Source organism: Seriola aureovittata, chromosome 21, assembly GCF_021018895.1.
Source record: "Seriola aureovittata isolate HTS-2021-v1 ecotype China chromosome 21, ASM2101889v1, whole genome shotgun sequence".
NCBI classification, from domain to species: domain Eukaryota; kingdom Metazoa; phylum Chordata; class Actinopteri; order Carangiformes; family Carangidae; genus Seriola; species Seriola aureovittata.
This window is the reverse complement of record NC_079384.1, coordinates 9367187-9511365: the sequence shown is the minus strand read 5'-3', so window position 1 is coordinate 9511365 and position 144179 is coordinate 9367187. Positions and strand designations below refer to the sequence as shown.

The following is a 144179-nucleotide window of genomic DNA, read 5'->3' as shown; positions in this document are numbered from 1 at the left end:
CGCGGCTGCTACGTCGCAATCCGCAATCTTTGATCAATCTCTGTGCCCGTGCATCAAAGTAAATGATTGTTTCACAGGGATTGCCACCACAATGGGAACTATAGAAACATGTGGATGATGATAGAGAAGGAAATATTTTGTGCAATGTAAAATGCCAGCGGTGCCAAACAACATCTCAGATCTCGCAGCAGAACATTTGCCATAGCAAAATTTGAAATTTTGAAAGACGATATATGGAGAGAGAAATGCATTAAGCTGGTATGTGTGTATGTGAGCTGCTTTGATTAAAATCAATTACGTTTTACAGGGAACAAATGTACAGCTGAAGGGAAAATAAAAGGTTTCTTCAAAGGTCTCAGGCAAAGCAACATTTGTTTACTGTCTGAGTCTGCATGTGTAGGTATCTATAAATTGCTTTTTGATTGCTTTGTGGTAAACTGAGGATGGTTGTTTTGTTTTTTTTTTCCTCTGCATCACATTCATTCTGCTCCACACAGGTGCGAAAGCCATTATTTACATGGCTCCACAGCTCGAAGTTGGAGAGCATAAATTGTCCAATGTGTATACTTAAGAAAATTAGAATGACATATATTGTATTGATCAAGCTGTATTATTGCAAGCAATTGACTCTCTGCTCCTTCACAGCAATTGCCCACTCATAGTTTGGCAACGGTAACTTATCTTCTCTAACTAATAAGAGAAATACTTGGTACCTCAAAAGCTTGGAGGATAGTGTGTAAAATTTCAAAACACCCTCCAAACTCTTGGAGAAAAACACCACAAGAACAAAAGTAGAAGTAAGGAGTTAAATTGTCTCCCTGCTCAAAATTAAATGGCAAACGTTAGCATGCTAACTAGATTATTACCTGTAGTAGTAAACTAGTATCATTTCCAAAGGCGAGGGGGATTTCATTAGTTAACTACATTATTTTGAGGGTTTACAAGTTACATGAGAAAAATACCTGTTCAGGAATAGAACATCCAGCCCATGCGAAACAAGTTTAAACTAAAAATAGCGGCTCTATCCTTGTCTTTCTTTGGTTTGGGGAAGTTTACACTCTCGTAACTCCAGCCAAACTTTGGTTAGATAGTGCTACATTTGGCATCTCAGATTTTTCTCAAATCCTTTGTCTTTTAAAAGTGAAGGCATACGGTTTGAAAACATGAACAATAGAGCATAAATTCAACCACTGCTTTGCTGGTTTAACTCAATAGTGAGCATTAAAACCATCTAACGTTATGTTAGAACAAATAATATTAATTAGGGTTTCATTTATAATACTGTACTATAGCTAAACTATAAATAAAAAAGTCCTTTATTTCCATGTCTTCTAGATGGATCATCAACTGGCGAGGTTGCTTTCCTTTTGCTTCCAACATGTAACTTTAGCCTCAAGATTTTAGCATGACATGATGTATTTAGCAGTTGTGCATTTTTAAACCGTTTTACAAAATTCTCAATCTAATCAACGCGATTAACTTAAGACAAAATTCTCAATCAACTGATTTTAGTGGTTGCATATCGGCAAGAACTGATAAAAATCTGCAGGCAACAGTTGCTGTTATAGATGGCAAAATCCTCATTTGTCAACAAGCAATGAGAACGTTACTTTTGTTAACTTCTGTGTGAAGTTGAAGACCAATAGTGTTACAAGCATACCAGTGCCCTTATACAAACTGGAATATGTTATTCTGTATTCAAATTTGAATCACAGCCTGTTCAAAATAACCCATAGAAAGTCTGATTCCAATCATAGTAAGATTTAATTTATCTTCATTAGTCAAGATATAGCACCATGGTATACAAACACCTTAATCTCTTTAGCATTGTGTTGTTCAAGTGTCCATTAGCTCATTTCTATGGTAACAATTTGGCATTGTATGGTAACACTATTTTAAAGAAAGAGATTATCCTGAGTAGGACCTTTAACTGAGACTAAACTCAGCAGAACAACATTAACTGCTTCCCGTCATGCAAAATCTGCCGCCTGTTTAATTAGAACTGATTTATGAAGTTCCCACGGCGGAGATTACTGTGACAGAGTCAGATTACTATTGCCCTACCCTCTGAATGGAGATAGAGTCGGCTGGCGGCAAAAACGTAATTGTGATATTCTACCAAACCCCAGAGGTGAAATCCAGCAGTCACGGCGGCTTGAACCAGGAGCAGCTTCATTTGAAGGACACACTTTACACTCACGATGCCACCGTGTTGCTCTTAACCGCTCTTAATTGAGTTTACCATATTAAACTTGGGTGCTTCAATCTATCCATAATGGCTTGCAGGTGTGGTGGACTGTGATCAAGATGTAACACAGTGTCGGGGAAAGCCTGCAGAGGAAACTGATAACACCTCTGACACCATGGAGGAGCAGATGGTGGGTTTTTTTTTTCCATGCTTCTAAATGGTAAATGGACTGTACTTATATAGTGCTTTTCTAGTCTTCTCAACCCACTCAAAGCGCTTTACACTACAAGCCACATTCACACACACATTCATACTGCTTTTTCTATGCATTCAGCAGTGTCCTATCACACACACAGTCACACACTGATGATATATTGGGGTCAATTTGGGGGTTCAGTATCTTGCCCAAGGACATTTCCACATGCAGACTGGAGGAGCCGGGGATCGACGACCCGCTGTACCTCCTGAGCCACAGCCACTCCATCTGTGGCACTGATTTTTAAGAACCGCCAGGGATACTAGATATTTATGAATTCAAAGCGACTCTGAGTCCCAAATGAATCCCAATGTCATGCTGGCCCTGTTGATCATTAAATAATTCTACAAGTTTTTTAATAAGGTCCCCAAACGACTAATCTCTGGTTGTCCCTGATGGTCATGTTGCAATATTAGCCAGACACTAATCACATGAGGGTGAGCTTGCATCATGAGCATTTCTGCTGGCATATTTAGAATTACAAAAGAAGCACAAAACAGTAACAGTAACACTAACGCCATTTTAAAACTCCAAAATAAAACCTTGTTTAGCACTGCAGGAATTCTACTACAGGGTGACAGCCTAACCATCTGTTAAGTATGGTGTGCACACTACGTGAAATGTTTTTAATTGCTGCACAGACATCGCCTAGCTACACCTTCCATTGATGCCTAGTGACCCACACTGTGAAACACTCTCGAGACTTGACCCAACAAAACAATGACTACAAATGGACTTGTTTGATGCAATATACTCTCACAGGAGCTCAGCTGCCTATTCTCACAAGGCTACACAAAGCTAAATTGATTTTTAACAGTGATAAATAGGAGAAAAGCTTGTGCAGTCCTGCTTACAATTGACAACATATGAGAAATCAAAATCTCCTTATTTCACTTTTATACAAAAATATACACATGCTTTTGTTCTATTTGTGTTAGACTACTACAGTTCCTGTTATTTCCAACTTACAGGAAAGGCTCATTGTAAATGGGTTAACAAAGAGGCATTTATCCCCCCATAGCATAGCCTAGCTAAACAATGGCTAGGTCTGGCCAAAAGATACACTAATAAAGAACTTAAATTCACAGTAGACCTGGTGACTCAGTCTGAACTCTAAAATTAATATGAATGCAAACATGAGAGGATCTATGAAGAGACTCCCTGATGGAAAGCTTGCCTCAGTAAATTTATATTGCACGGGCTGGACTTTGCTGCTGCTCTTTCCATTATATTGTCATGAGCTGCATACAGGCAATTGGACCCCAGATAACTGATTTCCCTTATTAATTCTGCACCAATGACAGAGGAGAAGATCAAGATAAAGAGAAGAAGACAAGTTAAAATGATGAAGCTTGAGAAAAATTGAGGGGTGGAAAACAGGGCTGTACTATAAGGAAATGTCCTGATAATGTTGATTATTATTCATTATATTGCGTATATTCAGACTTCTACTTTGAGGGATGTAAATGTGTGTTTATTGGCAGCGCCTGTACAGCTGCGAGCAACAATGAGCAACATTTGCTCTTACATGAGTTTTTACTAGTGTTAGTTAATTCAGGAGCATTGAAACTTCAACATTGGAATTGTTCATTAAAGTATTAAAAATTCATTTAAGTGTTTGTGCAAAATAATATGTCAATATAATACTAGTTTGTGGCGCTTTACCGACCTTGTCATTTTGGCTAATTCTGAATTTGAGGCATATCTTCTTTTCGGTCATTTTGTAAACACTACACAGGCCAGAAGTACAGCAGATGAAAGAGTAAAATCTCTGTTTTAATGGCAGAGGAGTTTCACACTCAGTGGAATCAGCTGCTAACCATGAGGACATTTGTATTTGTTGGACCTGCTAGCAGAATATGTGGTACCAAGACTTTTCAGGACATTAAAAACTCAATTTTGGTATCATCCTCCATGACTGTCATATAAAATGCAGTTATTGGAAGTATTTTTGTATCATGATTGCATTTCACCATAAACTTATTTTAACATTTTAAAAGGCTTAGCCAAGCTTGTAAGTGCTAGTGCTAGCGCTAGCAGTCCACCATACATACTCTAAGCACTACACATGCTTTGACATGTGTCACTGGGCAACAGATTTTTAAAAAAAAGCATACGTATAAAATGTGTTTCATGGCGATGCAAACATTTCACACTAAGCAGTGGAATCTATGCAGCTGCTGGCAACAAGATTTTTTTTTAAATGTTTGAAGCAGCTAGAATTAGCTAATCCCGAGACACTGAAACTTCTGACGACTAGAAACACTCATGTTTTGTGTCATTGTGTGTGCCTGTCAGACAGACGTAAGTATTTAAAGTATTTTTGCATCATGATTGCATACTGTAACAACATTGTGAGATTTTTGCTGAGCTAAGCCACAATTGTAAGTGCTAGTGCTGCAGTCCACTATAGAAAACACTATACTTGCATTAAAACAAGCTTAACTTGTGCTATAGATAAATGTTAAAAATGTTATAAATGTTATAAATGTTAAAATGTATTGTTTATTTAAAAGGAAATGTGCCATTGCACCTTATACCTAAAAACTCATTTTTATCTGTGGTCCCTTAGCAGCGGCTGCCAGGGATATGCAAGTTGATGCAATAAAAGATTAAACTGTAACAGACAGTTTCACTGAATTAAGCCATTACAGCTCAAAACAAACATTATTAAAGCCTAAATACATACTAGTCACCAGATAACTAGTCACCATATCATTGGTTATCAAAAGCATAATGAAAATCAAACAGTTTAATAGATTCAGCATAAGCAAAAGATAAATCAGCTACGGAATATACAGCTTTGAAAAAAGTATATTAATAAAGATGGTTCTTTATCAATCCCTGATTGTTAACTGGTCTCAGTCCGACCCACAACAAGTGTGAGTCTGTGTGTGTGTTGGACAGAGTTGCTGCCTTATGTTTAATTCTCTGGTAAAGTTAACAGAGCGCTATGGCAGACAATAGTAGGACATGCTGTAAGCGTCAGTAACCAGGATGAAGTGTATTAGGGCTGAAGACGCTTCTCCTCTGGTAGAACTTCAAAAAGTTTTATTCCTCCAGAGAGGAGGGAAGATGCACCCGACAGAAAGAGAGAGGGAGGATCTCACAAAGGAAATGAGGAGGAGAGAATAATAGAAATGTAGAGATGCAGTGGAAACAGAGGAAGGGAGGGAGAGAACAAGAGAAGGTAAAAAAAATAGTAAGAAAAGGAGACTACATTAGAGAAGAGGAGGAGAAACCAAAGATGGAGACTTTGTTCCAGACAGATAGACAGACAAAGAAAGAAAAGATTGTGACCTGTGCTTTGAAAGCCACTGGTTTCATTGAATATCATCAACCTCTAATTGATGTTTAATGATCACAGGAGGAAAGAAGAAGGCCATAGCTAGGATAGGATAGGATGGAAATGAGGATAGGAGAAATAATGTCAATCTGCGAGAGAGAGAGAGAAAGGTTGAAAAGAAAGGGGGGGGCACCAGAAACAAATTAAAAAAGAAACTTTAGAAAGAAAAGAACTTTTGACCTTAAAACTAGGGAGATATTGACAGAGAATATGTGTCTCTGTGTGTGTGTTAAAAATAGTGAAATGAAGCAGCTTAACAACAAAATAGAGACTTAACCCAAAACAATAAGTGAGACTGAGAGATGTTGACATGCTGTTTTAAGTTGTTCACTTCCTTGGTGTTTGTGATCAGCCTCCTGTCATTGCAGGTGACTGATGAGACCTTGTTACTGTAACTCGTAACAGACTGCGTACGCATGTGTGCAGAAAAAGACAGCAAATAAGAATATTTCCCTTGTACTGTCACGGGCGACGTCTGTCTATTTCTTTTTCTGTCAGTCAGTCTGCCTGTTTGTCAGTGTCTGTCTGCTTTGTAGGACGGCGTCTTTCACAGCTCCTCTGCTGCCAAAACAAGACTAGGAATTTCTTTTTTTCCTTTTTCAGATGGATGGCAGCCTTATGCAGAGTGACTTGCTATGAGAGGTTCATTGTCATTGCTCGAGGGTGTTTTGCCAGGACACGGAACATGTGAACTGCGACTCTCGGGTTACAGGACAGTGTGTAATGGAGCCACGCTGGTGTACAGCATGAACCGAGAGAGACAAAACTTAATTCCATTGTCTCCCAGTTCCCGTACACTCACTTTTTTTTTTTTTCATTTTTGCGTAAATACAAGATGAGAAGGTTTCGAAACACAGGATGAGCCACCGGGTGCAGACAAGAGTGTCAAGTAACATTTTAAATCAGTTTTGTGTGCCTTAATGTGATAAACAGCTTGCATAACACTGTCAAAATGAAGTAGATGATGCATGTAGGAACCAACAATGTTTGCAAATACACATACCACTGCACACCTGCATTTGGAATTAGATAAACTTTCTATATGAAGAGCCATTAAACCAGGTTTGCAACATGCTACCTAAATCTAAACCTAAATCTACCCCATTTGGCAGTATCAGAGAGAAAAAACACACACACACACTCACACACACACTGTTGTGTTGACCAGGCTGTCCAATAAGCTAATGGTGGGGCACTTTGCTTGTCTTGTTCTGCCAATCTCACTGAGTGTCCCAGAGACAGTCAGCACCTGTGAGTGTTAAACAACGGCATCCAAAACACCACAATTTCCCTGATTGCACACAAGCACCAAACAGAAGAATAACACAGAGGAGAGAGAGAGAGAAAGAAAGAGAGAGAGAGAGAGAGAGAGAGAGAGAGCGAGAGAGAGACAGTAAGTGAGAGATTGGAAGTCAGCATAAATTATAAAAGAGTCTTTTAAAGCCTCAGGTCTTAATGCTCAAGTTCTGGATTTTTATAAGACTGCAAATGCTTCAGTGAGAAAGAGCGAGACACAGCAAAGCAGGATCTGGAGTCAAATTTTCAGCCAAACAAAGAGAACCGATTGTAAAGGAGTAACAGAGCAGTAACGCCAGCCCAGGCCACAACAACTGACCTGATATCCACCTCTCACTCCGCAACCTGTAACATGAACCCCTGATCCTACAGCCAGATACAGAGCCTATGTTGACATAATGTGTAATGAATTCCAAATTGTGCATATTGTGCATCAAGATTTAGAGATTGACAGGCTGACCACGCTGCCCTCAAATGCCCGCACTAAGATCCTAATGTGCACCCGAATGACCCGCCTGGCCGTCGCTGCATCGAGCCAATAGTAGGCTGGTTGGCGTGTGAGGACCACCATCAGTTACTCAAACTAGAAAAACAGAAGAAAAAGTAAGAGAGGGAACATGCTAACATTGTTTAAATATTGATTAAAAAATATATATCACTTTTCCAATTACAATATCTACATCATTAAGTTCCCAGGTTTCTTTTTTTTTTTTCTCATACTACATCGCAAGGTCATCGATTTGCACTCAGGTTGTAATTTGAATATTTTTCAGCAGCACTTGAACGCCTCAATAAAACTAGAACGCTGAGTGGAAACATTACACTGCTACACGTCCATGTCAACAAAACTGACACTGACGCAGTTATGTTACCTCAAGTGCTACCGGATAAATGAAGCAATTTGTGGGATTTGTTCGCATCAGCCTCAAAGGACTTTTCCTTTTCTAAAAGTGATCACTCTGTTATGAGTTTAAGGAAAGTACAACAAACAAAAATTTGGCTGCGAAAATAGATGTATTGATCATTTTTGCCACAGCAGAAGCACAAAGAAGGATATGAGTAATGTAGGGCGAATTTTGTTAATACAGACCAAATTGCCAAAACCATAGAGCAAGAAGGGAGGCAGGGATGGCAACGAGATGAAGAGGGAAATGAAAAGAGAACGAGGAATCAAAGCAAACTGGAGAAAGAAAAGCAGACGAACGACAAAATAAAATTGGGAACATATAAAATGAATAAAATGAAAAATGGCTGTAGAACAGACACACAGAGAAAGAGAGTTATGGTAAAGGAGAGCGAGAGAGAGAACATAAATATCACAGCGCATTACATATCCACTATTCTAAGTGATAATGCAATAAAGCACTAAAAAGCATTGAGGTATAAATATATAACTTTTTGTTTTACTCGCACATTTTTCAAAACTGCCATAACAATACTGCTCTGTTTAACAGTCATGTAAGTAAATAATTTAAATTCAAAGCAAAGAGTGAGAAAACATGAGAGATTTAAATTAACAGAGACACACAAAAAGGGAGGGAGGGGAGAGAGAAGTTGGGTCAGTTGAGGACAATTTAACAGCGTTTCCAATGTATTCGTTCCACTTGGAAGAATTGGCGTCTCGTCCACGGAGCACGCTTTGTCAAATCCTGGAAGGTCTAGCCTCATTTAGGCCTTTTAATCACATGGATCCCTTTCAGCTCAATTTTGTTACTGTTGGAAACGTGATGTAAGGAAAACAGCTCCCGTCCTGCTTGACTGGCTGGTAGCTCTGTGAAAACTTACAGTATATCTCTATTCAAGGTGTCCTTGGTCTCCAAATCAAAATTTTATGGAAAGGACATTCAATGTAAATAAGGTCGAAGTACTGTATCTATTGGTTCTCTCTCGAGAAATACTTTACCTATCTTTATGTACCTATGGTGGTGGGAACTGAGGGTGAGGATGATAGCGTGTTGCCATGATGTCTTCAGTAATATGATATATAATGCATTTAATATATTTCATATAATAAATGCAGGCAGCGCAAGCCATTGTGACGGCTTAGTGTCTTGTATAGTGGGCCATTGTATTTTATGTTTCTTGAGACAGAATGTTGTGGCAGCATGATCAAAATGCAGTTTTACAGTCAAGAAAATAAAATAATTTATAATAATTTAAGCTGTTATAATCAATGTTTTTATATCCAAAATGTTTTTCGTATTGACAAGTCCACACAGAATTACCACACAGACTGTTGGATCTCTTCGGCTCTATGCAGCATTTTAGTGTATCAGCTCCTTGTTTTGTTTTCATTATTTTGCTTCATTTTTCTCCGCTCTCATCAACTTCTCTCCCACATGCAGAAGGCAGCTGCCTCGAAGGAAAAAAACTCCTGTACAATCTACTGTACAATATCTGCACCAGCACCAAATAACGGGGGAACAGGCAAAAGCGACTAGCCGGTGAACAAAGTGAGGAATATTCCGGCCGCAAAGCAGGCCAGAGCTGGAGGGAGAGCGAATATTGGACTTTCATCACAAACAATTCCATACACATGCTGACCTTGTTCTGTATCTGCTGGATGAGTAAACAAGTAACTGTTTGCTAACAAGTTTGGCATATCAAATTAAAGGACAATCATGTGTTGGTGTTTTGTTCACAGCTTATTCTTATTTTTTCAGCTTCGCATAAGTGACCCAAAAAATCTGGAGAAAAACACACACCTCACAAGCAGAGTATCAAAGAAAGAAAGGGGAAGCCTCACAATCAGAATCAAAAATCAATAGATTGATATTTTTGGCACATTTTGCCTTTTTCTGTGTCTTTTCCAAATGTTAACCAGAACTTCACTATACTGTAGATGCCATGCACTGGTATTACAGGATTACTCAAAAGAAAAACATTGATATTTAATGTAATGTGTGGTTTTCATGAGCGTGCTGCATGATGGGTATTAGCAGGAGTCATGGGTTTGTGTGAGACAAGAGGGAAACCAATACTTGATTGAAAGCAAATGTCACCAGCTGTGTGTTGTAAAAAAAAAAAATAAATTAAATTAAATTTTGGGATTTAGCACATGAACACGAATCAGCCAGATTTACAAACAACCAACAAAAGTCTGGGCATAAATTTTCTACAATACACCAAATTTCTGGTCAATTTACAAACAAACACACAAATGAACGCATATTCCATTTCACTCACTCTGCAATTAATGGAGCACGGTAGTACACTTAGGCTTTGGCGATCTATTTCCTGTCCCTCATTAAACCCTGATGACTCATTTCCTGTTCTCCTCCTGAGCAGATCTCTGCTGCCAGGTAACACAACATTAGGAAGGTATTCCATACACAACACAATGGAGTGTTGGTATACATGAGAGTGTGTGTGTGTGTGAACTGTGAGCTGGTGGGTGAACGTGTGCTCGCCCACGTCTATGGTGGTATATTCACATGTTAAAATTCATATGTGAGGGGGTGAATAATGAGGCATGCCCCGCGGTTAACATGGTGTAAGTAGGTGTTAACTATGACAGATTGTGCTGCCATTGGTGACCATGGTTGATCAGTCTGATAGCCTTCACCTCCCTGCTCCTCAATTATTCCACAGTCACGTAATTGTATGGATGGCGATAAATCTCACATCTCATTTTGTGCACTTGATTTCACCTCTAATGTCATGGCAGTTCCAATTTCAATTTGTCTGATCCTTTTTTTTTTTTTCCCTGGAAAAACTCCAGCTAACAATGAGTGAGATTGTAGCTGTCAGCTGTCACTGTTTCACCCAAAGAACAGAACACACACATGGACGCACACTAGCTGTTGTATTGAGTGTTAACTCGGCCTAAAAATGAGATATTCAGCACCACCCCTGTTTCCATAAGAAGTGAAAATATAACAAGCTATTACAGTGTTTGAATCCAAATCTTAAGCAAAGTATGTATCTATGGTATCTGTGGCAGGGGAAATGCATCGCAGATGTTTTTGCTTTCCAAAATGAATAAATTGTGCTTTTTTTTTATCTTTGATTGAGTTTATTTCTAATGAGTCAATTTTAGTAATTTTTGGATTAAATATTAGTAGACCAGTGGCTATGAACTGTGTGTATAATTTGTTTGGGCATTTAAGACGTTATCGATCAATTTGACTTGAAGTCAATTATTAGAAGAGCGACTTTTCTTCTGGGCTTGCAAGACCAGGCTACAACAAAATATACATGTCTAAAAAACATCTCTTGAAAACTAACTGAACCAAACTGATAAGTGTTGATCCATTCAGTGAACTGTGGAGTTTGCTTGGAATCTCGAAACTGCCAAAGTGTGTGAACTATTCATTAAAAGCAAGCCTTCATATAAAGTATGATTCCGCATCATTGGGCCATATACATTGCCTGAAATCTATTCTGAAGTTGATTTTGGTTAAGAGTTCTGGTGGAAATTGACATAAATAGCCAACATATTTTTTCAGCCTGGAAATTGGCAGGAGGCATCCAGCAATGTGTATTTGTCCAATCAGGTGTAATAAGTATTCATACTGATGTCTAAGGAAAAGAAAACTACTGTCAGTCATTTATTGTCAGGCCCACTGGGAATGACATCTGTCCCAAGCAAACGTCTAGAGAGCCATGACAGGCCACAGTGATGGAAAAATATGTGGGCTGGAGTTTTAAGGAAAAGGAAAATTCTCACTGTTTACAATGCAGTTAAATTTCATTACTGAAGTGGCTAATTTCAATGGGGTGTAGGTGTTTTTGACATACCAAGTTTCATGCATTAATTTAATGGAACAGTCCCGCAAGTTCAAACTGAGCTTCAACAAAGTTGAATTAGGGTTACAACCATTGGAGACAGATTTTTAAAAGAATGGTAAAAATTTAAGCAGCAGAGACCAAGATATTCTTAATCTTCCTCACATAAGTCTAGTTCCAAGAATCCTACAATTCCCAAAAAGCAACTCTGTAACACAGAATTTCCTCTGCCTTTTAAACACCTTTTTCCAACACTAGTAGGCTACAGTAATGTGAACATGCTAACATACTCACAATGACAAAGATAACATGTTTAACAGATAAAGTGCATCTTAGTGTAGTGTGTTAGCATGCTAACATTTGCTTATCAGCACTAAACAATAAGCACTAAGCAATATCCAAATCACATGAGCTGCAACTTTGTTGTTAAAGGTTAAATGTGTCACAACAGACCATAAATGAAGCATTATGGTGGACATGCCCATGCCCACAAATCATAATCTCCAGACGTGAGGGAACATGCTTGTTTGGTTCAAGCCGCAACAAAAGTCACATCATCATTATTCTTCAATTTTCTTCACTGAAAATAAAATACAAAAATTACTATTCTGACTGAAATCGGAACTCATATGGCAATATCTGCTTTTTTTTGTATATTGTTGAGCTCTACTGTGTATAAATCTCTGTAACTATTTAGTTGACTTTGTCATGTGGAAAACCTTTTAACAGTAATTTCCCTGCAAATACAATACAATGACACCAAGGTCCCTTTTGGCCAATTTGGTAAGGGCAGGCATTTAAGTAATGGACAAATTTATAACTCATTCCTGAACACGAGTCCAACACTACCACTATTACCAGCACTCTTGATGATGTTTGAAATTCTCACTGTAAAATGTCAGACTCATAAAATCCGCCTCTGTCAGCCTGGTGAACTAATTCTTAGCCTGACTCTCCCAGGCCTGACTTACTGCCCTGGAACAGGCGTCAGGGCTTGCACGCAACTCATGGCTGCCAACACCACTTAAATGATGTTACCTGAGTTTGGCTGCAAAGCTGCTGATCCAATGATCTGCAGGGAGCTGATCAGCACACACAGTGCTAGGTGCACGAAGCTCCTCTTTTAAAGACTTAATTTTATCAATTGATAAACCAATAAGGGAATGAATAAATAAATTAGCAAATGCATGAATTAATGATTTGCTGAACACAACTTAAACCAGCCAGAGACAGAAGCTCCTGTAGTGTTTTGTTGAATCACAACACGTATTATAATGTGTCTGAGAAGATCCAGAAGTAGGTTTTTTTCTAAAAATCAAGATATTAAAGAAAAATTAGAAAGAGAGAATACCCACAAGGTTTTTATTATTAGATACATTTCTTTTCTTGACAAACAAGTCAAAAACAATAAGACAAAGTAGCTGCTGTCTCCCAGAGTATCGACATCCTTTCTGGAATGACTCTCATTCGACCAAAAACATATTTAGAGACAGCCTGATTTAGCTCCTTTCTGATTTAGATCTGCCTCATCAGGTTCATGGGCCTTCTAAGAAATAGCAACAGAAAAACATGTGCCCTCTTCAAAACATGTCTAAACTGACAGCTTTGTTAAACATTAATGACAGGTGGGAGAATGAAGAATGGAAAGAGAGAGAGGACATAGTGGAAGAATAAATGAGGTGGAGTGGAAATAACTGGTCCAAAGTTGTTTTTCTTTGAGTAGTAATGGATTTACATTGTGGGAAAGGAGTGAGAGAAAATTAAGGAGAGAAAGCAGAGAGCAGGAAACACAGGAGGAATAAGAGCAAGAAAAAATGGAAAGGAGGAACCAATGTGACATAACAACAGAGTCCACACGTTTTAACCAACATACAGCAGCTAAAAATTTTGTGTCAAAATTCATCAAAATTAAGCTCTAAGTGCCCTAAAAAGAAAAAAAATGTAGGCTACAATGTCCTAACATTACAAACAACTATTAAATATATAACAATTGCCACTATTGCCATTAAATATAACACAGCTGACAAAACAGTTCAAATAACAGTATACTGATCCCTCTAAAGAGAGGATTTAGCTTGATGTTAGGTTTTGCTGAGGTTATTTTCTTGCAAATAAACATATGAATGAACCCCACTAACTCACTACATATGTAAAGCTAATTAAAATCCTAAATTTCTAGGATGTAAACACCTGCTTTGCGACTAAATAACAAGACTAAAATTCTACAGCTATGCTAGCAGCTCCCTGAGGCTGTACTTAGGCACAATGGTGATGTGAGCTACATGCTAACGTCAGCAGGCTAACAGGCTCGCAAGATATACGAGCATGAAATCCTCCTGAGCTCCTCTAAATGCTATCACATTTCAGTTTTTCAGTATAGCATCTGTTTCATGCACAACTGATGCTTAGGACTGTTTTCTAGTTATGGCTCCATATCGGGTACTGTTTTAATATTTGTGGTTTTTTTATGCCAGTTATAGTGCTAGTATGCTTGACCTATATTATTACGATACATTTATAATACAGTAGTTCTGTGCTTTCATATCAAACAGTACCAAGTCTAGACCTAAAATGAAAACAACAAGGTAGAATTACTATATATATATATATAATATATATAATAGAATGATAACTTACTGGGCCAAGACCATGTCCTCATTACAATTTAGGCTACATTTTTTTCTCCACACAATTGTTAACAGTTTCTTGTTGTGACACATGCAATCGTAACCACAATGAGGTCATTCTTGATGAGTCATTGTTATTATGGAGAAGTAGCACCGTTTTCAAAAATAGCCTCTACTATCAACTTCCATCCCCATGTGTTACCTCACATTATATATTTAAAACTTGTACCTCTGAGCTATTAATAATAAATGAGTTAGGCTAATTTTATTTTAGAAAAAAAAAGCTGCTCAGTTTATGTAACTCCACTTTATTGGGCAAAGGTACATCTACATTTTAATTTTGCACAGTTACCATTTCAAACTTAAATACTTCAGGCTCTAGATTTATATGAAAGTTTTATGATTGGAAACTCAAGCAAGACAAATACATTTTTAGCATCAACAGCTCTGTGGTTTGTGCTGCTGTGAGTGTTGCCATGTCTGGATTTTCTGTGTGGATTTTTAACTGGTTATAACAATTAAACCTTGTATTGTAATGTTTGTGCTTAATCAAACACTTTGGGGTATTACTCCTTGAGCCAATTGTTAAAGGAATAGTTTGACATATTTGGGAAATACGCTGGATCTTCTCTTCTAAAGTGCAATTTCCCAAAATGGTGAACTATTGGTTTAATTGTTACAGAAAAGTACAACTACTTGGTTTACCACCAAGAGGAAAAGAGTTTAAAAACCGCTAGACAGTGAGAAATAATATTGACTCCAGCATGTTTCAGCAGAGATGGCTGGACTGTACAATCTTTCCCAAAAGTACCTGGGAAAGTTAGTAAATATATGAGTGTGAAACTATTTAAAGCCTCCAGTGATCTAGTTTTTAAGTTTTCAGGAACAAATTTTTGTTGCTGAGTAATATTTAGCCGACTGGACAGCTCAGTGTGAGGGTAGTGTGAGTGAAAGAGAGACATGGGGTGAGAGAGAGAGAGAGAGAGAGGGAGAGAAAGAGAGAGAAGGAGATGGTGGAATCAGTTTGATGCCAAGAGCTGTGTGCTGACCCTGATTAAATGCCTCCCCTAACTCACTGGGACCACTGATAAGACCAATGCACTCTGGGCAGCGTGTGCGTGTGATGTGCGTGTATATTCAAGAACCAGAACAGGAGATAAGGTGTGTCTATACATGTGCATGTGCAATGCGTGTGACTATGAGTGTGTATGTGTGTGTCCCAACACCAATTCTCCTGTGTAAACATGCTGACCTGGCACAACACCAGTAGACACTTTGAAGTTGGCAATAGCCACTGTAATCGCCCTCCCTCTCTCCCTCTGTCTCACACGCACGCACGCACGCACGCACGCACGCACGCACGCACGCACGCACACACACACACACACACACACACACAGCCAGAGGTGAGACTTAACACTGGCAACCTTCTGTGGCTAAGCATGTGGCCACTCTCGCGCACAGACACACAAACACACAGACACAGACACACACACAAAAACTCTTCCACTGTCACAGACAGTTGCATCCTGGCTCCCACACAGAGAGATAAAACAATAAACTCTCTCACACACAAATGCAGAAAAATACAGACTGTCACATAACTCTTTATATTTTGCGGACAGTTACGTGTGACTGTGTGTTTGTGTGTGTGTTTTACTAAAAGTGTCCACCACTCTGGAGTCTATCACACTACAGCCTCAGAGCATTTTCAGGTGTTAAATCAGACACGCTGACTTCCTGGCACAATCATCTGCAACTCTCCAAATGCAACAACTTGTCTGCGATAGCCAGACCACTCTAAGACAAATAGCATAATATAGCCTCAAGAAGACACACTGTGTCTTATCAAGAAGTGTAACACACTTGACAAGTTACAGGAATTTTATTTACCTTGTGCCTATAAGGTATAGGGAAGTACTGCTTATGCCTACAGACAACTTTTAAAAAGTTGGTTCACCAAAATTACAAAATTTGAAAAATAAAGTTCCTATAAAATTTGCATGTTTTGTAAATTATCTAGAGGGAATGTCAAATTGTTCTTCCAATCTGAAAAGAGATGTTGTAGTTAAATTCTTCTAAGCATCTATAATTTTTATTTTTAATAACAAAGCTAAAATGACAATGTGACAATGTGAAAGCGCTTTGTCATAGTGATGAACTGCAGCTGCCCTCGGCTTCACAGAACTTTACTCCCACAGCGATGTTTCTGGCCGCAAAAGACAACTGCTTTTAGCAACAACAACAACAAAAAAAGCTGTAAGAACTCACTTTAAACAATCTGCCCAGCATCAAACAGCAGACAGACAGTTAGTGTCTAGATGATCAACATAATGGAGCATTTAGCAGCTAAAGAGCTTGATATGTCCCTCAGAAGTTGGTGGAGGCCAAAAACAGAGCTAAAAGAAAATGAATATTGGTCTTACATTCATCATATGACAGAAACATGACTCCAAATCAACTATAAAGTTAATCTGTTAACTGCTGGATGTGTGTGAATAAAAAACTGACAATTCAACTTCAAAGCTGATGATGTATGATCTTGTTACCAAAGCAACAAGTTAAATACCACAAAAAGTATGAGAATAAATATATTATTTTGTAGTTAAGGTGAGCTCATGATTTAAAATAACCAGGTATAATGTCTGGTCCTTGACAAACCAGAGATTTGGGGAGGGGGGGCTGCACACCCCACTACAGGTTCACTGGATGCTATTGGCCTTGATTCTTCCCCGTCACACTTTGTGTATGTTTAATTGACTTATTTCCTTTGTCATGTTTGTTCTCGTACTGTATGTGGACTATATGTGTGTGGAACATTTGTTTTGTGTTACTTTTTACTGGAACAAATCAATAAAGGAATTCTTAAATTCCTTTACCCCACAGCGCTGTTAATCTAACGTATATTTATGTCAACACAACACCACCAGTTGCAATAAAATTTCCTTCTCTTCCTGACAAAAGGCAATTTTCTGAAACAAGAGCTATCACTGATGCACTCTGTAATATATCATTAATACGTTTTCTATTGTGAAACAACAACATTTTTCTGACCCTATAACCTTTGCGGCTGTGTTGAATGGTTAAAAAAAAAAAATGGAGGCTGCCTTGAATGGCTGCAACATGGGTGCAAACTGGCTACTTCATTACCCATTGCTAATGTCTCAATTTTACATTCCCAGTCACACTGAAGAGACTGCCATTGCATCAACTGTTGCTGGCCATGTGTCATTATGTCAATATGTCAAATTATAAGTCGGCATCCACAGCAGAGATGGTGAATCAAATATTGCATCATGTTACAATATGTCGAAGGTTCACTGACTAATTCTTTCTTTTCTGGGTCCAGGACTGAAGAGGTTTAGGAGCCCCTGATCAGATAGAAAGCTACTTAGGGTATTAAAATGGGGCAAAGGGGGGTTTTCTGAACTTTTACCACACAGGATTAAAATTTAGTTCCTTTAATCTCACCCTGGGACTCAGGCACACTACTAAACTTCTCCTACAGGGACCCATAACAAACAACCAAAAACTAATTTTCGACCCAGTTTTAGAAATTGCAGGTCTAGGGGAAAGGAAATCGAGGGTGGGGTGATACGAATTGGAAAGTTAGCATGTTGCTGAGTTCATGTTGAGCGTTGACTTCAATTTGTAAGCGTAATAACAAGAGAAGTTAAATTACTTTGTTTCCTTTTTTTTTTCAACCATTCACTTTCTTCATCATTTGTTCTAACTTTGCCTCTTACATAAAGTGGTTAGTCACTCTGCACAATAAAGTGTACTGCTCTCCATAAGTAATAATGGGAATAAAAATTTGGTCACAAAGGAAATAAGTTAGGCAGCTCTTGCTGATTTGCCTCTTTGTTTCTCCTGCCTGGGTTGCCAGATATGCAGATTTCAGGCAGTGTTTTGGCCAGCAGGCAGATAATCTTGTTAGGAACAATTAACTTGGTTGTATTGTTGAATGTAAACCCAATCCCTCACACAGAAGCATTCAAAACAGCACCTGGCACCACAACCAATAAATTTCAACAAAATGTCAATGAGGATCAACACTCCTGTCAAAGTCAAAGTCATTCAAAACTTCACCCAGTGCAAACTTGAACAAAGAAAATAAACTAAAGTGAACCCTTCCTCTTCAGCACCAAAGATCATGTAAGGTGTTTCTACTGTGTCGTTATTGCTATGATGAAATAAAACAATCACTGGCTTCCAATACACATTTCATGCTTCACAGCAGCAAACAGGAAGGTTGTTCCTCCAGCACAAATGTTTCTAATGCCCAGGTCTGTAGCTATGATCAATACAGGCAGCTCATGTTTTCAGTATATTCTTTCAGAGAAATTGTAGAGTTTTGTCAATTGTGGGTATTTGAGGCAGATGAGAACGTCATTAGTTTTCAAAGTTATTTACACAGCGTTCATACATATGGATACAGTCTTGGGGCCTCTCATGAATCTGTAACTCTGTAGATGTGTTGTGTTAAGCATGTCATTTACATACTCTACTCCGATTGGACAGTTGTTTTCTGACATGGCTGCGGTACTACACAGGATGAAGCTGTTCATTTCGGGTTTCACAATTGGTTTCCCTGAGTACAGAATAGCTTTGTTTGCATCCTTTTTTTTTTTAAATGACGTTTATGACAGTGATGCCCAAACTGACAAGGCTGATGGGTACTGCGGTTCAGTATCTGTGCTGGAAGCGATCCCCGCTCCACAAGTGGAGCCGAGTAGGAAACAAGTCTGTGCCTCCATTTCTGCGGGCATTAAAACAAGTGCAGCTGGCTCTCGTCTTGTTGTTACCCACATAGCTCCAGAGTATATTTGCATAAAGTTGAATAAATTCTCCAATAAACAGCAGCCTATTGCTGTCCCAGCCCTCCAGTCCGTTCGTATAAACGGCCCGTAAGACAATAAACCAAAGTTCTCAACAAATAATTTGCACTGATGTTGCCACTAGATAAAAAGTTATGGGGTCACCAAAACTATTACAATTCATCCTGAGGGGAACATGAACTTGAACAGGAGAGTCTGAACCAAGTAGGAATTTGGCAATCCACCAAACTGTTGAACCATTTCACTCAAAACCACAAATAGTAAGGGAGAAGGAAATGTCAGGGTATCACCAAGGTCAGTGGGATTCATCCTCTGGGAACCATAAATGTTCCCTCATCTGACAGGGAACATTTAATCTAAGTCCATAAACCCACAGTATATGTCTTTAGTTACAAAGCAGCTAGTGTTGTTCACAGAGGCCTGACTAATTCAACAAGACATGTCTATGACAGCTTGTTGTGAGCATTAAGCCAAATATATACCTCCCAGCATTGGTACAACAACACTGTCTGGAAAAGTGTGAAAGAACTATTCAAAATTATGGGTTTTGCTGAACAAAAAGAAGAAAATTACAAGCCTATGTAATCAGGTAGGGGATGTATTCAGAAATGCATACAGTAGTGTATAGACATGAAGAAATTAATTCCACCTTATTGTAAATGTGCAGGATTTGGGCAGAACATTTGAAAAAAAACAAACAAACAGGAAGAATAAAACCAGGTGAGGAACATATGCTTTTGATATACACAGAGAATTCACCAATACCTGGAGGATTACACTGTCCACTGCTACCCTTAGACAGAAATTGAAGAACTCAGCCATAGGCTGCTTTCTGTCAGGAATAAGAATAGTTAGCCTTGCTCACATAAGTGTGGCTAATTCAATATGACATCTTTCTAATAGGTAGTCTGGCTACTGGGAGGATGGGACCAAATACAGAGAGTACAGATATCACAGGTGGGGACTGTATATGTAAATAAAGCTGTAAAGAGGGCTGTGAATTTTTTAGCAAGTGTAGGGGGATGTGTTGGTAAAATTAAAAGAGGGAGTAAAAGAGGAGGCCCTCTGGCCTTGACCTTCAGCAATTCACTAACATCGCTTATTAGGTTAAAACACCACCACCCCGAAACAATCTGTTTGGAAACAGACTATTACAGCAACACCAAATTGATGCAGTGATGCAGTGACAGCGATTGTCTTACACAACAGTCCTATTTGATTGATTTTGAGAGGGGAATTGAAAACGCATTCATGTATTAATTACCATCTAGGTTGCAGGGAGCTGTGAATCAGATAAAAAAAAATTGAATCATTGACATCGTTTCATGCCATTTCATTTGTCATTAACTCAGTTTGGTGAGGCTTAAATTGTTGGCATATACAAAATTCTAGCTGTTGTGTTACTGGGAAGAGATAAATATAATTCAGAGGCAATGCAGCCAAACCCTTCCGTCTTAAAAAAAAAAAATTGAAACCTGACAAAAACATGCTTTGGATTCACAGAAAAGTTTTCTCCCAGTATAGGCCAGATGAACTCCTTTCCCAGCTGGATTTGACAGTTCACACAGTCAAACTCCAGGCCACTGAACTGTGCATACATCATGCAGGGTAAAAATGTCTCTATACTGAAGCCACTTTGAGAAGATTTTGTCCACAGCTATGGTTGAGTTGTGAATTTCAAACAGCTGCCAGGGGGAAAAATAATTTGTGAATGTGTATGTGGTCATTGTTACAGATATTCCACTACTGTCATTGGGGCAGCTCCAGGTGATTGTAATGAAATCTGAGAGAGGCTCTACCAGCCGTGCCAAGCTCTGGAAACCAGGCTAATCAGTAAACCCTGCCTATGGCTCTGTTTGGTCCCAGTGAGAAAACAACACCACTCCAGCCTCACAAATGTTGTAATAAGAAAATTCAGGACAACATTTGTAAACTAATACATTTTTTTTTTTGTATGGGCTGTTTCAGTCTATTGCTACCTCGTGATAATGTGACGATCAGAGTCCATTGAATGGCCACAAAAATGTCCACACATGGTGTAACATTACTTCAACACCGAAGACTCAAGCATGACCGCATGATCTTAACAATACAATGATGGCATCTGAATTTAGCAATGATTATAGATGGCAACATTCCTGTTGGCTTGTAGCCGTCTACCCAGGCTGAATGGCGCTAACAAACATACTTTGCTTAAAATGTGAAACCTTATACCTTCTTATTCTCCAGATCCATTTGTTTCCAAAACATTTTCCACTGCATCATCTGTGAAATACATCTTGGGAAATATTTGGGTTGCTCTCATAGTCATTTTCTATACACATGTATTTTACTGATTAAAGCAGGGGATCCTAATTGTGAACCTTGGGACCCAGATTAGCAGGGTTTATCCTTCCATGTTGTTATTTTAGCATCCCATGTATATATCAGACAATGAACTGTAATTGAAGACCAACAGGGCTCTGAGCCTCTAGGACTGAGAACCACTGGAAAGAAATCAAAAAGTATCAAATAATTCCTGATAAAATGATGATAATGCCTCACTATTATTGGAAACACAACTCACAACTCAGTGCTTTGTTCTTAGTTAAATCACAAAATAATTTGTACTCCAGATTACTTCAAAACTACAGACAAAACTCCACAGAGCTGTTTGTACAGAAGCAGATTAGAAATGAAGTATGTGTTGTTAGATAACTACCATTTAATTTTTTTGAAGTCGTGAAAATATCTGCACAGCCAATGCAAAACTTACTGTAAGCCAAAAATGTAATTAAAATTATATGTTTTGCTTAATTTACTTGTGCTGTATAGGTGATTTTATCAAGGTATTTGCACTGTACAATCAATGCAAAGGTCAAATAGGGTCACAGTAAACTAATATCTAGGAGTTCAAGCATTAGAGCCAAGATCAGGCAAAGTAAGTAGTTTTTTTTTTAATTGGAAGGAAGGTAAATGCACATTTCTTCTGAACTAATAACCAACTAATTAACCAAATAACTGCATAAATGAATGCTCTACCACAGTAACATCAGCTCACAAACAGTCTCCCATTCAAAAGGCAAAGACTTAGCAGCAGTTATTTTAATCGAAGTCCTGGTGCTTCTGTCATCCAGCATGACTAACAGGATTTGACATGGTGACGAGTGGACGGGTCCCAGGTTCACAAAACACATTCTGTCTGTCTGACCCCACTCTCTCTCCACACACACACACACACACACACACACACACACACACACACACACACACACACACACACACACACACACACACACACACACACACACACACACAGGCGTGCACATAGGCTACATATGCACACAAGCCCACACACAATCCCACCCGCCCACACAGGTAGAAAGCAGTGGCACATAATCCAATGGGCACAGTCACTTGGACACTCAGATCCAAAACACTCTACTTCACCATAACACACAGACACAGCAGCAATATCCACTCATGAGTTTGTCATTACTGGTTGTTTAGCTCTACCTATGTGTACAAGCCACATTCACACATGCCCGAGCCAAGCTTGACATTATGTAAGGGTTTTGTATGTTGACACCCAGAGAATGATTAAGCTCATAATAAAGGTAGGGTATTGAAAGAAAAAAAAGTTAGCCTACTTTATCCCACCCCCCACTTCTACCTCCAGTCACCTTTGACTTTCTCCCCTTAATATCTGCTCTGTATTGAGTAGGCAACAGCTTGCGGTAATTTAAGGTAATCGGATGACTCTCTCTCTCTCCCCCTCTGCCTTTATAATCGGAGACACACAGGCTGCTTGTGAGGTAACCTGCTTTTGACGGGACCACTGCATGACTCTGAGACAGAGCATATACTGTAGTGTAGCAGCTGTCTACTTGTTGAAAATAAACTACCCCCACTGGTTGTTTCAGATGAGGTAGGTGATCCATGACAAGGGGAGGGTGGTGGTAAATTGCTGCTCAATTACAGAAATGACTTATGTCACATTTATATACAGTAATGGATTTGCAATCCCATTATAATAAGACCACCAGCAATGCAACTTAACTCAAAATCACATTAAAAATCCAATATTAACTGTAGGGGATGCACTGTAATAGAGCCAGGGTGGTGCAGGCTACATAAAGAGATGTGAAGTTCACGTTTGATCGACCTGTGTCATTACGATCACAGTGCATCAGTGATAACCAATAAGCTGGAGAAGCTGTGAAATAAATGAAAGCTGCGTGTTGCATGTAAATGTGCTGAGTTGTCTTGAATTAATTCAAGTCGACGCCAATTTACTAAACCAGCAACAATAATCTCCTCAGCCTGTTTCAGCACCACGGACAGCGAATTCTCACATGTATCCCAAAACACACACAGAAAAAACTCCAACTATTCAAACTCACTGTGGTCGATACTGTAATGCAGAAGAGTTTTTCAAAGCATCTGTCAGCAGCTATAGTCTATCATCTCTCGGTCTCGTTTTTTTCCTCCAATTTTATTCACAGGAACAGCGTTTTTTTTTTCTTTCCACACACAAGCAAACTGCTTCATTTCTACCCAAAAGAAAATAAACCCCGCAGAGGAAGATGAAGTGTGGAGCCTATAATATTGTAGAAATAGTGCAAGCGGCCGGAATAAGATAAAAGAAACGCAATAAAATAGGTTGCCTTTAGGTCAGTAAACTCACCACCGAGTAACACGGGCACACTATAAGTCAGAATATAGATGCTTTGTTAAGGGGAACAGGCTCAAAGGAGATTTTAATGTACGACTTACCGCGTTATCCTCGTTGAAGCCATATGTTTAACATTCAAATCTACTTTTCCACACACTGTTGCCGTCTCTGGGCCGCGGTAAGACACAGCCCGAAGAGAAAATCCAGGAAATAACATCCACACAACTCATCCACCCGCCTGGATATACACCGACCACACTTTTTTTTTTCTTTTTTCTTTTTTTTAAGGAGGAGGGGAGAGAATCCCGCTGTCCGCGCCTTCAAGACAATATATATATATTAAAAAATGAGTAGTTTATCTTCAAGTCACAAAAAGGGATGAGACTATTATGGCCTTCATTCAGTGAAAAATAGTCTTCCTCTCCTCTAGTCTTCTTTGAGTTTAAGTCTCCAGTGTGGGACTTAGAGGGTAAGTGCGAGCTGTGTAGGAGAGAGACAGAGTAACAGTGTGTCTCCTCCAGTGTTGCCCCTTTGCTTTCTCAACCGAGAGAGAAGACAGAGAGGGCGGGGGAAACAGAGAGACATGAGCAGGGGCGCGAGAGAGAGAGAGAGAGAGAGAGAGAGAGAGAGAGAGAGAGAGAGAGAGAGATAGAGAGAGAGAGAGAGAGGAGAGAGAGAGAGAGAGAGAGAGAGAGAGAGAGAGAGAGAGAGAGAGAGAGACGATGCGGAGTCAGAAAGGGAGGTTTTGTCTTAAGGTAGCCGAGCATTTACCGCAGGAGCAGCAGCGGCGGCGGCGGCAGCAGCAGAGACGGTGATCGGTGCACCACGGTAATCTAATTATGTCCACGGCAAAAGGCGCACGGATTAGCGGCTGGTTGCTCTGCCCTGGTCTTTGCGCCCCATGGCGGAGAGGGAAGCATAGGAGCACTGCTATTATTTGAACTCGTCAGTATCCACTCACACTGAAGGAAGTATATATATATATATATAATTTTAAAAAACAGCCGACTGAAGTTAGCACCATCAAAGACATGGATCTTCCCGAAAATTAAACATATTTTCTTTTCTTTGCAAGAAAACTTGGAATGCACAATAAACAGCAGTGACAAGGAAAATGGACTTGAATGTCTAACAGTATATTTTCCTCTGCATTGTTGCTGAGACCTTGTTACAGGTGCACGGTGAAGCACAGTAGCACCTGACAGTGTAGTGATCCCCAGGGGACATTGTAGAAAGAAAAAAAAAAGTATACACGTTGCAATTAACACTTGGATTTCATGCTTCTTTGGACCTGTAAAGCAGCTCTATTTATTGGGGATTAACTGTTCCAGCATGCCATTCCGCAGTTCAAGTTCTTGCAAGGTATATTTCCGACAGGAGCACTTATCAGCCTCTTTTCCAGCAACACAAGACATGTCTTGCTCACTTTCTTCAGTGGTAGTCCTGCTGACTTTACATTCCCACTGCCAAACGTGAAAATGCAACTGTAGCACTCCAGGTGTCTTAATAACAACACATAGCAACAGTGATCTTATAAGGAGTTTTAGGTCACTGTCCAAACCTTACATGAATAAGTAAACAATGAACCTAGAGTACTCATGGCTCACTACAAGGAAGAAGTGTTCTTATCCTTTACATAAGTAAAGTTGTAGTTCTGTAAAATTTACTTTATATTACTTAAGTAAAAGTACATATGTATTACCATCTTAATGTATTTCAACTATCAAAAGTAAAAATACAAATTATGCAGAATGAATCTTTAGTCCTTCAGTGGGACTGATGCTCAACTATGGAAGCAGAATTTTAGATTTTGTGGAGGTGGAGCTAAATTTAACTATTTTGTGTACTGTTGGGTAGATGCATATAGTAGTGGATCACATTACACAAAATGATATGTCTTTATGTGCAAATGTGTGTAAATAGTGGAGTGCAGCTTTAATATTTCTCTCTGAAATGTAGTGAAGTTGATGTATAAAGTAGCAGAAAAAGTAAGTACATAGGTTTTTCATTTTAAAACCCGTAGTCTTTTCAGCCCCAATCGGCATCAAAAGGCTTTGCTCATCTGTTTTTACATTTGGAGTAGTTCTCGCCAAGACCTGCAAACACACTGTGAGGTGAGGTTAATTTACGTGCCTTCCACCACTGTTCATGATACATGGATATAAAGTTATTCGCAGTTTAAAACCCCAGAGTTCACCAAACCAGCATGTCTCTGCACACAGGACAAAAAATCGACACAAAAACCCAGGACTTTCTTGCTGTGAAGAGACATTATAACTGTACCACATACCACCCACATCTAAACTTCTTGAGGCATCATTCGGGGTAAAAGTCTCTCACCACTTTCTTAACGGTGGCCAATACATAAAATATATTGTTGTAAAATAATTCTAAGTGTGTAATCAGTTTCTTGTCGCAGGGATGCAGAATACACGCTGGCTAAAGAAGCGGCACACGTTTTAAAATGATTATTCTGAATATGTTGAGTTGAGGAGGAAAACTGAACTCCAGCAAAGGCTCTGTAAAAACTTGATCATACATCTTCAGAGTGGGTTAATGAATCTCTAAAGTCTCTATGGAAAACTTTTATGTAATCCCTCTCTGCAGCTTTTACAATCTTTATGTTATAAAGGTTTTTCTCAGCCTGCTGTTCTGTTCACTGTTTGTTTTGAAAAGAGATTATTTTCTAGGCAGTTGCAAAGGGTTATTTATTTTGTGAGCCGTTGTACTTCCCTAGACTACATACTGGCACCTAAAGGGGCCACTCTGAGGGAAGAGGATCTATAATTGAGTAATCCTTTGCCCAATTTGCTTTGAGTTGAGTCGTCCAGCTTTATGTCCACATCTATTTGGCTACATGGGTAATACAATCAAAAAGTCAAAGTATTTAGAAAGCAGTGGTTTTCTTTGTTGGAATATAGAGTAGTTCACTAAACTACAAAATTGACAGGTATCAGACATTGTTTACGACAAATTTGGTTGCCTACATTTCCAGCAGCTAAATTTATGACCGCAAAAAGGAACTTAAATCAATTAAACCAGGTTAATCCTGTAAACAAACAGCTTTAATGCAGCCCCCTCAGATCTTAATTCCTAATTCACTCAGCAATCTGGGCAAACAGGCTAAGTTTTATGTTGTGTCCCCTACTAGCTATAAAAGTTAAATTTTGTTATCATAGCAAAAAATATAAATAACTGCTCTCTGAGTAGTTTATTAGCAGTCATCAACAGGCTTGGCACCAGTTTGTTATTTTGGTGAAAGGAGGTTACATTTTCGGATCCTAGGAGTTATTTTAAATTGGCAGTAAGTGGTGGTAAGTGGTGCCATTTGCTGCCATTCCATCTTTCCTTCTTTAACTAAGATGTGTTATCTGCAAATTGGAAAAAAAAAAAAAAAAAAAAATGCCCTCATTATTACCGTGAGAAATTCCTACCATTTAGTTCAGAATGATGCACAGTCCCAAAGTGCTTTGCAGCAGTCATGGAGCTGGCTACTGTAGCAATAACAATGCAGCTCACCACAGTTGTCCTCACTCAGGGCTTCAGCGTTTGCTAATAAAATGTGATGTAAGAGTAATAGCTGTAAGATAGCCATCTGCTCTATGATGTTACAGTACATGCGGTAATGACTTTCTCAATTTTTTAATTTGATGACAAAGTTTGGAGATAATGGAGGAGGGCAGAGACCTAGTCTGGTTCACGCTGCTGTGTGACTGTGGACCTACCTGTCTGCCCACCTGCTCAGTGGGATTACAGTACAGAGCTAATGTATCTTCACTCACTGTGTCTGACCCACAATCCAACAATAACCTTAACAGCTACGTCTACTGTACATTGAGCAAAAGGAGTTTTAAATGAAGTGCCCCCGTTGGATGTAAACCGATCTCAGTAAGCAGAACAGTTACAGTTACACTAATTTGGAATCTGATTACGTAATCAAAGGATTGAAATGACTACCAGTAAAAGGGGTTTGCAGGCAGTGGGCCAGGCCAATTATAGCCCCTAGACCACTGTGATCTTACCTGTGTGTCCATCTGCTCTGCTCTGCTCTGTGGGATTACACCAAATCCTATTGAGCTCAGGGAATGGCAGCCAAGATCAGTAGGCCTGAACTAATCATGACAAACCACCAGTACAAGAGAGGTTTGTCTTTTCCAGCAAATCACAAGATGGATAAAAAGGAATTATCATTCACTGGTTATCAATGCTTATCAAAGTCGGTACAATTAGTAGATGGCATACTGAATATCTGGTCATGCTATTGTGGAAATTTAAAAAATGGTGCAGCAGCATGAGGTACAAAGCCAGAGAGTCTGGTAGCTAAAGATACCATCACATAACTGAGGGAACACAGCTACAGCTGATTTTATGTTATTGATCCATAAAGGTGAAATTCTCTTCCCAATTGCTTGACTCTACAAGAGGACAATACACTGCAGTGCAGAACTCTGTGACAGAGGCAGAAAGCAAGTTTTAATGTTTCAATTTATATAAAGTTTCTTTCTCTTTTAATAGGAGCCTACATTTTGCTGTGTTTTTGAGTCTTTGTTTTACTTATTTATATTCTTTTACTTCAAATAAATGTGACATGACAGTAACTTAATCTGTGGCTGGGCTTCCCTCTGCAATAACACCAGTGCAAGACAAAGTTAAAGAAAAACTGTAAACACTGAATGATCTTCAGGCTGAGTCAGTTTCAGCCAACATTTTTGCAATTCTGCAATTTAAAAGGTAACCTACGCGGTTTTTCACCACAAGTAGTGCTGTCCCCGTTTTGCTAGAGTCGTGCATGTATTTGAGGACGCACGTGCAATCATGTGGGTGACACAATACAAAATCCTCTTGCTAATTTCAAGACATTTTGCTGATCAGCAATTATTGGTGGTAACTTGCAAAGAAATTAAGTAATATGCCAACAAAGGTAGTGAAAAAGAAGACTGAAAAGCTTGCAGACAATGATGTAAACAATGCGTGAACTAAAAATAAGAAGAAAATTGGCCTATAATAACCTATAACCTATAATATAAAATGTGTTTTGGAGAGACGCTGAATATACTGTATACAATAAATAACCTTTGTTTTCAGTAAAACTCCACAGGGCACCTTTAAGTTTTTGGGGGTAGAGTCATGCTCTTAAAAGGACACTTTGCTATTTTTCGACTTTGCTCATATTCTCATAGTTGCGTCCAGTCTGACATAGATTCAGGAAGTATGACTATGTATAATGTATATCGGGGTCAGCAGCAGGAGCTTCACAAGGCTGTCCAAATAAACTTCAACTTTACATAAATCATTTCAAATCCTGGCTGGTTGCCCTCTAAGTACTTACAAAACCTAGATAATCCAGCCTAATAATTTCTGTTTACTTTTGGTAGAACTCAGTGTTTGAAATGATTTATGTAACAGTTTCATTCTCAAATCTACAGAAAACAAAATTAGCATGACCCAAGATGAAAAATACAGGAATATTTAGGGTTCCAACCCTGGAGGGGTAGAACCCCTCTGCGTTTGTGCCAGTTTATTATTATTTGTTGTCTTATGCAAGGGCTCAAATTGCCATGAGCTAGAGCTAGTAACACGAAACTTGGCCCAATAACTGGAAATGATGTGAAAATGCTTCCCAAGAAACATGGGCCCAATTGGCCAGATAGTTGTGCTGTAATTGAGACCTAGAAATGCAATTTTGGCAATTTTTACGTTTGCAATCAGAATTCATTACTGACAATAAAAAGAAAAAACACAACTAATAAAAGAAGATACTGTACAGTTAAAACAAGTTAACCAACTTAATTGCTAGTATATTATAGTGGCATGTTGAGAGATAATGATTTGTTGATTTACTATGGCCATAGATTATGCAGACTTAACCTCAAAAAAGAGGTCTGTTTTTTATAGAGCCCAGGTATTGAGGATACCTTGGATCTTGGATTCTGGATTCTGTCCTTGCCAAAGGAGATGGCAAGCCACCATTAGCACTTCATCCAGCCGGAGAAGAAGACGCCTTCCCTTCATCCCCTTATCAGGTCATACCAGTGTGGTAGCGCTGTGTTACAAGCCAAGAACCACAATTATCGGGTGCACGCAGAAGTCTAAGATAAGATAAGATAAGATAAGATGACAATAAATTTGGTTTACAGCAGCAGAAAGAGTCAAAGTAGTACAGATGAATATAGAATATGATAAGTATACAATACAATAAGAACAGCGATAATACGATAAGTATACAATACAATAAGAACAGCAAATGAGAAGACAACTGTACAAAAAAACATGAGGAAAAACAGTGCATGTAGTGCGAAAGAATATAATATTTAAAAGAAAACTTTTAACTTGTATAAACATTTCACTGGACTGAAAATGGATTCAAAACTAACTGAACTGGACCCAGCGCTAAATAGACTGACTACAATTAAAGACTGAGGAAGCCTGAATACACCAAACAACTGAAATTTGACAGAGATCTCAGTGTCAACATGATATTTGGCTCATTTTCACATTAATGTATCTTCTTATCATAATTATTACTAGTAGTAGTATTAGTAGTGGTAAATTAATATTTAATTGAATTTGCCCCACCATGGTGTCACGTCAGCATCCCCAACATATAACTGACACTTGCAACACCGACACACATGCGCGTGCACACACTCATTTATTATACATGGTAGACAAGATATGATGATATTTACTACATGAACACTATTGAATTGAATTTTTTTCCTGCATACATTTGTGATGATGAAACAAGTGAGAGACTGGTCTCAGTCCTTTGAACAGAGTGAAACTAGCTTCAGTAACTTTGCTGAGCTTTGTTAAGCCTGAAACCCACTCCTTGCTTCTGTTGAGTGCAAAAAGGTTAGAACCCACAAATTGCCGCTTGCGGCTATTTTCCTTTAAAAGTTTCTATTGTAATTACATCCCAAAAGCCTTTGAAGAAACATCTTATGACAGCGTGCATGGTCTTTATGTCAATGACTGAATATCAGCCATTTACTTTTTAAAAAAAAGATCTGTAAGAAATACTGATGGAATGATATCCACCATGGTTTCTATAATTTATATCCTGTTTGATAACAGAAGCAGCAGAGGACGCAGTTATTCAACTAAGTCAAACAAAAAAAATGTTACGAGCGAGAGCAGCAGACACTAAGACAATTACAAAGACAGAAAGCGAGAGATAAACAGAGAAAAGGAGAGGCGAGCAGAGAAAATGGAAAAAGGAAAGAACAACATGAAACAGAGCGCTATATTTATTCTGCCTGCCATTGTTAAATCCATCTAGTGCTGGAGCCCTTCCTAGTTCATTTGGTAGAGCAGATGTTAATAGCTTAACAGGGCTAGGCAGTAAGTGTTTAATTAGGTCTGGGGAAAATGATTTATTCAACACATCTGGGCCCATAAAATAATGCTCTCTGGACTCTGTCCTTTATGACAGCCAAGGTGGATTCTCTCCCAAACCTGCAAACATGCAGCAACTGCCTGGTTTAGCATGAGTCTTGACAAGCAGAATCCAGAGCAGAATAAACACCGTCTGCGTCCTGTAGTGATGTCATATCTCCCGAAGGGAGCAGAGAACAACTGCACCTAGTGGGAGGAGAGGAACGGTAGGGGGTGTGTGTCAGTGACGATCAAGCAGTGCAGCAGTACAGTTTTAGAGTTGAGGATTACTGGGATTTGTGCATGTCGCCTGCCTGCTCAGACCACATCAAAGCCACATGGAGCTAGGTGCAGTTCTGCGCTGTCCTTTTGTGGATGACAGCTTTGACTTTGATATTTCCCTCACATGGGAGTAAAGAAGGCCTATTTTTCTGTAACAATATGTATATGTAGCTGTGGTGAGTGACCACAGTGAATGACCACTTAGCTAGGACAATAATGCAGGAGGGTGAATTGTTTCACACACTGGTTTCCTCTTAGACAGGAAGACGACGTGTTAATTTTAATTGAAGATGCCGTGAATTTGTTTGCAGCTCCAGCACAAGGACATCAGTTCTGGGCTCTTATTTTTACCATAAAATTGACATATAGCCGTGGCACACACTGCTGTTTTGAAAGGAAAGGGAAGCAGGTAATTTGATTATCTGTGGTTTATACCAGCTGCCACACACCTACTGATAGTGTGTTTCTAACCCCAGCAGTGCAGTTACACCGTGAGATCTGGCAATCAGTCACCAAGACCTGTGCACTACACACAATTCATTCCTTGAACGTGTATTGCATCATGTGACACTGAGTAAACTGTTGACTCTCTGGTGTCTTAATGCAGTTTTATGACACCTGCCAGCCAATAAGAAACAGATATTTTCCCTGGCAGCATTATAAAGAATAATGGCAGATTCTAACCTCTGTCTGTGCTGCTCATAGATTAAATAAAAGCCTTGTTCCTCAATTAATGTAATGCACACAGTCACCTGAAAGCATTCAGTCCTTTTTAGTGCATTCAACTGGCTGGTTACAAATCATTTTTACTGTTACATTTTAATTTACAATTTTACCATTCAATTTTTATTTTAAAAAAGGGATTATTAATCAGGCACAACATCACAACTTAACTGCTCACAATAAAATAAAAGCACATTATCTGCCTTTGGCTGCATCTTTGTGGTGCAGTATATTTTGTACCTGCCACTCTGTACCTTCAGGATAGCAATATTATTTTATAAGCTGGTCTTGGAGAGTGATTTTCCTCATGCATGACTCAGAAAAGCTGTTTATTAAAAGTTATGGATGGGGAATGTGATTAATAATCTAATGATTAATTACTACACATCACATCTGATATAAATGTCGATTAAATCTATAAAGATATGATCCAGGATTTAAAAATTTTAAGCTTCAGGTATCTCAGGCTGTTTTACCGTTTCTCCTTATGAATAGTTGAAAATTGGCATCTTTCTTTCATTTACCCATTGGCTGCAAAGTGATGGTCCCTCTGTGCCAAATAAAAAAACTGAATTGCTGTTTTGTAAAGACGCTGTTTTTGAAAAAATTTGGAATCTCAGTATAATGAGTGTATTTTTACAGTCAACTAAGGATTGTTAATTCAAATGAAAATTTTATTTATTTGAACTAGTCACTGTAACTAGGTTGTCCATTACAGTATGAATCTACTGTAAAAGATTTCATAGAGCACTCAAACTGTAAATACTGTATATAGTGTGAAATAAAAAGAAATACACGTGGAAAATTTAGAAAATATTATCTTAGTTTTACTATGTCTCATTAAGAACTAGAACATCACTTCACATGGTTGATAAATTACAGTATACTACCTACTGTAATTCACTACAGACCAATCATAAGTCAAAATCTGTAAAGTGCATCTAACTGTTTTCTCATCCACCATACACTCGAAGCGGGCCATCCTGCTGAGAGCAGCTGCCAACCTGACTGAAATAAATTCATTGATATTGGCTTCACTGCACAGATTGAAACACACAGTCTAAATGCTGTTTCAAAGGAACCATGTTAGTAAAAATTTCAAAGGAAACTGAAGTCTAAACACTGTTGTGCAGAAGTACTTTACACAAGTATCAATTTCATTGTTTAGTCCCGCAGGGTCTACATTCAGTTTCAAACAATTTCATTAGTATTGGTTTCAGTGCACAGCTTTTGTGTCACGTGGCCTAAATGCTGATTCAGGAGGATTTCCATCCCACCAATTAAAGATTTTGCGGGGGAAAACACTGATACACGATTCTGCACCAAATAGAGCCTGGAGGACAGCCAGTTAAATCAGCCTCAGGGCTGATTTATGGTCCACATTTCTTCACTAACAAGACCAAACAGCAATAGCAGAGACCCAAAGCTCTTTACAAAGTAAACTGAACGTATTACATTCATATTGCTAGTGTGTGTGTGTGTGTGTGTGTGTGTGTGTGTGTGTGTGTGCATGCGCATGACCCCGCATGCATGTGTATGTCTGTAAATTGGATTCTGATTGCCTTACACTGATGCCAAATCCAAGGTAGAATCCATCCTTACATTACATATACACAAAGTATCACACACACATACACACAGATATTTCAGTCAGTTCAGGTGATCAATAATTGTACTCTCATTGCCACATAATTAGAACTAAAGTTCAAAACAAAACATTGAGGTTGTGTACTGTGAAAAGGGAGTTGGGGTAAAAGTAAATTGAATTCAATCAAAAGAGCAGAATGGTTGGTTTAAATGAACGGCAGTCTATAATGCTGTTACAGACTAGTTCATATTAGTAATATCTGTAAACAGGCAAATATTCTCATATTTTATCACCAGTTCAACAAAATACTTTCTATGGTCAAATATTACTAACTGAGCATCATAGTTGTAATATCATTATGTTGTTCAGTCAATGGCTCTTTCAAAAGAAAGAGCCAGGCAGCCAGAGGTGAGAGTAGATTTCGCTGGTAGCTGGCACTTCAGGGAGCCTCCAGACTCCAAGAACATCACAACATATATCCAGTAATTTCTTTTCAGTGAGCATTAGTGGCATCATTAGTATTAGAGCCAGAATTATATTTTAGGGAAAGAAAACAATAACAGTGATTTTTACAGTCAACTAAGGATTGTTAATTCAAATGAAAAATTTTATGTATTTGAATTAGTCGTGGGAACTCTCCTTTGTGCCTTTGCTTTGGATCTTGCTGTGACGCCAAATACCCGCCATCACTCGTTCGTCACGTGTTACAGCACTGAAGTCCATCATCTTCAACTGAGTCAAGTTGGAAATTACATATCTCCTACAAAAAAAAAACAAACAACATGTACACACTAAATTAGCTTCTACATGGACATTTTGAGCACTTCAATACAATGAATGTGCGTTGAATGTGGAATAAGAAAGATATCTTTAATTCTATGCAAAGTAGACCTTGTCTGTACTTTCCTGCTATTTCACATAAACGATAGTATGAAATGAGATGAAAATTAAATCAAGAGGCTGAATGCATGAGAAATCTACCGAGTTAAGGGCGACCTTCTTTCTGTGTGTGTGTGTGTGTGTGTGTGTATGTGTGTAAGTGTGTATGTGTGTGTGTGTGTGTGTGTGTGTGTGTGTGTGTGTGTGTGTTGATATGCATTGCAATATGAGTAATACTGATCTCAATTTAAGCACCTATTAAAATGTTATCAGCCAACTTGCTTTCACAAACTTCAGATGCACAAACAATGTAACTGCAGACTTCTAGCAGTTGTATCCTCTAGCTGTAACCTTCAAGAATCATCAAGTATATAACTGCAGTGTGAAACACCAACTTTGTGTACAAGGCTGTGTTTCAGATTTGTTCTGCTCCATCACATTTAGCCCGTTATTAACCGGCAAGAATTGGCTGTATCTTACAGCCAAACATCTTTCACCCAAGCAGAATGTGTTTGTAAATGAGCTGTGTAAACTGAAACAAAATCAAAACAGTCTCCACCTGTAGCCTTTTTGGTTTTCGATTTCATTCCCATGTAGCGTGATGGTGCGTAGATGCTGCAGCTCTTTCAGCTTGTCTACCTCTGCAATCTTCGTGATTCTGTTGCCGTGCAAGTACAGCACACGCAGCTCATGCAGCTTGCACAAAACCTGGAATGCAAACACACTCTATCATAATCAGCTTAATTGTAAATTGAAATCAATAACATGTAAATGCATAAATAATATTAGTAGGTGTGAAGTGCCCAGATAAGACAGTGAAGTAGGAAGAGCCACACTGACATTAACAGAGGGTGCAGTGGCTATCCTCAAAAACTGGAAAACTATGACCAGGACAATTATGGACTTGTTTCAGTAGAACACTTTTGGAGTATTTTAAAGTGGAAGGTAAAACAACAAAATCAAGACTGGTATCATCCAGGCCCAGAAGGATCAAATCTGTCTTCCAAAATAAAGGCAGACATACAAGATATAAAAAAAATAAAACAATCTTTCTAAAGAAGGGTGTACTGGCTTTTGTTTCAGCTGGTTCTTAAATGTGGATCTTTCATTAGAGTTTAATTAGTCAAACATTTCTCTTTTTCAATGTAATTGGCTTTGTTCTTCTTGGGCTTTGGATAAAAGCAAATATAATTGTATTCAAATGACATGAGTGGTATTTGTGTGATCCAAGAAAGAAAGAAAGAAAAACTTAAAGAGGCAAACATGCAAATATAAATAAGCTATGAAAAGGCGGAAGGGAGAAATCTCACCGGGTCTATGCTTTTGAGCTTGTTGAAGGACATGTCCAGCCACATGAGCTTCAATGGTTGGTCCACAAAATGATTGAGAACGTCAAGGAAGCCAACAAGGTTTGGGAGCTTGTTGTTATTGAGAATCATAGAGCAACACACATACTTCCCTTCCGAGTTTGTTTTTGCAGACCGGTGGCGATTTTGGGGTTTTGCTGCCAGTGCATCTGAACCACAAATAAAGTCATTACTGTGATATAAAGTACTGGCAAGCTTTTCTTGAATATTCACATTCATATTTCTGGAGCTAAAAGACATCTGTTGGTTTATTTAGGTGTAGATTTATTTTTATTTTATTTTAGGTGTAAGACTGGAGCACTGGAGACTTCAGCAAAGAAATGAGGAGTCTTCGGTATATTTACTACCAAAAGCTTTAACAGTGTAGTCTTTTTTCAGGTGTCCTATTCAGTAACTACAACACTATCTAGTTTGTTACAACATGGAAAATACAGTATGTGTCAATACTTTAATCATAGCACTTTACACGTGAAATCTTGCAACTGACCGATGTGTCAAAGAGGAATACACAGCTAAGGGTTTGAACAGGAAATGCAGCTGAAATAAAAATAACACCCTTCCACGGCACTGTAATACTATGATAAATGTTAGCATACTTAACTGTTATTACCTCAAAGCTAACTCCGACAGAAAACAGTGGAAATATTATGCACACCAGAAGAAAATATAAAAACAAAGCAACTACTGTCAATTTAAGAAGCTCAGACAGTGATCTTACCTGAAATTTGGGCCAGAGATCTAAAAGATAGATCCACTGGAGGACCATACATGTCCATGTCTTCTTACATCTCTAGTAACAGCACAATGTTAAACAGAAAACTACAGAAACTGTAACTTCCACAAACACAAAAGTCCAAAGAAAAAAACTTTTGAAATTTTGGATGCAAAGTGTTACTTAGCAACAGAATTTTTTATTCATGTTTAAAATTCAAATGAATATAAAGTAACAAGTCTCTCTCTCTCGCTCTGATGGAAGTGCTATCATTCTTCTCATCTAACACTTCCCTACTTCCTAAACTGACTGTCAAATTGTTGCTTTAAATTCTGTAAGTCTGTGCCTCTGCTGCTGTTCAGCAACATGAGCTTAACTTGTCCATCATGACACACGTTTGAGGCTACTCTCTATTTTCTTTTTATTTAAAGTAAAGATGGTAACAAATTCCTCGTTCCTTTTACAAAGTAAACAAAAATTCGACACACTTTCTGCAGCTAAGGGTCTCTCAATCACAATATCACAAGATGGTGTTTGAAGTTGTCTTGAATTAGTGTGGGATTATGGGAGATGTCTTCATTGTTAAACATCTCATTGCTGTTTTATTTCCAGGTTAGGAATCCTTCATTGTACATTGTTTAGGAGGTTTTTACTGGTAGCTATTATTTATCTCCACCTCCACCATTAAAACCAGTAAAAACACTGAATAAAGCATTTTTATGTTAAAAATCAGTGTCTATCTTACGCTCTTTAGTGGACACAGGACATCATGAGGGGCTGCAGGCTGTTAGCTGAGCTGCCGCAAACATTAACTCACCTTCTTTCTCTATGTTCAGCTTGTTAGGATTCCTTCAGTTTCAGTCATTGAGGAGGTCTTCACTGGGAGCTGAATTATCTGCAGAGGTCTCCTCCCTACCAAAACAAACAGACCAGGTAATTAGAACTGGTAAAAACACTCACTCATTGGGTGGACACAGGACATGAGGAGGGGCTGCAGGAGGGGATGTCTGCTCAGCTTGTTTCTCTGATAACTTAAGATCCAGACGTCCGATGACTAAAATCCCTCAAAGTTATAAGGTTATAAGGTCATAAAAAGTGACGGCGACGTGACTTGAAACAGTGAGAAAGTAGTTGGCTGGAAATGTTTTAATGTCCGGCCATCCTGCCGACAGCCGGCGCTTATGGAAAACTCTGCCAGCACCCCTGAATTGGACAAGCAGATTGAAAATAAATAAAAGAGTGCCAAAAATGCAACAGAATGAGTTAGAGAGGGTAAATAGAGGACGAGTTAAAAAGAAGAGCTGGATGGAAAATTGCATCCATCAGCCTGAGTTTTTCCTCACCTTGTCACACAATCAAGATGTCTGTGCGTGTGTGTATGTGTGTGAGCATGTGTGTTTGTGTAGCCTTACTAATAGCACAACAGCATTCACTGGAGGAATAAGGGCAGTCCTTCAATGAGATGAAGAAAAAACAGACAGATGCATGTACATGCACAATGAAGCACAGTCAAGGACACAGACAGACACTGGCTGAAATCACTCTGTTTGTGACCAAATATTTAGGGTGTCAGACTGTGTGAAGTATGAGTGTGAGAAGGTTTTATAGAGTGTGTTTTTCAGCTACTTGCTTAGAATTCCTTAGAGCGGATTTTCAACTTAAAAGGCCCACTGTTCATAAAAACTAAAACTAGAAACTGCATACTGGCATAGGGTAACTCAGGACAGCAAGTTGGAGTGTTGTCATCAGTGTGTGTCTCCCTCTTTGCTGAATCTCTTAACGGCATAGATCAGAAAACAGGGTCATTTTAGTTGAATAAAATATCAAAAGGAGTCCCAGTATCCTTCAAAATGCAGGCTTATATCCAGACCAGATGGGAAGATCTGGACTTCACTGAATGGGCAGCACTCCTTGCTCCTTCTGCAACTGCCATCTACTTGCCCTTGAGTGATGTACTTAACCCCCATTTACTACAGAGACTCTGTTCAGCAGCAAACTGTATGAAATGACTGGACAGCGCGTAGGTGCAACTTTGTACAGTTGTTTCTTAAACTGCAACACAGGGGTAAAGCAACTCTTACTTTGAAGGCATCGCATAGTGTTTCATATCATATAAATCATCATATGAATAAAAAAAAAATATATATATATATATATATATATATATATATATATATATAAAAGAGTCTTTGGAGCATTAAGTTGTAAAGTCAAATTCTAATGTTCAGTTTTCTGTGAGACATTTCTCTGATATGCTCAAGAGTAAGTCACATAATAAAAACACGGTATAATGAGAAATATAGTTTAAGTTTAGGCACCATTGTGTCAAAGGCTAAAAGGTCAAAGCAATGTGACAACTCAGAAAAGTTGTGTTTGCAGGTGTGTTTGCAGCTGCATGTGCAAAAATGGCTGGTTTGAGCAAGCAAAAAGGCATAAGACAGGCACAATTTCAGGCTGCCCTGCGGCATGTGATCTGCATAAACACAACCACAGCTGGGTGCAAGTGCATTTATTTGCAGCCACAAAGTTACAAAAACAGGCAGAAGCAGAGAAAATGGACTAGCAAGCAGCAAAGTGGCATAGTGGCTGTGTGTAAGTCCATATGAGCACAAAAATACTGACATATTTAAGACCAACCAAAACTTTCCTGCAGTTTTTTGGTCTACACATTTGACACAAACAATCTACAGCTCATAGAGCCAGCACAGTAAAAGTAGGGCTGTAACCAGCAGTAACTCAAAGGAGCTGCTGCCCTCAGCATAAACACACCGTGTAACCCCGAGATTTTTGGTCGTACCAAGTTCACCACAGAAACATTGATTCATGTCATATGGTGAAGTGGAGCTGTTTTAACACTTCTTCGTCTTCCACTTCATTTTTTTTTTCTTTTTGTTTGCTAAATGGGTAAGTTGGTAAAACTAAGAACTATCTCTTTCATTCAGGTGACCTGACACTGAAATGTGCCATTTACTGATGAAATTTTAGATAAATGAAACATGTTTTATTCTCTAACTCTATTATGACTGTGGCACTGATATTTTGATGTGAATGAAATTGGCACAAAAACACCATCAATCCAGAAAATCATGGCATTGTGCATCATAATAAGCTGTTTCATAGTGGATTCCTCTAGTCTCACAAAGAGGTCCCACTCATTATATCCCTCTTTGTACCAACTGTCAAAAGTTCAAGGATATACGAGTATTACCAACCGCTGCACTGAAAGGCTAAGATTTCGCCCCAATAACACGTCTGTGTGCAGTTTTACCAGCCCAGGATTGTGAGGAATTACATTCATACAAGATTAATGTGCAGCACATGATTTATATCTAGTTCCATTTTCCCAGTGTCAGTGCAGTAAGCAGTGTGCCCTTTATGCAGCAAAGCAGGAAGTACAGGTGTGTGTAGCACCAACTTGACGTTTGAGTCCTGTCAGACCTGTAGCGAATGTTATTAAACTGAAGCCAGAACATTAGCCATGCTTGAGTCGTCATGCACACATCCTGTACAGTAGGAAGAAGTAGTTTCATCAACACTGGCACTGGACGTTCAACTTAATTCCGGGTTTTGCAGAATTGTACAATGTCAGTGTTCTATTCTGGCAACAGGGTTGGTTTTACTTTGCAACAAATGGGACTGACAGTGTGGGAAGTGCAGGAGGTAACATGTTACCATTATAAAAAATGTACAATAGTAAAAAAAAGTGTACATGTGTATGTGTAACTGCTTGTGGATACATCATTCTGTTGTGGTTCAAATATGAACACAATTCAATGTGGAATGTGACGGATGAATACGCATATGCCATTCAAGCTTAGTATCCTGATGTGGCTGCATTAAGCTGTCAGCTCAGCTAAATAAGGGGAGCTACTAAACAAGAGCAAACATACCTGGCCATAGCATACATTCATTTGTGTCTTTTTCCAAATGTAACAGAAAATGCATTCCCACAGCAACAATACAGCAATGATGGCTCAATGCAAAAACCCTCAATAGTGCTTCCTCTATCTGAATTTGTGGTTACAGGCAATTTCTTTAGCAAAAGTGCCATGTTAGTGTTATCATTCTTACTGTAACACCACAAGAGAATTAAATAGTTGTCATCATTGCTTCCGCCCTCTAGGAAACTCAGTGTTGCCCTGGGGGGCACAGAAAAAGACACACACACACAAATGAATCACAATCACAAAAATGATTTGGCATGAACACTTACTGTCAAAGTACAAAGATGTCGACACACAATTGCAGTCATAAACATACCAAAACGAGACCACAGCCACAATTCATATTTTTTGTAGCCCAAAGGGACATGGAGGCGATCTTTTGCTATTACACCTACATGAACTCGTAAAAATTCTCTAACACATCTCTAAGTCTTCTCCCTTATCTTGACTCTCTCTTCCCTCACACTCTCTTCGGTTTTGAGAAGTACGAACCTTCACTATTTTACCTCCTCTCTCTCATTCTCACCAATCTCTCCTCTTTGTCCTCTAATATAGGTGTGTGGCCCTGTCTGTCAGGTCTTCTACCTGAATGCCTCCAGTGACGACAGGCCATGACAGCACTTTAAAAAAAAAAAAAAAAAAAAAAAAAAAGGAGAAGAAGAAGAAAAGAAGAAGAAATTCAGGCTATTTTCTTGCCACAGTTTTTCACGATTTCTGTCTATATTTCTTGTGCTCGCCATGCACATCCTCAACCTCTCCCTGTCACCATCTCTCATTCTGTCACCCCACCTCCTCTCCTTATAGTATTACGCAGGAGGTCATGCTATTAGCCCGCTGGTCACTCAGCCTGCTCATGGCATGGACACGCATGGCTGCTTACCTTGTATTTAGAGTCTACTGACAGTCGATCAGCTGCCCCCACAGCCACAGTCACTCCCTCAGATCCTCGGTTGTTTAGTCAGTCAGTCAGTTAGCTGCTCTGTCAGATGGTCATGCAGCCAGTCACACAAAGTATCGGTCATGTCAGTCAGCATGACGGGCAGTGTGGGTAAGGCACTGTTTCAGTCCATTAGTGAGGCAGTTAGACAGCTGACGCTATACAATGATACTACTAATTAGTTACTCACTCAGGTGCACAGGGTTGGAGACAAAAGCATACATGACAGGAAATGTCATCTTTACTACCATCTCATTAAGTTTTATAGAGCATTGTAACTGGGGTTTTGGTAATATTGTGTTTATTTAACTAGAAGTGCATTTGAAAGATAAAGGTAATGTGAAAAAATGTTAAACATCTAAATTACTGTATAACGTGTTGAAAAGGAATGTAAATGAATACAAATACAGTACATTATTCAGATATGAACAGCTGAGTTTCCTTTTTTGTGGTTGACAGTAAATGCGAGAATAACTCAATAACGTTAGGGACCGTCTCAAAAGTAGATGCAAAATGGCAGAGAGAGCCTGTCAGTTTTTTGTCAACGGCTTTCTCGTTGTTTTTCATAGATACTTTCAACCAGCTTTTTATTCCTCTGGACCTTCTCCCATTTCATGCACAAGTTCCATAAAAAAAAACAAAAAAACAATATGGCTCAGTGAGCTATTATGGTCCGTTTTCTGCCTTTAAGCCATGCCAGCTACATGGGTTTGCAGTTGGCAATGTCCATTGAAATGTCATTTGAAATTTTGTTCAGACATTCATGGTCCCCAGAAGATGCAGCCTTGTGATTGTGGTGATCGTGATCCCCCTGACTTATCAGCTAGTGCCATCAACAAAACACTTATCCAGTGAAATCTCTCAGCACCCACTGAAGGGACTGGCACAAATTTATGTACATAATTTTATGGTTTCCAGACAATGAAATTGTCATTAATGTGGTGATCCTCTGTCAAAATGTTGATTACTTTGGTTGATGACCAAATACCTGCAAAACTAATGACAGTACCATCAGCTTCAGCCTTTGTGTTTAGCGGTAATTAGCACTTGTTAACATGCTAACACAATAAACTAACTAACATATCAGACCTACTTCAAACATCAGGGCCTCATCTCAGTACAATCACCAGTGCAAAAATAAGCCCAATGCAAGGAGTATAAATGGCAACAGGAAGTTAAGCAATAACAATTATTTTTCCTGATATGAATAAGAATACAGATACAAATATACATATTTTAGTGAAGTAAACAGATACAGATATTAGGTTTACATCACTGTGTCGAGAAATTGACAAGAGCACCACGAAGGCTGCAAATTCTTGTTGAAAATCATCCATTTACTAAAATGAGAGAATCTATAAAAATACAAACCAGAAAAGCGGCTGAAATTGTTATAACAAAGTATAGTCTCATCATTCAGTCTTCTTTTCAAACCTTTATTTAGCCAAATACCACTGGGAACACTCCTTTTTCCAATACCACCCATTTTCACCCTTATTCAATTACACAAAGTGACTCCAGGGAGTTGCTCAATACAGCTACAGTGCAGCTCAGCTGGAGCAGGTGGGGTTAAGTGCTTTTGTCAAGGGCACCACCAGAGAGGTTTGCTGGAGAGGAGGGAGTGTGTTACTCACTTCTTCTGGCTCAGACTTGGGGAGGGCTATTACAGTCACAAATCGACATCTTCACAATTAGAACATCAAATCTTTAAGAGCCAAAAGAAATTTCACAGATTTGTTTCAAAACTCATTTTATGATTAAAATATATACCTACAAAATGCTGGTGTAGGTGTGCGGGAAAAGAAGTCACATTACACAGCTCCTGTTTAGTGCCTCTTTTGATGTTTTAAGTAACTTTGGTTGATAAATCTTAAAGTTAATAAATTCAAATGTTGCCAAGCGAGATCAGAGAGTGCTATATTTGAAATGAAATGTCCTTTTTAATTTGTACATGAATCCCCAAGAACCAGATAATTAGCCAAGCTGTTCATCTTCCTCAAGGCAGCAACAACATTACTTTTTACTTGAATACTAAAAGAATTATTTCAGGAATCTTCCCTTTTTATTCATGCATTTGACAGGATCCAAAATGCAGTGTCAAATATAAGGGACATTATAGTTATTTCCTATGTGTTTTCTGCTTTATAAATGCTTTGTAAATTGTGCTGAGCAGCCAACACTGGGCACCAAGCCTCACCTGAAAGTGTTTTTTTTTCTTTTTTAAATATATTTGCATTCATTATTAATAAACTAGTGTGATGTTTGACAAAATCATTAAAACAGATAGTTTTCCTTTTTATTTACATATCAATCATCATATCAAGTATTTTCAAGATTGTCAAGATGCTTGCGTCGAAATACAGAAAAAAAATTCTAGAACTTTGTATATAACTGAACACCAGCTTGGGTCAAAGTTTACACCTTTTACTACTGAGCTTAGATTTAAACAATAACAAGCACTCCAGAGTTATAATGTATAAAATAGGCTTCCTTGTGACAATGTATCTATCACTCTGCCTGTCTGTCTCAACTCATCTTAACTCATCTCACTCTGAATAAAAGTCCCCTTATTCTTTAAAAAAATACAATCAGTACTGTAATATATGCTATTGGAAGTATACATAAAGAAATGATTAAGGAGAGTTAAATCATATTGTGGATCCTCAACTGGGTGACACTGGCCAGAATAAAAACATACATTGCTAAAACTAACACTTAGGTTCAAAGTTAGGATGTCCAGGTAACAATAGTGAGCAAGAAAAACTAAACTTTCACCAGAAAGTAAAAACCTCTGAAGGACTGCTGAGATTAGGATCAATTCGATGAGTCTGTGATTATTCCCAGAGGATACAGTTGAAACCAGAAGTTTACATACACTGTATAAAAAGACACATAAGCTTTTTTTTCTCAATGTCTGACATTAAATCAGTCTAAACTTCTCCTGTTTTAGGTCAGTTAGGATTACCACAATTATTTATATTTGCTAAATGCCAGAATAATGAGAGAGAGAATTTTTAAAAATTTTTTTTATTACTTTCTTCAAAGTCAGAAGTTTATATACACTAAGATTATTATGCCTTTAAACAGTTTGGGAAAGCCCAGATGATGATGTCATGGCTTTTGAAGCTTCTGATAGGTTAATTGACAACATCTGAGTTAATTACAGGCACACCTGTGGATGTATTTTAAGGCACACCTCAAACACACTGCCTCCTTGTGTGACATCAAGGGAAAATCAAAAGAAATCAGCCAAGATATCAGGAAGAGAATTGCGGACTTCCACAAGTCTGGTTCATCCTTGGGTACAATTTCCAGATGCCTGAAGGTGCCAGGTTCATCTGTTCAAACAATTATACGCAAGTTTAAACACCATGGGAATGTCCAGTAATTATATCGCTCAGGAAGGAGACAGGTTCTGTGTCCCAGAGGTGAACGTGCTTTGGTGCGAAATGTGCGTATCAACCCCAGAACAAAAGCAAAAGACCTTGTGAAGATGCTGGCTGAAGCTGGTAAGAGAGTGTCATTATCCACGGTGAAACGAGTCCTGTACCGACATGGGCTGAAAGGCCACTCAGCGAGGAAGAAGCCATTACTCCAAAAGCAACATAAAAAAGCCAGATTACAGTTTGCAAATGCACACAGGGACAAAGACCTTAATTTTTGGAGACATGTCCTGTGGTCTGATGAAACTAAAATTGAACTGTTTGGCCATCGAGGAAAAAGGCGGAAGCTTGCAAACCTGAGAACACCATCCCAACTGTGGAGTACAGGGGTGGCAGCATCATGTTGTGGGGGTGTTTTGCTGCAGGAGGGACTGGTGCACTTCACAAAATAGATGGCATATTGAGGAAAGAACATTATGTAGAAATATTGAAGCAATATCTCAAAACATCAGCCAGGAAGTTAAAGCTTGGGTGCAAATGGGTCTTCCAAATTGACTATGACCCTAAGCATTAACGCCAAATTAGTTACAAAGTGGCTTAAGGACACCAAAGTCAATGTTTTGGAGTGGCCATCACAAAGCCCTGATCTCAATCTGATAGAAAATTTGTGGGCAGAGCGGAAGAGGCGTGTGCAAGCAAAGTGGCCTACAAACCTGACTCAGTTACACCAGTTCTCTCCGGAGGAATGGACGAAAATTCCAGCAAACTATTGTGAGAAGCTTGTGGAAGGATACCCAAAACGTTTGACCCAAGTCATACAGTTTAAAGGCAATGCTACCAAATACTAATGAAATGTATGTAAACTTCTGACTTTGAAGAAAGTAATAAAAAATTGTCTAAAAAATGATCTCATTATTCTGGCATTTAAATATAAATAATTTTGGTAATCCTAACTGACCTAAAACAGGAAAAGTTTAGTCTGATTTAATGTCAGACAGTGAGAAAAAAAAGGTTATGTGTCTTTTTATACAGTGTATGTAAACCTGAGTTTCCTTCTACTGAAACAATCAGTTCAAAGTTTTCTCAACATCTAATCATTAATGTGGCTCATAATTGGGCATATTCATGGTCCCCAAATGATGAACCCTAATAGCTTTGGCAATCCCCTACCTTTTACTGTACTACCTTAAGGTTGATTTTTGATATTCACATCCAGCATTTAGCACAAAGAATTTTTGCAGTGTCAATGTGTTTCTGTTACACCTGTGGTTCTACGCCAAGTTGTTTTCCAGGATTTCCTTGCGTTTTCCCCATCTATTATATCTACTTTGTAAGATCCGACTCTTGTTGCTTCTAGTAATTTGTTTCTCCCAGCGCATTGCAAATTTTTAGCCTGTTCCTCTCTTCGCCTGTTCTCCCAACTGCCTCTGCGCCTGTTTGCCAGCTGTCAAGTCAGTCACTATCTGCCACCCTTCCTTCCACACTCACATCAGCAACTCTCTCTACTCCCTTTCCCACTCCTGACCAGCAAATTCCAATCCAATAAACCTAAGTCCGTATCGAGCCTCACTCTGTCTGAGCCCTGTGTTTCAGTCCCTTCTGTGTGCAAAACAGTTTCTGCCATATTTTTTGTGACAGAGTAGTGAGGGCAAGTATGGTCAAATATTCACTCACTGGAGTCTCCACTTGAAATTGGAATGTCTCACATTCCATCATACCTATAAGTGATACGAGAAGCAAAAATCAATCGCCTCATGTGTGAGGTTCCCCTGAATACACTTAAGTCATTACCAGATGGCTGCACTCCTAAGAATCCAATAAAACTTGAGGCTTTAAGAGCTTTAACTTAGGTATTTTTTTAAGATACAAACAAAAAATGCAGGTAAATGTGCTGACATTTAGGATCATTAATGTGGAGAGGGCTCATGGCAAATCACAAGAACAAAAAGACTGACTTCTATAACTGAAATAGATGGAATAAATTAGGAAAAAAAGTTGATCAAGAACTTTAAAAAAGTGCACCCCCAAGAGTAAAGAAATGTTTTTGTATAGTAGTAAAGCAAAAGAGAGAGACCTGACATTTAAAAAATGAAATGTTAATTACAAAAATACAGCCTAACAAGGGAAGAAATCTTAATTCCCAGGAGTAAAAGTGAAATTCTTTATGGCAGCGTACAAATTAGGATATACAGTAAGCGTGTGTCAAGTGACAGAACTGAAGCTCTGTTTAACTACCTTCCTAAATATATCTTCATTAAGGGAAGAATATCTGGAAAAAAAAGAGGAAAAAAAAAAAAAAAGAAGAAACAATTTGGTTGTACTTCCCTAGAGTAAAAACACAAAACCTGACTGGGAGGTTCAAACATCTAGGACAAAAAATTCAAACAAAAGAACACATGAAAGTGAGTGTGTCATCACACCAAACATAAAATTTAAATTTTTAGAGGATGGTGCACAGATGAGAAAACACAAATATGTAACTTCCCAGGGGTAATATGTTGTTTCTCAGGTCATAATGGGAAATAAGGACAGAATCCAAAGAATTTGATCAAATATGATTAATTTTCAAAGCTTGGGTCACAGTTCACAAAAGGGACACAAAGAAAACAGGGGAATAAGTGTGCAGATAACTACGTGTTAATCTAAGTCTGTGTAATGACTCAAAACATTAAGGCTATTAAGAAGTGGACACACCATTCTCTTAAGCTTCACCCTCTTTCAGCATCATTATCTTAAATATTCAATGGCTTGTGTGGCATTCACATATAAACATCATATTTTAACATTTTAAAATGCATGGACCAATTTCAAGCTCCTACAGAAGATTCTGATTTAGGCTGAGTTCAAAAGACACCAATCGAGTTAAAATGGAATAACTCCACTGTTGATGTATAAGCTATAATCAAGCAATGGAATTTACACAGTAAAGATCTGAAATACATATTCAATCTTCAAACATCCTCCCATCTTGTGGCATTATCACCATCTAAAAGCGTACAGAGTATATAAATCCATTTTGATTGACTTTGTAAAGGTCATGTGATTAAGACGGTAGTGGGACGATATTTATCTTTATGCCCTGTCAAATGAACACTTGACATCAGCATGTTACACACACACACACACACACACACACACACACACACACACACACACACACACACACACACACACACACACACACAATCGTGGACAAAGTCATTTAAATATGTGCTTTAACCCCTTAGACTGTATTAGTGTGTGTGTACAGAAAAACCATCATTCATTATTATCTTCCACACACAGACAGTGACCTGTTAGCCTTAGAGAATAGTGTGTGCGTGTGTGTGTGTGTGTGCGTGTGTGTGTGTGTGTGTGTGTGTGTGTGGCAAAAGAAGTGATGAATGAGTGTGTGTGTGTGTGTGTGATGTGTGTGTGTGCGTTCCAGCAAAAATTAGGTTACACGTATTCCGAGAAGAGACAGTGGTCATTTCACACCACAGAAAAGCAGTGCTCATGTGTGCATCTGGTTCGGTGTGTGATTAGTGTGTGTGTTATGTGTTGAGATTAGAGTGAATAATGTCCGTCAGCCACAGAAGAGGATGTTAAGTGAAGGGTTTAATTAGCTGTCACACAACCACCAATAGAAGGAATCACAATACTCACTGTGTGTATATACTACGTGTGTACATGCATGTGTTTAACATGATGAAAATACACCACAGCATTTTATGTGTGTTTCTTTCCTCATGCATATGCCACCACTGCTTGTGTGTGTTTGTGTGCATGTGTATGAATGAGTGACATTAGATGTGTGCTGGTATATGGTGAACATCTTAGAGGATACGTGAAATCAGAAAAGAGAGCATTTACCAATAGAAAGCACTGAATAAACAAGCGAATTATTATATACAATAGATGGTTAAATCATGAGTTAAAGTTAGGGAACAATTCCAAAGTGCATTTTCAAAGCCAAAGAGCGCTTCTCAGATTTTTGTAAATATCTCTCAACTTTTTCAGAGACACTTTAACGTTACTTGATTTATTTGACCACCTGGACCCTGTTCCATTATATGCATTACTTCTATTTTATGTGTGAATTTTATTTTTAGCCGTTCTACCATTGGCTCTACAGCATTACTAAATAGTTTTTACATTCTGGTGACCAATCCAGTCACTGGCTGGATTCTTTTTTTTTTTCTTTTAAATGAATGAAGTGCTACATTTATCAACTCCACTGGAGTCGCCAAGAGCTGGTAGGGATGCATGATGGCTGAAGAGGTTATCAATATGATCAACAGTATCATTGAACCAAATTAGCGCACGGAATCCTAGCCTGGTCAGTTTATGATATCTGTTGTACCAGTATATATATACTGTTGCATATTCAGCAACTGCAAACTCATGTTCTGTGTGAATTGGCTTCAAGAATTAACCAGTAGTAACCAGTAACCAATAGTAGTCACATTACCAGGACCATATGTTTTCATTTCTAAGAAACAGACTAATCGGGGGAACCCCATGGACAGCCAGGATCCCCTGCTGATTTCACCTGATGAATCATTTTCATTCACGAAAGAGAAATACAGATGAAGGCCAAAATATACTGAGATTGATTTAGAAGAAGGACTCACACTTCCCAGCTTTCATGACAAGAATCCAACAATATCTGCCCTGACTTTGCTAAATAGTGCCAGACTCCGAAATTGCCTCAAATGCCATCTACTATAAGGTTAGCATTACTCTTCAGCCTCAAATGTGAAATGACCGAAGGCGTTTTGCCTGGGGATTTTTGGCAGGACACTAGTCCAAAGTGTTCCTTAGATGTGATCAATAACATTTTAAATCAATCCCAAAATGCAAGTGGGAACCACTGAAGTTGAGCAAAAATGGGAGTAATATGCTCTGTCTGACTGCAGTGTTTTGGACTCAATGTGTTTTGCTCTGCATGACAAGTACAGTAGATAGGAATTACTCACTATTAGCACAAGACAATAGTACTGTGATGCTGTGATGGTAATGTCTTGTAAAAACCTCAAAAGATGTCAAGATTTGCACTTACAAACATAAGCACTTAAATCTACCATTGGGATCATCGATAAAATAATTATATAATATAATAAATGTGCAGATGATGTAAATAGATACAAACAAAGCAGTGACTCGCTGTTTACATAACCCCACATAAATGAATTGTGTATTAATTTCAGCGTCATAAGGAGGCAAAGGGTTGGCAGTTGTAGTCTATACATTGTACATGGATAAGTGCAAAGTACCTGCCAGGAGCCAGTTATCTTAATTTATGATTCTTTTAACATGCAATATATCCAAGATGTGATTTGTATCTAACTTATGCATGACTGATGGCTCCATAAAGAGTTTGCCTTTTCCCTTGATGATGGTTGTAATGGTTTGTTTTGCTTTGTATTCTCAGAAAGCCTTGTTCAGACCAAGCACAATCAACATAATTATTAGCTTGAAAACTTTATTTTCCCGATGGTGCTGTGCATAGAGGCTTTGGGCCATGCTAATTTTCGTCTTTTCACTGAGCTTTAATTAAGACAACAAGGATTTAGCTTCCTCCAATGACATCACCCTGGGGACTAATTCTTCCTCATTTGCTCCCGTAACTCTCAAACAAAATAAAACGGTCCAATACTGTTCGGTTTTGGGATTAAAATAAATTGGGCATATCCTATTGATTATATTTTCAGCAGACTGGGACATTAAATACCACATGGCAAATTGTGTTGTTTTTAATGGGACGCAGTACAATACAGCTGCATAATCAGGTGAAAACGTAACTCAAGAAACTCTCCTCAGGAAGTAAACATAACATTTACAGACTGACAGCTGTGCATTTTTCTACATTCGATAAAAGCTCAGCTCATACATTTTGTAGGCCCTTGGGTCATGAAACTTAAATACAGAAGACCATAAACTTTTTCTTCAAGTGGAACACATGCACATAAATATTTGGAGTCAAGAGGATACCTCATAATGGCAGGAATACGGCTCACAGCCCTGCCTTTGATCATAGCCTACACAACTTCAAAGCCACAAAAAAAGAATTTAATTTAACATTTTTTGGAACATTTTGAGGAAGAGTATACAAGTCCTACCTGGATTCACCTCGCATTACCTTTCTCTGAAAACCAAGACAGAAAAACATCCATCCATCCATCCATCCAGCCATTTACTGCCACTTATCGGGGGTCAGGTCACAGAGGCAGCAAGTTAAGCAGGGTACTCTAAACATTCCCCTCCCAAGAAGCACTTTCCAGATCCTCCTGGTGGATCCCGAGGCATTCCCAGATGAGATAGTAATAATCTCTCCATATTCCAGTGTGTTGACTACCATTTGGACATGCTCAAACTCCAAAGGAAGGTGCCTAGGAGGCAAACTGATCAGATGCCCAAACTACCTCAACGGGCTCCTTTTGACACGATAAAGCAGCAGCTCTTTGCTGAGCTCCTTCCAGATGTCCCCCTCCTTACTCTTATCTACAAGGGTGAGTCCAGCAAGCTTATGGAGGAAACTCATTCTGTATTCGTAATCTCATTCTCACTAACCAAAGCCCATGATAATAGGTGAGGATTTGAACGTAGATCAACTGGTAAATCGAAAGCTTTGCCTTCGGGCTCTATTCCCTCTTGACCACAAAGGTCTGGTACAGTGTCCGCATTACAGTTGACACCACACCAATCTGCCAATCAATCTCACACTCTATTTTATCTACACTCAAGACCGCGTGATACTTAAAATTCCAGACACATCCCCTCCCATGACTGCACCTTGAGATCCTGTCCATGAAAATCGAATACGAAAATATAAACACAACTCTCACTCCAGTTAAAGATTAGATGGCTCCTAGAAACCCTTTTCATTTACCCATTCTAGTTACCCATTTAAAATGTGTGTGACTGAACAGATCACTTGAACCTGTTCCATGAGTAACTGCAACCTGAAGTATACTTTTGTCTGACTTACTATTTTTGTATTGGACCCTGTTCATGGCAGAAGGCAGTACTGTTGCTCAACGTTTCCAGTGTTAACCTACCGCAGTTGCTGAAACACTGTTTTTATATGACTGATGTAGAAAGAGGTTAGAAAAACTTACATTTGAGTATCGCTTATGTTTTGTATAATAAAGCCATCAATTACTAAACCCTGTATAAGATGTGCTAAGAAGATGGCAGGGAAACATGAATTACCATTACATGTGGAATCTTCCAGGGTTAAGTTCTAGGGACTCTATTATTTAACCTTTACGCTCCATTTAGTACAAATCTTTCAAGACAAAAATAACCGTGGTGCTATAGATTTAATATGTCAGTGCTCAAAGCCATTAAGTAACTGGATATAAGTAAACTCAATAGATGAATGACGACAAGCTATAAAATTCTATTTGGCAACAAGATGAAAGACTTATTGCTCACATTGATTCCAATAATACAAAACTAATGGACTCGGATAATAGTTTCTGCACCCCCACTGACGCAAAAACTATATCTACCTTTTATCACCTCAAACATAATTATAGGTTTCATGTTCACACAAGATTTGTTGAAGATTTTTGTCTCGTCCATGTCATCATCTCCAACAGAGTGGACTGATCATTAGATAACTACAGCATATTCAAAGTGCTGAAGCTAGTGCGCAAGTAAGAACAGGAACAATGGAGCATATTTCTCCTATTTTTAAATGTTTACTTTGGCCTGACAAATTTTGTGTGTGTGTGTGTTTTTTTTTTTTGAAGAATATAAATTGTAGCAATAAAAAATGACTGCCTAAAGTCAGCGATATGCCACATATCCAGTTCGCTACTATGCTGCAAACAGAACTTCCAAAAGACGTCTAAAGTGCAAATCGAGCCACTTGTACGTGAAAATTAAAAACCTGTAAAAAAGTTTTGGGCTTTTTGACTTCCACAAGATTTTCTTTGTCTGTTATTCTATTCTATATCTACCGTATTTTCTTACATTACATTCTATTAATTTATTTCGCCTTTCTTTTTATAGTATTCTTAACAAATGCTTTAATACTTTAAATTGTCTTGGTGTTTGAAAAAATACAGTACAAATAACCTTGCCTTTTTATTTGCATTATAACAGAATTGTAGTTCTGCATTCAGTTCCCTGGAGTGGGAGAAAAGGGAGACTTTCTAATGACATACTAAACTCCAATGTGGATTACTCTGGATATTACCTGCAATGAAAAACGAGTTACAAACTGTTCCCCAGGAGAGAAAAGGCAGACAAAGAAGGATTTGACTGCAAACTATGACCCATAATTCCACCTATGCCAGTCGAAAATAAATGGCCTTCACTGGTTTTATGAATTTTGTCCCAAAATTGGTTTGCAGGCCTACTTTTGCATTCACGATCAATTACGATGGATTACTCATTTACTGTAGGTCCAGTAAACGAGTAATCCATATATAGCAGACAGATTCTTAGTTGTTAGATGTGTTTGTGTGTGTGTGTGCATGTGCGTGTGTGTGTATATGTTGAGTGTAAAGAAAAGAAACAATGACAATAAGGGAAGAAAACTATGCGTAAGCACACGGGCGAGTCTGGATGAAAATTTATGTCAAAGTAAATGCGAGAAAGATTCAATAAAGATAAAAATTTAAAGAGCTTGTGTGTGTTTGTTTGTGTGTGTATGTGTGTGTGTGTGTGTGTGTGTGTGTGTGTGTGTGTGTGTGTATGTACAGTAGCAGTGTCAGCAGTGAGACAGCATTAGCGAGGGCAAGAGAAATGTCAGCCCATCCGTCAACTTGACATCTGCAATCTCTCCTCCTCTCTGTCCGTTCCTATCTGCATCACTCTCATTCACTTGGTTACACTACTCCGGGCTCAAAACCTATTTCTGCGTCTCTTACTTCTCTTACATTAGTTCTCTCACACACTTTTCTTCTGGCTCTCTATCTACCACTCTGTATCTTTCGATTCTCTATCTCCCTTCTTATCTCCATCACATTTCCTCTTTGTTATCGTCTTTCCATTCTTTCCATTCTTGCTGGTTTAATACAGACATCCATCTCGCTCATGTGTCCCACAACAGAGCAGATGCAGTGCATATTTTTTTTTTCCTTTGCTGTGTGTGTGTGTGTGTGTGTGTGTGTGTGTGTGTGTGTGTGTGTCTTTACAGAGAAAACAATGAGATGCTCAGAATATGGCTGCCCTTTAAAAAGCTGTGTACCAAGCTGCTTTTTTTTGGCTGAGCAGAGCGCTTTCAAAAGTTAAAAACAGCTGACCTTTTTCAGAAAAGCACACATGACATCAATTGCTGTTTTTATCAGCTGGCCAATCATGACAAGAAAATTGAGGATGACAGTTTCCTATTATAACAATAGAGATAGAGAGTGACTTTCAAGTACAAGTACCTGTTGAAACATTAGGAGGAGCTAATGACACATGCAGCAGATTCACGTTATTGCCCTTCTGAAAATTAGTGTTATGTAACACAGTTTGCTACAAATGCTTATTACTTAGCCAACTAAAGTACAATTGGAAGAAGATGGTCAATGTTCAAGGTTCAACTGAAATACATAAATATTAAAAAAAAAAAAACAATCTGAGCAAACTTTAAAGTTAAACTATGTAATATTCTATATCAGAACAAAACATTAATACATAGACGGAATTCAATACTCTGGAGATCCCTGGTGGTGATATGGTAAATGTAATTTTGGTGCGGAAATTCTTGTGCACAGATTGCTAAACCATGTGCTCAGAATAATAAAACATGTGTATACACCGATAAACTGCAAATGTTTGCTAAACTGGGTGCATGGTTCTAAATCAAAAGCACCTAATACAATATGTTTTCTTTGATAGCAAACAAAATATATATACTTTTCAATAATGACACAGCAGCATGTCTCCCATTTTTGTTTATCAACTTACAAGGGAACTTACATGCACAGAAAATTGGTTTTCCTACAGAGGTATTATATTTCTCCTCTACCTCCACTTCCCTCTTGTGTCAACTCATGTAAGATCATAAGCTGAACTTTGAAAGGCTAGCAGCAAACAGGTCAAAGTTCAAATTGACACAACTTCAGCTACACACCTGTGTGGCGCACGCTACTGAGAGATCACATAGCACACTCTCCTTACAAGAAGACAAGGCCTCAACTAATGCAGAGAGATTTCATTGCTTGGTGTGTGGGTGGCACTGCTTGAAGTCACTCCAGCGAGGCAGAGTCAGGAACAAACAGGACCAGAAAAGAGGGAACTGCTATATAGGTCTGAAAATGAGTATGTTGACTAGTGGAGCATGTTAAATTGAGTTGAAATGTCATGTATATACATTGTCTCTGTGCAAAACCACTTTGTTTAAGTAATATAAAGGCACAGTACATAAGAAACCCCAAAGGGTAAAATAACACCAAGGAACCAAAACATTGTGATATATTAGACGATCATAGTCTCTGTGTTTGATGTGGGAGAATTACAGGATTTTAAAGCACTTTCAGGAGTCTCATAGCTCCAACCTGCCTGTTGTGGTGCCACACAAGGGACCAACAGCATATTAGGCAGTGGTGGTCATAATGTTTTGGCTCATCAACATATATTCTCCTCTACCCTTTACATCTCTGACAAGATATTCAAAGACAAATTTATCACTGATTTTAAAACTCGCTCTTTTCGCCATGCACAATGGCAGACATGCTGAGAAACAAAAAAAAATATGCAAGCACATGCTCTCTCACACACACACATACACACACACAAGCACACAATGAGACGCAACCCTGCAGACTCACACCACAATTGGTTTCAGTGAGTTGTTACATTCTGGCCGAAAGTCAATTTTACACTTACTTAGCCCCATAATAAGAAGTCATGTTGACACAACCCCACAATACATCTCTCCTTTTAGATGGTGGGAAAGAAAGAAAAACAAGGAAGGCGGCAACTGTGGGGGGTTAAGCAGCATTTGGAGGAGTTGAGAGAGAGTCACTGGGAGATAAAGAGTAACAAAAAGAACAAAGACAGAAAAATCACAGTGACATACTCAAGCTCAAGAATATGCATTTAATGCACATTTACTGCAACATAGTATATGTTATATATTTATGATGACTTCATACATTTTAAATATTCTCATTACATTTTGTTTACTTTGTTGTACTTTTGTATACTGATTCTCCAGTTTAGGGAAAGGGTTGCTATGCCAAAGTGAACAAATTAATCTACCCTTACATTCCAATTTATTAGGTACACTTATAAAAGCAATGCATTCTAATACAACAGGCCTGCAATAAACCTTCCCTTCATGTGGATTATAATGTAGAGTTTTTATTGAATCTGTTTGAGAGGTGTTGATTTATTTTCAAGGTCATTTTGGCGGCTGTAATCTGTGGAGCTGCTGAATTGTGCTGGGGAATAGTGAGAGGTGTTCCTAATATTTTGTCTACCTCAATTCACATAATTGCGATCGGCATAATGGCTTCTCTATAACCTGAAACAATGTTTTCATAATGCCAGAAACTGATAGCTGTATGACTGCTAAACATGATTAGGAAAGTTGATGCAAATAGTTAATTAGCAGAGGTAATACAGGGATTTTAATTGTATGCAGGACAATTAAAATAAAATGAAAAACATTGTGTGATTTCTTGTTGTGTATTGTTGTGGTACATTCATTATTGTGTTTGCACATTTCGTCAGGCAAGCAGAAACACTTGTGCAGGCGGCTCTGACAGGAATGTTAGCGCTCTTAAAAAGCTGCTACAGGTGCTCTGCTCTGTTTTTCTTGTTGACAAGGGAAACATACACTACTTTAGCTTGCTTGGCTGGGAGCATTTAACTCAGGATGTCATAGTGTGTGTGTTTGTGTGAGAAAGAGAGTTTGCAACAAAAACTGTTGAAACAAGTTGGAACTCATATTTGAGGTCATATTTCACTGTAAAATATAAATATAGCATCAGTGAGGGAAAATTGTTCCTCTGAGCAAAGTTGATGAATATCACTACTAAATACAAACTTTCACTTTCCTGTTAGGTTTTGGCACATCTATGTTTGTTTATGTTTGATCTGTCTTTTTTTAGCCAAACTTCAAAGGGATGCGTGACATCAAACAGCCAATTCATGATACAACGTGTCATTATCATCTGTCAATCACCTCCTGAAATAATAAGTTGCACTTTGGCTCAACAGCATCAAACATGGTGACTTTATCTGTGAATGCATTATTCATGCATCTGTATTCCTTGGCTGTTTCAAAGAGCACAATAAGATATGCTAAAATGGTGACCTTCATTCCACAGCAGTAATTTCACATCATTTACGCAGGTCTCTGTTTGTCTGCCTCACAGACACACTAACACAAAGAGCCCGGTTTGTGATAACCATCATCTTCTTTCCCACTGTGTTGGTAAGTCAGGATACTTGTATGTTTATGTCGCTCTGTATAAACAGATAATGCCAGCACACTGAGATATAAACCGTCTTTCACTCTCCCCCTCTCTGTGGACGACCAAAATGATGGTGGACCGCCTGATGTGCTGCATTTGATCTGGTCTTATTGAGAGAAATAGACAAGGACAAAGACAATTTTCAACCACAGAGAGACTACAAAGCTGTCCTTCGCAGAAAAGTGAAAAACAGAGTGATGAATATATGTTTGTGGAGTTGTTTCACAGTTATTCAGTATTAAGCACTTTGGGTTCGACTTTGCGGTTGAATTCAAACACAAACATACAACTTCAAAAGGATCAAACTCATTTCAACATTTAAACTTTTAGTATACTTCAAGTGTAATAAGTGAACCATGATGGCACATTGCTTCAAATAAAGTCCATTATTTTTACAATAATTACAGATTATTATTAAAATTACTACAGACATTATGTATTTGAGTTTAAATGAGTTTGAGTTTAAAGGCCATGAAAACCTTATTTTTTGGCATGGACACACTACCCTCTGCCAAAGTTTAGTTGATTCACATGAGAGATTTGGATCGCTAAACTTTCAATAAAATAAAAACAAATGTTTTCTTCTTTTTTTATCAAGAACTGTAACTTTGATTGATTTATTTGCTTATTTAGTAATGCATATTTAAAGTGAAATATTTAAGATTTAAAACATGTCAGGGGCTTCAAGTAATATAAAATATTCATACTAATTAAATATTAGACAAATAAGCAACAATGTAAGTCAAAAATCATCATGACTGTATGGTTGTGGTTTGACTCAGATTTGACTGACAGTGACCAGTCAACCCACCCACTGATATCACACTCTGAGTGTTGCCAGATGCTTATTGGAAATAAGTGACTTCACATTTTCCTTACTAAAGCTAGAACATAGAAAAAAAAACAGAAATATAGAAAATCAGTCATGTAAAACAGTTCCAACACTGGCAGGAAACTGTGGTTCATGGTAAGAAGCTGATCGAGAAAATAAGTTTTCAAGGCCTTCAGCTCCTTCAAAATTATTACCAAAAATCAATCAATGACTATTAATGTCTGACTTAACAGTTTACTCAAGATCGAACCTCGTCAGCTGGCTCATAGCAGCGTAGGTTCCTCTCGCAACAATATTCTAGTTTGACCTCTGAAAATGTCACATATTGACATTTTATGCTTTAGTGGTAATTGTTGTAATATTGACTGGTGCAAGTTAGAGGTTAAGCCAAGATAGGGCCCCAATCATCGACTCAGAAGGGCATCACACACACACACACACACACACACACACACACACACACACACACAGAATTTGACAAACAGTTAAAAGTGCTTTGCAAACAAACAAATTCACACCTACACACATGCTTGCAGAGTCGTATCAATACAAATCAAATACATGTTCCACAAATATCCATTTTGCCAAATCACACATCACTTATACTGCAGATATTTATATCCCCCATCCAATGTGATATTGAACATGAATCGAGAAAGTTGGACAGCTGTTTAATTTGTCTATAAAACTGTAATATTCACTTACAAAATACTTGATTCTATTTGAGGGATTTTGTTCTCTAAGACCTGGTGTTTAGAGCATATGGTGAGTAAGGGAGAATGCTTGCATATGTGACGCACTTCAAAGAAAAATGCTGCTCCTGTAATCTTGGGCAGCATAGCTTTGATTTGTGACAAGAAAAGATCTCTTCTTAATGCTTGAAGCAAAAAACCTAAGATTTGACGCTGAATGATAGAGCTGGTTTCCATGTCGAGAGACTGTTTGACTGAGGACTACACACTCAGAGAAATTCATTAAATTATCCATGATCAGAGGAACTACATAGCTTTCTCTGTTGGAGACAGTATGTGTTTCTCCTCTGCAATGTTTAGCATGTTACGTAATCTTTAACCCTTATCAAAGGCAGCTGAAAGCTTTTGCACACATTGGGTTGGATACATACATATTGATCATGTACACACACACAAACACACACATCTCTGATATGGTGAAATGTTGCCTAAAGCGAAGCTGCAAACCATTCACAAACGTCCACTTATAATTACCAAGAAAATATGTAACACTCTTCTTCAAAGATGCTTCTTCAGACCATAAGTACTTGGACAGATACTTCCAAGAAGCCTTCATACAATCAAGGCCCTTTTTTTTTTATCACTTCCTTTCATCCCCCCTCAAAAAAAAAAAAAAAAAAAAAAAAAGATATTTCCTCTCCACAAGATAAATCTTTGAAAGTCAGATAAGGACGATGTGATTAATGGTCTTCTTGGGTGCTTGACAGGAAGAAAACAAAACCTCATTTGTTCTGGGTTTATGGAATCATTTGTTCATTTGTTTAATAAGATGATAAAGAGTATTTTTCTTCCATATATTAATGCTTACAAGAGACAGCTGCTGATCACCTGACCTGATGATCACATGCAGCAGTAGTTGTTAGATCTATAAAACAGTGTGTGTACAATCATGACTAAAACTGTGTACACACAAAAATAGAACTATGTATATGTATTGTTTTTACCAGTTGCATGAATCCATGCATATGCAGGACTCTGTTTTAGATCTTAATCATCATCAAACTGGCTGCATATCCACAAACCTGAAGTCCACACCCAGAGTTCCAAATAAAAGGATGTAAAACACATGCTAAATCATGTATTAAATATCAGTAGCCTACTTCATTCGTCAATGACATGCAAACAGCAAAGAGGATGGTGAGGTTCTTCAACAATGCCAGAGCAACCGCCATTATGTGCAACTATTACGCAGATATGACTACTTGTCACGACCATGTTATTAATTTATCAGACGTCTTTCTCAATAATCACCATGACCTTTCAGAATTGTCATAATCACTAACGTACAGTAGCTTATGCCGCTCGTATCAAAACACCTAAAGTGCTATACAAAAAAGCATAAAATGAAAGACGATGAATTCAGGGAAATGGAATGATTCCTTTCATGTAAATATAAATAATTAAAATAGAGCACAAAGTAATTAATATGACTTTGAAGGACATTTTATAAATTGTGGGGTAATCTGCACAAAATGAAACGATCAGTGAAAATGGAAAACAGCCTAAACAAATAATTAAACTAGTTGTAATAATAATAATAATAATTATTATTATTATATTATTATTGTTATTATTATTATTATTGTTGTTATTATTGTTATTATTGTTATTATTATTATTAGGATTAGTATTAGTAGTAGTAGTAGTAGTAGTAGTAGTATTTTGTAATAATAAGGTGGCCATTTTAAAAATGTTTCTGCTTGGAAGTCATGGAAGTACAATTAAAGGAAATAATGTTTAGTTGAAGCCATAAAAGGCAGTTCCTTCTCATTAAAATGTAGAGAGTCTGCAGTAGCAGAGTGTAGACTCATGCATACCAACCCTTACTTTAAGAAACACTGATTTAGTATAATAACAGCACTTGCGATGACTGAAGGTCAGAGCAGATGAATGCATTGAGGATAACCTCAAGGACAGTAATACTAGATTATATAGGGGAAAAGTCAAATTTTACATTTTTGGCAGTCAGCTCTTATTTGGGGTAACTTAAAATGACTGAGCAGCTGTATATTCAGCATCTTGCTCAAGGACATTTTGACAGAACCCATGGCTGTTGATGTGCACGCTGTCTGGCTTCGGAGATTGAATCTGTAACCTCACAGTAATGGGATGGTCTCACTAACCACTAATCTGCTCTGCCACCTGAGAAAAAGAGACAGAGAGATGGATAGACAGAGAAATATGAGAGCATGGAGAAAGAAGAAAAGGGGGAGATGAGGAGAGGAAATAGACAGATGGACAGGGGAGAGGATGATAATCGAGCAGGGGCAGAGACAGAGATGGTAGAGAGACAAACAAAGTGTGAGTGATGGTAAAAAGTCAGTAAATGGATACTGAAGTTGAGGATGGGGAGTGATTGAGATGACAGTGAGCGAGCTATTGAAATAGGTACAAAGACCCGAATTAAAGAAGAGAGAAATGGTTAGGAAAGAAAGCTGGATAAAGATAAATGGATCTAAAAAAGACAGAGGTCACATTCACAACAGAGTCTCTCCAGTTTGGTCTCCTCTGTCTGAAAGTCTAATCTAAATACTCATCAGCCATTGGTCAGGCCGGAGGAAGTGGTAAGTGCTGAACCCTGTAACCCTTCATTTCCTCAATGACAAATTCGGGTGTCCTTCCATTCCACTTCCTCTCTGTCTCACTTACCGCCAGCGCTGTCACATATTCTCATTAGTCACTGTGACAGCTAAGACGTGTGTGTGTGTGTGTATGTGTGTGTGTGTGTGTGTGTGTGTGTGTATAGAGTCGGAGAAATGGAAACTGAGAAGGATGCAGAGAATGTCTGTGAGAAAAAAAGAGGGATTAAGAATGAAATGATGCATGAGTGTGTGAATGAGGGACAAAGTGTGTATGCAAGAGGGAAAAACACAGAGTTTTTGAGTGTTTGTATGACAGATGATGTGCGTAATGGCTATCACTTAATGGATGTCTTTACCTGTTTGTACATGCATGTAGTGTGTGTGTGTGTGTGTGTGTGTGTGTGTGTGTGTGTGTGTGTATCTGTACCAAATTTCAGGAATATCCATTAGGGGTGGACGATCCGACAATCCTATATTGTAGACGACCTTACTTTTCCAATATGATCTATTTTTCAGATTAATTGTAGAGATCGCATCAAAGATGATGAGGTGATTTAGATATTCAAAAGTTCAATCGCTGCTAACCAGCACATTGTTAATGGTTAAACAGCTAGCCTGATAGCTGCAGTTGTCAACAGCAATCCTTGTTCTGCTCTGCAGCCTATGCAAGCTTGATGTAGCAGCACGTTTGGCACAAGTTCTCCACCGGAGCAGAACAAGAACCACCGTCACCAGCTGCAGCCCAAAATGGTGGAATAACACGGTGGGAAACACAAAGTGGGATGAGCCAACCAGCTGGGGCAGCGACTGAACATTCAAATTAAAGTACTTACGTATAGCATCTCATTAATAAATAACAGCATTGTCCAAACCAATACTGCATATTAACTAAGCAAAAAGTGTGATTGGTTGTAATAAAATCAGCGTTGTGGGTGAAGAATAGTGGCGAGCGGATAAACATCTGAAATAAGTGTCAAAGCAACAGAAAGATACCAATCACAACTTCCAGTCAGGACTTGCAGAATATAATCAGAGTGGAAAAACGATGCAGAGATTTGTGAGTTGGGCCTTTAGCCTTGAGCTGAAGTGACAGGTTTTGTGTCCAAGCAACCATATGCACAACTAATCATGTAATCATAGGAGCTAAACTAAATGTGTGGGAATACCCTGGATTCAGATCGTGTATTGCAATTCTACCCAAAATGATTGTCAAATTATCTTTTGGTCAGATCCCCCACCCCCAGAACAACACTGTCATCCCAAGAGCCACGCTGCTAGCACACACACACACACGCACACACACGCTCACACGCTCTCTCACACACACACACAACACACACACACACACACACACACACACACACACACACACCACACACACACACACACACACACACACACACACACACACACACACACACACACACACACACACACAATTCACCTCTGGTTGCTGTTGTCAAACCTTGGAAATATACAAGAGGGGAAGCTACACATTTACATTTTTTTTATTAAAATTAACTCATCATCTCTCCGTTTTACTAGTTTCCTTGTATCATATATAAGAAAAGGGAGAAGATCACGCAGACTTCCACTCTGAACAAAATGCTTAATTTGAAATATGTAGACATCACATACAGTTTATATTGTGTACTGAGGGAAAACTGCTACAATGAAGTTTTATATTGCCCTCTTCCAAACTGGCAGGTTTTCCTCAAAAGCATCACAGTACTGACTGCTTACACTGTGACTTGACTCAGTTCAAACAGAATGGATTGTGCATCTGTGCAGATTATGGTACTCCACATTGAAAATTCTGACTGTAAGCAGCTGCCAATCCATCTGGAGAAGACTTGTCTACCGCCACGTAGCCACAATACTGTCCATCAGGAGAAAGGAATCCAGGAACAGATTGGATTAGGAAGTGCCAGATGAGATCCTTTTCCCAGAGTTTCACAGTGAAGGACCCGTTCCAGGATAAGTCTGTAGGCAATCAAGCAGTACTGCCCAAAATAAGCGGAAAATCAAAGCCGTAGCATTAGCAGACATGTCAAATTCAGACTAAACTTTTTGGTGAATATTGATACACAAAGGCCAAATGTTATTTGTTAGCATGTCATTCTTAAAGGTGACCCTGAACCTACATCACTAAATTCTGGATGAGCAAATATGCAAAATCTGATAACGACTTCATGTTTGAAAAGTTGTTTGAGTTGGAAAAAAGTGATTCTACCAGACCTCTGAAGCCTGCCCTGGCCCGTGCTTGAGGCTAGTTGCGCATGGCATTGTTGGTAGTTTCTGGAAGTTTCTCCTACCTCCACACAGGATCTTTAGAGCTCAGCCAGAGTGACAATTAAGTCATTAGTCACTTTTCTTTCCAAGGCCCTTCTCCCCTGATTTCCTAGAGCTGGCCGCCCGGCCAAACTGAGCAGAGTCCTGGTTGATCCAAACTTCTGGTTGGTCCAAAAAGAATTATGGAGGTCACTGTGCTCTTGGGAACCTTCAATGCCGCAGAATGTTTTTTTGTATCCTTCCCAAGATCTGTGTCTCCACACAATCTTGTCTGTGAGCCTTGCAGGCTGTTCAGTCTTCCTCATGGCTTGATATGCATTGTCAGCTGTGAGACTCCAAATCATGTCCAATCAGTTGAATTTACCACAAGTGGACTCCAATCAAGGTGTAGAAACATCTCAAAGATGATCAAGAGAAACCGGAGGAACCTGAGCTAAATTTCAAATATAGTTATAGCAAAGGGTCTTATCTCAATATATAGTTATGTCAATATGATATTTCAGTTTTTCATTTTTAATACATCTGCAAAATTTTCTTAATTCTGTTTTCACTTTGTCATTATGGGGTATTGAGTGTATGCTGATGAGAGAAAAAATTATTTAAAAAAATAATAATTTTAGCATATTGCTGCAACATAACAAATTGTGAAAACAGTGAAAGGGTCTGAACACTTTCCAAATGCACCGTAAGGCCCAGGTTTTGACATGGAAGAATACATAGAATAAAAAAAGACAATGTCTCTGGTTCTACTACATCAATTTTGATCCTTTTTTATTCTAACTGTCCACTGTGAGTCTGACAACGTTATAGGAGTGCAACACTAAATCAGACCCACCCACAAGAGGTTAAATACCTGGGTCCTACTCCACTTTCTTGGTCAGACTAGTGCGGAATAGAGAGACCAATACATAAGAACTGATGAAGCCGCTTGGATAAGAGGCGAAACGTCTTCCACAGACAAATATAAGTCCAGTTGCCTTTGATTTAATTTGAGAAAGAGATAACAATGACCTGGACGAATGAGAACTTGCACAGACATAAATCAGTGAAGTAGTCCACAAAACATTTCAAACATGATCCAGAGAAAAGGAGAAAAGAAAGTAAGGACAGTAGAGTAGACTGAGCATGGCATGAAGGGTGAATACAGTACATACTGTACATCTATGCCTGCATTTTATTTTAAGGTTACTATAAGGGGCCACTAAAATGCTTCTGTTCAGAAATTTTGAAAATATGCTTTAAAAGCACATTCTATGATTGATCTTTGTAAGTACCTTTACCCACACAACCAGGAAATCGACAGAACTGAGCACTTCATCTCCTGATGAGAACCTCTGCAAGTATTTCACACACAAATGGTGAACACAAGATCAACAAGTTCTAACTGATAGTTAAGAAACTAAAATGAGTCAGAACATCAAAAAAAATTACTTATAGTATTTTCTAATCTTCTGACTCTATGATTAAGGTATGGTTAAGTGTAGGTAACTTAAACTACTCTGGACAAAATCCCAATGCTTTCAAATTATTTATTTATTTTTTGTCCATAGGATCTAGGTTAATATCAGCCTCAGTGTTGAGATAAAAGCCTAGAAATCTCAGCTGGAAGCCAGCCTAAAAGGGCTGAAAAGTTAAAGAGCCCCCTTGGACATATAATGACAAAGAACTGTTTCTACTTTCTGACACACATACACATGCAATTTCTCTTCTATTTCTGTGATAATGTGACAGTTGAGGTCAGCGATAAAGGGAGAGCAAAGGGGAGATAACAGAGGATGGCAGAGAGTCTGTGCATTGGAACATGTGTGATAGGAAGACTAGCTGTATTCATGTGTATGCGAGCATCTCAGGAATCTTCTACTGAAAGACAACCTCTAAACCTAATTGTTGTTGTTGTTGTTGGTAAGGTGGGTCAAGTAATTAGCTAACCAGAGGAGATCCCTTTGGTTCCACTGTATATTTCACATAGAAAACAAATAGTAGAATAATCCAATTTTCTCTTTCCTTGTCAATCACTTGTATCTCACTGCCTCTGTCAATCTACTGTATCTCTGTTCTCAAATCCTGGTCCTCTCATCGTCCTCAGTTTGTCTCCTTTCTCGTTCCCAGCCATCCTGCATTTTTATCTTTATTCTCCACTCTTGTCTTGCCCTCTACCTTTTATTTATCTGTTTTTGTCTTAGTTTAGGTGATGAGTTCAATAAATGATGAGACATATTTTCCAAGTTCAAACACTGATCCAGCACTTAAAAAGCCACATGGTTTTAATTCATTTTGTGCGTGTGTCTCTCCTTATTCCATCTCTCTGCTCCCGTATTTCTATGCTCCATTATGTAAAAAAGCCAACTTAGGTCCATTACATACTCCATGCAAGGTGTGCCTACACTTACACAGCAATGAGAGCTTGCAAAAGAGGGCCAGTGTGAAACTCATATATCCAGGTTCTGTTCTTCTGTTCCAAAAGTAAAAAAAAAAAAAAAAAAAAAAAAAAAAAAAAAAACTTGATTAAAAAATCATGTTTATATTTTTCTATAAAAAACACAACAGCACTTTTTTTTTATAATATATTGTAATTGTTTACCTAAGACTTCTGCTTTTAGCAGCCTTGGACAAAGACCATTTCCCATAAGCCCTGTGCCATGATGGGTTTAAGGTCACAAGCAGTGAGGCAAGTCCATGGACAACTCAAGAGTTCAGGTATGGCTATAATAACCATTGGACTTATGCAGACATTTTCGAGTGCAGAGATTAGAGCTAAGAGTTGAAAGAATTTACTTTAGATGGATATCATGGATTTGGAAGAAACCAAGTTGCAATGACATATGTGTACTGCTGAGCTGGTGATTTTCATTGGAGCCACTCCTTTCAGAAAATTAATCTTTGTTTAACTTTTAAATTAAATGAGATTTTAGCTTCTAATAGCAAAGTGCCATAGTACATACTCATGTATCTTAGAATATGGATGGCAAACTGAGGAACATGGTTCACTTTTTCAGAAAGACGGATGAAAGATACTCTCAATGACAGCCTGCACTGAGCTCCAGAAGCTAGCGGAACAGCAGCTAGCTCCTAAGCGGCATCAGTCTTTCTAGAGGCTACAGGTTTTTAGTGCTAGCCATTTGCAAGAGGAGCCATGTAGTGAATGCTTTCAAAGTGAAATGTGTCCAAACTCTTTTCACTATTTTTCCTTAAACTTTTTCAACCCAACACTGTTATTGCACAGTATCAGCTCATAATAACGATTACACATTTTGCTCTGTAATAGTTACTTAATGTCAGCAAAATACCATAATGGTGTCATGTTTTTAGGCATTATTTAACAGCCTTCTGCTGCGCAAGTGTCACTTCAGAAACAAATCAAGCTTACAATATGTAAATCTGTGTACTATGTATGTCCCACATCACTCACTCCACATCAACCTTCAGTGTTTAGTGCCGAGTATCACCATCACAACATTACACACAAACACAACCACACAAAAAAGCAGCACCACCTCCCCATTCACAAGATCAATCAACCAGTCAGACATGGACTACCAACACCCCCAAATCCCCTAACACCCATCATTTACTGTTTACTCTGTTTACTGTGTGTGTGTGTGTGTGTGTGTGTGTGTGTGTGTGCCTTCCTAAACTGTGTATATCAGTATGTGTGTGCGTGCATGCTTGAAGATCAGTTTGTGTGAGTATCCACACTGTGAATCCTCACCTGTTTGTATGCATGTGTGAACAGAACTACAGTCTTTAAAAGCATCAGGGAACCAGGTATGACAGAAAAAAAAAAAGAAAAGAGGAGAAGAGAAATACATAAAATGACGGTGTGTGTGTGTGTGTGTGTGTGGGGGGGGGGGGGGGGGGGCGGGGGTTTAAAAGACGGAGACAGAAAGGGAAGGACAAAAGGAGGAGGGGAGGATACCAGAGGGAGGGAGAGAGAGAAAAAGATTAAGCAACTGAGAAAGACAGATAAATCATTAAATTCATACCCTGGGCATGAGGTAGATGGTAAATGAAGGTATTGAAGGTGAAATCATAACTGAGGCTGATTGAAAATTCAATTATCTCTATTAGTTCACTTCATTATCTTGACTCAGGTGTTCTAATGTTTCCATTATGTTATCGTTGGAAAACGACGCCACTCTATCTGCTTCATCTGTTTCTCTCTCTCTCTCTCTCTCTCTCTACCTGTTGCCTTTTTTTTTTTTTTTTTTTTTTGTTAGTGTGTGTTGTTGTCACCTGACAGATTAATGGACATGAAAAGAAGAAGACACGGTCAGGTCAGTTCAGGCTTTAAACCCCCTCAGCACTTTATGGCTGCAGAATTATAACATTTTCTCCTGGTTCTGAACATCTCATCTAGTAGCTATTGATTAGTCACATGGCTATGCTCATGGAAATTCATACTGACCACAAGATGGGAGTTAATCCTAAATTCCTCAGAAAGCTGTTAAAGCTGCTTAAGCTTTCAATAATGTGTCATAATAAACTCCTGGATTTGCAGAAATGACCTCAGTGGTAGCTACATCCCTGGTCGGTCAGTTCACCCCCTATATCTCAACATCTATGAGACGAACTCGCACAAAATCTCAGGGTTTTTTTTTTGTGTACCTATTCAACATATCAGTATGTTAGCATGTTGGCATTAGCATTTAGCTCAAAGTACAGCCTGAGAGCATGGCTGTAGACTTGTTTTCCTTTAGCTATCTAGGCAACACAAAAATGAGCAAACATGTTTTTATCTCAGTTCCCTACCTCTCTATCACGCCACATCCACACTAATACATTTAAAAAAGGATCACTTTTGCTATTTAAGTCTGGTTTCCATACAACTCCAGTTTTAAAGCCCTTAAGACTTTTAGAAACGTTACTGGCTCCTTTTTAGTTTGAAGACGGGTTTGCCTTTTAGTCTGGACAGGTAGAAACTAAGACTTTTGGAAACAATGAGGCAGACACCCACGTTCGCTCCTTGATTGGTTCTCATCAGTCACTACCCTTCCCTGATACAACATGTTCATATCACATGATCCTTTTTCAGAAGAAAAACAACAACTCCCAATCTATCTTTCCCACTGCTATGACTGCCTTGCACTGTTAATTTCAGTTCTACTTCATCTCGCCATTACTGTTCCCTTAGTTTCCTGTTTACACCGGCTCAGACACACCCAGTGTACACAAATGGTCGTGTGATCTGCAATTTAGGGCATGTTGGTATGGACAGAGATTATACAAGTACAGAGCTAAAATGCTCATCTGGACATTTTAAAATGACAACATATTAGTGTTAGGTATGGAAGCTGGCCAGTCTCCAGTCTCCGCTGCTGGCAACTGGAGTGCTTTGCTCAAGTGGATCTTTTTTATGTGTATAATTTCATAAAATAACACCTCTATTACTTTGGTTGTCTCCCTCTATAATGAAGTTATTGTTCTATGAGTGAGAGAGTCCCAGTCCAATTATGCTGCAAGGCCAGTGCTTATTGATTTACCTTTCATCTGTTGTTGAGGTCATTACAGCATGGTAGCTGTGATGATAATCTTGATTATGGATGGATAGTTCAAGTAGTGTTATGAAGGAGGGAAGAAAGAGGAAAAGGAAGAGAGGAAAGCATGAACGTGAGGAGCTGGAAGACAGAGATAAGAGGTAGATAAGAAGAAAAGAAAAAGACATTAATGAATGCATGAGTTAATTTTAAAATTTCTCAAGCCAATATTTTTCTTTGACATTCAGCAAAGTCATGGGAGAAAACAGAAAGAAGGGGTGACAAATTAAAAAAAAAAAAAAACAAACAAACAAAGCTAAGGAGGGAAGGGATTCTTAAAAGGTTGGTCATTTAAATTCCGAAGTTTAATAAATATAACCGGTAATACTTCACACACACACACACACACACACACACACACACACACACACACACACACACACACACACACACACACACACACACACACACACACACACAAACTAATAATTAGGCTAGAGGTTGTGATGTGAGGTTGGTTTGAGAAACAACAGCATGCAGGAGAAATACTGACTGCCTCAAATGCTCCCTATGATGAACTATTTATTTCCATCTCTGGTCATTTCCATTTCTGACCAAGTTTGTTCACCAAACACCATAATTGAAAACTAATTAATTGATATGAGAAAAATAATGAAATATTTCTGCTGCCTGAATTGTCTCCATCCGGCGCTGAAGTTCTCCAGGGTCTCCTCTCTCTATCAGCGCTGGATGCTTTTCAATTAGAACCTTCATTAAAATGCCTCAGAGCAATTAATGAGCTTGTTAGGTTTAGTAATCATATAATCAGTGCATGGATAAGATATCAGACTTTGAATTTCAACGAGGACACATCAGACAAACAAATCAACAGCTGAGGCCATTAGGAAGGTGTTGACGTGGAAAGCTGAACATCTTGGGAAGCTTATACAAGTAGGGTGTAACAGCCAACAGACCAGCAGGCTTAATTAAGATTAAAACCTGGATTTGATGTCAGAAAAACACTGAAAAACAAAATCCCATGATACTAAGCGCTTGTGTGAGAGAAATATCATGTCAATTCAAAACTATGATTGGGTTTGGTTTTTTTTTAGCAATGCATTCTTCAACTTTTTTGGAGAAAATTCAAGAGAGGGACACAGTGAACTGAGGTAGCTGAGTTGTAAAGTAATGTGGGGGAAAAGTAATGTTTTATAGTGTAGATTTGTCTGTCAGGAAGTCATATTTTTTTTGGTTTCCCGCAGGCTGAATAATCTATTGTTTGCTTGCTGGTGGTATCTATCATCCTGAATCAAAACTTGTTTAAAAAACAGTATTGGACTTATTGGCTAATTTCCATCTGACCAGCCATGCTGCCTTAGTTACTCGTGCTGTGCCTGTCCAGCTTTCCATTCTGGTACACCCCATATGAAGCTTACACTAATAACAGTGGCAGATTTGCCACCTTCAATGCTTTAAACACTGGTTTCCAGCTGACTCATTTAAAAACAAGAACACAATTAAAGGGGTTTTAAATATGCACTTGATGGCCACCCATTGTTCTACACAACTGAAGCTAAAGCTACATGCCCCAGTCAATGATCCATGGAGAAGACACTGAAATAAAGAAACAGCTTTGTTCATGTATTGCAGTGTAGAGTTAGTAAGCTCTGTAAGTATGACAAATAATAACGTAAATCAGCCCCGATCATTTTATTGCTTAGATAAACAGCTACAAGCAAGATAGAGGTTAGATATCTGTTTATTTAACAGCATGTTTCACTTTTGGGTTGCTGAGTAAAAATTTGCCCAAATCCATCAAAGAGCAGGACAAAAACCAACTGTTTTGGTTTTTGAAAAGGGTAACGAATAAAAAGACACCACGGTCCAAACTCTTTAGATACAAAGAATTTCGAGTCTAAATACATTATTTCAAAATTATTACCCCAAGTGATGACCTTGTAGTGAAATGTCCTAAATTCACTACCTTTGCTGTTTTATGTATTTGTTTTCACCATATGTTAACAAGTGAAACCAGAGACAAATTTATATTAGATTTAATTTACATTTAACTTCCGTAATGGTGGTTTTGCAGCCAGGTTGCCAGGTTTGTTGACACTCCTGTACCATAGTGGGAGATTCAGAAGTAGGATGCTGATGTGAATATTTTTAACAACTGGCTTGCTTGTATTTACTGTCTGAACAATATGACATATGAATATAGCATTACAGCTCTTTGCCCACCACTTCAGCATGTGGAGAAAGTTTGAACGGTCTGCCGTGCTTAGTTAGTAAGCTATGACTGGACAATTGCTGTTCGTGGGAGCAGTGGGTATTTTAAGAATGCGCATGAATGAGCAATTCTAGCTGAAGTTTAATCAATCTACACTGTCAACCGCATTCCCTTGCAAGTGTTTGAAAGGAAGGAGTTATTATACTATAAAATACAAAACAAATGTTCTCGAATGAGGTCAGATGGATTTGAGTGCGCCGCTTAAATAAATCCTATATGGATATAATTACAGAGATAGAGCTGGGTCCATATGTTTCACAATGTTCATTAAAAAGGTGCTGACTGCCAATATCATTCAGCTCCACTGACAGTGTAATAAAAAAGCAGACAGAGACAGAAATTGAGCGTGAAAAAGTCCGACTCAGAGAGAGGGAAAGGCATATTTCTAAAAAATAATACTAGTCTTTGATGACATTTCCGTCCTCATCCTGCTATGAGGAAGCATCAACAACAACAAAACATCAATGATAGAAAATCATCAAATATTCAAAAATTGAATGTCTAACTTTTATCTATTACTAATTACCCATGAGAGGCTGGTACTTACATATGCTGAAAATGATTGCATGCAGTGTTATATACAACACATTTAGGCATGAAGCAAAAACAGTTCTCCCCTAGGAGAGAGAGACGTGAATGATATTTAGCAAATCAGAAATACTTTCCCCTTGATGCAAATTGGTAAGTTGATGTGAAAGAGAGTTTGTGTACATGAGGGAAAGAGACACAGCGAGAACTAGTTTGTGTGTTTGTGACAGGGTGGGAGATGGCCACAGTGGAAGATGTTTATATATACAGTATGTTTGAGTCTGAATTTTTTATTTGTTATGCCTTTGGAGACTTTGGGAAGTGATATGGAAAATTTAAAACTTGAGTTTTACAAATAGGAGCAGAAAGGTAGCAGCAGGAGGAGCAGTAACTGTTCAGCATAGTGAGAAAGAGCAAAAAGATTTAACAACCCAGAGACCTGGCAGTACAATGTGGCTTGATCATGTCTGCAGAGAAGACACACACAAATATAGCCAATGTTTGCATGAACAGACGAGGTTAGAATGCCCCCTCTGGACAGCGCTAATTCTTCATCCTCTCATGTCGGACGGTGGGCAGCCTGGACACTACAGTGACTCACTATTGCAAAGTGATATTAGGAAACAGGAGGGACTCGGGTTAGTAAGCTAATTTCAGCAGAAACTTCAGTTGCCTTGTCAACTATATACAGGCCCAGATATCCAAGGGACCACAACTACATTCAGGGGCAAAAAATACCTGATGCATTAACTTTAAAACCTGACATGTTGTGAGCTTTTACTTTTATGATGTTAAAATGATTTTGTAAACCACATAATTTGACTGAATGACAGTTACGTATCTTCTGCGACAGTGTGGAAACTCACAGATTTAACCTTTAAAGATTACTAGTTTTAGCTTCAGTCAACACGGTTATAGTGGTGTAGCGGTCCCAGCTGAATGCAGTACTTTGCATACAGTCTGTCTAGATCCTCATCTACATTTCATTTGTTTTTCAGTACAACTTCTCTCCTGCTGAATCTGAGCTAAAAGAGGCCCATATGCGTTTGCACATTAGAGAGCCACATATGGGATATGTTTGAGTGTACAAGTGTCATGCAGAGTTTGTTGTGGTTGTCATTGACTAACGTCTGCTTGCATGACTCGAGCTGTCAGTCGGGGGTGCACAAGGTAAGCCTCTCCCATCTGTCGCCCCACTAGCAGGTGGCCTGGATAATGATGTGGCGTAGCATGGCTCAGACAGGGCACCAGTCAACAGAGACGAGCAACAGAAACATGTCAGTTGCTCCTTTTTGTATGATGAAAATTATTTTACCGAGTCTGAGAGGACAATGTCAGCTTCTCGGTGAATGGTTTCACCTTGCATGGGCAAAGCACTGATGAACTACGCAGGGGGAAGTGTGATCATTGCACTCAGATCGTGTTGAACCCCTGTAAATTCCTGAGATGCAGGAATCTCAGTGGCATCTGTCTCAAGATAAAGACAAAATAAAACTTTCTTCTAACACAAAGTCCTGTCTTTAAACTATTTGCCTTCATCCTAGCATGTCCACCAGTGCTGCACTGTGACTGACCCTCACCTCTCATGTCTCAGTGAAGTCGGATAATAACACATCTTTCCTTGTGCTGCATCAACCAGCTCACTGTGCATTGTTACACTTAATTGACTGCTACACCTCTGAAGGACACCATCTCAAGAGAAAGAGAGAGTAATCAACATTTCAGCAGGGCAATCAACATCAAAACATCTGTTTCAAGCATCCATGGAGTTTTAGCAGAACTCTTTCTGATATAGTTGTTTCTTATTCACATGCTTGCTTGTGTGCTTTTTACATGGACATAGCTAGTGCCATATCTTCCTTGACATCTTTCAACTTGCTCAACATGAACAGACCAAATGGCAGCAGTCGAGGACTTATATTGTTCATGTAAAGAACTCGACAGAAAACACAGCAGCTGGGACAAGCTCTGTTAGTTTCTTTTAAAAGCTTTCGCCAGCGTCTGCTGCTAACCTCACTTCACATCCTGTTATAAAGCCCCCACCATTCATGCGTTTAATGGCAACTTGTGTACACACAGCGATAATTCCTGAGGACATACACAACCAACACTGTCGAGGAATGCAGGGTGCTTTGAGTAGCTGTAATGCAGCACATGAAAGTGCTGCTAAAAGCAAGCATACCATTAGACTAAGATTACCATCCAGACAGTTACCAACAATCAGAGGTTTCATTCCTCCACTTTTCTACCCAAAGTTGGATCAGAGCATGTCCTCCATATTCTACCAATTCAAGCTGAATTTCAAAAATGTTGAAAATTAGTTTGTTCGCCAATCAGAAATGAGCAGAAAACAAAAACCCATGATAACAATGATAAAAGCAGAGTTCTGATACACTAGTCATGTATTCTTTTTTTGTTCTTTTTCCTAATCTTTGCTTTCTGTAAGACATTGGATATTCTGTGCCTCAAACTGTTAATTAAATAGAAGCATTGAGAGGGGAACTGTCTCTCTGGTGCAACTGTTTACAACTCTGACGTGAAACTGACAAGGAACGCCTGAAACCTTTGGTTTAATCTTTGTTTCTACACCCCTGGATTTATCTTTTAAACATGGACAAAGTAACAAACTAGATATATTCAAGTACATGTACAAGTACCTGAAAATTGTACTTAAGTAAATGTACTTAGTAGACTGGAGGAAAGTATAAAATGTGTTTCCTCAGTTAACTCCAGGCAAATGGATTCAGCACCTCAGACAGCGACGCAGAGGTTAGCTGAGGTTTGGAACAGTGACGTTCAGCACGAACAAACTCCAATCATTGTTCAAAATGAAGGGTTCTCAAACGAGACACATTCTTTCATCAAGTGAGAGGGAGCGTGTGCGCGCAGACGCGCGCACACACACTCACACTCACACACAGTCTACTTTTTGCCACTTGATGCTCTTAGAGGATATCCTATGAGGATTGAGCTTGAGACGGTCTCAGACCCTCTGTACCCTTCTGCAACACTTACCACACGTGTGCACTCACACACACTTCAACAAACACACACACATACACATACATGCAGAGTTTATCCCACTGGATTTATGACATGGGAACTCCTAGACATGACACACAGGCACTTCCATGCACGGAAACACAAAATCAAGCACACACACGCTGTGGAGGGATTAGGATATTGACAGCCTCAGACTTGACATAATATGTGACTCTCTGACTGGGGCGTGACCATGAGACCACTGAGTCTCTGATAAACACACACACACTTAAAAGTGAAACTGGCCCCTCTGTCAAATCCTATTAAAGAAGAAGAAATGGTTGCAGGTTCTAATCCCCCTGCTCAAACCTGAGCTGCGCTGCATGAAAGAGACACAGATAAAGTGGCAGGCAAAGAGAGAGACAGACAGAAACACAGACAGATAGAGCAGACAGACAAACAGACTGGCAGACAGATAAATGTGGAGTGCACACTGTGGTATTGCTTTTGAAAAAAATATTTTTAAGTAAAGTATCACTTCCAACAGAAACTATGTGGTTCCTGCTGACAGCATCAATTTGACCACTACTTGCTCCAGAACCTGCTCCTAGTTATCAAAGCTATTGCCTCAAAGGAAAAAGGAAGCAATTTCTACAAACAAAAGCAATGCTGCCTTGTTGCCAGTGATGAATGATGGTTACATATTGACAGGAGTGTCTGTTACTGGGGCAGAATTGCTTTTGCTGAAATGTGGTAGTTACATTTAAGCTACAAAATGAACCATACTCACACAAACTGTGCTTTTATGATTTACAAACATCAACAATGATTTAATTTACAAGACCAAGTCTGAGCAAATACAGTATTGAAATAAATCTTTGTTTTGCCTTTTCATTGGGTTTTTGTTTAATTTTATTATCCAACAATAAAAGAAAGAGAATTAATTTCTCTTCAGTGATTGCTCTTTAGTAAAAAAGTTAATACTTCGGTCAAAGAACACTTTGAATTCAAAATCTGATCATGCCTGGAAAACCTTCAATATAATGAAGGATTTCTTCTCTGCAGCTCTAAACTTGAGTTAAATGGGTTAATTGGGGATAATTCTCATCAGGATCTTGATTTGAGCAAATTAATACCCAATTAGGCAGACTTAGATTGAGAAGATAAGGAAGATAAAAAAGATAAACTCACACCCGGACTTTATCCACTGTTTCTTTCCCTCAAAGGCACTGAAGCACACATTAGACGTTTCATAGAGACACTTTTGTGTTAGGAGAGATGGATCGAGGGTTAAACAATCAAATGGGAGGGTGTACTGATTGTAGTGATGATTTAAGGATGTGTTTGCTGACAATAAATAATCAAAATTCTACTCAGTGATTAATGTATATTTACATACATACTGTATGTTTCCCCTCTCTCACTGAGACAAGAGATCAAGACAGTTTGGTTAAATAATGAAAATAGTCCTGGTTCATTTATTACTACATATAGGGTTAAAGTCACACGTATGTAATTTCAAAAATGTATTCAGTAAAAGTACAAAAGTGTCAAAAGTAAAATTACTCATTCTGCAGTAATATACCCCCTCTGCCTAATGTTTTATCGGATATAAAATAAATAGGTTGTTAATACTGAGGCATAGAGATGCACTGAGGTAGTTTTAACTACTTTATACACAGTGTGGCAGTTTAGTTCTGTGGTTAGGGCCCAGCTCCCTCTAATGGATTACAAGTCAAGTCTGAGGGATCGACAGATGACTGATGAGGAAGAAGTTCTGATACACTAGTCTGCATTCTTTTTTTGTTCTTTTTCCTAATCTTTGCTTTTTGTAAGACACTGGATATTCTGTGCCTCAAACTGTTAATTAAATAAAAAAGAATCTTGTGACAAGGAACCCCTGGAACCTTTGGTTTAATATTTGTTTCACTAATTTCTGAAATTTATTATCCTAAGGAATTAGGGGAGAAGTCGTAACATTGCAATTCAGGCTATTAAAACATTTTTTGTTTTAAGAACCTTTCAAAAACCAAAAAGAGAAAAAAATTTAAGGAGTGGAGTAAACATAACTAATGTTATATTTGGTTTGGGGATGTTTACATTGCAGCGAAACATGTTGAGATAGAATTATGTTTCTCAAAATCACGGGTTAGTCTAAATGCTCAAGGTCTTATCCTGTAAAAGATTTTTTTTTTTTTTTTTTTAATAATGCTAAATATAAAATGAAAATCTAGCTCTTGTGTTGCTTGTCCAAATATGTATTTCTTTGTGAAGCAGGATACTGATAGAAAGAAAAACATTTGAACTTTATTTATAGTTGAAATACTGTACTATAGGGGCGTCGTGTAGCGTAGTGGTTTAAGCAGGCGCCCCATGTGTAGAGGCTACAATCCTCGCTGCAGTCGGCCCCGGTTCGAATCCCGCTTCGGACGGCCTTTCACTGCATGTCATTCCCCCTCTCTCTGCCTCCCCGTTTCCTGTCACTCTCCACTGTGCTGTCCATTAAAGGCATAAAAGCCCAAAAAAATATACTTTAAAAAAAAAAAAAAAAAAATACTGTACTATATTACTTGGGCTAACTAGCTCTACGCTGCAAAACACAAACAATGCTGTTTCTTTATGTGCACCTCTTCTGCATGGATCTTTTGGGACATGTGGCTTTACTTTCAGTCTTTTAGCATTATATTAGGTATGTAGTCTCCAGGTAAAAAACATCAGCAGGAGACGGCTCATGCTTTATTGGGTAGCTTGCTACAGCTGATAAAATGTGGTTGTGACAGTCATCATTTGAGCCAACTAAATCAACAATGTCAGCTTGAAATGAGAAACTGCTTTTTTTGTTTACTTCGAATCAAAAACCAATGGTTTGAGAAATTACCAACAATTTCAACTGGTAAATCTACCACCATTATCACAGTAGACTGCATAATGCTGCATCAAAAGCATGACAGGCCTAGTAACAACCAGCTAAACTTCAACACTTGGAGTTGGCCTCCATCCTAAAGCAGTCGATCACTGTTGATCAGACTGATGAAAACAGGCCTGATGGTTGATCGATGGCTGGAGTGAAGGAGTGGCCATACACAAGATATCAATCACAGATGTGTGGCTAGTAAGTTTTGTAAGAGGTTAAGAGGGACAGTGAGCGATTGCTAGACCCCTGTGCCACCTAACATTATTCATTGGATAGAAGGAGCAGGAGGGAAAAATGGCAATGAAGACAGGGACAGAAGGTGAAAGGGGCCAGAGAGGCTACTGTGGGGGATGCTGCAATCAGCTTGTTACACAAATTTGAAAAGATCAAACACGAAAATGCCACTTTAAAGTGTTCCTCTGAGGAAAAGGAGTATCACTTTACACTCAACCTCACGTCATTATCTGACGTTTGTCCCTTAATGCTGATCACATCAATGGAAATTACCCTAATTGATTGATTGCTTGAGTAGGGGGGTCGGTCAGGCAGATCAGTTGTTAGTATGAGGCCAGTTTGTCATCATCTATGGATGAGAAGTGATGATGTGACCTGTGAAACGCTCATTATTCAGCTGTCAGGGAGAAGAGTCACATGTCATGAAAGATGAAGATAGATGACTGGGCAGACAGACACATAGATACAAACAGACGTTTCCTTTATCTGACAACATTAAAAAGATGACTTTCCAATGTTGCACTCAAACTGGCAACCATCCAGGTTGGTAATGGTAGATGGAAAGATTGAATCAATAATTTAAATATGGAATCACATAAAGATTGATAGTGATACAAAAAGTTGAAGATAAAGGGGACACAGGCAGACAAACAAGTGGGTAAACAGAAAAGAGATGGACAAAACGAAACTCAGAATGAGGAGAAATTATTTCTTTCCTACCTATTTCACTCTCTTTTTGACACTTTTATTTCCTTCTCCCTGTCGCTCTCTCTCTCCCTCTCCCTCTGTGCGGCTGAGGGCTATGATTATAGTCGGTGATGGGGTTCAGGAGGGCTTTGTCTTGTGCAGTCTGTGTAATATGCTTCTTATGAGATATTACTGGTAAATAATTCATACACTCAGTCACACAAACAGGCACAAAAGCACATTTATGCATTAGCATGCACATACTGTACTATGGTTACACGCACACACTCGCGCCCATGCATATATCCACATACACTTAACCAGCGACGGGGTATAAAATAGTTTTCCAGTTAAAGGGATAATGCAGCCATTTTTCAAAGCAATTATGCATGGAACAGCCTAGGGGCAAAACTGCGATATAAGCTTCATATTTTGTGGTTTTAGCCATTTCACTGTCTTAAGGTATTTTGCATTTTACTGCATCATGCCTCAGTGTGAGGAGGAAAGCGCAAAAACCTGTAAAAAATCATCCAGGAAAGTGGTATTTATCTATGGGCTTTTTACACACATGCATATGGAAATGAGAATCCAAGGTACATTTACATCATATTAACCGCATCGGCCATTTGCATACACAGACAATTTCCCTTTTGTGAGTTATTGCACAAAATGAATGGTCAGAAGGAGAACAACACACACAACATTTAAAGTGTCTCCCTGACTTTCTCTTGTTACATGAGTTACTATTACAAGGTACTTACTGAATGCAGTTTCATTCTACTAGAGGGAGATTTCTGACACATACTGTGCAGGGGTGCTTGGCCTTGACAATACTTTGACTAGATGGTGATTAAAGGAATTTTTCTCTGAACCTTGCAGTAAGTATGATTAATTTAAATTCAGAGGAAGAAACCTTTCCCTTCAAGCCCCAGCAGGTCATCACCTAACCATAGGTGGCTTTTAGAAGAAAAGACAAGGGACATTAATTCCTTCTCTTGCCTTTTTTTTTCCCCCCGCACTTCTGTCTTCCCCCGTCTCTGGCAGATAGAAAGGATTCTTTTGTTTGTATCAGCATTTATTTACTCATTTTGCTTCATTGCTTTATCTCTGCACACAGACAAATGGACAAATAAGAAATGTGTATGGCGAGTGATAAAGTCCATAAGCTGAATTAAACCCACAACATCATGATTGTGTAGCGCACGGCCTGCCAAGTCACTGATGCCATCATCTGTGACTCTAAACCTGCATGAAAATGTCATTTATCTGTCAGATGAGGCGACAGAAGCTGTTGGTGACGAACTTAGAATAAAATAACACAAAGTAAAGACAGCTTAAAAATACAAAGCTCTGGAGCTGCTGAATAAAGGCAAACTTTGTTTTCTCTCAGTGCTGCGAACCACTGGATAATGGTCAAAGACAGAGCTGACCCGGTGATGGTGTACATGCATTAACTAACTGTATTTGGTACATTATTCCAGTTGTTCCAGTTACACATCATGGCTGTTACACTAACCTAACAACAAGAAGTTCAGAGATGTCAGTTAAAAAAAAAAAAAAAAAAAATTGAACGGTAGGTTACACATACACTCAGTTCATTATTTCTCAACTTGCTTGTTTGTGACAGCAATTTGATTTGTTATTGAGCAGTTTTTTTAAGCCTGACACATTTCATTTTTTGTCATGACAGTTTGCTTCAGGCAACACATTTGGTGGCGTCGAGAATTCTCCTGAGCATTTATTTGACATATCAGCCACAAGACCCACTTTTGTTCGGATTTATTGCAATTTGTGACTGCTGCTATCAAGGACACATCAAACCTGTCACAGCTGTGAGTGTGTGAAGACTGCTGATACCTAATCTACACATGACCCAAAGAAATGTTGGGTGAAACGAGGAAAAAAAATTGTACCAATTTTGTGGAAGACTGGTCAACTAACATGAGATAGGAGGCGTTCAGTACCAGAGATAAGACATCTGCAGTGTGACCAGCATAGATAATTAGCCCCTGTGTGCCATGCCAAGCTGTTTAACAGGTAATCAAAGTAGGAAAGTAAATAGCACTTTCACACCTCACCCGTATGGTCTGGTGCGTTTGCCCGTTTAATTTGGTTTATGCGGGCTGGTTTGAAAGCCATGAATTGAACTTGAAAGAAAAGCAGACCAACAACAGGAGAGACTGATCGCAGTCAAAAGCTCCACTCCTGCTGACTGTGACGACCGATCAGCAGGCTATAGGTGATCTATAGCTTACATTCATGCTCAAGTATCTGGTAACCATGGCAACACGTATGCATGGGCCCCATGTGTAAGCAGGGATTTTTCCAAAGACAAGACTTAAAACAGACTTAGTGTGTTGACCTTTCTGTAACATTAGGGTGCCTCTTTCAAGTCCTGTTTTATGTGTCACTATATAATTTATAAGTATTGTAAGGGCAATGTATATAAGGCATCAAAAGTAAACGTCCAATGTGACTGTTGTACTACTTATCATATCATTAGCTTATCATTACTGATGTATTCATGCATAAGACGAGCTACATTGTTGTTGGTTGAAGTGTAACTCATTTTTCACTATTATATAGGGCTGCAACTAATTATTATCTTTATTATAGATTAATCCACTTCTCATTGATTGTGTGCTACTTAATTACCCAGAGCCTAAACCTTTTTTGTTTTGTTAACCAAATCCTCACATGGGGTCCAAAAGTCTTCAATTCACTTCAGTGGAAAGGGGTCTTTAATGTGTACCCTTTATAAGCTCTTCATATGCGTTATATGTCTCTTCACGTGAAAAGGAACTAGCAAGATTTCCCTCTGAAATGTAGTGGAGTAACAATATAAAGTTGTATGAAGAACAAGTATTTCAAATACTTGAGTAACTATGCTTAGTTATGCTCCATCGCTGAATATGATAGACAAAGGTGCAGTGGCAGTCTGGACTAATTGTGCACAGAATCAATTCTTTGAGCCCTTTGTGACCACCACAGAAGATAATGTCTGTCACTGGAAAGTGATTTCCTCATGTGGGTCTATGTAGAGCTGATGATAATGATGAGCTGATGATGCAGGATATCACTTGCCGCAAAAGTCCAGTCAGTGAGCTACCTGTCACTAAAATGAGCTCTTGGTTAATTTGTAATGGGCCAGACTGCAACTAAAAAGGCAGCATTGTGTAGATATTGTTTTCCTTGATATGGACCAACTGGACTGAACCCCAGGCATGGGAGCACTCAAAGAAGACTTTAAAAAAGTAATACAATACAATGCCCACTACAGTATGTTGAGTTACAAGCTCTACGAGTCATAGAAAGACATCTCAAAGAAGAAAATAATTCAGTCTATATTTCATGTATATTGTATCCATCTTCTATAAAAAATGATAAAACTTAAAATTCAAATACATATAAATAAGAAGACCTGAAACAGGTGAGCTCTATCCTGCTCACTATCAAGAAAACAGCCTGATCTTGTACATTTGTATTTGTTCAAATTTGCTATTTTCATGCTGTCTCTTTGAATGCTGTTTAACATTAATGTACTGTCCTCTCATGGACACAGTAACTCACATTGCTTTACCTAGCCCTGAGGACATTTTTCAATTATTAACCACAGACTCAATGCGCATACCACCACACACAGTCACCTGCACACGCACACACATTTTAACACACTTTCATAGTCACATGGAGAGTCAGAAAGAGGCAAAGAGAATGAGAAAGCCTATACACAAGTAATATTTGGTATGAGAAAACTTATTGGAAAGGAACGGGGTATTTTGATGAGGGGTTCAAATAAAAGTTATGAAAAGGAAAATGTACCTGTGTCTGCAGGAGTAAGCGAACGCGTGATGAAACAAAGGCCGACTGTGAAAAAGTGTGTCTGTGAAATGCAGTCCGGCATGTCTAACTGTGTATTGCATAAGAGAATCTATCTTTCTATTAAGGCTGAAAAACTGATTATTTTCTCACTAAATCAGATGACTGATGGGTCTATAAAATGTCAGAAAATAACATTGGCATTCAGTAAGTATTCACTTTACAGTCATACAATACTGAAAACAAGTATTTACATTTAAGAAGCTGAGATATATGTTTTTTTTTTGTTTTGTTTTTTCTCTTTCTTTGCATTTTTGTTCAAACAAAAAAATCTGCTTGAAATAATTATTGAATTATTTGTGTCTGATATCTCTCAGAATTAAAGAATATGCACTTCTGGACACAGGACTTCTCCTGCTATCCTGAAAAGTCTCGAACTGTTTCCACATCACACTTGTATGTTGCTCAATCGAACACAATGTGTGTATAATTAATAAACTATCGAAATTGCCAATTAATTCTCTCTCTATATACACACACACATATATACACACACACATATATACACACACACACATATATATATATATATATATATATATATATACACACAGATACATATACAGTATTTTTTTTTTTTTTTCCTACATGACCAAAAGTATGTGAATGCTATAATATGCTGCTAGAACCTTCCTGCAGGAATTTGCTCCCATCCAGCCACAAGAGCATTAATGGAGTAAGGTTCTGATAGTTGGGGATAAGGTCTGTCTCTCCTGTTCATCCTAAAGGTACAGGATGCAGTTAGGGTCAGCACTATGTGCATCTGTCTAAATAACCCTGGTAGATATACAAGCTTAAACATTGTAAAGATAAACAGAAATCCAGCCAAAGAGGCTGATGTGAGCCCTGCCAGCCCTTGTTGTTCCAGGCACCATCTGCATGCACTCAGGGAGGTCAGCAAACACAAAACAAACACACCCTCCAGACACAATTAAAAACAGTCCCTTTCTGCGGGAAACTTTTAATATAGACAGACAGACCCGCAAACCCTACTCTGTGGTTCTCACTTCCCCTCTCAATCAGATGCACACACAAACATGGGCTGGATGCCGACTGTGTCGCCAGTGGTGTAAACAAACAACGAGCAAGTAATGGGTGAGAAGCTGTGACTGGTTTGCCACTAAATTTACTCACATGGGATTATATTGCCTGAAATCTCTGGCATGCGGTGGTGCACCAGGAGAAAAGAACTGAATGGAAAATGACCCAAAGATCACGACCCATTACATTAGTAATCAATATAGCACTTTTCCTTGCCAATATTTCCACCTCCACAACTTAGTATTTATGGAAAATCATAAGTGCCTTTGTATTTTCATGTTATTCAGTTCTGTTTGACTCATAATTCTGATACTTCTTACCATTAACCTGAAGGTAGCACTCTGTGGACTTAAATGAAATACACTATCATCAGTCCGCCATTGTCAGTTCAGCATATAAACAATGGGATCTATGCTCTTTCTAGTCAGTAGTCAGCTTATGTAATATGAGTGTTAATTACGTTGGAGACAAGTTTCATTTGTGTTTTGTTCTTCCTCCGTCTCCTTGATGCATAAACAAAAGTGTGAGTTCATGCCTTTGTGCTCTTTGTTTTTCCATAAAGTTAGAAATAGAAAATACATTTGACACTGATCCATCTTCCTCACCTTGTCGACTTTACTTTGGCACATTCTGTCGTGCATGAACCCAGGGTGATCATGACAGACTGCTTGTGTTTGCTGTTAATTACAACTGAGTCTAACTAATAAATGAACACAGGAAAGCAGCAGAACAACTCATGCTATGAAAATAGCATAATTAAATAAATAAGAAATGCACCCGCAGGCAGATGTGACCAAATGTCAAAAATTGATTCAGTTATTTTGGAGTATTCAATGTGACACGAGGGCAACAAGTGTCAGTTCTGCTGAAATCAATGTGCGGCAGCATAATGATGCCACTTGCTATTCCAGCTATTAGGATGCCTTCAAGTGCTGTTTGAAATATTTTAATTACAAGCCAAGCAGAGATGAATGATGCAATCAAAGTAAATATGAAAGTGAAAGATAGGACTCCATCATGGTTGTACTTGCAGCCAATGTTTCCATGTGAACGATGGTTCCCATAAAGCCAGGAAACATACGAGTGGCCCTTTTTACCTTTGTTTAAGCAGATTTCTTTTTCTAAAATAAGACAAGAAAAAGGTTTTATTCACATTTTAGCCAAAAAAGTCATATACATTGACATGTTAATTTAATTTATTCGTTATTCACAGTTTCTTTGCAGTGCTAAGGTTAAATGTACTAAACTTGAACGCCTCAGTGAGACACACAAGTAGCACATGCAGAGCTTTGTCAAATTGTCTATTTTCTTCATATTGCAAATTCTACAGAAAATAGACTTTACTAATGGCCTCAAGCTTTTTAGCCTTGCATGGGTGTTAGCCAGGGTCACAGACAGAAAAGTAGTTGTTTTAACACTTCATTTCTTTACTGACATGTTTTCAAGTTAAAACAATAATCATACTGTTAAACTGTGGAAGTAATTTTTTCTCATGATTTAACTTCAAAAACCTGTGAAAAAGTAACAGCGATGTGCTGTAAAGCAGTGCTGTTTTATTGTAAAGCAATACTGCAATAAGCTCTGAACTCCAAAATGCTCAATTAAAAACTTGAAGACCTGCCAGTCTGTTCTGACTGATGTTCTCGTTTACTTAGACTAATTACTGATAATGAATGTGGTTCAAATTTATTGATTTCTAAATGCCTCACATAGCACCTTTGAGCTAGGTAATGTATAGTAGCAAGAGGTACAGTGAGTAGTTGAGTGGGTGTGGTGGACAGAGGAGGGAGCACAAATCCCTGTGGTGTTCACAGCATGGGGTTTGAAGTATTAGGATCCTCAAGTTGCCTTTCATGTGATGGGAAAACATGCTGTGAAGCAGATCTAGCTTTATATGTGTGTGTTTGTTTGTGTGTGTGTGTGTGTGTGTGTGTGTGTGTGTGTGTGTGTGTGTGTGTGTGTGTGTGTGTGTGTGTGTGTGTGTGTGTGTGTGATACTGTGATTACTTACTGATAGGAGCCAACATTATGCTCTAATGTTTCCTCATAATTATTTAACCACAGACTGTGTGCATGTGCATGTACTTTCGTCTGTCTCTGAATGTGTCATGTGTATAAAATAACTTGTCACTCATCTTTTCACTCATAATTATCTTCTAGAGAGAGAGTATAATGATCCGTGAATGAGACAGTGGAGAGGAGAAATGGAAAATGGAGGCGTGTGCACGTGAAGTGAAGAGAAAAAAACAGCAGACACTTTTCACCTGGCCTCTTACACCTCTCTTTGAAAGAGAAGGTGCAGGTGTTTTAAAGCCACCTGTAAAGCTCACTCATTAACATGTCGTACAAGCATAAGAGAGGCATCAATCTTCTCATCTCACACTAAGAAAGTAATAAAGTATATTTCCCCAAATATTTACCTGTTTTAACATTTTCTCCTAATCCGTCCATGACTGTAGTCTTATAAGATACAGTAGGTGTACTGTGTGACAGTTCGCAGACTGGCATCTGGTTTACTGTCCACTGGGACAGTGAAACGACAAACATCATCATCATCCACTGGTTAAAATGACAAACACCACCAAAAGGACCACCCAGTTAAACTTTCATACATGTCATATCAATATTTCAAGCTTAACAACCTCATATTTCAGGATCAGGAGTCAGGACCTCTAGTATTCAGAGCAAGAAGCTTGTGGAAGAAAAGGTATACAAATAAGCAGGCAACACATTTCCATGTATGAGATGCATATATAATCAAAATTTCATATCTTGTTCGTCTAATTTTCAGGTTGCTAAGAGGCCACAGGTTGTGAACATAAATCAGGCTGCCACTCAAAGATTCAATGTTTCTGTCCTCTCAGCCAACAAGTTGTGATTAGAGAGTTGCAGTTATTTATAGCTTTAGTTATAAATAAATATGATAATCATAAATATGTTGAAAGCCAAACCTAATTAGATTCTATAAGGTACTCCAACATCTGAGTCGATAAGGAGATTTGAAGTTGGATGTGATGAAATGTTATCCAACCCCACTTTAAATGTGACAGTTCAGGCCGTCTCCCTGTCCATGATGTGGTTCTCTTGATTTCAATGATCTAAGATTGTTGACTTTAGGTTGTTCTTTGGTGGCTTATCACTTGTTTAGCTGAGTGTGTGCTCCAGAAGTCTCACTCTCACAGATGTCGAGGCTTTTATATTATCCCGTACCTGGGATCCTGTCCTATAAAGCTGTCAGGCAACCCTTTCTTAAGAAAACTTCTAAGAAATGGCAGGTGTTGATATATATTTAAAGAACCACTTTAAATTTTGAGTGGAATGAATAATCATTTTTGTACATCGGTCATTAAAAAAATTGTGGTGCATATTACCAAACAGTGACTTAAATGATTGCCTTGACTCATGCAGTCTTTCATCACAGAAACAATAACAGTTTTAGGAAATTTCACTGGAAGGCCTTGAATTGCATTTGATGATTTCTGTCTGTGCCCAAAGTGTTTTGGTGCAGCTTTGCTAAACTTTACATCGATTCCTCTGTCCCTGTTTGACTTTTCTTAGCATTTCTAAAAGCTTCTGTCAACGCTTAAGAGAAAGGGCAAATTATGAACAAACAGACAAGTATGCTTTTGTCAGTCTGCCCAAAAGACAGTGTCAGGCCACAGAGAAAACAAAAAACAAACCAGTCTATCCAAAAGTTGATCAAATCAAGAGTAAACTATTTTCTGCCGATAATACTGACATGACAGCAAAACCTCAAGTAAGTTTCAAGCCTGCCAAATATGTAAAAATTATGATTTGCTAAAGATCTCACTATTGAAAAAATATCTAAAAATATACAAATGGACTCCTGAAAAAGAGACAGATGTCAAAATATGTCTCTGTTTTTACTGAAGTCCTTGAAATCGATTGTCTCAAATGAAAAAATTAGATGACAAGGAAAACTTTCACACAAACTGAACGTTGACATTATGTCTGGAGAACAAAACAGCACTATGAGTTTGATATAAAGTGGATTATTTGGTATTAAGGATGACAGCAAATTAATGAGCAAGTAAATAAATAAAAAAAAAACAACAAAAAAAAAACAGACCAACATAAATGTCCACAAAGCAGCTTAAATAGATAATTAAGCAGCACAAGTTAAAAGTGGAAATAGACAAGTTTATTGTTTTAACTCATCATTATAAAGTAAATGTTGATCGTACATACAATGTCTGTAGAATAATGATGACATCTGGATTTAGATTGGTTCCCGATGAGCTATGCTTTCTCTATACACTTCAGTCTGACACCAGGCACAAACTTTCATGAAAAAATGAAGGCTCAATTTATGGCAGAAAGCAGGCGTGATAATAAGGCTATTGTTGTAGCTTTCTCCGGGTAGCGGACCGATACAACCGATACAAAAGACCCCCATCCAGATGTTGTTACTGATATCAGCTTTGATACGATAGAAAAATATTGAATCAAACTGAGCTGAACTGAATTGAGTCAGTCTTTTACAAATTCTGACTGTACTTGGCCAGTTTATAAAAATAAAATATTGAAAATGATTTTGCAAACAAAAACAACTGCCAATACCATCCTGGAGCCAGGCAGTCTCCACTATGTGTATGTGTATGTGTATGTGTGTGTGTGTGTGTGTGTGTGTGTGTGTGTGTGTGTTGTGTGTGTGTGTGTGTGTGTGTGTGTGTGTGTGTGTGTGTTGCACACACACACACACATTTTTTGTGTTGCACATTTCATGCAGTAGCAGGTGCATAAGAGCCTTTGGGTATATACAAGAGCACACTTTCAATCAGCCTGTATTAGGTGTGCATGTGACTGTGAGTGTGTGTACAAGTCTAATTATCAGTGTTTGCGTCATGCCAGATGAAAGCATTGAATTATATACTCGATATTTGACAGACAGGACACACATATACGCACATGCACTAGAGATTACCTCGCAAAATGAAGCCTTCAGCTGAGGTTTAGTTTACTTTAAGCCTTATTTAGAATCTGTTGTTTGTGCAAATGAGAAATGTGAAGAGGGAATCTGAATAACAAAGTCCAAATAGTTTCTGGACTGTTTAACCAGGATTGGCACCAAGACATGTTTCGGTAAAATCAATCCAATTTGGGCCCTTTTCTTTTTTTTTTTTTCTTTTTTTTTTTTTTTTAGCACCTGAAGAATGAATTATAAAAGATATATTTATGCATAAAAGGTTGAAATAAACTTGAAATTTACAGGAAGCCTGTTAACTTAAACTGTCAGCAGGAACAAACCAGTGTCATTCTAACATGGAGGGCCTCCAGTTTGTCCCTGCCTCTCACTGATCATATTCCACCTCACACTCCCAGCACTAATCAATACTTACTCCTGAAAGCTCTCAGTTTTCTCTTTATGTGACAACAATTATGTGGTATAGTATGTAAAAGAAATACTGGATCAGATTTCATGTTTAAACATCAGACAAACATCAGAAAGACTGAAGTAGACACAGTTAACGCTGCTGTAGTTTTACTGTGAAGCAACTACAGGAGCTACTAACGAAGAAAAGCAGTCAACAGCAACTTTACAGTTGATATGAATGTACAATTGGCCTTTTTTTGTTAATGGATCTACTACCTACTGAGTGTCATCGCAACCTTTGCGAGTAAAAAAGCAATTGGTGTCCTTCCTCATCCACCTGTTGGGCAAGATTTAAACATGAAGAAAAGCTACATTTTCAACATCTGCATCCACCGCAGTTTGTTTTACACGAGCCCAGCGCACCAACGTTAACCTAATAGTGAACTGTCATAAACAAGCTAAAAGTAAAGCTTTGTGTGTAGACTGCAGATTCATTTGGCACAAACCTTCGTAAACTTATAGCTACAGTCTGAGACAGCAGCCCCGCCTCCCACCAACGTTACCTGCAGCAGAGGGAGGAGGATAGAGGATATGACCGATAGTTACTTTTGTCTTCATTCAGCTTTGCTCAGCAAAACTGCATGCACACTTCTATATTTGTTTATTTATCACAAGTAATACTGTCACCGCAAAACTGAACAGTGTCATTGCACATTGCAAATTTTCCTCATATTGTGCAGGCCTAATTTACTGACTTCTCTCCCTCTGTCTCTCTTTTGTCTTTCATTCCTCTTTACTCTCTACACTCTTTGTCACGACTCTTGGTGCTCAACAAGACATTTATTTGCAAAGGTAAACTAGTGTTTGCTGATACAAACAAACACACTGTATGTTAGCTAACAATGGTTTAGTACAAAGGAACATGGTTCAAATGTGTGTACCTCTGGCCAATATAACAGCCCTAAGGCAGGTATTGTTATTCATATCAAACACTGTTTCGCACTGATTCAGCTTGTTGCTCTTTGGAAAATGACAAAATTAACTATTGTTTACATTTATTACCAGTTTTGTTGTATTTATTTAGATTTACAGTCTCTCTCTAAAAGAAACAAAGAAAGGCCAAATAAACAAGGTTTGAAGATAATTCTTCTGAGTGCAGGTTGCAGGGAAAGTTGGTGATAAACAGCAGATTGCTGCAGGCCTGTTCAATTCACTGAGCCTGAAAACCTCAAAAAACAACAATCTAAATCTGCTCCCTGGGTCCTTGGTTTGGTTTGGAAGAAGAGAAGAAACGCAAGCAAGAAAGGAAAAAGGACATAGGGAGAAAAAACAGACAGATGGATGGTTGGATGGATGGATGGATGGATGGTGTCGCAATAAAACTTGGCGATAGACTTAAGATTGCTGCAGAACTGTTCAATTCACTGATCCTGAAACCAAAAAACAAGCTGTTTTTATCCTTCAGCCATGGCAGTGGTCCCCCTTGCTCTCTCTCTACCCTTTTTTAACCCCCTTTCTTTCAAAATCTATTTTTCCTGATCCATCTGTCTTTACCACTCTATAGTTCTTTTCTTCTGTGTCTCACCTCTTTTTCCCTCCTTTCCAGATTCTTTTTTGCTCCCCTCTCCCTCTCTCATGTTCTGGTCCGTTGGGAAATCAAAGAACCTGAATAAGTTTCATATCACCACGGGAACAAAAACTCATATGGTCGCCATGGGAACACACTCATCCTGACACCACAGGAACCATTTCATTCAGTAACCAGGGGAAACGGGACGATTTCATGTTCTTGGTCCCTTTGATTGGCTTGCCAAGAGGAAATGCCAATTAAATATTGCTGTGAGCGAAGGAAAACTTGTTGAAGTCGAGCAACTTCTGAGGAAGAGAATACAGAGAGAGCGAAAGAGAGAGAGAGGTTACAATCAGATTCAAAACCAACAGACCTGTGGACTGGCAGATACAGACCATAGCAGGCATGATGAATATGATGCAACGACCAAATGACACAAAAAACACACTCCACATAATGTACTTTGTTATGAGTTAAAGGAAAGATTTGGATATTTTTTAAGTATATACTAAACACTTGTATGTCATACTCTCTAAACCTTAAACCAGTGCTATGTTATACCAGAGAGACTTCAACTAATGTTGAGTTTTGTTGGTATTTCCAAAATCATGTAACATGTCTAGTAGTGAGCAGCAGGGTAACCTGACCTAACATCACCTAGATTTTATTTTCTCGTTACAGATACAGAGAACCGATTCTTCAGCATCATCTCCCCGTCTGCTGATTCTACAAGACAGCCATTCGAGCAGCCAGCTGTTTTGTCAGTATGCAGCATGGAGAGAGCTGGGACTGGCAGCTGCCAGTGCTTCCTTCAGGGCAGCCTGTCTAGAGGGACATACCCCTGGACTCTGGAGAGCTGGTCCTTTGCCCTGCTCCATTCTGTCGACCTCCCTATGCCGCTGAGTTGCTTCAATTAATCTAATGATACTGGCATGTAAAAGTCATTACATGTAAACATTTAAGAGCAGAAAGAAAGACATATTTGACACACTTATTCCATTGTTCTGTCCCACAGATGAACTGTACTCTGTATCTGTATCAAACTGTATCAAATAACGTGTGAAAATGACATGGTGACGCCTTAGAACAAAGTCTTCCAGGGTCTTAAAAGTTGAGGTTATGGGAAGCTCCAGGTTACAGGCTGTCAAAGTGTAGTTACTCTGTGCTGGTATTTCTTCGTGGTCAGCATTGACAGGAAAGATTATTAAAAGGGACTAATAACTCAAAAAAGTACATATGGCATGTGAGAGACAATCTGAGCCTATCCTTATTTTCATATCATTTCCCAGTAAATTGGTATATAAAATGACCATATGTCCATAGTAGTATATATTTGACATGTCCTGTCATATGACTTTCCAGCAAATCAGAAACAATATTTTCAGTGGTATAAGAACACTTGCAGTTTAAATGTATACATATGGTGGTCTGGCAGAAATTGGTATGGAAACTTCATAATTTTCTCTTTTAGTCTATATCATTATTATTATTATTATTATTATTATATATTTCACAAAGAAAAAGTGGGATTCATATATTGATGTTAACATTTACTGGACTGTTGCTGCGATGAATCAGATCTGTTTGTGTGTCTTTGTCGACATGCAGCCGCTCATCAAACATCCATCAAGTCATCCTGTGATGCATTAATGTCTTTCTCTTCCTCTTTCTCTCCATCTCATTATGTGTTGAATCACCTTAGAACAGACACAAATATGCACGATCACGTGCACATGCCCAAATCCACATCTTTCTTCGTGTTCGAATGCGTGTGTAATTATCAGCATGATAATGAGAGTTGCATTTAAATTGGTATTGAAAAGTCTGGTGTCAGAAAGAGCTGCTGACCTCGCGATGAACCCTTGACACACAAACACACGCACGAACAATTAAATTGCACAGTGACACACACATACTCCTGTGCACCAATAACACACATTCATGCACACAATTAGTTTGATTAATAGACATAATTTCTGCTTCAATGGCTCCACCACCACATGTCACTGCCGTGTGTGTGTTTAGGCGTTTGAATTTTCTTGTCTGGGTTCGTGTGTGTGTTTGTGTGTTTTTGTTTTTGTGTTTGCGTGTATGTAATGCCCACAAACACAGGAGAGGCGGGAGCAGAAGGAGGGGCAGCATATTAAATTATTTACTCATGACTCCTGCTGCGACCTCATGATGAAAACAACAGATGCTATTTTGGAAGTAATTATTAATATAAGGTTTACTAATTTAACATTTTCATTAACATGTGTCTCGTTGTTAAAGGATGACATTATGTAAAAACTACTATTTTTCTATTTGTTAAAACCTATTTCAGCTTCTCTTGACTACATATTTTTTTCAGAATTTCATGCAAGTAGATGCCAGATTTAAAGTGATACTCAAAAAATAAAATCTACAAAAAATAGTTTACATCCATTATAACCTCTCAAACCAGTCCTGCAGCATCATCTACTTCTGTTGTTCATCCCTATGCTACGTTATTGTTTCACGTCACAAACTATAGATAAATAAACCGCTTTCGTCTCACACAGTTGCCCACTTTAAACTCTAAGGCTCCACTGCCAGCAAACAAATGACTAAATGCCACACAGCTGATCATTACTTCCCAGTTATGTACACATTAGTTGCTATTATAGTGTCCCTACAAGTAATTGGAAACCATTACCTCATGACTGCCTTACCATTCCTTGTGTCCCCTAAAGTAAAATAAAGCATCATCCTAGTAAATTGATGGTTCACAGCAGAGATTTTAAATGAGAATGAGCCATTAGTTCATGACAGGCCAAAACTAAAGACAGAGGGATCCTCAATAAATTACTATCATTATGTGTTTAGCACATTTACATTAAGAGATGTGTGCTTCATTATGGACAAAGTGGGGAGGGAAAAAAAAAAAAAAAAAAAAAGATGCAGGGTCCCAAAAGCAAAGCTTACATACCAGCATAACTAGACTAGCTCTCTCTGTGTAAGCAAACCATTTTGAGTTTTTAGTATGCTCCATTTGATGGCCACTGAACCAATGCTCATGCACCGCCACTAACACCCTGTCTTTGTTGTATAGTAAGTAATGAGTAACCTGAGTCTGATGACCTTTGTTACTTTTTTCCCCGAGGTTAGTTGCCAACTTCTACCTCCTGTTCTAAAGCGAACACCAAGATAAAAAACAACATGTGTGAATTTATTGTTGATTTCTTTGGGATTTGTAAAACTGCAGTCAACACGTGTTGGTATGGATATGAGTGTGTGTTGTTGATAAGGTGAATCTTAATTCTCTCCGACAGTGATTATGATTGCCCCACAGAGACACACGCGCGCACTGACTTCACAGGTGACTCATTATTTAACAGATGGCATTGAGAGACAGCAAACAAACAAACACACACACATAGACACACAAACACAGGATAACCCCAGCCTCCCAAACATACACAGACCTCCAAAACCCAAATCTCCCTCTTGTCCTTGGCTGCCCTATGAAATGAATTAGATGCACACACACACAAACAGAGTGAGAAAATCAGACATACGTTAGATTCCTGTTCCTGTGTCCTCGAATAACCTGTGGTATTTTAGAAATTTGTCACCTCCTTTTGAAGGCTACTGCTGCGGTTATTTCCGTCTAAGATATTAATGACTAATTAGTTAACATTTTAAGTTTTTTTGTCCAATTTCTAGGCCAATTTGTCTGACAACCTTAAACACACAGACACATATGCACACAGTACAGCCTGACAGATGCTAGACTTCTTAGGCCAATAAGTTATTGAAGATAGGATTTAATATTGGCCGGTATATTTTAACACATAACATTTAGGGATCAATTATGTTTTTTGTATGTTAATTATTGTAACCGTGTGTGTGTGTGTGTGTGTGTGTGTGTGTGTGTGTGTGTGTGTGTGTGTGTGGGTTAATCCTAATTTGCCTCCTCTGGCTGTGTGTGTTTGCTTGCTGTACGACCTCATGCTGCGAATACACACTCAAAAAAAAAACACAACAACAAAAAACATCCCCTTGTGCAAAAACACTCAAGTTTACTCAAGTGCACATGCTGCTATTATTTGTTCATAAAACTGTGTAAAACATGGAAACACAAATGTCATTTGTCTGGTTGGTCAAAAACACAGTAGGGGCAGCCTGCAGTATTTTGTGTTAGTTTGTTGACAGATTATATTAGAAAACTTTAATCCCCACAGTGGAGCAATTTGTTGAGCATGAAGAACACGAAAGAACAAAATTACAATGGCTGTCAGTCACTCCAGCTTCCCACATCCAGTATAATTTATCCATTAGAGCTGTATTTTATGTCTGGCCCTGCTACTTCAATTTCTTCATCTGGGAATTTTGTGAGTGTGTGTGCTGTGTATGCAATGATATTTTCTTAAATCGCCATGGGTTTTTTGTTCCTTCCAGGGTGTCAGAGGTCATGGTCAACTGCAGAGTGGCGTGGATTCAGTATCTTGTTCAAGGATGCTGCAACAGGGTTTAAATCCAGGGGGGGTTGGGGATGGGTAACATCAGTGAAATTAAGTATTCTATGTACATCATTTTGACATTAATAAATCATTGCACATTGATTGTGAGCCATTAGTATGATTAACATAAACACTGAAACAATCTTCAGGATTCTTGGCAGCATTATACACTATATATTTGACAATGGGCAAATTCCTAGCAAAGGACCAGAGCGGTCATTGTGTATCATGTAAGCAGAGACTGTTTTAAACAAACTTCTGAATGCAGAAAAAAAAACAATCAAATCCATTCTATTATTTTCATGACATTTAAGTTTGCTGCTTGGATTTTTCTTTTTTTTTTCTTTTTTTTTTATTACTGTAGCTTTGACAAAAACCAAAGCTGACGTGATGTTTGTTATAAAGGTTTAGCTATCACAAGCAAGTTTAAGTCACTGCAAGAAATGAATGGAAATCCAGGACAGTAATGTAGGAATCCAACATAAAAATGCTTTGGAAAATGGGCAGGATGTCAACACTTAATAGTTAATCAACTTAAGCACATAAAAATACTGGTGTGGTCTCTTAAAGCAAAAGTTCAACATTTTGGAAAATGCGCTCACTTGCTCTTTTGCAAAGCATTAGATAAGAAGATCATAAATATCACCAATATTAATTAGCTTAGTTTTGTGTAAAGACTGGAAACAGGAAGAAGTAGCTAGCCTGGCTTTACATTTAATTAACTATGGATTAAACAAAGATACGTGTTTATTAGTGAGCTTTACAGGTGCTGTCAGACAGAGCTTTATGCTAAGCTAAGCTAACTGGCTGTTGGTATATTTGTGAGAGTGCTATCGATTCTTTTTCCCATCTAGTCTGAGCAAAAAAAAAAAAAAAAGTGCACTTCTCAAAATGTCAAGCAACTGTTTTAAAGCTTTATATCAGCTGTTTGTGTTAGCCAATCCAAGTTAGGAGGAATCAATACACACTAGCAGTGGTTCTCCGGCAAGTATATTCTCAAACTGCTAAAGTAATTAGTTGCGTTTCAATCTCATCAGACAAAAGCTGTTTTTATACATGTGCATGGCTACAAAGGGTACGTACTACCACTCACTTGAGGTAGATGGTAAAAAACGCATCAAGCACAGAACGAAACAAAGGCATTGAAGATACTCCGATGTGCGTTCATTTCTTTTTTCAAAGTAATAACGTTTATTGTGAATAAAGCATCGAGACTGAGTGGCTAGTTGCCTGTTCATCACCATGGCTGATTGCCAGTAGACTCTTTTGGATTTCTGTCACATTGATTTTTAGCCATTTTGTGACCACAGTAACACTAGAAGAGATTGATGTGTAACACCAAATAGTAAGAGGCTGCTGTTCTTGGAGTGCAAATGGACCTGGAGCTTTCACAGTTTCTCACAATGACAAATTATGGAACGAGCAAGAGGCTGAAGTAAAATAATTTCCTTGCAACGTGTTTATTTATCCTCTGTAAATCGAGAGAAAGCAGCTTACTGTAAAAGGAACAAGCAGCTTTTATGGGAAACGTGGTCCTACTTTTTAAAAACACAAGCACCATATGCATTATAATTAATTTTGATGACGTGTTTTAACAGTGATGTACCGCCATTACTTTTACAATGGTATATCTATAAATAGCTATACAGAGACTTACTGTTATTGCACAGAATATTGCCCAATATTTATGCAGAACATGTGGCATTTTTTCTTTTTCATGGTGACACTGACCTTATAATCGTCCTACAGGGAAAAACAGCTTAGAATCGAAGGGAGCGTAATGTAATTTACCTGGAAAAGCTTGCTCCCTTGTGGATTTCTGTTCCATTTTGTCTTTTTTTTCCCCTTTTTATGAGACTAGGTCTGTTTGTACACACCAGTGCTGATGTGAAGGAAAAAGTCTTTGTTCTGCTTGTTCCCTCATTTGCAAACAAATCTGTGACCCTGACAAACCTTTCCTCCTTTCTTGTTCAGAGTGTAAAGCAGAGTGTTTTTCTTTTGTTCAGTTCACTACTATGAGGTTGTGACACATTTATTTATTTATTTTGCTTAAAGTCTTTTGATTGTTGACTTTGTATTAAGGTATGAATTAAATCATTTCTATTTTTGCACCACAGGACTTTGTTTTGACAACCATTCTTCAGCAATTTAAGTTGTTGAGAAACAGGACAGAAGCAGTTTGTGTGTGAATGTGTGTGTGTGGCCGTCACATTCTCTTCCTCTCTGCTTCTCATTCTCTATGACTATGAGAGAGACAGATAGGCCTGGTAAGGGACTAACACACACACACACACACACACACACACACACACACACACACATTTTAAGCCTTTTATTTATTTTGGTAGGGCAGCTGCCTCAATCGCTACACATCTGTCAATTTATTTTCTTATTACAAATAAGAAATGAAGTACACTGGATGCCAATGACGACAAAAACCAATCAATAATACTTATTTAAAGGACGATCCGTCCCAATCAAGTATCTGATTGGCAAAGGCCTTTCCGAAAAAGATTTGTGCCTGTGATGAGACAGTGAAACAGCTCAGATAAAAAGAAGGAGCTGAAAAGGGCTTGATGTTGGCAGCATGTTATCACAATGGCATTTCAACTGCTTGTTAAGGAGCCATTTGGAAGTTTTGCTACCGTTACATAGGCAGTGTTAGCATTAACTGCAGTTTACTTACCAGTCTACAATACACGTTGCAAGGTTGCTTCATTCATTTACTCACCGAGAGCTGTCTCCAGAGGTGGAAAGCATTGACAATGTCTAGTCTCTATCATATCTGTTCTTCTAATTAAGATAGCATGCTAGCCCTGGCCCATCTCGATAGTGACTCACTTTAGCCTGCGATCTGCCCTAAAGACGTAGTGCTGCTCAGAGGGCATTTTATAACCTCTCGTCTTGTAAACACAACAATGGCCAAAGCTCTTTGCTCAGCAAATTGAGCTATTATGCTTGGTTGTAAGTGCTATTCGCATTTTGTTATGGTGATACGAACCACAGATGCATGTCCAAGTTTGGTTGTATCCCATACTCATGAAGGAAGAGGCTGTAAAACATTAACTGCCCATGTTATTATTTGGTTACAATGATTTTGTAAATAAATTACATTCTGGATGCTGATTCTTGACTTCTACGAAGTCAAGCAATTAACGTTACTTTGTTGTTGTACTTAATCAATTTTTGTTATACATGTTATATACAGTATATGTTATGCTACAATGCTGATGTAAAGCCATAATTATTTTAAGCTTCACAGGTTGTGTAATGATCTGTCTTTGACATATTAAGAAATCAAATACACATTTTGTAAAAATGTTTCTAGACAAACAAGCATATAATTAATAATAAATTAATGCAATTATTCACAGCGAATGTTAAATGATCTTCAAACATCCCTTGTCATTCTAGAACAAAGAAAACTTAAGTATTTATTAGCTTTAAATGTTAAATCATTGCAAAAATCTTAGACTGAAAGGGATTTAAATGTAAGTACTTTTACTGGTAAAGTAAGTGGTTTGTATATCAATACATAATAGTATATAAATTGTAACATCCTGGCCTTGTTTAACTATAAGTACTTTACTAATGATGTATTTAAATGTATTCTGGCACTGAATTGATGTTAAAAAAAGAAAGATTAAACTATCCATCTGCCAATGCACCAGTCAGTCCATTTTCAGTTAGTGTCCCTGACGCCAGACCATAGATCTCCTATATCCTCCACATATCCGAGGATGAGTAGCTCCCACATCTTTCACTGTTTAATTAGAGAAGAGAATAAAGAGGATCGAGCTCTGTCCGACTTTTACCTCACAATGTCTTAGTGCTTCACTGACAAACTTTGGAAGTATAGTTTGTCATGAAACCTTGCCATGATCCTGCTGTGTGCCAAATAAAGTTCACAACCCCCTGGCCTGGTCATTTGCGTAAAAATATTAAAGCGGTTGATCTTAATTCCTCCGCAGATACAAGGTTTTAACTTGACAGAAGCTACTCAGATCTTCTCAGTTCCATTTTAATTCAACAAGACAAAGATGATCCCTGTGTTAATATCGTTTAGGAAAACCGGCACTTGAGAGGATTAGGGAGACAGAGAGCAGAGGGAAAGAGTAAGAACGAGAGAGGAGAGGAAGAGGAAACAGCAAAGAGAGCGAGACTGGCAGAGAGACAGATATAGAGTGAGGGGAAGGAGTGGAAAGAAACAGGAACACAGAAGGAGTGAGAAGCAATTGATTAGAGGGGGTAGGATTGGGAATAAGTACCCACCACCCGAAAAATGTAGGAAATTTTGTGTAGTGGTGGGTGAATTTGCTCAACCTACTATGGTAAATAAAAGGTGGTGGGTCAATAAAAGCTGAATGAACAGATTACCAGGGAATTACCCTGCACCTAGAAAAGGTAGGCTAAAGGCTAAATAACTGTCTAGACTACTAGGGTGTTAAAAAGTTTAGGTCAGCTGACTGTGCCATTGAAAGTGACCATTGAAATTTACAATTTTCTTGTTTGATTGATTTTGTTTAAAGACTCACCAGATGTTGAAGGGGTGAATGCAGAAGAGGAAAGCACAGCACAGATTCAAAACCTGCCAGGATCCAGCATTTTACATGTTCTGCAACTTCACACATGACTGAGTGACCCGCCAACTGTCTCAGTGGCTTAAGTACATACAGTAGCTGCCTGACAACCACCCAGACAGTGCTCATAAAATACAAAACCAGGTGAGTGACTGAGAGAAAGCTGAAAGCCTGTATGGACCAACACAAGAAAGATGACAACACCCTAAACTGTGTCATGAAGACCAAGTTCAAACTGCTCAAGTCTGTGAAGTCAATTCACTGACATGAGCACAGGCATTCTCAAAAGCTACAAAGTAGGAGAACCTCAACAATTGGCCTGATGCAGATCACTGCAAAGGTATGTAGGTTGGATTCAGACAACATTCATTTCATCTACAAATTCTTGAAAGCATAAAAGTCCATTTTTTTTTCAATTTCTCTGTCTCTTGTCAGAATTTGGTGAGTTGGAAGTGTAAAAATTAACCAGACTCTTCCACAGCATCCTGATATCTTCAGGGGTTGCTACTGAACCCTTCCCAGACCTATGAACCATTCTCAAGACAAGACTGTAAGAGAGCGTAGAGGGGGTCTCCACATGAAGACCTAGCCAAAGATCAACCACATTTTGCAAAACCAGTTTACTGACATCATTCTCACCCCACCAGCCTCTGCGGCAGATTGTGAAAGAGGCTTCAATCAAATCATTAGTTAGTTAGTGGAGAGTAACTGGAGGTCCCGTCTTACATCACAAAGCCTGTGTGACTGCTGACCGACCAGCTCTCCACTCCCTCTTTAGAGGATTACCCCTGCTTTCCAGATCTGGCATCAAGCTAGTATCTTGTCTAGAAGGTAAGAATTCATGGAGGGGTGGATAGGGGGAGGATTTAATTAAATAATTAGTGTTCCCTCATCAAATGTAATTTTACAGTTTGTGTGTGTGTTTGCATGTGCATAAGAGCGAGAAGAGTTCTAAAATAAAACTACCTCTTTACCTAAATAATGAATGTAGATCTTGTATTATTTTTCACAAGCAGTTACACACTGCTAGTTAAAACAACTAAGTGTCTGGTAAAAAATAAATAAATAAACAAAATAAAAAAAACTGAGTGCCCAGTAGATTTTGGAATCCAGCAGTCACAGTGGCAGGTGGAAAAAAAAAAAAAAAAAAAGTTAATTTCCATCTTTGGAAGGGGGAGATAGAGTGATCGCTCTGAGCTCTCTAATCTTGTCTTTCCCAAATGTACCTGATATTTCACTGCATCATAAGCAAGTGCTGCTGCCCAACCACACCAAGTATTAGTGGGAGACTATAAAAGAATGAGAATAAAAATGAAAGAAAGAAAGATACCATGAGAGGTATAACAGAGAGAGAGAGAGTGGAGAAGAAGAGATTGGAAATTAAAGAATGACAAGTACAAAATGAGAGGCAGACAATATGAAATACACTAGACTATGTCTTCATGAAAATGATTTTAGTACTTCCTGTCTTACAGTCAATGCTGAAAAACCAACTTTCCCAAGTATTTTTGGAAATAGTGAGTCACACACTGTTTGTCATTTGATATTATGTTTGCATGCAGGGGTAACAGTGTTGGAATGAAACCTTTCAGCTATTGTTTGAATATCAACTTTCACTGCCAGAGCTCATCTGAACCATTTGAAAAGAATGTTTTCCACCTGTCTCTGTGTATAATTAATCAGAGCACAGGACTCAAGCTGCTTGAAAAACACAGGTGATCTCATCCTCAACTAATTATATTATGTTCTTAGTAAAGGTCTAGAGATAAATTCAGAATGCCACTTTTATTTTTGTGACTGTAATCACATGATCTCAGTTTGCATTATTGTTCAGTATGCAAAGGTCAGATGATTCCACTTCACTAATGTTGCACTTTTTCCCCATTGTCATACCTCCAAATATTCAGCTTGAGAAAATAAGTGTCATCAGTGTCTGAATAATAAAATGTCATTTGAACTGTCTGACCTTTCTGTTCTGCATTTTATCCTCTGTGTAGCTCGTTTTTTCAGTTAAAGATCCTTCAAGTTCAATTTTGACATCAGTGAGGGCACTGTCATTTCTACAAAACCAGTGCTAAAGATTTCCATTGTCATGTAAAGTAGCACCATCTGTTTTGTGAATGTTTGTGTTGTTTTGTGTGTTAACTGTGTGTCTTCAGCGCTAAGGACTGTTATAGCTGGAAGTAAATGAGAGACATTCTTCTATTTATGTAGCATTGCTACCCCAGTTCTACTGCACAGAGTCAGGATCAGCTCATGCATTATGTTACTGTTATAAGACTAATAGATATAGACTAATATTATAAGACTATTACGCATCATGACACATTAGAATACGTATTATCTAGCTATATCATATATCCCATGGTTGGGTAATCAGTTAAAAGATCATCTGTAATGACTACGACTATTGTCTAAAATTAACAACACTGAATTGTACTGATAAGCATCTTGACATTTTTCACCATATAAACAAGTTACTGCTTAACACAAAGTAAGCTGAGCCACTGATTATCTTTTTATATTATTGTCATTTTCACATTTTATTACAATAACTGTGGTGGATGTGGTTTTATCCCACATGAACTAATGATAAATGTGGATGTGTGTGCCAATTTCAACCGTCTTATGTTTTTATACAAATTTATACATATATACTAAATTAATTTGCAACGGAAAATTAATTTTGAAGGAAACCTAAAGCCGACCAGATTAGATTTTATAATAACATATGGAGATGTTTATTTACATTAGTGGCTATCTTATTTTCATTGTCTGACGCAGTCGGATTAGTCCTGCAACAGTTTCATAGGCCCTGTTCAGACATGGTATTAACATCTGTCTTCGGTGATCCGATCACAAGTGGACAGCTCTCAGTTCGTCAGTTCCCACCTGGCTTTATGATGCGTCTCCACATGCGTCTTGATTGACCACTTGTGATCAGATCTCACTTCCACGCTTTCAATGCAAATAAACAGTTATGCCTTGTTGTTTTTAGCCAATCGACAGACGAGTCCGTTGTTAATGTGCTTGTGTGTCAAGCGGCAACCTCTGAGGCTGAAAAATGAAGCCTTTTATTAAGGCTTAAAGTTCTGCTTAATTGAGGGCACGCCACTTTGAGGGACAGACAGGTGAGCGTGTGCTTGCCACAAGTCGGCATGCACCAAAATCTTGGCTCGACACACACCCCTCCTCTTTGCCCATTTTTGAATTAGCCGGGAGTTCGGTGGAGACAAGTACTGGCAAGATAGCTATGACATAACAGCCCACTCTGAGCTTCAAAACTGCTCTTCAAAAACCTATGGGTGACGTCACGGAGGCTATGTCCATCTTTATTTACAATCTGTGGTGTGTGAGAGAGCGAGAGAGAGAGCACGAGTGGGGCACGGAGGGGTTAATTACATATAAAGTGGGGAAGTGAGATCCGATCACAAAGTGGTCAATCAAGACGCATGTGGAGACGCATTTTAAAGTCAGGTGTGAACTGACGTACTTAGAGCTGTCCACTTGTGATCGGATCATTTAAGATAATACTAGTGCTGACCGATTAATCTTACATTGCAAAAGACTGACTGAAATGCAATGAATTAGAAAAAATAATTTTATTTACATGCATGTAGGGTTTTCAAGGCACAGTGCCTGAACCAAATTAACCAGAAAAAAATTCTCTACTGTGTTTTGGTGTCGGGTTGCAGCCTCTCTCTCACACACAGCACAGAGGCGGCGGTGGAGACCAGTGAGCAGTAAACTTTTTACTGGAACTGACAACAACTAGCATTGTAGCTCTGTGAGTGTCATCACAACCTTTGCAAGTAAAAAAGCATTTGGAGTCCTTCATCACACTAGCTGTTCAACGAGATTTAACCACAAAGAAAAGCTACATTTTAAACATCTCCATCCAAAAATGGAATAATGGAAACAAATGGAACAAAATGAATGGGCTGCATGAGGCCAATATAAGCTAAGGGCAGCCAGTCAGTCTCTTTTTCTGGCTTCCACTCTTTGATGTTTGGTTGAATTTGATCTGCTTATAGATGCCCATTTGAAGTTGCGAGTCATGTGTGGTCTCAAGTCTTTGGAACCTTGCGCCAGGCTGTGACACTAACACTAAATTAACTTAGAGGGAGTTACAATAAATTAACTAAAACACTGTTTATAAACAAAACAAATTTTTTGTGTACTTTTGCTACTTTTAACAGCGTAGATTAAACACCAGTTTGGCTTAATAGTAGTCCTGACAGGCAAAATTCAATTTCATGCATGGTTTGCAGGCATTTTTCTTCCTGATCATCAGCAATATTCAGATTTGTACTATTGTTAATAATCGACACCCAAAACATTTAAAAACATTTCTTGTTTCCCTTTGACAAAGTTTCTAATGGCAGACATGACAGCATTCTTAAAGAAGTGATTCTCATTATGTCTTCTTTTCTTTTCTGTGACAGTGTGATTAACCTTTTGACCTGTTGCAAACATACATCAAAAAGTAGGTTGTTCTTTCTTTAATTTAGGCTGCACTGGTTACAAAACCTAGGAAAAAGTTATGTTGTGACAGAGAATGTGGCAGCGAGCCAAGCAAGGTTGTTCCTTCTCACAGCTCTTCACTATAGGGATCCTGAGTTGTTCCCAGACAATATGGGATATGTAATCCCTGCAGCATGGTCAAGCTCTGCCCTGAGGTCTCTTCACAGGTGGACATGCTCATAACTGCTCCATTCTGGAATTGGAAGGGCTCCTTCCAATATGAAGTAGCAGCATCTCTGCTCTCCAGACTTTGGAGAGCCTCACATCCTGACCATAAAGGAGAGTTGTGATCGACTGATATATAGAGAGGTTCATCTTCAGGCTCAGTTCCCTCTTCACCATCACAGTTTGGAACAAAACCAACATTACTGCTCTGCCTTTGCTCAGGGCAGCAACTTGCGCCAAAAGCAGGAATCCATTGTTTCCCAGTAGAGTACCATGGTCTCACAATTGGAGGTGCTGACCCTCATCCCAGCTGCTTCACACTCAGCTGCAAAGCCCCTAACTATGCGCTTCAGGTCACAGTCCAGTGAAGCAAGTGAAACTACCTCATCAGCAAAAAGCTTTGATGCGGTCCTGAGGTCACAGAATTGGACTCCACTCCTCAGCTACAGCAAGAGATTCAATCAATCACCTAAGGAATCTGTTTACAAAACCATGTGTATCAACTCCCATATCACTGTTTTTAACCCTTGAGGGGCTCAAAAAACTGTTTCTACTTGACCTGTACATATTTTAACGCAACGTATTTACCTTATTTATATTTGCTTTAATTGACACATACTGTATGCACACACACAATATTGTGTCAGCAATGTTGAGAGACGAAACTCTTTTAATTTTGAATCTAATTTCAGATATCAATGGATCCTCTTTGTGTCTTTGTCACAATCTCTCTCTCTCACTCACAAACACTCAAAAACAAATCTGGACCAAAACAGGAATCTCTTTTGAGGGGCTGATTGACATTTGTCAGTCCTTTTGGATGTTTGAGCCTCAAACATTACACTGATGTTTCATCATTGTCTCCATTTCCTCTGTGTGTTTGTGTGTGTGGGTGGGTGTGTGTGTGAGAGAGAGTGAGTGAGTGAGTGAGTGAGTGAGTGAGTGAGAGAGAGAGAGAGAGAGAGAGAGAGAGAGTGCATGCATTGGAGAAAGTGAAACAGGGTGTTTTTCTTCCTGTGTATATCTGTGTGTACACGTCGGTCCACAGAATGATAATGAAGGGTGAGGTTTTGTCCTCAACAAGAAGATTTCAGAGAGATGTCAAAAGTCGTGATGTCATGATGATGACACACTGTTTTCAAAAAATGAAATAAAAATAAAAACAGAATTTCTTTGAACCCAGACATGACCATATTCTCTTGAACCACAGAACATCCCCAAGGACTACAGTTGACATCAAATCTCAACTTATCTAGACCCAATGAAACTGGAAACTGTTTTAAATTTTTCTGGTACTTTGTACTTTACTGAAAGTTTGTCTTCAAATAAAGTTTTACTGCATCCAAAATATTTACTATAACAGACTGAACAATCTTCCCATCTCCAACATTGAGCATGTGCCAGATAACCTGGCTACCTTAGCCAAAATATTCCCGCACTGCTGACTTGAATGTGCCCAGGCGGTCTGCAGTCGCAGGGTTATCATCCATCTTGAGCTAATTAAACTAGCCTAACTTGATACGTGATACACACAGTTGGAAGACAATACAATAGGTATAAGGTATAATTTACAAACAGTTTGCCCTACCTTTAAATAGAATAATAATTTAGTTTACATGTGTTGTATGGTTCATTGTGAAACAAAAAATAAATTTTGTTACATTAATAAAGTCATGAGAGCTCAACAGGCTGCATTGAGAGCGATGGCAGCGAGTTGGAGTTGGAACAGTGCGGTTCCGCCATGCTGTAGGAACAACACAAGATTGTGGACATTTGTATCGCAGTTTTGGTCTCAGTTTAAGAATTGTTAAACCACTGATATTTACTACTGTATTTCTAATTTATGCATTTATGTTTATTTATTTTTTCAAAATAATTATTCAGTCACCTTTTGCTTTATATTGGTGTTGGTAAGTGCAAGTCATCCAAAAGATTTAAAAGCTTTGGAGCAACTGTAATTATGCTGTCATAAGTGATAACAGTAAACTTCACACAAATCATTAATCTTTTAATCTCACTAATATCCCAGTGGTTTATACATTTTAATAATTCCTCTGAACATTGTCTTGTTATTTTAACAGAGATTACTGAAGATCATGAAAAGAAAACAAGACACTGTCAATGGCCTATTTCATCATGATTATTTGTTGTCTGTCCACTTTTAGATGCAGAACATAATCATCACACTGCCCTCTCACTGGACTGGAGCTTAAACCAGCCACGTTGTGTTCCTGCCAACACCTCAGTCAGCGATGTCAAGGTAGGCATTTCCCTTTTGGCACCATGAAACATTTTGCTTCCACAAAATTGTTACTGCTCTTGAGAACAGATAGCTGAAGCTGTGTCCTCAGAGGAGATGGAGTGAAAAGAATGTGTTTACTTGTAGAAAAAATCACTAGCATCCGTCCACATCACACTCAAACCCAACCACAGGATTGGAATATATCGATATCTACAATGTTGGCAGCTTAGATGGATTACATTGACATTCAAAGCAACAGATCCTCTTCTCTCACTGTAAATATTGTGTCACAGTCATCAAACATCCAGAAAAGTGTCAATATCATTTCTGAGAAAAATTAATGGACTCCACCAATAGTGTCTCATTATAATGTGTGAAATTAGTTGAACCCTGAAACACATTAAGTCTCTCCTTCTCCAACTGGATTATCTATGATATTAGCCATTTTGATTTCCCTTAGGTTTGTAACATCAGTAAAATACAGTGGTTAAGTTCAGGCAAGTGCAGTGACACATCTTTAGATAAAGGAATAGTTCGACACCACTAATCTTATCTAGACATAACAAAAAGGTGAATAAGCGCTTTTCACAAAACGTTGCACCAGTGCTTTAAGGCCGAACTGAAATTCTGTGGTTGAATTAATATACATTTACAGGTACATTATATATACACATGTAGTTAAGGGGTAACTTTATTTAGTTTCTATGTAGTTTCTCACTTAGGTTAATAAACATATAGTATACAAGTGTGCATGATTAATGCAGTTGATTAATGTTTACTTGACTTCTTCCATACTGCCAGCTGAGCACCGTATTTATATCCTTTAAGCTTATGTACAGCTTTGTGGGGCATAATGCAGTATTTTCCCCTTAGGTGTGTGTATCACAATAGGACAGTCTACAGCTATGCCAGCACCTCACAGGGGTTCAGGATATTCAGGGAAAGTTATTGGAAACCTCAAGGAAAAGTAGAGGGATCAATAAAGTAATTCCTGGATTTGGGCAGTTTAACAATTCTTCCATACAGATCATCAAGCTCCATCAAAGTGGATGGAAAGCATTTTTGAACCGCCACCTTCAGGCCTCTCCACAGATGTTCTATGGGGTTTAAGTCTGGGGTTTGGCTGGGCACTCAAGGTTAATCACTGACTTGTCCCAAAGGCACTTCAGCACTGTCTTGGATATATGCTTGGGGTCATTGTCGTGCCCCAGTTTCAGGTCATTTGCACTGTGGAGCAGGTTTTCTTCAAAGACCTCCCTGTGTTTAGCTGCATTCATCCTTCCCTCAATTCCGACCAGTCTCCTTGTCCATGCTGCTGATAAGCCCCCTCACAGTTTGATGCTGCCACCATCATGCGTCACCGTGGTGGTTCCAATATTCTTTCATTTAACAATTATTGAGGCCATTGTGCTCCTGAAAGCACTCTTTAGCTTTAGAACTGGTTTTATACAATTACTCTGATCTATTCTTCACCACAATTTTATCAGAGAGGTGGATAGGTCTTAGTTTTAGTCCTGACATGTAATGGGAATTGTGGAACTTTATGTACACAGTTGTGTGCATTTATAAACTATGTCCAATCAATGCAGTTTAGCACAGCTGAACTCCAATCAAGTTCAAGACACATCTTAAGTATAATTAAAGCAAATGGGATGCACCTGACCACAGTTTGGAGTACCACAGGAAAGGGTCTGAATATAAAAAATTTCAGTTTTAGATTTTTAGTAAATTTGATGATTGATGGGGAAAAATAGCAGTTGTATCCATTTAAGATAAAACCTACAACACAATTAAGTGCAAAAAGTGAAGGGGTTTCAATACTTTGACACCACTGTATGTCAGTCTGTACCGAAGTAGTGGACCAACTAAATTACTTACATTTCAATCCATAAAGCTACGCCGCAAGCATGGCTAAAACCCTTTACACATAACTGTCAAATGAATAAACAGCCTTCGAAGACTTCTTTCACATGCAAGATTAAATTGCCTCAGGGTAAAAGTAGAATATATGACAGTCGCCTCCAGGTTCTCCCAATATGGTCACTGTAAGGAACTCATATCATATTCAACCTGAAGCTCCACATGGCATCACTGCATTACATTTAACTGTATCCAGCAGAACCATAAGCACCTCCTGGATAAACCGCTTCACCACTCACAGAGGGGTCAGTCCAGTCTGTTGGCCAAGCTGGCAGATCACACTGAGGAATTCCAGGGTTACAGAGGCCCACATCCCATTCCTCTTAATCCAACCACATGCTAGGCCAGATGTAAACAGTGCTGAGGGACCAGTGGTGTTGAGCTCATCCTGCTTCATTAGAAAAAAGTAGGAGGCTGGTGATAAACTTGCCACTGTGACATCCTTTAGTGTCTCTCTAGCAGATTTCTGCTCCTTGGTCTGTGCTGCCTAAAGCTGGAAAAATGCCACCCAATTCTCCATGGCAATCTAGCTGCGACAACCCGCGTGGCTAGGACAGCACATCTCAGCCAAAGAAGCCCATACCAAAAAACGTCCACAAACTTTTTCTGAGTCACTGTAAAGAAGCTACAAGGAGCATTAAGGATAATGTCACAGCAGACAGCTTCCAAGTTTTGTTTTTCTTTTTTATCAGCACCCTGCCCCTGTATGAAAGATGTGATAGCAGGTGCTTACATTTCAGCAGCCTCGCTTCAATTCCTTGAGACACACTGTAGCTTGCAGGAGACCCATTACTCAAAAACCATTCCCCATCTGCCTCTGCTGAGGTCTGCTGGCAGCTGAGGAGAAGAACACTGCAGAGCCTCAGCCTCACCACAGTCAATCCTGGCAAAAAGCCTCCCTCTTAAATCTGGACTCTATCCTGCTATGTACCTTAACCAGACTTTCCAGGACACCTGCATGGACAGCTCGAAAAATATTATCCTCATCGAAGTCTAAGTGAATCCTGCAAGCTCAATTTTCATGAGGTATTAGACTGGGAAAAGATTCACTGAAAATCAATTGAGCTGGGCAGCTGGAAGTAGACCCTGTCAGTGAAATCAGAAGAGTGAAATAGACGATGATGACAGCAAGCACCATGTTTGGTTTAAACGACAAATAAAATTAAAGAAAATTCCATTCAGGCCACATAAGAATTTTCAAGAGTCCAGTCTTAACCAGACAACTGTCAATCAAAGGAATACACAAAGGTAAACATTAAAAGTCAGAAATTCTAAAAGTACCCCATACTGTACAGAGAGATCACAAGAGAGAGGATATGGGAGAATGTTAGGGAAAGAAATAAAAGATAAGGAATAAACAAGAGGAAGACAAAATAGGGCATAAATAAAGATAAATGGAAACAAACACTAAAACCAGTGAGAACAAAAGAGAAAGGGTGAGAAGAAATGACTGAACCAAGTAAAACGAAGGTGAGTGGGTACTACAGGCAGTCAGTGTTATGTTAGCCCCTCTACTTTGTAGTCAGAGTGTAAGTTAAAGGTAATGGAAAAGCATGAATGGTCATTACAGGTCATTCCAACAGTTTTAAACAACTTTAGCTACAACATGACCTTCACTGTGGGAGTTTTCACTGAGCAAGGCTTCACAGAGAGTACCAGAGGAATTCTAATCAATTTGTTTTTGTCCTATCAACACTGAAAATATTTGTTTATGCCCTTTCTGCAGACCTATAAGACAACATACATAAGACAGAAAAAACTTTCAGGAGCTTTTATAAATACGTGTCTTACCCCACCAGACATGGCAAGATACTGGACCAAATGCATCCCACTCCCCCCGCTGGGTACAGCTGACCATGATTTTGTGCTACTTATTCCAGCATATTGCACATGCCTACAGAGGGGGTAAGTGTTCACCAGAAAGGTGAAACTCGGAGGAGACAATGGTTATATGCTGCAAGGCTGTCTGGACTGCACAGCGTGGGAGGAGTTCATTGAATCATCTCTAGACAATAACAAACTCACAGAGGTGGTCAGCTCATAGGTATCATGTTGTGAGGATATTGCTATCCCTTCAGAAGGTAGTGAAGATCTATCGGAACAGCAAACGTGTTATTAAATCATAAAAACATGAATTTTAAATAAGGTAATCTCTGAGGTAAATGTTTTATAAAAAGATACTAAACATGAAATTAAGAAGGCTAAATTGAGCACAGTTTAGGCTGAGCCTGGGACAGTGTCAGAACCATGGTGGGGTCAAAACACAAAGCTAGGTTAAAGCACAAAGGGTGGGTTTAGAAGGCTTTTCATCACATCTGGCTCAGGCTCTAATGTGTTTTATTCAAGATTTGATGTCCATGATTTTATCAAACAAGTAATGCCGTTTCAAAACACAACCTTCTGAACTCTAGTTAATCTGTCTCTTCCTTTTCTGTGCACAGTGTTGTGAATACTTTTTAACACTGTAAAGCTGGAACAAGCCCTCACCCTGATAATTATTACCCTGATTTAATTATATATTTAGTATGTCATTCTATCAGCAAAGGATCCCCCAAGTATGGAAACAATCTACAATGATTCCCATTGCAAAGAAATAGCCAACAGAAGACTCTGAATGACTATGAAGTCTTATGAACTTCTTGACCCACTACAGTTTGCACAGGGGGGTTCAGGATGCACCTACTGTAGAACTCTGCTCTACTTCACTTACAGGCACTTAGAGGGCAGTAAGAACCGGGTAAGCCACTTCAGTTAGACACTGAAGACCAACACCAACATATCTCAAAGAGTGAGAGTCATTGGACATCTCTCTGGACTAACTTGAACAACAACCAGCTCTCCCCAGAGCTGTGTCCTCTCTCCTCCTCTTTCATATATCCTGTGCACTACTGACTGCTGTAGTCAGACTGGAAACCATCACTCACATTGTGAAGTTTGTAGATGATACAGTTAAGGTCAGCCTGCTGAAGAGGAGGAAATGTCTCATGATCCCGTCAGATTATTTTTTAAAATGGTGTCAAGAAGCCTTTTTGGAATTAAATGTGACAAAGACCAAGCAAATGTCTATTAATTTTAGATGTCATGACTTCAACCCTATCAAAACTTAAAATAATGGTCAAGATATAGAAACCACTGAATTATAAAAGTACTTGAGCACTATAGTTGATAGTAAATAGTAGATCAGTGTGTTGTGTAAAAAAAAAAAAAAGCCTAGCAGCACCTCCTTTGTCTGAGGAAGCCAGCTGAGTTTGATGTTGACAGGCTGGCTGATTCCTGATGACTCCATTTTATAGATCTTTCATTGAGTCGAATTTTACTTTTTCTTTTAGCTGTTAGTATGTTTCAATCACTCTAAAACAGAAGAATGTACTAACAAACATGATCAAGGTTTGTAGCTGTATCACAGGTACTCAACAAAAATGAGAGCAATATCTACTCTCTCTGACAGCACCCGCCACCTGCACCGAGTTTCAGACATAGCATGCTTCAAATACCCACAAGGCAAAACCAGATAAAAAAAAAGTCCTTCATACCCTCAGCCATTTCACTGCTAAACTCTATATACATACATTCTACATAGAAAAAGGCTTTTAAATTTTATTATATTGTATTTAAATTGCCTTGTGTGTTCTTGATCTTGTGTTACACGGCCAGGGGCCCCTCTGGGGACAAATAAAGTTCTACTTGACATCATGCAAAAATTTTTTTAAAAAGCTGACAAATCTGCACATCAATGCACATAATTATAAAACACAACTGTGGATGAGTATGAAATGAAAAAAATTGGAGGGATGTGTGTGACAAAGTTTAGTTTTTTTGCATCACAAAAACAGTGTGAAGTCTGCGCATATTTGTGGCTGTATGTGTTTGCTTGTGTTATAAGCCGAATAAGAATTGAGATACAGACACAGTAGTTCTATGACTGTAAAATGTTAGATGACCTTATCTGCACTTGTTACGATAAAATTGCAAAGTTAGTTTGCACATATGCACTCCCACTATACAAATACAGTAAGTTTGGCCATGGTTGTGCATGTGGATACTTGATATATTCTCTGTTGACTTTTCATTTAGATTTAAGCCACTGCTAAATCTCCTGAAATTTTTCAGCCTGAGTAATTCACTGTACTTTATCATGAGAAAACCCACACTGTCCATAAAGAATATTTATGAGGGACTAATTTCCAATAAGAGGTGTGTGTGTGTGTGTGTGTGTGTGTGTGTGTGTGTGTGTGTGTGTGTGTGTGTGTGTGTGTGTGTGTGTGTGTGTGAGAGATAGAATCAATGTATAAAAACGCAGCTCCATGTGATATCTACTATGGCTGAAACTGAAAGCCTGCATGTGTGTCTCCTTTGTTAGCATGTACACATACTATTCACATGCAGTTGTGTGTGAGTAACAGTGTGTCTGAAAGCATGAGCACTTATTCTTGAGCATGTGTGCATTTCTGTTCATATTTCTCACAGCCAATTAGGCACACTCACTACTGTCCTACTGTCCACTATTAAAATCAAAAGGAAACTTTGAAAGCGGAAATTTGACTGTAGCTTATCATTGCCATGCTCACATTGTGGCAGAAACATCAAAGAAAATCCCTTTGGCTCGGATAACTACAGTCCATCTCTTATAACCAATAAAATATAGTGGCACATGGAAGAGGCTTGGTGAAGCAACTAAAGGAACAGGTCCGTGTTTGGAATCAACGCAAGGTAAATATGAATCATTTTAAGAATCAAGGGGGTTTTAGTTAAAAATAGCGAAAATAAAGCCATGACTCTACACTTTCTTGGAACAGTATATATGAGACAGATAGACAGAATGCTTTGCACTCATTAATTAAAGCTCCTACTCTAAGTTCCTATAAACTGGGCCAAAAAGTTCTCTGTTCTGCACGTATGAATAGCAAGATCCTTGTTATACCTAACTGACTGACACAATGGGAGACTTTTAAATTTGGGTTAAGTGAAATCACAACACATATAATAATGGTGCAAGAAAAAAAAAAAAAACTATGAAAGCAAAACTGAGTTACTGCACATTTGGTGAGTATATGAGCAGCTTCTGGAGACCTTTTGAATGCTTTAAAAGTTAGCAGAAGAAAAGATAAGAACACTCTTCAAAAAGTGACAGATAAGGATGCTAAAACCTTGATCAGTGGTATGACCCAGCTCCTGCATTTGCTGAATCTCATACCTCTTTCACAGAAATTGACATGACAGGTAGAAGACTTCTAGTGAGAAGCTGTGACCTTTACAAATTGAAATGCGTTGAAATGGCCTCAGAACAGCTCCTCACAGTAGAATTATCAGCAGAGACATAAGCCTGTCAGAGGGTAACCAGAAAAGAGGAGCTAACAACTTGTGTATTCCAAAGACTAACAGTGAAAAGGAACCTAGAATTATCACAGCTTTTTGTAAAAAAAGAAGAAAAAAGCAGCTCTTGCATTGTAAACCATTTTAACACTTCAATAACAAGTGCTTTATTATACTGTGTGACTGTAATCCATCAGCCTCCCATTCATATTCAACATTTCTACATTTTCCTTATGCAAGGTCTTCATTTCAGCGTGGATGCTGCTTTGTGTTAATTATTTTAATGAGGATTAAGAATCCAGTTCAAAATGCAAGATTAACAGTTTGGGTATTAATGAAAAAAATAAATAAATAAAAATTCAGCACACCAGGTGTTTGACAGTTTGTGCACTTATCTATGACTGGCTTCAAAGCTCAAGAGGACCTGATGTCAATCTCAGAGATTAGTAAATAAGGAAAAAACAGCAACATAAACAGTTAAATTGGTGAAGCAAGACAAATACAAAGAAATATGAGTGATATAACAGACATACTATAGCAGGAAAAAAAGAACTGACAGCTTCTTTTTTTTTTGTTATAGATTCATATTTTGACTTACTAGGGACAAAAAAAAAAAAAAAAATCAATCCAATTGGGTGTTAGGCAGAGATGTTTTTTATGACCTAGGCAGGAAACAGGTGGAGTGGCCTATAAACAATTCCCAATAAAACATGTAAGTTATATTTCTATCTTTTGAAGTCTATAAACAGCAAGATGCAGAAAAAGGCTTTGGCTATTAATTAAACAGGTGGTGAGTCAGTGACAGGTTATCAAAGGGGATGGGTAGGTTTTAGTCATCTCTTCCTGTACAATGAGTTCTATTTTCAATTCCTATTCTCTCCGTTTCTGCTTGTTTCGATTTGTTTCTTCCAACTGACAGATTGTTTACACAATGGGAGTAAATGTACTCCTGCCTCACACTTTTCTCTCCCCAACCCTGTGACAGATGAGAAATTGAACAATTGATATTTCTGACAGGAACTCAATTAAATCCTGTGGCCACACAAGAAGAAAAAGGGATGTGTGTTCGTGCACACGTCTATGAGGATCACATATGTACTCAAGTACATTTATTATTGTTACAATTATTATTATGTTATGTGTATGAGATAAAGATCAATTAATATGTCAAACAAATTATGAAAAAAAAGTCTTTAATGTAAATATTCAGATTTTCCACAGAGTGCTACAGACACATACATGGGGGCTGTATCCAGTCACATATCGATGATGATTTTCTTATCTATCTGACCACACACTATTACTCTGTGTCAGAGGGGATTTTGATGATGTTAGTATTACTAAAATGAATTTTTCCTATAAGCTGTTGGTTAAATCCATATTTCATTATGGCAGAGAGAGACACAAAAAGAGAAATGAGAGAAACTGAACGACAGAAAAGAAGTGTGCAAAATGCAGATGGAGGGAGCAGGACGAGTGAGACGAGAGAGGGGGACAGCAAACAAGCGAAAGGGAGAGAGACAAGCTGCCCCTGTGGCACTATGTGATAAGGATATTATGTAGATTGAAATGCTTCATGCAGGTTGAAATCAGCATAAAATGGTTCAGCAGTTTTCTTTTTAAACTCACATCATGGCTTTACTGTTAAATTATACACAGACTCGACTTTGAGTGTGACCCGAATGCAAAGCAGGTTTACAATCTCAATTTATGTCAAGCACCTTTGAACTCCGAGTACATACAGTACAAGTAGACACAAGTTTTGTGTAGGTGTCAACATCTCAACAAACCTATGGGTGTTAGACCAGAAGAATGGTGCATATTAATGGTAATTGTAAGATTGCGTTCCATAAATCATAAATGCAAACAAAAACATACTTAACCTGCCTGGGATGTGGTAATTTGAAGGAAAGAATAAATTATCTAAGATATAAAACTATGTTTTTGCAAAAATATTTCAGGCTGGAGCAAAGTTGTGTACCAACAGACCAACTGACAGTGCCTTCCCTAAAGCGATGCTACTAGTATGGCTAAAAATAAACAACTTTTCACCTTTTGAATGCTACAGTATACTTCAAATATGGTTATACTGGCAGTTAATCCAAAAGTAATACTGTATTTCAAGATGGACAGACAACTTTTTTGTTTTTATTCCTCCAGAATGAAGTACATCCTGCAAATATTTCTATGTTATATATACACACATCAGTATGTATTCCTTCAATATGTGGACATCTGTGTAGACTAATTTAATGTTAAGGACATTTGAAACATGGTGTAGTAAATACAGGAATTCAGTGTTCACTCTGCTAGGAATAAGATGAGAAAATTGTATCATTTTATTGTGTTGTACCTTGTATAAAAAAAAAAAAAGAAAAAAAAAAGGGAATGACCAAAGTGGAGTACAATGACCCATGAACTATATCGATTAAAGCAGAACGGGCGATAAAGCTGAAAAGGTTATTGTAAACTATCGTTCTTTTCTATTAATTCCCCTTTATTATTGATGGCAAATACATCGTGTTGGTTTTGCAGGTGGCTAAGTGCAGCATCTTCAAAATGGGGGTCCACAAAGGGTCCTGGAGGGGTTTGAGAAGCCTGCCAGCAAAAATGATTAATAATTAATTTTCATCATTTTTTCATCCACTACAGTCTAGTTTAGAGATATGATTATTTTTCTCATGTTGTAGGTTTCCCTCTTCATTCAACATTACACCAACTATGAATTTGTAGCAGATTTGTATCTATCTATAACAAAAGATAGTGTGTTGTCAGGAAAGTAACAATTTCAAATTGTGCCAAAAATATTGGCTTATTTGCAACTGACTAATGTATTTTTTGGCTTGTTTGATGTTGTAAAAACAATAAACAATATTAATTTGCATAAAAACCACTGTGTGAAGTTTTATTAAGACAGGTATATATCAGATGTAATCCTCTCTTTAACCATCTTAATTACTCTGACTCTTGTTTTCATAATTCTTTGCCCCTCAGTTCCACATTTTGTGTTTTTTTTTTTTGTGTGTAACCATCCATCAAAATATTTCCAAAGTGCAGCCTTTAAGGAGAGAGTTATGAAACAGAATGTTCATGCTCAATATGGAATAATGACACAAAAATAATCCCTAAAGATTTGCAGTTTCTACGCAAATAGGACCCTGAAATCTTGAAATAACTAGTGGATACTTCACTTGAGTTAGTAAAGTGAATAATAAATGCAATATTGATGTCTAGAAAAGGAAAGAGAGGAGATAACATACACTGTCTTCAACTGGAAACATGCAAGAAAGGGGGAAAGAGCAGAAGCTAAGGGAGGAAATAGATGCAAAGGCTGCCAGTCAGAAGGAAAAAAAGAGACAGTAACGAGAGAGGAAAGAGGAGAGATTTAGTAATTACTGTGTTCCAGTGCCCCACTGTGCAGCCAAACTATTTCTGGGACCCCAATCTCATAATCCCCTGCCCGCCAACAAAGCATTTTCAAACTAATTTCCTGAGAGCATCACGTCAGCCATAAAACCACAAATGGAGCAGTAAATAGCCTAATAACACCCAAACAGTTTCTTTTTATTGCTGCATTTTGTCTCTTTAGCAGTGGACAACCTAACTTGACTCTGCCTTCTGGGAAACTTTCAGCCAAGTAAATAAAAGGCAAATGAGCAGGTAAATTGTGACAGGGATGGTTTCTAAATGGTTTGTGTGAGAGGTGAAGGGTGTGACGCAAGCAACCAATCAGCATTCAGATAAACTAAGGTAGAGAATGATGTTAACTGATGAAATGGGCTTAATGATCAGATATAATGTGACAACTCCTTGTAGTGTACATTGATATCTCTGCTGTTTGACTAAGGTGTACATACACACTGCTACTGCTGTCGCTATAAACTGTTAAACACCTGGATGATTCTGCCTTTGTCTGCTTTAAGTTTAAATATTTTTTTTCCCAATTCTAGCAATTTAATGTCTTTACCAACAGTGTTGTGAGGGACACACAGCAATGTTGGCAGATCCCTACTGGGCATGCTTCTTCATACTTTTAAATGCATACTGCAAGTTTGAGTCAGTGCTGCTTTGACGTGTTAGTTGTCAGATTCCAGATTAATTTCCATCTCCGTCAAACTCAGACAAGAACTGTAGGATTTAGAAGGCCCATTCAATATCTATTCACATACTGCTGCTCTATAAACCAAATGGTTAATGTACCTATTGATCGTTACGATAAAGATCTTTGAAAATGCTGACTGCACTCACGCTGGACTATAATGGGCAGTTAAACACACATGCACACACTCAAAGTCCACTCACACAAGTATGGGAGTGGCTTGATCCACTAGCATTCACAGTGACATATGCTTACACATCACTAACCCACAAAACCACTCAGCACACACTCAAGCACACTTAAAGTAAACATTTTAATTAAAAAATATATTTAAATCTTTTAACTTTTATAAGTTCACGATGCTCTTCAGGTCAGTTTAACACATAAACCCAGGAATCTTTCAGTCTTCATTTAATATACACTGTACGCAGGTGAAAACTAGATTTTAAAAGTACATATTACATCACAGCATGGTAATGGTTATGTATCATTTTTCCCAGAGGGATTGTTCGAGCCCAATTTCTCTTATAACTTGATATTACAGTAAATACCTTCAGACCTATGACCTTTGTTTATCTCAAGCATTGCTAAGAACCATTTACTGTAATAGAGAACTTGTAATGCTAACAAGTCATTTCGGGGAAGTTGAACAATTATTTAAAAAGAGAAAAATATCTCAATGCATCAAATGTTTTGTGAATATAAAACTGAATGTAAAACGATAAAGACAGATTCCATGACTTTTCATACAAGTTTCATATTGATTTTTATATGCCTTAGTACTAGTTCAGCTACGAGTCAGTTAATTGCCCTCGCTCCTACTTGCACAGCCGTCTCACTTGGCTTTAAAAAGTTGCCAAATATCAAAGACCTTATGACTACAAAGCCTTACACCTGAACAACCCATGCTGTTCACACTTTTCAACTTGATTTTCTAAGACCGTAGGCAAGAAGCGACAAGGTTCACGTTATAGGATTTCAAAGGCTTGAAAAGAAATAAATAAATAAATAAAACACCCCACATACAACTGCAATTAAGCAACACACACTTTGTGTGTATGTCACACGCATGCACGTTCAGGCAGATGTCAAACAAGTGTGTGTGCACACTTAACACACAAAACCAGACCTGCATACATGCTCGTACATGTGCATGTCAAATACACACAGAGGCAACCCAAAACAGCAGCATGGATTGTCTTCACCAAAGCAGAAAGATGGTTTCATTCAAAATGTATGCAGCTAAAACCAATTATTGTAACATAATTTCTCTTGTACCACAGCTTGTCACACACTGAACCAGGTGTAAGCCAGGCCTGGACAAACTAAATCCTCTACAAATTTGAGAGAGACACCTGCAGCATCCCCAAAGCGTCACAGTGGGATTTATGCATTTGTGTTGCTTGACAAAACTTTAGGCTGTAATTCCAAGGCAGCATGCTATTGTCTTTCTTCCAACTAATAAGAGTTTACCAAAGCATTTGTATGTGTCTCGACACTATACATATACGAGTATTGCACGGCAGTTGACTAGCATTAGATTTACCTGATATGGATGTGAAAGGAAACACACTGCTGTGTGTAAACAGTAATCAGCTCCAGTGTGCTGAACAGTTCTACCTCAGGCCGACAAGGGTTGACTTCACTCATCTACCATATTACTATATTAGTTTGTGATGCAACTAAAAGCTCTGGAGAAAGTGAGTAAGTGGAGTTGGGGTTGTTTTGTCAATCCTATCGTTTTTTTTTTTTTTTTTTGTTTTTTTTACATGCTTTACCCAACACAGACAAGTAGCCCAATACTACTTGGGGTTTAAGCTGAAATGATGAGTGACTCATTGATTGGCAGTATCATGGATACTTAATGTGGAAATTATTTTGATAAATCACTTGATCACCTTTGTCATTTTTAGCAAAACCGTCTGTTTCATTCTGGGCTTTTGGTTAAGCAAAACATTTGAAGACTTTATCATGGCTATGGGAAACGGAAAACATTTTTAATTATTTTCTCACATTTTATGAGAAAAGAATGTTTAAAAGAGATTAATTTATTAAATCAAGAAAATAATTGTCAGTTAAATGAACAATGAAAATATTTGTTAGCTTCAACCCTACTACAGGTTAAATCATAGTGAGCTCACATGTCAATAGATCTGTTTTCATACTGAGCAAACTCCATCTGCTGATGAAGACTATATAAATGGACTAAAAGCTTTGGGAAAAAAAGCTAGTGGGAGGGACTTTGAGTTGAGATTGTTTTGTCAAAGGAGACATTTTATTTCCTTGTCAAGCAGTTTGGGACCCACTATACTGCACAACTCTAGTTTATGTTGAAGTCCATTCATAAAGATATTGAATATTGCAGGGGTTTAACTAGCCCCTTGTCGCACTCTCCATCCTTATGAAAACATGCTTGTGCTACACATTCATTATTGGCATTCATGGATTTGATGCAATCATAGTTTTTAACCACCAATACTGCTTTCAGTCCATTTATAACGTCATGTCAAGTCAAAAGTTTGTAAGTTGACAAAGCAATGTATTTTTATATAATACGCTTTGTCTCTCTCCCTTTTTGACACACACACACACACACACACACACACACACACACACACACACACACACACACACACACACACACAGCTGGGTCAGACTCAATGTGTTTAATCATTTATGAGTCTTCAGCGCTGCTAATGCAAACTGCACACCAATACCCACTTAATAATTAAAGCCTCGTATTGATTGTGGCATTACAATTCTTGTGTTCGGGGACATTAGTCAGTGCTGCTGATGATAATAACACTGCTGATTCCCTCCTATAAAACTAGCTTTCATTCTGTGGATGAATGGAGATCGAGGGGAAGGGGAAGAAATGAAAGGACGCAGGGAGGGATTTGAAAGACAGACTGAAAAGTCGAAGGATTGGAAGGGAGTCTTGAGGAAAACTAGACAAACAAACTATTGAAAGAAGAGAGAGGAAAAGAAAGTGCCATAGCAAAATAGAAAAGCACATAGTTTGAACAAGGGAATTGGTGAATTAGAGAAACAACTAATCTGTCTTTTTGAACCTCATTTAATCAACAGTGAGGAGGAGGATGTTGGGCCATGCTGTAGTTTTTGGATAATAAAAATGAAGTTATACCATACTGTGTATTTGAGCACCAAGAATTGTATTACTGTTTCATTACAAATTAAATAGTGTTTTTTTAAACTATACTAAGAACATTTTGTTTGTCAAGTTACCAAAGGAACTAAAACATACAAATTTAGACCAACCATGGCAGAAATACTTTCACTAATTGATTACACATGATTTCTACCTTGTGTGTTTAAGCACTATGAAACCTTTCTCTTGTCATTGGACAAATTAATATTGGTTTACACAAACCTCAGATCAAAGGTAAGGTTAGTTCATCTGTATCATTGCCGCAGAAGCTGGTGTTCAGCAATACACAGACACTGACAGTATGTACACATTCTACGGCAAAACAAACACCTGTAAATAAGGTGATATCAACAGCAGTGATGGCATAAGTTAATGAAATAAAATGTATGTGTATTTGTGCCTTTTTCTGCTAGTGTTTTATTGTTAGTACACTTAATATGTGAGCACACCCGTTATTCTAAACACTTTGTTCATGACTTCAATATACACTGAACAAAAATATAAATGCAATACTTCTGCTTCCATTTTTCATGAGTTGAAATAAAAAGACCTAACATTTCTTTCTAAGCAACCAAAATGCTTCTGTCAAATTTTCTTCAAACTTTAAATCTGTGTTAGTGAGCGCTTCTCCTTTGCCAAGATAATCCATCCAGGTGTGGCACATCAAGAAGGTGATTACACTGCATCATTATTGCACAGGTGTGTATTGGGCTGCTCACTGGGCTGCTCACAATAAAAGACCACTTTAAAATGTGTATTTTGAAAAATGGGCACTGAACTAGGAATGCGCGATATAAACGATATACGATAAAAAATGGCCTACGATAGAGATTTGAATTATATCCCCTATCACGATAACGCATGTTGATCACGCAATCACAAGGCATACTGGGTGTACCTTAATGGCGATTTTACTGCTCCACCGACACCTTTTTTTCCTCAAAAAATAACCTCATGATCGGAGAGATGCACTAAATGATGTTATTCATTCTGTAATGTAGATATAATAAAACCCCAAACTTATGTCTTACTTAATAACATAAAACGAAATTCAATATAGTCTGTTTATTAAAATACATTTATATTTATTTAGATTGTGTTATATATACTTATCACATGTTGCAGCCCCAGAGGAAACGCTGTTGTTCAGTCCAGTAAAAACATGAAGCTTCACTTTACATTCAGACAAACTAATGTTGCGGCTGCAGTTGTTAATTTCATCTGTGAAACCAACATTTATCTTCCAAAGGGGATTATATTACCCAGCGGTAAATGTCAGGTCAGTTCATCAGATCGTTTTGTCCCCGGGATGATGGCGGAGGTTCAACGAGCCGGTGATAATGTCCATAGTCCGGCTGCTTATAAGCAGCTGCTCCCGGTCTGTGGGTCCCACAGGCGGCTCGTCTCATCTCCGAAAACGTCGGACCAAATGTCAGTAAATATCCAAAGTGGTCCAAAGAGCTGCAGGTCCGTTCATCGGATCGCTTTCCCCCCGGGATGACGAGGGAGGTAGACCCCGGCTATCATCTCCGTACTCCGGCTGCTAGCTGCTCCCGGTCAGCCATGTACCCCTGACTGCAGGTGTTGCGGTTTAACCGGTGGCCGTGTTAACTGGTGCCTTTTTCACATTCCATTACATTACATTACATTACATTACATTACATTACAAGAGATGAATGAGTCCTCTGAATGCAATTTAACTTGCATACACGATTAGATATTACACTTATCTTACATGTATCTGTCATTACACAGAAGAATTGTCTTTGCCTTATACTGAAAGTATGTTCAGGACAGTGTATGTTCTTTAAAAAAAGACCAGTTTTAAATGTGCAACATTTATGTTTACAGGATACTGTATGATTACAGTGGGGCACAATGAATGTTGTATGTCTACGTACTGTGTTTTATGTTTTTTTTAAATATATTTAGCAGTTTAGTTTTCCTCAGGGTCTATGTAACCTGTTCTAAAATGATTCTATTATATAATCTATGTATCGTGATACATATCGTTATCACAAGAGGCTGCTGTGTATATCGTGATATGGATTTTTGGCGATATCGCCCATCCCTACACTGAACTATAGATTTCACATGCTTTGAGCTACAGATGTGCATTTTTTGGGTCAGTATCTGGTGTGACCACCATTTGCCTCCTGCAGTGCAAGACATTGGGTTGTTGATTGTTGCCTGAGAAATGTTGGCCCACTGCTACAGTACAGTGAAACCCGGTTTCATCTGTGAAGTGCCAGATGCCATCAAAGGTGAGCTTTTGTCTGCTCAAGTCAGTTACGACAACAAACTACAATTAACTAAAGACCATGTCGAATGTAATGTCAAATTCTCAGAAACGACATTGAAATGACCATTCATTTCATGGGCAACAGTTCTGGTGCATATATTTTTGTACAATGTACTAAATACAGTACACAAGGAACACAAAGTAAAATGAAAGGTTTGGAAAGGAGAAACCATGACAAAAGTCTGGGTCACTGTGATGTGAGTCACATACTGTATTAGCTTACATAATTATCTGACCCACAAGTATTATATTTTACAACGTAACTGTAGCTGAAATACAAAACAAGACCCAGGTAATAGAAGTGAACTGTCTGCCTTGAGATTAAAATTAATGTTATACAGTTTCCTGCAGCATTAAAACAGATAACTAAAAAGGGAAACATGGTGCTACAGCTGAAAAGATCCAAAGAGTTTGACTTCTAAGCCTTTAGATGTGCATGTCTCCATCTGACATGTGGGTCATACAATTTGTGGTTTTCCAGATGATAAAAATGTCAAGCAGTCAAAATGTATACTTTTTAAAAAAAGTAGCATTTAAGACTCCAGACTCTCAAAATAATATGACTGAGTGCATCAGATATCAACTATAAGAGGCATTCATAGATGATATAAGAGTGGAGCGAAGAAATAAGCTGTCAAACTAATGACTGAACAAAGAGCAACTTAAAAGCACACTCTTATGTTTATTTTCCTTTTTTCTCTCAAAAAGTTCTGTACTAATGTGAGGTACAGCCATCTTATACCCGCAGTGCAGAACTTTTGTCTGATACACAGGGTTTTTAATAAACAATGATGTGTTTCTGTGTGTATCCAGTCTGACTTTTAAAGTTTCTGACATTTTTCCATCTCACTGCACCTTTTTCAAGGAGGTCAGCTTGCTAAGTATTCAGAGGGAGAGTGTCCAAGTCCAGATGTTACATGCAAAAATTCATCACATGCTGAATTTGTGTACATGTGGCTCTGATGTGTGTGTGCACGTGTCCAGTGGTAATGAATGGAGAAAGTCAAAAAGGAGAAAGAGATGGAGAGAGAGCGTGCTTAAGATATACTGAATGTGTTTGTAGGTGCATGAGCGGTCAGTTCCCTCATGAAAACATGGCATCAGCCCAAAGATGTGGTTTCTCTGAAGTTGACAGCCAGCTCTTACACTGATGCTGCTACTCTAAAAAGGCTAAATAAAAAATATTCCCTCTGTAACAGTACATCATTCATCATCATCACCTTTATTCACCACTGGTAGATTAACTAAGAGTGCTTTGGGGGCTTGGAGCCAGAGGTAAGAAGGTTTTGGAGAGCTGAATATGAGGAAGAAAAAAAAAAAAATCAGACCTAATATCCAATAGTTGTAAATATGTTTGATGATGATATTGTGGTCACATAAACACGAAAATGATAAGGTGCTGTGCACAAATAAATAGATGTAATTACAATCTTTTATTTGATATACTACATGGCTCCAAACCTTTGATTTACTCTCATCTCAGCAAATTTTAAAACTGGCTCACACACTTATACGCATATTCAAAGAGAGACCAGGCTCCATGTGTGGCAAGTCTACAAACTGAATCTTGTAGTATCAGTTGCTCTGGGTTAATAGCGCCCCAGTGAGGTACCCCTTAGCAGCAGTTGCTTTGGAATTACGCAGCCTCCATCAACTTCGTTTCTTTGACGTGATATAATATGAGCATCAGACTCATTCACATTTGGATCACATGACCATAGGTGACCAATTCAAGAAAGTAATTTTATTTCAAATTCAAAAATGAAACTTTTCTTGTTAAGGGCCCATGTTTCTGATTTGAAAATGTCTCCATTTGGTAAATCCTACACAGCCATTGACATTGAAAACAAATGGGCTGAATCACCACTCAGACTTTAAAGCATCTATAATAAACATTAACAATGAATCACATGACTGTTTGTGTATAAAAAAGGGGGTTCTCACAACGATGAATTTAAGATTATCATCTGACTCAGTTTACAGAGCATTTTTTCCTTTTTCAGCTCGTCTCGGTTTTGTGGCACGTGGCATTACCTTTTCTTGGTTCACTCTCTGATCTTGTGTATTTTTCGGCCACAGCAGGCAGCCATTTTCAGCAAAAAACGTACTGCCCACTACTTGCTTAGCACCAAACAACAGACAGAAGTTAGTTATCAGCTGGTTACTGGCTAAAGAACCAGATATTTCCCTCAGGAGTTAGTGGAGACCAAAACAGCTAAAAAAGAGAATGAAACAATTATATAGCATTTCTTGGTCCTGAGGTTGACTCGCTCTGCTTTAAACTAAACTAATAACGAAGTAATGGCTGCTCCTGTTTCATCTGTATAGTTGAATAACCAAGCAATGAAGAACCAGAAAGAACCATTGTCCCTTAACCACACCCTTCATCGCTTATACTCATCATCATCATCAGCATCATCAAGCCATCCACATCATACAATTTGTCATTTTACGCTTCATTTGCAAATTAGGTGCACATACAATATACAGTATGGACCATGCAGCACACACACACAAAGCTGCTCTCAGCACTCCAGATGTCAAATCTTTTACTATCACACAATCATTCAACCATTAACAAACTTCCTAATCATTAACACAAACACTTTAACACACACAAAATCACTGGAGTATAAGAAGCAATCAGTCAATTCCACACAGATTATATAAAAATATAAAAGCGGCCGAATAGAGGTTGTCTGAAATGAGGAAAGTCCTGATATTATAAACAGACATTTTGGTGGTGGAGGCAGAGAAACCGACTGTGTGTGGGTATGAAAGATAAAAACACAGACAGACAGACACATTACGAGACTGTGAGTGTAATGTTCAGAGTGTGTGTGCGTGCGTGTGTGCGTGCATGTGGGCGCGCATGTCTAGCGGCAACAAAATCAAAACAGAACATATGAAACCAGTCTGTTTGCCTTGAAGTCAAAAGAAGATGAGTTTATAGATTTTTTTCGACTGCGCCATCTGTCTCAAAGATATAAGGAGTATGTGTGCAAGCATGCCTGCCCTCACACAAATACACAAACACACACACAAATGTACAAAGTGCTTTGTTTGTCCAGTGGTTAAGAAAAGTCCTAAATTCATAAAAAGAAAAAAATTCATATGGTACAAATTCATTCTTTTGAGTAATTATTAAACCACTCATCTGAACAGTTACAGTAAGACTTCACTGACGTCTCATGAAGCAGCTGGTCACTTCATTAACATCATATGCTGTGTCTCAAATCGGATACTTCGTCAGTACACTCACGTGCAGTACACTGTGTGCACAGTATACTCAACATATACGTAGTGCATGAAGTCGAATATGGTAGTGTTGTCCCAAATCAAACACACACCGGAAATGACGATCGCAACATGTGACCACTATTGTCACCCAACAAAATATCTGCCGGCTGCTTTGCTCACTTGACTTTTTCAATATTTCCCTTTCCTGTGTGTGCACCGTGTCATGTGCACTGCCATCATCGCTGACATGTTCTCCTTTCTCAGTCGCCATTTTCAAAAGTTTGAAAATACCCTGCTATGTAGGCAAGAGGGCGACCACTGATGGTGAGGCGGTCATCATTATACACTCACCTTGACTGTTTTGTGCATCATCTGGGTACTTAGATTGCACTGCATGTTGTTGTACTTGTCAGTGTGAATGCACTTATGCATCAAAATAGCGAGTGTGAGTATGGAAGTTCATGAATTAAGACACAGCATTTGTCTATTACCAGTGAGGCCTGTGGATGGCAATGTCAGCCAGATATTTGGTTGGCTCAACACTTTAGTCCAGTCTAATATATCTCAACTAATTTTGGATGGATTGCAATGAAATTTCTGACATAACTGCTTCTGTAGCACCACAATGATTTCAACATTTTTGGTTTTTAGTGAAATGTCTTTACAAGTGTCAGATGGATTGCCATGAAATTCTCTAGACATTCATATTACCCAGAAGATGAAACCTTCTGACTTAAGTAATCTCCTGTCCACTCTTCTAGCACCACCAGCAGGTCAAAGTTTTCAATTCTACAGTTTATTAAAAAAAAGGTTTAAGTAATGAGGTTCCCATCGGCCTTAGCTATCCTTTATGTTTAGTGATAATCAACAAATGCTAACATGCTCAAATACTAAACTAATACAGTGGGCGTAGTAAACATCATACCTGCTCAACAATAACATGTTTGTTATTGTTATGTTGTTATTTCGAGCATGCTTGCCATGTTAGCGTCAGCATTCAGCTCAAAGCACCGCTGTTGTGTCTGAGTGGAGCCTCACTTAACAATGGGAGCAGTAATGGTAATCCTTTGTCGTGCAGCATTCTAGGTTACAGGTTTTGAGCAGTTCATTACCTAGGTTTATCAAAATAAGTAGATTATTACAACTCCAACAATTAGTTTGCATTAATCTGCAACTATATTGGTAACTGATTAATAATTTCAGTCGTTTTTTTATGCAACAAAGCAAAACATTCACTGGATCTAGTTTCTGAAATGTAAGGATTTGCTGCTATTCCTTGTCAATACATCACAATAAATTGAATTTCTTTGGGCTTTGGACTGTTGATCGAAATGAGCAATTTGAACACATATCCTTGAGCTGTGGGAAATTTTATTAGATGATTTTCACCATTTTACAGTCCAATCAATTAAAAAAATTAATGCACATTAGTCAAAATTGAAATTAATTGTTAGGGGAAGCACTATAGATTATTTTGAATTCAGGAGAAGCTTTTATGTAATAATAAAACATTCAAAAGAACTTGCTAATTATGTGTCTGAAGCTGTTTGGATGTGACTAAATAATTGAAGCCTTCATTTTCATAAATTTGGAGTTACAAACAGCATGAATCAATCCAACTCATTCTAAGTGACGTTCCAGCTCAGTCTCAGAGATATATTGGATTGAAAACTTTTTTGACTGTCATTTATCGTCTGAGCTTTTGATCCAGATACATACTGTACCTTGAAGCGAAGAACCCAGCTGAAGTCTGTTGAGAGCTGGATCACTGTCACTGTTCTGCCTGCTTAGACAGAAGATCTGTATCTGGGTTCTAGTACTTCTGAGGTATTTGAACGTTTTGACCTTTTAGTGGCCACTTAAAACTTTTAGACAAGAAGCTTATTGACTGTCAGCGATGATTTATGTTACTAAAGACAGAGAGAGAGAGAGTCACTGAGAAAAGAGGATGGAGGAGCAACAAACAAACTGTCGACACCCAGTATCTTTTCTTTAATAAAAATGCTACATAGAGGAGGCAAGAGACCATTTATATGGAGCACTGTTACTTTGCATTCTCTTGTTATTTGGCCTGACTTGAACTATAGACCTTATATTCACCAGTAAATGTTAACCACTGAAGGGTTTTCAGTTTATCCTCACTTGGAAATCCCTAGTCAAAGTAAAACTAAACTAGTGTTAACTAGTTGAGTTTAGACTACATAATTATGTTGCAGTTACACCAATTATGCTTGAGTGAACAAACATGCTAACAGCCACATAAACATGTACAGAAACAGAAATTTACTTGGTGTCTGTTCCTCTAACACAAATTTCATTTTCATTCTGTCTCTCTGCCTTTCTTGCCCTCAGTCCATGTACAGGTTTCTATGTAATTCAGCACAAAGTTCACCAAAGAGCAAACTTATTTTTTCTCTGTGCCTCAGATGTTGCCTGTTGCAACATGGTGTACATCAGGACTTTCTTAGATGTCTTGTCGTAGCTCCAGCATGTAAAAGACTTCAATTGCAACATCAGAAATTCAAACTCTATTTTTGTATTATTCACATAATTATCAGTTAGAGAAAAACTCTCAGGTGCCATCCATAATTGTTATTCCATTTCCAATCAGGCTTTTTGTGGAGTAATTGAAGTTCATGTACAAATAAAAACGGTAAAGGTGGAATGCAAGGGTCAGATGACACAAAAACTTTGGCCATTGCATCAGACTAGGCAATCATCAAATCATAAATTCATGCTGTGATTTGGCCAGGAGACATGATGTAATGCATGTTGGGCCCCAAAAGAGCACAACTTGCTGTCTTTCACGATTATGACATACAATGGTGATCGGTAAGGTGCCAAGCATGGACTTTGCTGTTCAACCTAGCAGCACAAATAATAATTGTTTGCATACAATACCAGCATTTCCCATACATAGGCTCTACTTGGGCAACCTGCCCAGGTAGATTAAGACACCTGACGCCTTATCTCACGCCTTTCACAGTAATTGATTTCTGGCCACACATCTTTCTGCATTTCATATGCGCCAGTAACTGGAGACTAGCCACCTAACTACCATCTACTGCATAGCCTGCATGTGAGGCATTTAAGGAATATGGAAAAATTGTAGCATTAACCAATTCTGCCTGTGATATGAAATGAAATGGAAGCTGCAGAAAATAACAGGGATTACACTGTCTGCATGTACATCAGTCAAACAACGCGTCATCCACCACCACAAGTACATTCTCAACCTGTGGGAAACACTGTCAATATGGTGAATGAAAGTTAAACTGAGACTATTCGTAGTTACTCAGGAATGAAGCTAGGCTCTTTCTTTTTCGCTCCAAATGGGAAGGAGGAGGTGAGGTGTAATAATTCTGGCATAGCACCTAACCCAAGATTACAGTTATGTGTGGAAGAGCAGTATGTGTTCAGTGAAAGTAGAGGTCATCAAAGTAGTCAAGAGAAGGAAAAAGAATCGACAGACAGAATCAATAATTTCAGTAAGAGCAAGACAATCATCTACGATACCTCACAATATCTGTGTGAAGTAAAGAAGAAAAGGAAAAATACCCCAAAAAGGCATGAGCAAGAATCATGTATTTGTTCAATGCATTGTGGTGTCAGTTTCATAGAATCTGACAAGACAGAGAGTCTTCATTTAGTGCCTCTTTAACACACGCACACCCTGACACTGCCTGTAACTTGTCCAAGTGTGTATCCAAACTTGCAAACTACAGCCTCTCTCTGTCACTTTCCAGCTATAATACAGATGATGGAAAAATGTGCAGGTGTATGTGTGTTGACACAGCGCTGAGTATTCTAAGTGTATGCGTGTGCGTTTGTGTGCAGAACAGCATCCGTTTCTGCATCTTTTAATAAAAATAGATATTTGACGCCAGTGTATCGAATAACGTAAAGATAAAGTATCAATATTTTGTCCCATCCCGGTTTTTCACATGTGACATTTTGACTTGATGCAATAGCTGAGCATACACAATACCAGCACCCTAAAACTAAAGAAACTAAACAGAATTCAGCCACCATTAATCTAATTATATCTACTTGTACTCTTCAGGCATGTCAAAATGACATTTGAGAATATAAATAAATAATAATAAAAAAGACATATATAATATGGTTTGACGATTAAATGTAAAGGTAATGTTTAGAACCACTGCCTTCCCTTGTGTACCATGTCTCCACTCACAGCTGCACTATGACTCTCTTTTTGTCTCCAGCTCTCTCCAACTGTTTCTCTCTTGTCCGACCTACTTGATATTTTTCTCAATCTCTTTATTTCTCTTTGACTTTCTATCGTGTTCTTTCTTTCTTTCCCTCTCTCCCTCTCCCCATCTCTGCCTCCATTGAGACTGCTCTCCTACTTCCTGCTCTCTCTGTTCTTCATTGTGATTGTTCTACACTTGTCTGAACCTTTTCTGAAACTCCCTGCACACATACACACACCCTGCTGGGACACATTTCCACCTATGTTTTATGTGTCCACACAACTAGGATTCAGAAAAAAAAATAAGCACAGACACTAACACACAATCAAAAGCTTACACACACACACACACACACACACACACACACACACACACACACACACACACTTTCAGGGAGCAGCAAGCGAGCATCTATATGCATACACACAAAAACACACACAGACACACACAGCTGTTGTCGTGACATTTGTAATAAATGGCTTGGTGGAATTTCCTCTGCTGGTTAAAAAGGATTGAAATGCCACTGCAGGCTTGATCACAAATCAATAAACCATTCTCAAAGCTGCCATTTTAGAGTGTCTGTCTGTCTGTCTGTCTGTCTGTCTGTCTGTCTGTCTGTCTGTCTGTGTGTTTGTGCATTTTTTTAGGTCACAACTGGTGAAATTTTGTTCTGCCTCTGCGGTTCCATTTGGTTTTTCATTCATTTCATTTTGTTCCCTTAAACGTCCCTAAACCGTGGTGATAAGAGACGATGAACTTTATTGATCTTCAGGAAAAATTGCAGCAGCAAAGAAAAAGATCTAAAATTTAATATATTGAAGTGTCCCCACTGTGTTCCTATAGTAGGTTGAAGGGATTCTTTCTGTGGTTGACTTTTTGTAGAATAATTCTTGCTATGCTGCTGAGTTCCCTTTGAAAAGAAAGATTGTCCATTTACAGATTTACATTACAATACCTTACATGAAAGGTCCGAATTTTAAATACCAAATTAAAGCAGGATATTTACTGGCCTACAAAAGAAGTCTGATAGCTCAACACCTGATTGCTTTTCAAACAAAAATACCTGCTTCCTTTAACAATTTGTTCTTACCAGTATTGTTTTAGCAAGAGTGTATGTTATCACCACCTAGAGACAAGATTAAATAAGTGTGAATTTGGGGATTCCAGAAAGATTAGTAATGATATGGTAGAAATGTGCGAAGGGACATGGATTAAAGGTGTAAATCTGATTCATTTAAGATAAATCCACACTGCCTTACTGCCTTTGCAATGGCTTTCTGTCTTAAATATGTGATCCTCTTAGTTTCTACATGCTAAAGCACTTTCTGAACTAAGTATTTAATTTTGGCTTTTCCTCTGATCACTGCTACACTCTGGTATTTTCCTCAATTCCCTGCTTACTGGGATCAGTATGTGACTGAACTCCAACATGGCAATGAACACCCTAATTTCCCCAGAGAGAGCTTTGTGTGTCCCAATAATGGTACATTCTCTTTTTTGAAGCTTGAGTGAAAGCATGAATAATTCTGGCATGAATCACACTTGAAGTCCATGGTGTTGGAAAAGGCATGGGAGGTGATACGTGCAATGCAAGTCCAGGATAGATTTATTAGTTACGCCACCACAGCAGGGATCCTCTGCTGCTGCTTTTGAAATACTTTTTAATGGATGGTTCTTTTTTTCCACTGCTGCCTCCACTGTGCTAAAACTTAAATGGTACCCAGGATTACCAGCTACACTTTCAGCTCTATTCACTTTTGGCTGGATGTCCTGAACAGTGCCTGCTGCTTGTCCATCAGCATTTAAAAACGGATTGATGGCTCCCATCTCTTTTAAGCTCAGGCCACTATGACTGATACCATACTTTTTTTTTTTTTTTTGGGGGGGGGGGGGGGGGGGTTATGGTCTAGTCACATCTCTGTAGTAAAAGATCTGACAACACTTCTCTGTTAACTTCATGTACATTATGCAGCCAAATAAAATTGTTAAATTCCTGCAGCAGAGAATCAATATCCATTTTAGTTATTGGGCAACAGAAATAGATAAGTTGATTATTTAAAAAATAATCTATTCTGATAATTGTTTAATTCTTTAAATCATTTTTCAAACACTTTCTTCTTCCAGCTTCTCTAACTGGGAAGTCTGGAACTGTTGGTCGGTGTATAACTAAATTGAAAGATTTCAAATAAACATATTTATTTGGATATATATTTCATTGTTTAATTAAATAAAGTATTCATTTGATTAATTGTCTGACCCATCTAGTTTTCAATAGGGACATACTAGCAATTTGGTAACATCACCTTGTGCTTAAAGAAATTGCGATGAGAGCATTTTCCACTGTTTTCTTGCAATTTCTTTCTCAAACAACAGCAGATTAAAGGATCATGAAAATAAATGCTGGTGAGCCTTTTGGGTTTTTATATTTCTTATTTGTAATTTAAAAGTCAGAAATATAATTGGTGGATTTAGAATAAAATCAGGTATTATAAACCTGCGCATGACCTGGGTTCTGAAGTGCTATTTTTTCTTAAGTTAGGTGATAATAACTATACTTTCCAATAATCAAGAGACATCACAAGCACCATCACGAAAAAACTAGGAAAACAGCAACAGCAACTCAGCTGGCAGCACAAGACATAAAGGTACAGCCACCAAAATTAAACAAAGTTAAACAAAACAATCAACCAGCCAATTTGAAAAAAAGACTATTAAGTCAAGCCACATGACAACACAACAGGCAGAGGCAGCAACATCCTGATATCCATTGTAACTTGTGTGTATTTACTGTCCTCCCAGAAACACAGAAACAACAGCACAAGATCCAGCCACACCACAACATCGAAATTACAAACTATCTTAAACCTTACACCTTACTACTTTACAAACTAGCTTAAATTGCTTACCTTTGTTGTCTTCACTGATATTTCCGGTAGTCAGTCCGGTAACCTTCAAGTGAATATTTTCAGATTTTATCCCACTGAGATGAGTGATATCAAAGTAGTCTCACAGGTAGGGTGAAGGCCGGTTGGACATTGTAGAAATAATCTGTGACTGGGGCAGACGTCCAATGTTTCCCGCTGTTGATTGAGAGTCCCTCTGTGCTTCATGCTGCCGCTTTCTCCACAGGTGGCGATAATTAGTGCCGGCACGCGGTTTGAGGGCTAAATTAATGTTAGCAAGCAGGTGTGTCCGCTTACAGAATAGAGGATAAAATAGTACGTAGCCTGCCGTCGAAACCAGCGCCTGAACTTGAAGGTTTCTTCTCTCCCTCTCAGAGTTGTTTTGTGAAAAGTTTTGACGTTTTGTGGCTGAACTTTAAGCTCCGTTGAAAGCAGCTAGCTTCCTTCTCTCCAGCCACTGTTGACTGCTGAGTGACAGCAAAGGATCATGGGCAAATGAGCTGCTGACACTTTTACAAAATAAAGGTTCGATGTGGCCACAACAAATGTTTTATTTTGAATTACCATAATACAGAGAAATTTAATATTATAGGATGCATCTTCTAGAAAGCACTTTATAACATTAATTTTTACTGATTTCTGCATTTTGATAATTATTAATAGATTAGTACCAGTGTTTGTATTATTTGATATATCCCATGACGACTGAAAAATAAATTGATCTTACTAACAATTATTGTCAATGTAGCTTTTTCCTGTATGCAGACTCAAGTGTTGTTCAAAAACTATTAAAAACACACCTCTGTATCGGGTGCTGATGCTGCCATTAACTCTACCTACTACACCATATCTTAAGAACAGTCTTTAAATGTACCATTTACCGCTGTTTGAGTTATGTTTGCGAAAAACAACGATAATCAGCTGTTCTACAGAAATATTACAATACATTTGTTGTGATCAGTTTTAGAGATTTTTGTTATATTTTTCAATATCCCATCTAGTTTGGTGAGGACATAGACGTAACAAAAGAATAATACAGATTTACATCTTCAGTAGCAATGAAAGGCCATATACAGGCTAAGAAAGGCTTAAGAGATGAACTTTAGCATTGCTGGTTTTGGCCTTTTCATGGGATTTGCAGGCAATAACAAAGATATTTGGCTTCAGCCTTATCCTCTTGTTCATTCAATTTTATAACTCCAGCTTGGGTGTTAGCAGCCAGGTGATTAGTTGGCCTTGAGCGTAATTGGTGAGGTGGCCACACCAACCAAGGCAAACCCATGGCTACATTTAAATTTTAAAAAAGTAATTTCTCCTCTTTTAACCCAGAGACAATGACATCGTCCACCACATTTTGTGGCTCATACATGACTTTTCCAGTACAGCTAATATGATAACTCAGGCTTATATTTCATTTCTGTGGGCTTGTTTCTTAGTATTTGTTTAGTTAAGAACCCCACAATACATGAAAATCTGACACATGGTGTTTTGGAGCTATCATCTGCTGAGCTGCAATTGCATCATTATCCTGCAACTAGTTTTCTTCCCACTAAATTGTCTACATGTTGGTTGAATGTCAGTTCTGCCAGATCAGATGGTGCAACAGTGACGGGTTCAGGATCCTCTGCCAACAGGATTTGGCATAAATTAAGTCCCAGTCCCTTTTGGATCATCTTTGATGGATGAGAGGGGAGAGTGGATGTAATGTGTGAATGCTGTGAACAAAATAGCACTAAGAGGCACAAAAATATACATTTAAAGCACTGAAAATGTACAAGTGTTTTGTTTTTTGTTTATTTGTTTTGTGGTTAGGTTTGAGTGGATCTGTGAGTAAGATCTCAGGAGAAAGAGGACAGAGGAGGATAGGAAAGAGAGTCAAGCTCTAGAGGGAATGGAGAAAAAGAATGAGCTCTGCCTGACCCCTTTTCTGCATTAACAACTACACACACACACTGACACATTTGGAATTCATGACCAAAAGTTTGGGAAGAATGATTCACATATTCTACTGATACTTTCCCCACAGCAGTGTATGCTTTAACACGCAACTCAACAAACCTATTTTATCCCATGGTGGGGAAACCAATCATATCCAACAACTATTCAATTGTCGAACTTGCCCTTTGCCAGTTGCCCCACTCGTCTCTTATGTTCAGCCATTTGTTGGAAGTCCCAGAGTCACCTCACCCCACCATCATCACCTATTCCCCTCCCTACAAATCAAGCAGACTCCAATGAGGATGTTTCAACATAAACTCAATCCATCATCAATGGCTGGCATCACTGCGCTGCATCAGAGCCAAATAATCTTTTCCTTTTCTCCCCTTTCTTTAATGCCCTCTCTAGCACAACTCAGAGAGTAAAGTAGCTATTTGAAAGTTTTGCTATTGCTACATAGTCAGCATTAGCATTTACAGCTGTTTACTTACCAATCTTAAGCACTTCAGCCATCATTGTATTTACAATTCTCTGAGCAGCTCTTCAGGGCAGACTGGACTCTACAGTGACTACGTATCGGAAAGTGACGAGACAGTTGGTCATGGCTCATGATTATAATACTGCTTCTCAGGTACGTAGTTATGGGTATGGACTACATATTTTTGTGGTTTTAACTTTCTTTGAATGGTTTTGGCATTTATTTTCAAAAAAATACTTGATACCAAAGATCTAAATACCATACCGCTGTTCCTCTGATTTGCTCAAAATGTTGTAAAACTATATCAACCAATGCAGATGTGCAGATGTATGCTCTGGCTACACCAGAGCAAGTTTAGTGTACAGTACATGGTTGTGTGGCAGTCATACAGTATGGGAAAAGCATGGATTTTTCACTCAAGAAATGTCAGGCAGCATCAACTCCTCTGAGTACTGTTGACTGCTGAGTGACAGAAAGGGATCATGGGCTCATGAACTGCTGACATTTTTACAAAATAAAGGCTGGCTGTATATATTTTCTGTTTAATAGTCTTATAATTTAGAGAAAATTTAAGAATGAACAGCTACAAAAGGATACATCTTCTGTAAATCACTTTGTGACATTTGTTTTACCGCTTTCGACATTTTGATTTTATTCCTGTATCTGTGCTTTTATTGTTTGGTGTGTGCAAAGCACTTTCACCCTGCATTCCCTATGAATGACACCTTTCACTGCGAGGAGGATTCATGACATTTGAAAAGGAAATTCTTTGTTTGAAATCCCTCAACTGTTTTCTCAAGAGAGGGTACTCTTAAAAAATATACATACTGCAAACACATTTTTCTCTCACACTTTCTCTCATTCTTGCCACCCTTGTGTGACTCTGCATGTGGATATGTGTGTGCATTTTGTTTGTTTGTGTTTTCTGTGTGTGTGTGTGTGTGTGTGTGTGTGTGTGTGTGTGTGTGTGTGTGTGTTGGCAGTCCCAGGCCCAAGCCTTGTGCTAGTTGGACTGTCATGATGCTGGACTGCACAGTCACTGGCAAACTGCAATGTCAACCGTTTCCCTCTGTGACTGTATTTTGAAAATACAATGCATGAGCCCACGTGTGATTGTGTAGAGGACAGTATATGTTTGTATATGTTTGTGTATATGTATGTATATGAGCCTATGGGTATGAATTGTTTTGTGTGCCCATATATTTTGGATGGATGGATGTTTTTGCGTGTGTGTGTGTGTGTGTGTCTTACCCAGTTGCATGCTGTCTCATCCTGTTGTCTTTCTCCTTCTTATAATGTTTGTGCTGAATAAATTAGCTGGGATCCAGAGAAGGAGCAAATCTTCTAGAAACTCAAGGATTCCCTTTCCCCACACTAAGAACCGGCTTTTATTACAGCAGAATATCCATGCTGTCGCCACAAAACCCTGTGAAGCTCCAGTTTTTGTGTTAGTGCTACTTCACTTCAAGGTCCATGTTATCCATGTCCTTAGGAACCATAAAACCAATTCAAATCCTATTGTACTCTACACTTTAGCAATCTTACAGCACAGCCTGGTCCTTTATAGGCCTTGTTTTACTTTTTAAAAAGTGTTTTCTTTATCAACTATTCACTTGAAAAGACCAAAATCAACAATTAATTCATCCTGTCAACAAAATTTGAGACAGAAACGCAGAGCAACAGGTGACACTGTGTCAGGAAAAGATTACAGAGGATATCCCTCGCTGTGCTGTTCATCCACAGCATTTTTCTTTTCAGCTTTTGATGCAGTGACTCTAAAAACAGCACTAACTCATTGTCCCAGTATGGCTTCAATTCACAAAAAAAAGAAGCAGAGCATCTAATTTTTGATATTTGTCGTTCTTGATTTCTCAGCGGTGGTGCAGTGCGGTGAATAACAGTGGTGTCCAGATTTTCCGATGAAGGTAAAACAAGTTTAAGTGTGAGCACCAATGCCGTGGGATACACTTTTGATTAGTCCTTGAACAAGCTTCCAGATCATGTGGCATGGAAAGTAACAAACAGAACCAATTGTAGTCAAATTCTAAGACTATGATTCGTTTTTACTTTGCTTATCTTGCTTCATTTTCCACATTTTAACACTGATATATATATATATATTGAATTTTTACCCCTGTGTTAGGTAAATCAATCCCGCTAGCCATAGTGAGTCAGAGGAGGATATTTTAAATAATCGATCACCATTGGAACTGAGTCTCAGCAGCTTCATCCGTAGTAATTTTTTTTTAACATTTTTTTATTTTATCTTATTTTTGGTTACTCATGTTATTGTTTATTAATGAGAAGAATAACTTTTTGTACACCTTTGAATTGACAGGTGCATCAGAGAAGACCGTGGGCCAACTGAGGTTGAGCAGAAAACTCCCACACACTGTCTGGTACACTTGCTGTTAGAAAAACATATTGACAAGGTTTAAGTGCACAGACCTTCATCAGGTTACACTCGAACTTGACAGATAACTTTTCAAGGTGTTCCTTTTTTTTTTTTTGGTCACCCATGTCCTTGTTTATTAATAAAAAAAAGGTGTTTTCTCTCATAATACATTGGGGGCAATTTGGGGTTCAGTATCTTGCCCAGGGACAGCTCAACATGCAGACTGGAATTGAACCACTGACCTTCCAATTGTGCAGACAACCCACTCTACCTCCTGAGCTACAGCCACCCATATCTGATTATATGAATTTTGCTGTTTCAAATTATTGCTGTCTGGCAACTCACTCAAATCTCAGTGAACCGAGCTCATCCAAAGAGAGATTCCCCAGCTAGTAATTGTACTCACATTGTACCTTTGTGTGAATGAATTATAAAGGTGACAAAATGTCCATTGATTGATTATTATCTCAAGCACTTTTGGAAGTGAATGGAGAGCAATTGCAATCTTGAAGGCAGGACATCAGTCTTAAAACATAAAAATGAGTTGGCAAAATGCTAGCAGCCTAATGTACTGTCAAGTATACTCGGTTTGCAGATAATGAATCACAGCAGGTGGTCTCTCATTTGCTCTGTTCATTGTGTTGCAGAGGACCCTATATACTCATCAAGAAAGCTTTGCAGGGTGAATTTTGTTCAGCTGTAGTTTAAACAGTTAAACCTCTAAAATAATGCCTGAAAACCCCTCTCACTGTTACTCCAATGGATTCATTCAGTCATCTCACGCCAATCACTCTGTCTCTGCCAGACAGTCAACCAAGCATTGCCAGTCCGAGTGTGCCAGTGCTGGCTCAGCATACAAGATCCCTCCTTGCAACATACTGTATACAGTCTGTGTGCACGTTTGCATGTTTGCAGATGAGTGTCCTGTTTGCATGCATATGCATACACAAGCATGTGTATGTATCTGTGTAGACACATTTGTGTGATGTGTGGTTGCCTGAGAGTGTGTGACTGCAAGTATGACACTATGCCTGTGGATGGCATTGGCCCTAAGGCAGTCAGTCATCTTGTTAGTCCATCAGTCCAACACTTTGGTACTGTAAAATATCTCAACTAAATTGTCACTTGACCAACAGTCCAGTTCATAACAAGACACCTGAATCACTAATAATCAAGTTCCCATTAGGTTTGCAGGCTATTCCCACCACAAAGAAGGTGAATTTTATTAATTTTGGTAAACCCCTGACTTTCCATGATGGTTAGGCTGAAATTTGCAGCAGTAACACAACATACTTCAAAATATGAAAAGTGGATTACCAGCAAATTCTCTGAACACATCCGCACTCTTCAGAGGATGCATCCCTTGGATTTTAATGACCCAGTGACCTCTCCTCTGGCACCAACCACTGGGCAATCTGTGTGCGTGTTACACATTATATCTAATAGTCTAAAGGGCAGATGGTCATGTCATTTGCTGAGCAAATTTATGCCTTCCACAGAAAGGCCCATTTTAATATTGACGACCCCCTGACCTTCCCACCACCACCACACTTAAGCTATCATTTACACATATGCAAGATGGTAGGTGAGATACAAAATCAATACAGCAATATATTGCAGTACTTACTCCATTGATTAATGACTACATTTGTACCAATACTGACACTTTCTCTGGTAATACATTAGTCACAGACAGTCACCAGCATTGATTTGATTTAATAAGACGGAGAGGTGTGTCCTCTGTTAACCAATAATATCTGAAGTAGAAGCTTCAGTCCTCTAAACGCCACTTGATGCTGGCTCCATTGCTCCATTAAGGAGCTATTAAACTCAAAGAGGAGTTTAAGGAGCATGTTTGCTAGATTGACAGGTGACACATTCAGACAAATGAACTGTTTGCTATTTCTGCCTCATTTCAGTAAGCTATAGCTACTCGTTCATCTTCATCAAATCCCCTAAGAAATACAAGTGCATCACTCTCTGTGCACCAGTGGGAAAGGCCTGGCTACATTAATGGTTGAAACAGTTACATTTTGTAGCAAAATCAAGTCTTTTCAATGAAATCACTGGTAAGTGGATTCACTTGCAGAGTAAATCTATGTGAATCTTTAGCAATGAGTTGTTTAACTTTGATGCAGAAATCTGTTAGAAATGGTACTAATACGCTTTTTGAGTCATCTGTGAACTTAGTGTTCTGTCAGTGACCTCGCTAACAAACTCGCTGACAACTGCTAGCCTGCTAATTGATAGCAGAGAATCTTGAATAGCTATTGTGACTGAATAGAGCTAGCATTTTCATAGCATGTTAGCCATTAGCTCATCAGCTCCAGTACTATAGTAGTTCACCAATTAGCCTTGCTAGTTTTCCCTTCATCATCATGCCTCTTGTCCTTTTTCTAGTTCATGAAACTGTTAGCCTGCTAATTGATTGCAGAGAATATTGAATAGCAATTGGGACTGACTACAGCTAGTATTTACATAGCTTGCTAGCCATTAGCTCACCAGCTACAGTACAGTTGTTTACCAATGAGCCTAGCTAGTTGTCCGTACATCATGCCTCTTACTCCTTTTTCTAGTTAATAAATGTGTGCAGGTGAATTTTCTGTACTACTGTGTGACTGTGCCATAATGTAAAATCTGCTGTTAAGAGCAGTTAAAGTAAAAAGCTTTGGGACCAGAAGCACAATGTGGTATGCCAAGGCAACACTGGCAGTAGCAGCAATTATGTGTATGAAAATGTTGTTTTTAATTATCCCATTAACGTAACATGGTGTGCATTTTTGACAGAATTGGAAGCACAGCAAACAAAAAATTGTTTACTGTTTTGTGCCATTGTTCAGTTGTCTTTACTCTGACCCCTCTGTCTCTTCCTCTCTTTGTCTCTGTCAACAGGGGTTACAGCTTGAAAAGGCCTTTGTTTGTCTTTGTATTGTCAAAAACTGCTCTACACTATGAATCTGTGTTTTTTCTTGTTTTTCTCCGCTCCCTCCCTGTCTCCCTCCTCTCTCTCTCTCTTTCTTTCTCTCTCTCTCTATCTGTATCTCTCTCTCTTTCTCTCTCTCTCGGTTTCTATTATCAAATGAGGAAAAAAGAGCTGATCTTCTGTTGCTCCATCGCTCTCTGTCCGTGTTTCTGTCTTTGTGTGTTGCTCCACATCTTTTACCGGTGTCAAAAATAGACCTGTTCATTCCTGCTCTTTTTTTGTTACCCTTTTTTGGCCCCTCTCGCCTCTCTCTTCCTCTCTGTCTTTCATGGACGTCAGAAAGACATTTGTGTGCTCTGAATGTGGAGTAGAGGTGATGTTTGGCTGTTTTAAAGCAGAACTGTCTGTCTAACCATCTGAATACAGACTATTGAGACCTATTGATATCTGGTTTATGAAGGGATCAGAAGCTAATCTTTATGGCACACACACGCAGGAATGCACACACACACACGACCGTATGCACATGCTCACATTCGGTGACAAATATTTTCCCCGAACTACAGTAATTACCTGTTTATACACAAAAACACAATAAGACCTGTTTAACTTTGGAGGGCTTTCATGGAGAATCATGACTTTTGTATTGACTGGGAAGAATTTGGGCATGCACAAACACACTTGCACACACGTACACAAACACAGAGTTCACTTTAGGTCACAACAGCAGTGAAAAGTGTGGACTGAAGAAACTAGGTGTTAATTTCTGCAACACACATCGTTCTTCTCAGAGGTGTCTGTTCACCTGTCAGAAACATCTTCGTTATCTCTCTCACCCACATGAACACAATTTATGTATTCACAGTCAGGCATCCGGTACAGGCGTGCACACATATGATAAAATGTGTGAAAACAAGTGCACGGTATCGCATGTACACACAATCATCCATGTATAACACACAAACAGGAAAATATACAAGATGAGAAGATGAACTGTTCCATCATTTTCCATGCAAAGTGATTTGCTGAGTCACATGCAGCCTAACACACCCAATAACGCAGCTCCTCTTTTATTAATTCCAAACCTTTCTCTCCTCTACCCTCTCCTCCTTTTATTTATTCAGTTCATCTGCCTCTTCTGCCTTCAGTCATGTTGATTTGTAGTGAAACTCAGATGGAAGACTGGACCTAATCTATCCAAACTAAATCAAACTCAGACACAACAGGCGCCTTAAACAGACTTATACGTCTGACCCCAGAGCTTTCCAAAGCAATACGATCATGCTTAATTTTTTTTACCTGAAATTATTGAACTAATGTAATAACAGATTTTGTCAAGTAAAAGATGCTCGAACTACAGTAAACTTTTGAAAGAAGGAGATTGTTGTGATCCGTGAGATGACCCGATGTTTTCTAAAAATGAAAGCAGACATAGTAATAACAGGGAAAGAGGTATGTCTAAGTGTTGCGCTTTTTGTCATGATGATTTGTGATGAAATTGGTAGGAAATAATGTCCCAAATGGAGAAAATCTGTTTCCTGAACTTAAGCAGAGTTATCTGTCTGACCCTTAGGCTGCTTCTGCTGCAGTCAGAGTGAGAATTGTTTTCCTCCAAGCTTGAAATTTTCTGCTTTGGCACTCCTCAAAAACTGGTGCAGCATCCAAAGTTAGGTCACTATCTGATTTAAATGGCTTACAAAATTTTTCTGCAGATATTGGTGCCAGACGAAATGTATTTATTCAGTGTTTTTCTTAAAAAGACGTTTTACAGAATTCAAAAGATTATAAATGCAGGTAAGAGGAGGGGAGAAAACAAGATAGATAGGACAAGAAATAGAACAAAATACAATCAAAAAGAGATGGCAGGATATTGTTGGCAGGTTTTAGATTGCATAGCGATAGTGTATGATGTAAGTGCCTGTTTTTGTTTTCCTTTCAGTTGTATCCCACATAAGGTAAATCACACACAATCAGTTTGGGAAACTAATATAAGCCAACAGCCAATAAATATGAGTAAATTTTGACTGCGGTTGTTAAGCTTTGTCTACTTCTATCAGCCACTTTGGCAGATACCCAAACCACCATATGGAGGTTCACTTACAGCACAAAATTAGTTTGGCTGCTATAATAATGGAAGTGACTGATGAATGTACAAACCACCATGGCCAAAATCCAAAAGAAGATTTGTTTTCTGCTCAGAATACAATGGAGTAGGACAGGGAGTACATAGTTGCATGAATAGACATACAGTAGTACAAATATACATGGTTGTACATTAGTCTCCATAGTTACAAATTAAAAATGTGTTCACAATGAAAATATGCAGAAAGAAAGCCATTCCCCTGATTAAAAAGTTTGATTGGAGTTTGT

At 38.4% G+C, this 144179-nt stretch overlaps 2 protein-coding genes across 4 annotated transcripts in view; both read right to left on the bottom strand.

The window, feature by feature from the left end:
• Nucleotides 1-24467, bottom strand: part of LOC130162246 (protocadherin-15-like) — a 162871-nt gene extending 138404 nt beyond the window's left edge. For both annotated transcript variants that reach the window (XM_056365903.1, XM_056365902.1), the window contains exon 1: nt 24035-24467. The gene's annotated coding sequence lies outside the window, so the exon portion shown is untranslated. The remainder of the gene's footprint in view (nt 1-24034) is intronic.
• Nucleotides 24468-33814: 9347 nt separating this feature from the next.
• Nucleotides 33815-134516, bottom strand: LOC130162008 (leucine-rich repeat-containing protein 51-like). Of its 2 annotated transcripts, XM_056365428.1 has the most exons (6): nt 134079-134516; nt 37679-37773; nt 36868-36939; nt 36093-36298; nt 35342-35490; nt 33815-34663 (listed from the first exon to the last, which is right to left on the bottom strand). In XM_056365428.1, exons 3-6 carry the CDS (start codon nt 36923-36925, stop codon nt 34525-34527), a joined length of 552 nt encoding a protein of 183 aa, XP_056221403.1. In that variant the 5' UTR covers nt 36926-36939; nt 37679-37773; nt 134079-134516; the 3' UTR covers nt 33815-34524. The 2 variants fall into 2 exon arrangements, with proteins under 2 accessions (XP_056221403.1, XP_056221402.1); XM_056365427.1 differs by lacking the exons at nt 37679-37773; nt 134079-134516 and having other exon boundaries at nt 36868-37017.
• Between the last annotated feature and the right edge of the window lie 9663 nt (nt 134517-144179).

What these genes read in the sequence shown, in the direction of transcription:
- LOC130162008 (XM_056365428.1), bottom strand. Translation starts at nt 36,925, where the DNA reads ATGGACATGTATGGTCCTCCAGTGGATCTATCTTTTAGATCTCTGGCC. An exon ending in ATCTCTGGCCCAAATTTCAG is followed by an intron (nt 36,299 to 36,867) that starts GTAAGATCACTG and finishes TTTGTGGTTCAG; the next exon opens with ATGCACTGGCAGCAAAACCC. An exon ending in AGCTCAAAAGCATAGACCCG is followed by an intron (nt 35,491 to 36,092) that starts GTGAGATTTCTC and finishes TTTGCATTCCAG; the next exon opens with GTTTTGTGCAAGCTGCATGA.